The 144179-nt window shown below is 45.9% G+C and overlaps 5 protein-coding genes across 6 annotated transcripts in view; 3 read left to right on the top strand and 2 right to left on the bottom strand.

Annotated features, from left to right (window-relative positions):
• The window catches only part of ppan (peter pan homolog), a 25200-nt gene extending 2819 nt beyond the window's left edge, over nucleotides 1-22381 (top strand). The window contains 12 exon segments of the mRNA XM_078429495.1: nucleotides 1469-1639; nucleotides 2295-2345; nucleotides 2347-2397; nucleotides 3864-3914; nucleotides 5596-5766; nucleotides 6502-6578; nucleotides 9382-9489; nucleotides 10407-10530; nucleotides 12118-12196; nucleotides 12865-12994; nucleotides 16690-16862; nucleotides 20538-22381. Of these exon segments, the coding sequence (XP_078285621.1) occupies nucleotides 1469-1639; nucleotides 2295-2345; nucleotides 2347-2397; nucleotides 3864-3914; nucleotides 5596-5766; nucleotides 6502-6578; nucleotides 9382-9489; nucleotides 10407-10530; nucleotides 12118-12196; nucleotides 12865-12994; nucleotides 16690-16862; nucleotides 20538-21199 (1848 nt within the window). The 3' untranslated portion in view covers nucleotides 21200-22381.
• An 18128-nt stretch (nucleotides 22382-40509) lies between these two features.
• On the top strand, nucleotides 40510-42689 carry p2ry11 (purinergic receptor P2Y11). The gene has a single exon (XM_078429496.1). The coding sequence runs from the start codon at nucleotides 41324-41326 to the stop codon at nucleotides 42254-42256; it is 933 nt and encodes a 310-aa protein (XP_078285622.1). The 5' UTR covers nucleotides 40510-41323; the 3' UTR covers nucleotides 42257-42689.
• Nucleotides 42690-53858: 11169 nt separating this feature from the next.
• Nucleotides 53859-84248, top strand: eif3g (eukaryotic translation initiation factor 3, subunit G). 2 transcript variants are annotated; one of them, XM_078429584.1, is made up of 12 exons: nucleotides 53859-54101; nucleotides 70142-70191; nucleotides 72735-72791; nucleotides 74700-74744; nucleotides 75546-75625; nucleotides 76795-76854; nucleotides 77830-77934; nucleotides 79504-79690; nucleotides 81622-81729; nucleotides 82366-82502; nucleotides 82614-82720; nucleotides 83706-84248. In XM_078429584.1, exons 1-12 carry the CDS (start codon nucleotides 53965-53967, stop codon nucleotides 83719-83721), a joined length of 1089 nt encoding a protein of 362 aa, XP_078285710.1. In that variant the 5' UTR covers nucleotides 53859-53964; the 3' UTR covers nucleotides 83722-84248. The 2 variants fall into 2 exon arrangements, with proteins under 2 accessions (XP_078285710.1, XP_078285711.1); XM_078429585.1 differs by lacking the exon at nucleotides 53859-54101 and adding an exon at nucleotides 69937-70053 and having other exon boundaries at nucleotides 83706-84237.
• Nucleotides 84190-134887, bottom strand: dnmt1 (DNA (cytosine-5-)-methyltransferase 1). The gene is made up of 34 exons (XM_078429583.1): nucleotides 134721-134887; nucleotides 126247-126286; nucleotides 125416-125523; nucleotides 124320-124572; nucleotides 123841-123916; nucleotides 122931-123009; nucleotides 121720-121760; nucleotides 120521-120578; nucleotides 119229-119312; nucleotides 118433-118545; nucleotides 118101-118219; nucleotides 116489-116581; nucleotides 115541-115692; nucleotides 114774-114961; nucleotides 113786-113963; nucleotides 112735-112832; nucleotides 111580-111733; nucleotides 110233-110348; nucleotides 108857-109058; nucleotides 108177-108316; nucleotides 104718-104894; nucleotides 103780-104004; nucleotides 102668-102860; nucleotides 101528-101618; nucleotides 99838-99972; nucleotides 98702-98984; nucleotides 97554-97695; nucleotides 94096-94262; nucleotides 90291-90468; nucleotides 89080-89275; nucleotides 87606-87769; nucleotides 86682-86798; nucleotides 85790-85877; nucleotides 84190-84596 (listed from the first exon to the last, which is right to left on the bottom strand). The coding sequence occupies exons 1-34, from the start codon at nucleotides 134765-134767 to the stop codon at nucleotides 84559-84561; spliced, it is 4533 nt and encodes a 1510-aa protein (XP_078285709.1). The 5' UTR covers nucleotides 134768-134887; the 3' UTR covers nucleotides 84190-84558.
• An 8901-nt stretch (nucleotides 134888-143788) lies between these two features.
• Nucleotides 143789-144179, bottom strand: part of LOC144610658 (surfeit locus protein 4-like) — a 14656-nt gene continuing 14265 nt past the window's right edge. The window contains exon 6 of the mRNA XM_078429526.1: nucleotides 143789-144179. This exon is cut by the window's right edge and continues 1419 nt beyond it. The gene's annotated coding sequence lies outside the window, so the exon portion shown is untranslated.

Raw genomic sequence — 144179 nt, 5'->3', positions numbered from 1 at the left:
TGAATGCATTCAAGAGAGAGCTGGATAGAGCTCTTAAGGACAGCGGAGTCAGGGGGTATGGGGAGAAGGCAGGAACGGGGTACTGATTGAGAGTGATCAGCCATGATCATATTGAATGGCGGTGCTGGCTCGAAGGGCCGAATGGCCTCCTCCTGCACCTATTGTCTTGTGGGGAGAAGGCAAGAAGAGAATTGTGGGGTTGAGAGGGAGAGATAGATCAGCCGTGACTGAATGGCGGGGTAGACTCGATGGGCCGAATGACTAATCCTGCTCCTGTCACTCACAGACCCGGCAGACACAAAATGCTGGAGTAACTCAGCGGGACAGGCAGCATCTCTGGAGAGAAGGAATGGGGACGTTTCAGGTCGAGACCCTTCTTCAGACTGTTTTTTTCTCTACATCTACATTCGATTTAAACCAGCATCTGCAGTTTTTTCCCCTACATCAGTCTGAAGAAGGGTCTCGACCCGAAACGTCACCCATTCTTCTCTCCCGAGATGCTGCCTGACCTGCTGAGTTACTTCAGCATCTTGTGTCTACCTTCAATTAAACCAGCATCTGCAGTTATTTTGCTACTCATCTCTCTCTCTCTCTCTCTCTCTCTCTCTCTCTCTCTCTCTCTCTCTCTCTCTCTCTCTCTCTCTCTCTCTCTCTCTCTCTCTCTCTCTCTCTCTCTCTCTCCTCTCTCTCTCTCTCTCTCTCTCTCTCTCTCTCTCTCTCTCTCTCTCTCTCTCTCTCTCTCTCTCTCTCTCTCTCTCTCTCTCTCTCTCCCTCCCTCCCTCCCCCCTCCCTCCCTCCCCTCCCTCCCTCCTCCCTCCCTCCCTCCCTCCCTCCCTCCCTCCCCTCCCTCTCTCCCTCTCTCCCTCTCTCTCCCTCTCTCTCCCTCTCTCTCCCTCTCTCTCCCTCTCTCTCCTCTCTCTCCTCTCTCTCCTCTCTCTCCCTCTCTCTCCCCTCTCTCTCCCTCTCTCTCTCTCTCTCCCCCCCCCCCCTCTCTCTCCCCCTCCCCCTGTGACCGCGTGGGTTTCCTCCAGGTGCTCTGGTTGGAATGGATGAGTAAGTGGGATTACACATAGAACTAGTGTGAACAAGTGATCAATGGTCGTGTGTAGGAAGGAACTGCAGATGCTGGTTTACTCTGAAGATAGACACAAAGTGCGGGGAGTAACTGTGCAGGACAGGCAGCATCTCTGGAGAGAAGTGTAGATAGATGTTTCAGGTCAATCTGCAGAAGGGTCTCGATCCATTGCTTCTCTCCAGGTCTGTGTCCATGTTGTGTCTCTAAACTAAACTCCAGCATCTCCAGTCTCCTGATTGTAAAGTATTCTGATGTTGATTTTGTAGTTCTCTGGGAAAGTTCAGTGGAAGCTTTACCAATTCCCTGGTGATAAAATGCCAGCCATTGTTGGGTGTTATTTTAAATGATTTGGACTTCTGTGTTAAAGATACGTTTCTGTGAATCTCTCTTCAGACCAAGAACCAGAAGAAAGCCCGGGGGAATGCGATTCACCTCGCGCAGGAGGAGTATACCAGCGTTCCGCATTCCTTTGTCTTCCACCGAGGTCAGGTTGGACATAATGTGCTGCAGTTGATCGCAGACCTGAGGCGGTTGTTGGAGCCCTTCACTGCTCGTTCACTGACGGTGAGTCCCAACCCCCGTTACAGACTCGTACAGCACGAAAAAAAACAGGTCCGTCGCAATCTACACTTCACGCTGCCTCCACAAGGCTAGCAGCATAATCACTCCCACTCCCAGTCTGACCTTTCTGTCATGGGCCTCCTCCAGTGCCATAGTGAGGCCCACCGGAAATTGGAGGAACAGCACCTCTTATTTCGCTTGGGCAGCTTGCAGCCCAGTGGTATGAACATTGACTTCTCCAACTTTAGATAGTTCCTCTGTCCCTCTCTTCCCCTCCCCCCCCCCACCCCCCCCCCCCCCCCTCCCCGTCCCAGTTCTCCCTCTATCTTCCTGTCTCCACCTATATCCTTCCTTTGTCCCACCCCCCTGACATCAGTCTGAAGAAGGGTCTCGACCCAAAACATCACCCATTCCTTCTCTCCTGAGATGCTGCCTGACCTGCTGAGTTACTCCAGCATTTTGTGAATAAATACCTTCGATTTGTACCAGCATCTGCAGTTCTTTTCTTACATTATACATCAGTCTCGCCCCAGTCACTACCTCTTCTCTCTAGCACGCATTCTACACTTTCACTGTACTTCTGTACATGACAATAATAAACGTAACTAAAGTAAACAACAACCCAGGACTCATTTTTTGATATAAAATGATTTTTCAGGTGCGAAAGAAGAACATGCTGAAGGATTTTGTTTCGGTGGCCGGGCCGCTGGGGGGTGTCGCATTTCTTAATCTTTACAAAATCATCAAAATGTGTAAATTTAGTAAGTAGACGAAGCTTCAAATCAATTTTCTACATGTTTCTTATTGAAACGTATAAGATTATTATCTTATCGAAACGTATAAGATTATTATCTTATCGAAACGTATAAGATTATTAAGGGGTTGGACACGTTAGAGACAGGAAACATGTTCCCGATGTTGGGGAGTCCAGAACAAGGGGCCACAGTTTAAGAATAAGGGGTAGGCCATTTAGAACTGAGATGGGGAAAAACCTTTTTCAATCAGAGAGTTGTGAATCTGTGGAATTCTCTGCCTCAGAAGGCAATGGAGGCCAATTCTCTGAATGCATTCAAGAGAGAGCTAGATAGAGCTCTTAAGGATAGTGGAGTCAAGGGGGTATGGGGAGAAGGCAGGAACGGGGTACTGATTGAGAATGATCAGCCATGATTACATTGAATGGCGGTGCTGGCTCGAATGGCCTCCTGCATCTATTGTCTATTGATTCTTTTTGCAAATGTTATGCCCATTCTTTCTATCACCAGGAAAGTGATCTGGCACTAGTCCGTTGGAGAGGCGGGCTGTTTCTACAGTTCTGCGTTGACCTCTGTTGGCCACTGAATAGTTCCACCTGCCTCTTCCCCTTGCACACACAGCACTGCGGATTGCAGAGACATCACTGCAATAGATGTTACACATTGGGAATACAGAGTGGAAACAGGCCCTTCGGCCCAACTTGCCCATACCGACCAACATGTCCCAGCTGCTTGCGTTTGGCCCATATCCCTCTAAACGTATCCTATCTATGTATCTGTCCAAATGTTTTTTAAACATTGTGATAGGACCTCAACTTCCTCCTTCGGCAGCTCGTTCCATAAACCTAGCATCCTTTGTGTAAGAAAAAAGCTGCCCCTCAGGTTCCTATTAAATTTTTCCTCTCCTCATCTTAAACCTATGTCCTCTGGTTCTTGATTCCCCTACTCTGGTAAAAGACTCTTTGCAATTACCCTATCTATAGTCCTCATGATCTTATGCACCTCTATAAGATCACTCCTCATCCTCCTGTGCTCCACGGAATAAAGTCCTAGACTGCTCAACCTCTACCTACAGCTCAGGCCCTCGAGTCCTGGCAATATCCCCGTAACTCCTCTCTGCACCCTTTTCAGCATAACTACATCTTTCCTACAACAGGGTGACCAAAACTAAACAGAATACTGTAAACGTGGCTTCACCAATGCTTTATACAACTGTAACATGACCTCCCAACTTCTATACTCAATACTACGACCAATGAAGACCAAGGTGAAAGCCGGTTTGAACACCCTGTCTACCTGTGACGCCACTTTCAAGGAAGTCACTGTGCACGATCAGTGGATATCCTGGGAACAAGTTGTCTCCCAGTTGTTTCATTGCGAGGGTTGGCTGGGACCTTTGCTGATAAACGAATACTATTGTTTTCAAAACACTCATTTACATTTTCTTTTCTTTTTTTTCCTCCATCACCTTCCAGAAATTGGCTCGTTTGCCACGAGGCCCCACGGTGACTTTCCGAATTTGCCAGGTGAGTGTCGCCTGTTCTGGTGTAAGCTCAGAGTGTCCTGGAGATTTCTGCAGGCAGCAATCTTGTACACCTACCGATCAGTTAATTTATTTAGAGATACAGCACGAAAACAGGCCCTTTGGCCCACCGAGTCCACGCAGACCAGCGATCCCCGCACATTAACACTATCCTACAAACACTAGGGACAATTTACGCATACACCAAGCCAATTAACCTACTAACCTGTACATCTTTGGAGTGTGGGAGGAAACTGAAGATCTCGGAGAAAACCCACGCAGGTCACGGGGGATCGTACAAACTCAGTACAGACGGCGCCCTTAGTCGGGATGGAACCCGGGTCTCCGGCGCTGTAAGTGCTGTAAGGCAGCAACTCTACCGCTGCGCCACCGTGTTATCAGGTTAAAAGTGCCCCAATCTGAGCTGAATGCAACTCATCGATGCCAGGAGTTAGGATTGAAACATTTTAAAGCTGCAGATACAGGAAATCTAAAATGACAAAACAGAAAACACTGGAAACATAGAAAATAGGTGCAGGAGTAAGCCATTCGACCTTTAGAGCCCTTCGAGCCAGCCATTCAATATGATCATGGCTGATCATCCAAAATCGGTACCTGTTCTAAGCAGACTTAGCAGGTCAGCTAATGCATTTGACGAGAGAAACGGGTAACGTCTCATCAGACATTTCATCAGAGCAAACTGTGCTTCTTTACCTGTTCTGAACAAAGGTGTCAGATCTGAACATTAACTCTGTTGTTGTTGCCGCAGGTGCTGCCTGACCCTCTGGGTGTTTATAGCATTGCGTGTTCTTATTTCATGAATCACAGTCAAGATTGCTTGTAAAAAATCTCAGTTGCAACTTTGGAAAAGCAGTCAGTTTGTTAAAGCAAAATTGACAGAGATTGATTGATAGGATAACTACAGGGGACACGTAAGGAACTGCAGATGCTGGAATCATGAGCAAGACAGTGTTTTTTTGACATAATAGAGAGTGCATTTCCTCAGATGCACCGTAGAAAACATTTTATCGGAATGCCCCGCAACATGGGTTGGGTGTCTGGCGCTGTGAGGCGGCAGCTCCATAAGCTGCACCACTGTGCTGCACCGTTTCCGTGCTTTATGACCGCCATGGTTCAAAATTAAAGGACGTTCTTTTAGGAAGGAGATGAGGATGAATTTCTTTAGTCGGAGGGTGGTGAATCTGTGGAATTCTTTGCCACAGAAGGCGGTGGAGGAAAAGTCATCGGATATATTTAAGGCAGAGATAGATAGATAGATTCTTGATTCACAAAATGCTGGAGTAACTCAGCAGGTCAGGCGGCATCTCGGGAGAGAAGGAATGGGTGACGTTTCGGGTCGAGACCCTTCTTCAGACTGAAGAAAGGTCTCGACCCGAAATGTCACCCACTCCTTCTTTCCCGAGATGCTGCCTGACCTGCTGAGTTACTCCAGCATTTTGCGAATAAATACCTTCGATTTGTACCCGCATCTGCAGTTATTTTCTTATATTACGATAGATTCTTGATTAGTACGGGTGTCAGAGGCTATGGGGAGCAGGCAGGAGAATGGGGTTAGGAGGGAGAGGTAGATCGGCCATGATTGAATGGTATAGGCTTGATGGGCTGAATGGCCTACTTCATTGGGAATGGCCTTTGCTGATTCTTTCTGCCCGTGTGATTCCCAGTATTCCCTGGTGAAGGACATCGTCTCGTCGTTGAAGAGGCACCGGATGCACGAGAGCCAGTTCACCTACCACCCCCTGCTGGTGCTGAACAACTTTGGAGGGGACGGCATGCACGTCAAACTCATGGCCACCATGTTCCAGAACCTGTTCCCGACAATCAACGTCTACAAGGTAGGTACAAGATACAGCGCGGGAACAGGCCCTTCGGCCCACCGAGTCCGCACCGACCAGCGATCCCCGCACGTTAACACCATCCTGCACACGCTCGGGACAATTTACACTTATGCCAAGCCAATTTTTACCAACATACCTGTACGTCTTTGGAGTGTGGGAGGAAACCGAAGATCTCGGAGATAACCCACACAGGTCACGGGGAGAACGTACAAACTCAGTACAGACAGCGCCCGTAGTCAGGATCGAACCAGGGTCTCCGGTGCTGTGCCACCGTACCGCACCCTAGGTATTTATGGAATGCGTTGAGGAGGGGCTGGGGTTGGTTATGAGAGAGGGAGGGATTGGGGTTGGTTTTAGTTTTTTTTAGTTTAGAGATACGGCGCGGAAACAGGCCCTTCGGCCCACTGGGTCCGTGCCGACCAGCGATCCCCGTACACTGACACTATCCTACAGTGTAGGGACAATTTACAATTTTAACGAAGCCAATTAACGTACAAACCTGTATGTCATTGGAGTGTGGGAGGAAACTGGAGCACCGGGAGAAAACCCACGCTGGTCACAGGGAGAACGTCTGTACAAACTCCATACAGACAGCACCCGTAGTCAGGATCGAACCTGGGTTTCTGCCGTTGTGAGGCAGCAACTCTACCACCGTGCTGCCCAGGAGCGACTACGTTCTGTATTTGCCACTGCCATGTCTTTTACGCTGCTCTTTCGCTCTTTCACTTGTAGGTTGGCCTGAACACCATCAAGCGCTGTGTCCTGATAAACTATAGCCCAGCCAGTCAGACCCTGGAGATCCGGCACTAGTAAGTGTGCGCCCAGCGCCCGGGTTCCACTCCGCACCCTGCAGATTGGTCGCGGGGGGTTGTGAATAAGTGTGGAGGGGTTAGGGGTTGTATTCTTCTCCAGGCGACTTGGTCAGCCCAGGGAGTTGGGTAAGTGGTGACTGCTGCATCATCGCTGCACCAGTCATCCGTCGCTCGTGAGGCTAGGTACGAGTGAATGATGGGTCGGTGGGCGAGGGAGGCAGTGAGTGGTGATCCAGGGTTGTTGGAGGAGGCACCATGAGAAAGGTGATGCAACGCAGCCAACGGCTGCACGGTGGCGCAGCGGTAGAGTTGCTGCCTTACAGCGAATGCAGCGCCGGAGACTCGGGTTCGATCCTGACTACGGGCGCTGTCTGTATGGAGTTTGTACGTTCTCCCCGTGACCTGCGTGGGTTTTCTCCGAGATCTTCGGTTTCCTCCCAAACTCCAAAGACGTACAGGTTTGTAGGTTAATTGGCTGGGTAAAATGTAAAAATTGTCCCTAGTGTGTGTAGGATAGTGTTAATGTGCGGGGATCGCTGGGCGGCGCGGACTCGGTGGGCCGAAGGGCCTGTTTCCGCGCTGTATCTCTAAATCTAAATCTCTAAATATATTCAAAGATCTCTCCCACCCTGATCATCCCTGCTCCCGTCAGACGGAAGACAGCCAAAGAAAATAGCGATAGGCAGAGAGGCTAGCGAGAGAAGATAGCAAAGCTTGAAAGCATGCACCAGCAGATTTACAAACACCTTCCCCTCTGTTGGTAGACACAAAATGCTGGAGTAACTCAGCGGGTCAGGCAGCATCTCGGGAGAGAAGGAATGGGTGACGTTTCGGGTTGAGCCCCTTCTTCAGACTCGACCTGAAACGTCTCCCATTCCTTCTCTCCAGAGATGCTGTCTGACCCGCTGAGTTACTCCAGCATTTTGTGTCTACCTTCGATTTTAACCAGCATCTGCAGTTTTTTTCCTACTCCTTCCCTTCTGTTATCAGGCTTCTGAACGGTCCTTCCATAAGCTAGGGTATTGCCCGATTCACCTCTACCCCATTATGGACATTGGACTTTGTTGATGGAACTGTTACACTACAATGCTGAGAACTGTATTCTGCACTCGTCATCTTCCCTTTGCCCGAGCTATTGTACTTGTGTTTGGCTTGATTGTATTTATGTGCAATACTATTCTTTGATGAGATAGCATGAAAAACTAAGCTTTTCACTGTGGAAACAAAGAAACAAGAAAAAAGTTGACCTGCCAAGCTTTGCCCTGTGCCTCCACTCCCTAGTCCTCTGTCATCTGTCTGAAGAAGGTTCCCCACCAAAAACGTCCTCTATCCATGTTCTCCAGAGATGCTGCCTGACCTGCTGAGTTGCTCCGGCATTCAGTGTCAAACTTTTCAATGTACACATGACAATAACAAACATAAACCTAAACCTGAAGGGTTGCTGGTTACGTGATAATCTTGGAGGAGGAATGGTGATCAACTGGAAAAGGGGTGAGGTGATGTTTAGGGTGGGTGGAACAGCTCCTGGTTGTCTCCACTCATTTGGACTCTCCCTCTCCTCCCTGATTAATGGGAGTAGTTTGGGGATCAGATGCTTCTCAAAGAATCATAGAGAATCCTATAATCAGCACGGTGGCAAAGAACCCACTGCTCTTGCTCTGCTGATAAAGATCGCAGGCTTGAAAGGTGATGTTGAAGTAGCTAATATTTAGAGGCGGCACAGAGGTGGAGTTGCTGCCCTACAGCCCCAGTGACCCGGGTTCGATCCTGACCTCGGGTGCTGTCTGTACGGAGTTTGTACGCTCTCCCTGTGACCATGTGGGTTTTCTCCGGGTGCTCCGATTTCCTCCCACAAACTAAACGTGCAGGTTAATTGGCTTCTGCAAATTGTCCGTAGTGTGGGGGATAGAACTAGTGAACGGGATGATCGTTGGTCGGCATGGGGTCGGTGGGCCGAAGGGCCTGTTTTCGTGCTGTATCTCTAACTAATCTAAAGTCGTACAGCATGGAAAGAAGCCATATGGCCCAAATCGTCCATGCCGATCGAGATGTCCATCTCCACTAGTTGTAATTCCTGAGGAACCCTTCGACTCCCTGCCACCCCTGCATTGTACAGCAGAGGGTGCCACTGAGCCTCTCAGCGTGGGGTTGAAGCCTTGTTTTGTTAAGGTATCTTTAGTTTAGTTTAGAGATACAGTGCGGAAACAGGCCCTTCGGCCCACCAAGTCCGTGCTGACCAACGATCCCCGCACATTAACGCAAGCCTGCACACATACAGGACAATTTACACTTGTACCAAGTAAACAAACAAACCTGTACGTCTTTGGAGTGTGGGAGGAAACCAGAGATCTCGGAGAAGACCCACGCGGTCACGGGGAGAATGTACAAACTCCATACAGACAGCACCCACAGTCTGGATGGAACCCGGGTCTCTGATGCCGTAAGGCAGCAACACTACTGCCGTGTCACCCTGCCGCCCTTATCTGGAACGTAATGATAAATAAATGGAGAAACAAAGAACTGCAGACGCTGGTCAATACACAAAAGGGGACAAAGTGCTGGAGTAACTGAGCGGGTCAGGTAACGTCTCTGGAGAACATGGATAGTTGAGGTATCGGGTTGGGACCCTTCTTCAGACGGAGGTCAATGGAGCCGTGCCAACGATCATTGCTGGTAAAGGAGTGGGTGGAAGGGCTGAATAATGTGCCTCTATCCCTGGGTGGCAGGCTCAAGGGGTTGAATAGCCCCTTGCTGCTCTCCGTGTGTGTAATGGAAGCAATAACGGAGGTCTCCTCTACAGCTCCATCAAGGTGGTTCCTGTCGGGATGAGCCGGGGGATAAAGAAGCTGCTGCAGGAAAAGTTCCCCAACATGAGCAGGTTTGAAGACATCAGTGAGCTGCTGCAGAAGTAAGTCCTGCCTTTGTATTGCATCGCAGGTCGGGCCCAGGACACAGGTGTGCTTGCATTAGGGAGCATTAGCTGCAAAGAGAGGTTGGACAAACTTGCTCTCCCACCCAGGAGCAGGTTTGTTGTGAAAGATTTGCTACTGAGTGGGGGTGTTCCCTCATTGCCTTAATTTAAAAAAGGACAGAGAGTGCTGGAGTAACTCAGCGGGTCAGGCAGCATCTCTGGAGGACATGGATAGGTGACGTTTCACAGAGTGCTGGAGTAACTCAGCGGGTCAGGCAGCATCTCTGGAGAACATGGATAGGTGACATTTCGGGACGGGGCCCTTTTTTAGACTGACTAGGGGGGGATGGAGAAAGCTGGGAGAAACATAGAAAATAGGTGCAGGAGGAGGCTATTTGGCCCTTCGATCCATTGATTGATTGTGATCATGGTTGATCATCCACAATCAGTATCCCGTGCCTGCCTTATTCCCATATCCCTTGATTCCGCTAGCCCCTAGAGGTCTATCTAACAGGAGAGGGATGGGGCAGGCTGGGTCAAAGCTTGCAGAATGATGAATCGGTAGAGATCAGGTGTGGGGGGGGGGGGGTTTATGGACAGATGGTTTGACAAAAGCAAGAGATGAAAAGCCAAAAGATATGAGATATGTTTTAAATTGTGAAGCCAGAGGGGGTAATGTATGGGGGGGTGGGGGGAGAGAAATGGGGTCGAGCCCAGGTGGGGAGAGGGAAGAGTGAGGGGCGCGAAATAAGGGTGGGGTTAAAGTTAGTTACCAAAAGTATGTTCATTCTGCCCTCTCAGTAGTAAATTCCCATTGCTAAATCTGCCATGTTTAAAGATGGGATCGTCCTCTTTCTCCGCTCTCCCTCTCTGCTCACTAATGATCCCGGGTCGCTGCTTGTGTCTGTTTTCAGAGGAGCCAACCTGTCTGACAGTGAGGCTGAGCAGGATGGAGAGGAAAACATAACCGAGCTGCCGCAGAACTACGCCGGCCGCGGTAACCTGAAGGCCCAGCAGAGTGCAATTCGGGTGACGGAGGTCAGTAGGTTCTAGACTTTAGAGAGACAGCGCGGAAACAGGCCCTTCGGTCCAACCAGCGACAACCCTGTATACTAGCACTATCCTACACACTAGGGACAATTTACAATCTTTACCGAAGCCAAGTAACGAGTGTGGGAGGAAACCAGAGCGCCCAGAGGAAACCCACACAGTCACAGGGAGAACGTACAAACTCTCTACAGACAGCACCTGTAGTCGGGATTGAACCCGGGTCTCTGGCGCTGTGAGGCAGCAACTCTACCAGTGCGACCGATGCAACAAATGCTGAAGACTGTATATTTTTTAGGCTACTGTGTCCCTGTGATCTGCCAGCCCCCAGTTTGCTCCTGCACCTACCCATTGATCATGATTGTCTCGAAGACTTCTGCGGTCTCGGGAGTCAGTGGCTGATCCTTGAGTACCCTGATATCCGCCTCCAGAAGAAACGGACGGCGCCAGGCGGACGAGGGCTCTGCCCGAGCCGGCTGCCTGCCCCTTTTCCAGGGTTACGTCCGGGCCCGGGTGGTGTTAGAGAGGGACTACGCGCTGTCCACGGGCGCCTGGGGGATTTCCAGGACCGCTGGGGTGTGGAATACATCTTTAATAAGGATGGTGATATAGTTGTTTAAGAGTGTATTTGACATTTGAGAATATTTGTTTAGATAATTGGGTGGCTTTGTTTTATGGTGGTGGTTTTTTTTGGTATAGTTTCGTATTTATATTAATCATAATCATACTTTATTAGCCAAATATGTTTTGCAACATACAATAGACAATAGGGGCAGGAGGAGGCCATTCGGCCCTTCGAGCCAGCACCGTTCTCAATCATTCTCAATCAGTACCCCGTTCCTGCCTTCTCCCCATACCCCCTGACTCCGCTATCCTTAAGAGCTCTATCCAGCTCTCTCTTGAATGCATTCAGAATTGGCCTCCACTGCCTTCTGAGGCAGAGAATTCCACAGATTCTGAGGCAGAGAATTCCACAGATTCACAACTCTCTGACTGAAAAAGTTTTTCCTCATCTCAGTTCCAAATGGCCTACCCCTTATTCTTAAACCGTGGCCCCTTGTTCTGGACTCCCCCAACGTTGGGAACATGTTTCCTGCCTCTAACGTGTCCAACCCCTTAATAATCTTATACGTTTCGATAACATCTCCTCTCATCCTTCTAAATTCCAGGAATACGAGGATTTTTTTTTGCCATACGGTCATACCAATAAACAGCAACAGAACACACAAAATACATCTTAACGTGAACATCCACCACAGTGACCCCTCCACATTCCTCACTGTGATGGAAGGCGCAAAAAGTTCAACCTTCTTCCCTTCTTTGTTCTCCCGCGGTCGGGGGTCTCGAGCCCTCCGTCGACGGGGCGATCTTGACTCCCGTAGCCGGCGGCGTTTGGGCCCTTCGCATCAGGGCGATCAAGCTCCTGTATCGGGATGGGGGGGGGGGGGGGGGAGAGATCACAGCTCCTGCGTGCCAGCTAATATAATTTATATTATTCTTGTAATAATTGATTTAAAAAATAAGAAGTGGAGATGTTGCCACTGATCTCCGTGTGTCTGCGTAATCCTCTTCTCATAGATTGGACCCCGCATTACCCTGGAGTTGGTGAAGATTGAGGAAGGCATGTGCAATGGACAAGTGATGTATCATACATTTGGTGAGTGGAAGAATCTTGTGATTGGCGATGATTCGAGGGATGGTCTGACTTATCTCCGTAAAAGCCTCATATGAGGAAAGACTGGATAGACTGGGCTTGTACTCGCTGGCATTTAGAAGACTGAGGGGGGATCTTATAGAAACATATAAAATTCTTAAGGGGTTGGAGAGGCTAGATGCGGGAAGATTGTTCCCGATGTTGGGGGAGGTCCAGAACCAGGGGTCACAGCTTAAGGATAAGGGGGAAGTCTTTTAGGACCGAGATGAGAAAACATTTCTTCACACAGAGAGTGGCGAGTCTGTGGAATTCTCTGCCACAGAAGGCAGTTGAGGCCAGTTCATTGGCTATATTTAAGAGGGAGTTAGATGTGGCCCTTTTTGCTAAAGGGATCAGGGGGTATGGAGAGAAGGCAGGTACAGGCTACTGAGCTGGATGATCAGCCATGATCATATTGAATGGCGGTGCAGGCTCGAAGGGCCGAATGGCCTACTCCTGCACCTATTTTCTATGTTTCTAAGACTCGCAGTGAAAGAAGGCCATTAAGTAGTTGCTGCTCTGACAATCTTCCATTGGCCAGGCGAAAGTCCAGTGAGAGTAATTTGGTGATTTTTCGTGCAAATGTATTGATTTTTAGACGGTGGTATTGAGTGTCTGACCCTTCGTTCCAGTCAAAAAGACAGCGGAGGAACTCCAGGAGGAACTTGAACATAAAGAGAAGCAACTGGAACTGAAGGATGAGAGACGGAAAAAGCAAGAGAAAGATATTTGTCGCAAGAAGAAAGAGCGGGAGTTGAACAAGTGAGTGTGATCGCGTGTAGGAAAAAGTGAGTGTGATCGCGTGTAGGACACAAAACGTGGATGCTGGAGTAACTCAGTGGGTCAAGCAGCATCTCGGGAGAGAAGGAATGGGTGACGTTTCGGGTCTTCAGACTGAAGAAGAGTCTCGACCCGAAACGTCACCCATTCCTTCTCTCCAGAGATGCTGCCTGTCTCGCTGAGTTACTCCAGTATTTTCTGTCTACCTTGAGTGTGATCGCATACAGCGTGCTTTACCCTCCCTCCCCTCAGCTCGGCATTGTGCAGCCTCCTCAAGTCTCATCCAGAGAGACGTGTGGCTCTGCACAATAACAGCAGCCCTGCCTGGGGTACTGAGGGGAGACACAGTGGAGCAGCTGGTGGAGCCACTGCCTCACAGCACCGGACACGCTGGTTCGATCCCTGACCTCGGATGCTGTCTGTGTGTGGAGTGTGCACGTTCTCCCTGTGACCACGTGGGTTTCCACCAGCTGCTCCGGTTTACTTCCACATGCCAAAGACATGCGAGTTTGTAGCTTAGTTTGCCACTGTAAAACTGTTCCTAGTACGCAGGGAGTGGAGGAGAAAGTGGGATAACATAGAACTAGTGTGCATGGGTGATGGATGGTTGGCATAGACGTGGTGAGTTAAGGGGCTGTTTACATGCTGTGCCTCTGTAAAAAACGGAAAAAATATTGCTCAACTTAATAATATAATATGCCTTTATTGTCATTGTACGCAAGGTACAATGAATGCTAGCACACCTGGTCTTCACAATGGCTACTCTCTCGTTAGGAGATCGATGCCAGGAGGCATACAGTGGTTTCCTCACTCACTACCTGAAGGATAGTGACTGGGATGAGCAGGAAGGTAGCAGTAATTAAAGTAGTGTAAGAAAATAACTGCAGATGCTGGTACAAATCGAAGGTATTTATTTCACAAAATGCTGGAGTAACTCAGCAGGTCAGGCAACATCTCGGGAGAGAAGGAATGGGTGACGTTTCGGGTCGAGACCCTTCTGCAGAAATCGTTTGACTAACTATAACAAAGTGCTCTCAGGAATGTGGGTTGCAACAACAGCAGCCAATGTGAGTAACTCGAGGATCAATAATTTAGTTACAAGTTGTACTTGGAGTGATACAGTGTGGAAACTGGCCCTTCGGCCAACATGCCCCCTCTACACTAGTCCCACCTGCCTGCGTTTGACCCATACCACTCTAAACTTGTCCTATCCATGTACCTGTCCAAATGTTTCTTAAACGTTTCTTAAACTTCCTAAGAGTAATTGATGTCAGAATGAGAACCCAATATAAGGAAAGATAGTGACTCTTCCGAATCAGAATTACCTTTATTGTCATCCAAAAAAAACAAGTCTTTTGGATGAGATTTCGTCACCCACAGTCCAACAATAAGAGCAATAAAATAAGCAATTACACACACAAAACCACAAACCAACACAAAACACATAAAGAAACATCCATCACAGTGAGTCATTTCCTCACTGTGATGGAAGGCCAGAATGTCTTTTCTCTTCCCCTGCCGTCTTCTCCCGCGGTCAGGCTGTTGAACTTGCCATGTTCCAGGGCGCGCCTTTACATCAACTCAGAAAAGCCATGTGCATTTGTTGTGAAGGAAAAAAAACTGCAGATGCCGGTTAAAATCGAAGGCAGACACAAAATGCTGGAGTAACTCAGCGGGTCATGCAGCATTTTGGGAGAGAAGGAACGGGTGGCTTAAGTCTGAAGAAGGGTCTTGACCCGAAACGTCACCCATCCCTTCTCTCCTGAGATGTTGCCTGACCCGCTGAGATACTCCAGCATTTTGTGTCTGCATTTGTTGTGAATTGTGTTAGACATTGTGGATTAAAGTCCCACCTACAGAAGTGAGCACAATAAATCTAGGCTATTCACAAAATGCTGGAGTCACTCAGCAGGTCAGGCAGCATCTCAGGAGAGAAGGAATGGGCGACGTTTCGGGTCGAGACCCTTCTTCAGACTGATGTCAGGGAGGGCGGGACAAAGGAAGGATATAGGTGGAGACAGGAAGATAGAGGGAGATCTGGGAAGGGGAGGGGAAGAGAGGGACAGAGGAACTATCTAAAGTTGGAGAAGTCAATGTTCATATCGCTCACCATCGTTAAGGATCACGTCGGGGTCACCAATGTAGCGTGTTGATAAAGGCAAGGAGCCAGGTATTTTGGGAAGGTATATTTATTGGTTCGTGGGTCTCGGTCGGGTCTAGTCTGCCGGAATGGCTTGGCGCCCAAACCTTGTCCTTTTATACCTGAGTCCAGGACCGCCTCCCGGGACTGGTCCATTCCCGTGCCGAGGGGTCGGTAGTAGTATGGCCCGACCCTTGGGAGCTGCCACACTACCTTGTAGATAAGGCATCAGCCAAAGATCGTCCTGCGTTACGGTTGATGGTAAAATTGAAAAGCAGAAGGTTTATCTCCAATGCCTTGGTCAATATTTTATCAACCAATACCAGTTTAGTGTAGTTTTAGTTTAGAGATACAGTGCGGAAACAGGCCCTTCGTGCCGACCAGCGATCCCTGTACACTAACACTATCCTACATACTAGGGATAATTTACAATTTTTATTGAACAAATCTGTATGCCTTTGGAGTGTGGGAGGAAATTGGAGCACCTGGAGAAAAGGGAGAACGTACAAACTCGGTCACAGGGAGAGCGTACAAACTCTGTACAGTCGGCACCCGTAGTCAGGATCAAACCCGGGTCTCTGTCGCTGTAAGGCAGCAACTCTGCCGCTGAGCTGCCCCAAAAAGAAAAATGTGGTCATTATCGAAGTGTTATTTGCGCGATCTTACCCTGTTTGAATTGCATGCTGTGTTTCCAACAATGGCGACTACAGGTGAAAAGTACTTTAGTTGTAAAGCTTCTGAGAAGCCCTGAGAATCACTACAGGTCGATCCCTGGTGGCACTTGGGTTCTATTTTCACAGACGTCCATTAAGTCGACTTTGTCCGTTAGTTGGAATATACACAAAAATATGGTCACTTGATATGATCCCCAGAATTTTAATGAATTGCATCAAACTCACAGAGAACTGGGAAGGAAGAACAATTACAAAAGTGGGGAGAGGGGGAGAGGAAGCTGGTTGTGCTGTTCACAGAGATGGACGTACATCTGTATGGTTTTGAATGTAATAATGTTACGGAACTTGTTCATGTGTAGGGTTGTCTGTAAGTCAGGCATTCGCAACCTGGGCAAGGCCTCGATACAAATGCAAACCTTTTAGAAGGCTTCACAGAGAAAGTTTCAGGGAAACATGGGCAAGTATGTTTAAACGTGGACAAACATGGACAACTTAGCAGGTCAGGCAGCATCTCTGGAGAACATGGAAAGGTGACGTTTCAGGTCGGGACCCTTCAGCGTGTATCTTTCAACCAGAGTGAATGATACCTTATTGTCACACGTGACAAATCACCATGATATTCTTTGTTTTGCATACCCAATGTATGTAAAGAGTCGCCACTTAAAGGGCGCCGACAAAATTACAAGTATCCCATTTTAACACAAACCAAGGTCCTAACCGAACCGTCATCTATCCATGTTCTCCAGAAATGCTGCCCGTCCCACTGAGTTACACCAGCACTTTGTGCCCTTTTTGTGTAAATCAGCATCTGCAGTTCCTTCTCTCCGCGGCATGTGTATAATTTAATTTGTCCTTTATTCCAGGAAGAAGAGTTTGGATGGAATGAGGAGAAAGGGGCTTCATGCGGGTGAGGGCGATGGAGACAGCGAGGCTGAAGACCCTGGTGCTGGGGAGAACGAGGATCGAAATGACAAGTCTGAGGATGAATCCGACCGGGAATATTACAGGCAGCAAGTCGGAGTTGAACCAGATGATGGTAATCATCTTATTTCATTTGAAGACAGGCACAAAATGCTGGTGTAACTCAGCAGGACAGGCAGCATCTCTGGAGAGAGGAATGCGTGACGTTTCGGGTCTCGACCCGTCTCGATGCGCCGGCATCATCATATTTAATTTAGTCCAGTTACTTTTATTGTCTGAAGACGGGTCGCGGCCTGAAATTTCATAACTTCTAGGAGCAGAATTAGGCCATTCGGCCCATCGCATTCAATTGTGTCTGATCTACCTTTCTCTCTCATCCCCATTCTCCTTCCTGCCTTCTCCCCATAACCCCTGACACCCGTACTAAATCAAGAACCTGTCAATCTCCAACTTTAAAATATCCATTGACTTGGCCTCCACAGCCTTCCGTGGCAATGAGTTCCACAGATTCACCACCCTCTGACCAAAGAAATTTCTCCTCATCTTTCTACAGGTGCGTCCTTTTATTCTGACGCTGTGGACTCTGGTCCTAGACTCTCCCACTAGTGGGAACGTCCTCTCCACATTCACTCTAGAAGGCCTTTAACTATTTGGCAAGTTTCAATGAGGTCCCCCCCCTCATCCCTCCAATGTCACCTCTCCATGTTCTCCAAAGATGCTGCCTGACCTGCTCAGTTACTGCAGGAACATGTATTTCTATTAAAATGTATTGTCTTATGCCTAAGTCTGGTGAGTTACAGGTACAACTAGGCCAAATGGACCCGTTGGGCCCAAACCTCTCCTGCATTGGTGTAGCACCCACTCCCTCCCCCTGTCGGTCTAATTTGCTCAGCGACGTGGTCTACTCCCACCGGGGGCGGACACGGTGGCGCAGCGGTAGAGTTGCTGCTTTACAGCAAATGCAGCGCCGGAGACTCGGGTTCGATCCTGACTACGGGCGCCGTCTATATGGAGTTTGTACGTTCTCCCCGTGACCTGCGTGGGTTTTCTCCGAAATCTTCGGTTTCCTCCCACACTCCAAAGACGTGCAGGTTTGTAGGTTAATTGACTGGGCAAATGTAAAAAATTGTCCCTAGTGTGTAGGATAGTGTTAATGTGCGGGGATCGCTGGGCGGCGCGGACCCGGTGGGCCGAAGGGCCTGTTTCTGCACTGTATCTCTGTATCTCTAAAATCTAAAGCTTACTCAAAGATATAATTTACTTGGTGTTTATCTGACAATAACATTCAAATTACATTTAGTAGGAATAAATTCTTGAGAAGATTTAATCGGAATTACCGCCAAGTACACACAAGTGGAAGTGAACTATGTACATCAAGCAATAAGCTGGTGCACGTTCAAACAATGTCCAAACTTGTTCCCCGTCAATACACAAATTCAAGAGCTTTTTGGGAAGTCACTGCGATTTATCTTACATAATTGGAACGATCCTGCCCATGGATGGACACAAAATGCTGGAGTAACTCAGCGGGACAGGCAGCATCTCTGGAGAGAAGGAATGGGTGAGGTTTTGGGTCGAGGCCCTTCTTCAGTCTGAAGAAGGGTCTCAGCCCGAAACGTCGCCCATTCCTTCTCTCCTGAGATGCTGCCTGACCTGCTGAGTTACTCCAGCATTTTGTGAATAAATACCTTCGATTTGTACCAGCATCTGCAGTTATTTTCTTACACTTCTTCTAACAGTTTCTCTGTCAGCTTACCAATTCTATTGCTGTTTCTCAAATACAATGCTGTTTTGAATCGAGTATGTCCAGATTCATGTGGCATGGCAGTAAAATTAGGCTATTCGGCCCGTTCGACTCGTCATTCGATCATGGCTGATCTATTTTTCCCCCTCAACCTCATTCTCCTGCCTCCTCCCTGTAACCCCTGACGCCCTTACTAATCAAAACCTCTCAAATCTCCGCTTTAAAAAAAAACAATAACTTGGCCACCACCGCCTGTGGCGATGAATTCCACAGATTCGCCACCCTCGGGCTAAATAAATTCCTCTGCATCTCCATTCCAAAAGTAGGTCCTTTTATTCTGGGCCTGTGTATGCAAGGGAGATGCCTGAAGAATGCATCCAGCAAAATATATCCAAATTTGGAAGGGTTTGCTGTAAAATAATAGTTTGCCTGTACTCGCTGGGGTTTAGAAGGATGAAGGGGATCACATTGAAACCTTACCAAATAATGAAAGGCCTGTGGGAAGAACTGGTGTGTCTTTCAACGTGAGCATCACTTCATTCTGTGGCAATCGGACTTTACTCCAGTGAATGTCTTTACTCCAGTGAATGTCTTTACTCCAGTGAATGTCTTTACTCCAGTGAATGTCTTTACTCCAGTGAATGTCTTTACTCTAGTGAATGTCTTTACTCCAGTGAATGTCTTTACTCCAGTGAATGTCTTTACTCCAGTGAATGTCTTTACTCTAGTGAATGTCTTTACTCCAGTGAATGTCTTTACTCTAGTGAATGTCTTTACTCCAGTGAATGTCTTTACTCCAGTGAATGTCTTTACTCCAGTGAATGTCTTTACTCCAGTGAATGTCTTTACTCCAGTGAATGTCTTTACTCTAGTGAATGTCTTTACTCCAGTGAATGTCTTTACTCCAGTGAATGTCTTTACTCCAGTGAATGTCTTTACTCTAGTGAATGTCTTTACTCCAGTGAATGTCTTTACTCCAGTGAATGTCTTTACTCCAATGAATGTACCCCCTGAGACCTAGGCTAAACATGCCTGGTGCCTGTGGCCCATGGAGTCAAAAACAAGCCTGATAAACGCAAAGAACAGCTCGTGAACCCAAGGTTACACCGAGACATCCTAATCTTCCTACATAGATAAAGAAGCCTGTTTTTGAGTGGAAAGACAGGCTTAGATAGAGCAGATGTGGAAAAGATGTTTCCACTAGTGGGGGAGTCCAGGCATTGCCTCAGAATAGAGATGAAGAGGAGTTTCTTAAGCCAGAGGATGGTGAGTCTGTGGAATTCATTGCCACAGACGGCTGTGGAGGCCAAATCTTTGGATACCATTAAGTTTGATACTTTCTAGATTAGTAAGGGCGTCAAAGATTATTTGGAGAAAGTAGGAGAACTAATCTATCCATGTTCTCTAGAGATGCTGCCTGACCTGCTGAGATACTCCAGCACTTTGTGTCCCTTTGTGATTTGAGTTTACCAAGTTCAGAGGTTGCAAAGGCGGGGATGAAGGTTAGTGATGTTATATTTAGGAGTGAGGACCATTCCCCTAGTCTCCTCACCCTCCATCATAGTCTGCGTTCATGGTTTGAAGGCGAGGTTTGGTGGTGGTACTGAGATGGATCTGCTGCCTCTCCCGTCCTGTCCTACGCCCTTTCGTTTAGAGATACAGCGCGGAAACAGGCCCTTCGGCCCACCGAGTCGGCAACGACCAGCGATCCCCGAACACTCACACTACCCTACACACCCTAGGGACAATTTTATATTTATACCAAGCCAATTAACCTACAAACCTGTACGTCTTTGGAGTGTGGGAGAAAACCGGGGATCCCGGAGAAAACCCACGCAGGTCACGGGGAGAACGTACAAACTCCGTACAGACGGCACCCGTAGTCGGGATTGAACCTGGGTCTCTGGCGCTGTAAGGCAGCAACTCTACCGCTGCGCCACCATGCCGCCCTCTGATGGTTACCGCGGTGACCTGTCCTTCTGATGGACAGCTGTCCGTGTCGTTTCGCCCCAAGTCTGTTTGCAACTTTTTCTTGTTTTCCGACAGATCTGTTCCCAGGAGCTTCGAGCAGGAAAAGGAAGAGAGACAGATTGTCACAGTCATTTGGGAAAGCCAAGAGGGCCAGGGGCCATGGGGAGTTTCCCAACAAGCAACACACCAAGCCGGAACATGAAAGGAACAACAGAAGGAAGACGCCTCAAGGGAGGAAATCGCACCTTATTGGCACTTCCCTGGCTAATTCCAGATTCAGGAGCTCAAGGCTTGGGAGTAAAATGGCATTTAAGGGCAAAGCTCACCATCGTCTGGGTTCCCATGTCAAGGTTCAACGCCCGGGCTCCAGGGTCAAGGTTCAAGGTCCGAGCTCCAGGGTCAAGGATCAACGTCCGGGTTCCAAGGCCAAGGGTCAACGTCCGGGCTCCAGGGTCAAGGATCAACGTCCTGGCTCTAGGGTCAAGGTTCAACGTCCGGGCTCCAGGGTCAAGGATCAACGTCCGGGCTCCAGGGTCAAGGTTCAACGTCCGGGCTCTAGGGTCAAGGATCAACGTCCGGGCTCCAGGGTCAAGGGTCAACGTCCGGGGGCCAAGGGTCAACGTCTCGGTTCCAAGGCCAAGGGTCAACGTCTCGGCTACAAGTCCAAAGGTCAACATCTAGGCTCCAAGGCCAAGGGTCAACGTCCAGGTTCCAGAGGCAAAGGTCGCTCTCATTAAACGTCACAAATGAAATGTTAATTTGAACAAAATTAACGCAAGACCAGAAGAAGTCACGTTCACAGAAAGACTTAATTTAAGTCGACGGTTCTCCACATTGGAACTCTCGCTCATAAGTGAAGCATTACAAATCTGCCAGTAAATTTCCCGTACCGAGTCAGTGCCTTTACAGTTCTCAACCTTGTGCCAAGCAGCTCACAGTCTCATGTAATGTAAATTGTGGAGGAAAAGAAGATTTGGTTAAAGATCACCTCAAAGACGATTGCTGCACTTGTGTTTTCCAGGTATTGTTGGACTGAGGTGTGGGTGGGATCTGATACCTGTGTTAGCCATCAGTTAAAATGGGGAACTACTCTGTACATGTTGTGGGGCTGATGTTTAACTCAACCTATGTCACACAAACAGGTAACTACTTGTTGCTAATGATAGTTTGCTGTGCACAGCTTCACGGCTGGCTGAACTGAAAAGTATTTTGGCAGTAAAGTACTTCTGGATATCCTGTCACAGATGTGAAATGCAAATCTTTCTTTCTGATCTCGTCCCCTGGAGCCCTGCAAGTTTCAGTGTTGAGAATCTCCTGAGATAGTAGGGTCTAGAGTGGTGAGAGAGGACTGGGTCATCGGCCCTGGTCCGCGAGTTTCCTGCAGAGTGTAAATCCTGACGTCCCATCATCGATGTTTCCACCCAGAGGCACTAAATCAGGTGCTTCATTGTAAATTCCAAGGTACTTCTTCAGCCTGACCTGTTGTGTTACTCTGGCACTCAGTGTCTTCCTTTATACTTAATGAAAGGCTGCAAAGAGCAGGCAAATGTGGAAGCTGGTTGCTGGAATCTGTCCCCTTGCAGTTCGACCGGAATCACAATGTGTTGCTGTTAGTGTAACTTAGGATGGCGTTTCAATGATAGACACAAAAAGCTGGAGTAACTCAGCAGCATCTCTGGAGAGAAGGAATGGGCGACGTTTCGGGTCGAGACCCTTCTTCAGACTATGATACTGTCAATGATACACAATCAATGATACTCAACCATCTTCCTTCAAAGAGGGAGATGATTGAACTTTGTTACCTTCCATCACAGTGAGGAATGTGGATTCTGCTCTGGTGGATGTTTATGTCAAATTTTATTTTATGTGGCTGTGTGTCTTGTTGCCTTTTACTTGGTATGGCTGTACGGTAACTCAAATTTCACTGTACCTTAATTGGTACATGTGACAATAAATTGATTTTGAAATCTTGAAATCTATTGTCAAATGTACCTATGTAGAGTGAAATGCTTTGTTTTGCATACAACCCGATAAGATTATATCGTAGACCTCACCTAGGCAGTACACAAGTATCTTTCCACTGACCATTTAGAACGGAGATGAGGAAAAACGTTTTCAGTCAGAGTTGTAAATCTGTGGAATTCTCTGCCTCAGAAGACAGTGGAGGCCAATTCTCTGGATGCTTTCAAGAGAGAGCTAGATAGAGGGCGGCACGGTGGCGCAGCGGTAGAGTTGCTGCCTTACAGTGAATGCAGCGCCGGAGACTCAGGTTCGATCCTGACTACCGGTGCTGTACTGTACGGAGTTTGTGCGTTCTCCCCGTGACCTGCGTGGGTTTTCTCCGAGATCTTCGGTTTCCTCCCACACTCCAAAGGCGTATGTAGGTTAATTGGCTGGGTAAATGTAAAAAATTGTCCGTAGTGGGTATAGGATAGTGTTAACGTGCGGGGATCGCTGGGCGGCGCGGACCCGGTGGGCCGAAGGGCCTGTTTCTGCGCTGTATCTCTAAATCTAAAATCTAAAAATAGTTGAGTCAGGGGGTATGGGGAGAAGGCAGGAATGGGGTACTGATTGTGAATGATTGATTGGCGGTGCTGGCTCGAATGGCCTACACCTGCACCTATTGTCTATTGATCTGCCCAGAAAGCCTTGGTTTGAGTTCATTGCAATGCACTGGTCCTAGGCAACAGGATGTTAGGTGGCTCGTGAGTGATGGAAGTGAATAACCAAGGATGCTGAGCTGGGGTGAGGGAGTAACCCTGTGGGAAGAGGAGGTGATTATGGCCATCTGGTCACTCTGGTGGTTGGCGATTCAGGCACTCGGTCAATGTTGGAGCATTGTCTGTACCTCTGGGCGATGCAACAGTAGATTGTGTGTGAGTTAGGGGGAGATGTGATATCTTCACTTAGCACCAGATACCTATTGACACGAGTTGCTGGATTATAAGGATCATCACGCTGAATTAACAAAATTATCAGAACGTCAACAGGTCAGTGACAAATATCAAGTACAGGTCTATCGTCGATTGTCTGGCAGCTGGTGGTGTGATACCTCTTTTAAATCAGACTAAACTACAAGAGCTTTCCATGTGGAGCACGCCTTTTCGGGACGTGTGGCTCCATCCTGAAAGAATAAATTGTTTATCATATCATATCATATATATACAGCCGGAAACAGGCCTTTTCGGCCCTCCAAGTCCGTGCCGCCTAGTTTACTTCTTTGTTAATTGTTCATTCTTTATTTGAATCTAGTTTAGTTTAGAGATACAGTGCGGAAACAGGCCCTTCAGCCCACCGAGTCCGCACTGACCAGTGATACCCGCACACTAACACTATCCTACACACACTGGGGACTATTTACATTTACAGCAAGCCAATTAACCTACAAACTTGTACGTCTTTGGAGTGTGGGAGGAAACCGGAGCAAACGGGGAGAACGTACAAGCTCCCTACAGACAGCACCCATAGTCAGGATCGATCCCGGGTCACTAAGGCAGTAACTACCGCTGCATCACCATGCTACACTTCCATTTTTTGGAAGAGCATGCTGCTTTAGAGACATGGGAGGGGTAGAATTAGTGGGTCGGATGTGTATTGTGACCTCTGTTGGTCGGGCAAAATGGATAATCTGGCAAGGTTCCTGAACCAAGGGTGCCGGAAATTCGATTGTGGACCTGTACAGTAGGGATTGATTTTGGACGGAAGGGCCTGTTTCCTGTCCAAGGGCTTTATGACCTCAGTCATTTCCACCACCACAGAAACCAACATTATCACCTCATCGAGGCATTATTACAACAACTGGCTGCAGCAAGGGTTGACAGCCTGACAACTTCCTGACTATTGCTCAGAAACTGTTCCACAACTGTTCACACAAAGGGTGGTGGGTGTATGGAACAAGCTGCCAGAGGAGGTAGGCACAAAATGCTGGAACAACTCAGCTGGACAGGCATCTCTGGAGAAGGAATGAGTGACATTTCAGGGTCGAGATCCTTCAAGGTTTGCCAGAGGAGGTCGTTGATGCAGGGACTATCCCAACGTTTAAGAAACAGTTGGACAGGTACATGGATAGGACAGGTCTGGAGGGATATGGGGCAAATATGGGCAGGTGGGACTAGTGTAGCTGGGGCATGTTGGCCAGTGTGGGCAAGTTGGGCCAAAGGGCCTGTTTCCAAGCTGTATCACTCTGACTTTATATGAGTTGAGGCTGGGACTATCCCATCATTTAAGAATAAAGGGGAGGCCATTTAAAACTGAGATGAGAAGAAAAAAAATTCACCCAGAGAGTTATGAATTTGTGGAATTCTCTGCCACAGAAGGCAGTAGAGGCCAATTCACTGGATGAATTTAAAAGAGAGTTAGACAGCTCTAGGGGGCTAGTGGAATCAAGGGATATGGGGAGAAGGCAGGCACGGGTTACTGATTGTGGATGATCAGCCATGATCATCATGAATGGCGGTGCTGGCTCGAAGGGCCAAATGACCTCCTCCTGCATCTATTTTCTAAGTTTATGTTTACAACAGTTAGACAGGTACATGGATAGGACAGATTTGGAGTGATATGGACCTAGGTGGGCCTAGTGTAGCTGGAACATGTTGACTGGTGTGGGCAAGTTGGGCCAAGGGGCCTGTTTCCACACTGTATCACTCTATGACTATAACTATCGGTGCCTCTGGCTGTTCGAGAACACGCACAGCACTGGCATGCTCCCACATGCTCCCACATCCTGTTCACAAAAGGAGAAATCTCATTCAGTCAATGACCGGCCTATCATTCAGGGGAAGTCGATATTAACGGGTGTGCAGGTGCAGAGAAAAATAAGTGCGTTCATGCAGAAATTTTTAATGAGCAGGTCAGATTGAGAAATCATTTGGTCATATGCCAAATAGAGGCAGAGTTCAAAAGCAAAGGAGATGAAGTCAATGGAGCTGTAGATGATTTACAAAAAAATCATGATTTACAAAGAAGATGATTTACAAAAAAAGACACTGCTGAAATAACTCAACGGGTCAGACAAGATTTCTGGAGAACATGGGTAGGTGACATTTCGGGTTGCCCGTCCCATGTTTTACAGAGATGCTGCCTGACCTGCTGAATTACTCCAGCACTTTGTGTCTTTTTTTTAAAAAAGTCAATTGAACCAAGTATATATGGTTTGGTGAATTCTGGGCAGTGCATTTTGTGAAAGTGAAATGAAATGTAGGGTAATGATGTGTAGAAATGAACTGTAGATGCTGGTTTCAGCGCCCGGTGCGACTCGGCCGCGGGGACTTCCACCCCCTTGCGGGGACTGTGCGGGTCGGTCGGGGACGAGCTGTCTGTCCGTGGGCGTGGGGAAGAGAGTGGAAGTTTTGTTGCCTCCATCACAGTGAGGGGGTGTTTGGAGTCACTGTGATGGACGTTTGTGTTGGGGTCATGTGTTTTGTGTTCTTTTTTGTGTGACTGCTATGTAGTTTTATCATCATCATCATCATATCATATATATACAGCCGGAAACAGGCCTTTTCGGCCCTCCAAGTCCGTGCCGCCCAGTGATCCCCGTACATTAACACTATCCTACACCCACTAGGGACAATTTTTTTTTTACATTTACCCAACCAATTAACCTACATACCTGTACGTCTTTGGAGTGTGGGAGGAAACCGAAGATCTCGGAGTAAACCCACGCAGGTCACGGGGAGAACGTACAAACTCCTTACAGTGTGTTCGGTACCTTGGTACCGAATGACAAATAAAGCTCTGTTGAACTGTTGAAGATGGACACAGAGTGCATGAGTAATTCAGCAGGTCTGGAGAAAATATATGTGTACACACATACACACAAAAAGCAAACAATAGTAGTGCAATAATAATAATAATTTAACTTGCTAATATGATTTACTTTACACCTGCATGTGTTGTCTTTCATCAGCTACTCCCATGCTCCCTTTCCCAGATGTTGCAACCTTACACTATCCCATGACTCTACACTTCTGCAGATGAGCACACATCAACAACATTCAGCGCACCATCCAACACTCTTGATCAGCACCATCACCACCAATTCAGCCCCTCCACCACTGACACACCTTGGGTTTACTCCGTAACTCCCTGGTCCACTCGTCCCTTCCCACCCAAACCACCCCCTCCCCAGGTACTTTCCCCTGCAACCGCAGGAGATGCAACTTTACCTTTACCTCCCCCCTCGACTCCATCCAAGGACCAAAACAGTCTTTCCAGGTGAGGCAGAGGTTCACCTGCACCTCCTCCAACCTCATCTATTGTATCCGCTGCTCCAGATGTCAACTTCTCTACATCGGCGAGACCAAGCACAGGCTCGGCGATCGTTTCGCTCAACACCTTCGCTCAGACCGCCTTAACCAATCTGATCTCCCAGTGGCTCAGCACTTCAACTCCCCCTCGCACTCCCAGTCTTACCTTTCTGTCATGGGCCTCCTCCATTGTCATAGTGAGGCCCACCGGAAATTGGAGGAACGGCATCTCATATTTCGCTTGGGCAGCTTGCACCCCAGCGGTACGAACATTGATTTCTCCAACTTCAGATAGCTCCTCTGTCCCTCGCTTTCCCCTCCCCCTTCCCAATTCCCCCACTGTCTTTCTGTCTCCAACTACATCCTTTCTTTGTCCCGTCCCCTCCCCTGACATCAGTCTGAAGAAGGGTCTCGACCCGAAACGTCACCCATTCTCTCCCGAGATGCTGCCTGACCCGCTGAGTTACTCCAGCATTTTGTGATACCTTCGATTTGTACCAGCATCTGCAGTTATTTCCTACACCTTGGGTTTAGGTATATTATTATTGTCACACATACTGAGGTGCAGTAAAAAGCTTTATTGATTGCTTTCCAAAGAGATCAGATGTACCATGCAGAGATACAGCCAGGTACAGCTCAAGTACAACAGGCTGAGCAAAGGAGAAGACACAGAGTGCTTTGTTTGTATGTTTATTATTGTCACTTGTACCAAGGTACAGTAAAAGCTTTTGTTTGTGTGCTATCCAGTGAAGATAAAGATTGTACATGAATGCATTCAAGTCTTCCACACTGTAAAAATAAAGGATAAGGGTGCAGCATTTAGTGCAAGAATATAACGTTAAAGTCCGATAACATCCAAGTAAAGAAATTTCAAAGATCTCCATTGTGGCAGATGGGAGGTCAGGACCACACTCCACCTGATGCGATGAACTTTGTTCAGTTGCCTGATAACAGCTGGGAAGAAACTGTCCCTGAATAAGTGTTCCTGGTAAGTGTTTTCAAACTTCTTGCAGCACATAATTCTCAGCATTGTAGCACATCAGTTTGTTAGACAACGTCCTCAATGGGGTAGAGGTGAATCGAACAGTGCCCTGGCTGATGGCAATTAGATTAGTTTAGTTTAGAGAGATACAGCATGGAAACAGGCCAATTCATCGGTCACCTCTATCCTACACTCAAAGGGGCAATTTACAGAAGTCAATTATCCTACAAACCTTTACATTTTTGGAATGTGGGAGAAAATCGGAGCACCCGGAGAAAACCCACGTGGTCCCAGGGAGAAGGTACAAACTCCACACCGACAGCCCCCGAGATCAGGATCAAACCCGGGTTTACTGCGCTGTAAAGCAGCAACTCAACCACTGCGCCATCCTTAATCGTTGGCTACTTCACCATCACCTTTCAAGCCTGCAATCTTTACCAGCAGAGTAAGAGCACTGGGTTCAAGTCAAGTCAAGTCAAGTTTATTTGTCACATACACATACACGATGTGCAGTGAAATGAAAGTGGCAATGCCTGCGGGTTGTGCACAAAAAGAATTACAGTTACAGCATATAAATAAAGTTAATAAGTTACTATTAGTGTCGACAAAAATTTAGTCTCTGGGGTTATAAAAGTTGACAGTCCTGATGGCCTGTGGGAAGAAGCTCCGTCTCATCCTCTCCGTTTTCACAGCGTGACAGCGGAGGCGTTTGCCTGATCGTAGCATCTGGAACAGTCCGTTACTGGGGTGGCAGGGGTCCCTCATGATCTTACTTGCTCTGGATCTGCACCTCCTGATGTATAGGTCCTGCAGGGGGACGAGTGTAGTTCCCATGGTGCGTTCTGCCGAACGCACTACTCTCTGCAGGGCCATCCTGTCCTGGGCAGAGCTGTTCCCAAACCAGACTGTAATGTTGCCGGACAGGATGCTCTCTACAGCCCCAGAGTAGAAGCAATGAAGGATCTTCAGAGACACTCTGAATTTCCTCAGTTGTCTAAGGTGGTAAAGGCGCTGCTTTGCCTTACCCACCAGTGCGGCAATGTGCGTTGCCCACGTCAGATCCTCTGCGATGCGGACTCTCAAGTATTTAAAACTGCTCACCCTATCCACAATCGACCCATTTATCTCGAGTGGCGTGTACGTCCTTGGATGTTTAGCCCTTCTGAAGTCCACAATCAGCTCCTTTGTTTTAGTGACATTCAAGAGGAGGCTATTGTCCTGACACCAGAGTGCCAGATCAGCCACCTCCTCCCGGTAGGCCTTCTCATCGTTGTTGGAGATCCGGCCCACCACCACAGTGTCATCAGCAAACTTGATGATGGAGTTTGAGCTGAACCTGGCCCCACAGTCATGTGTGTACAGGGAGTACAGTAGGGGGCTAAGGACGCAACCCTGGGGGGATCCTATGTTCAGGGTAAGGGAGCTAGATGTGTGTTCCCCCATCCTGACCACTTGGGGCCTGCCAGTGAGAAAGTTCCATTTCAAATTGTGTACCATTCCGACTTGAAAATAGGTCGCCCTTCATCTCTCATGGTTAACTCCAGCACCTCCCCTCCCAATAACACTTTGGACTCTCAGTGGCTCATTGAGACAGCCCTTTCCCACAGACACTAAGCCAATTATGGATGATGGTTCATAATTAATTGTGCGCCTTGCCAGCGACACACACGAGTGAATGACTACATTTGTGTGAAGTTAGACAATAGACAATAGGAGGAGGCCATTCGGCCCTTCGAGCCAGCACCGCCATTCAATGTGATCATGGCTGATCATTCTCAATCAGTACCCCGTTCCTGCCTTCTCCCCATACCCCCTGACTCCGCTATCCTTAAGAGCTCTATCCAGCTCTCTCTTGAATGCATTCAGAGAATTGGCCTCCACTGCCTTCTGAGGCAGAGAATTCCACAGATTCACAACTCTCTGACTGAAAAAGGTTTTTCCTCATCTCAGTTCTAAATGGCCTACCCCTTATTCTTAAACTGAAGTTTGGTGAAAGGCTGCTGCAGGTTTCGGCAAGGTGGGGTTTGATGAAAAGGGGAAGAAAAAGATCTGTATGCAAAGGTGTCATTTCCTGGAAATGTTCAAGTCTTTCTTTGAAGACAATTTCCTGTTATTCATGTGCAAGAAGCAACTGCAGAACACCAGGTGCTGGTTTAAACCGAAGAAGCTTCTTCAGAAGGGTGTCTACCTGAAACTTCCGCATTGCTTCTCTCCAGAGATGCTGGCTGTCCGGCTGAGTCTCCCCAGCTTCTTGTGTCAACCTTCCTGTTATTCATTGTGTTTTTCAAAGCCTAAGCTCTGCTCACGGCTTGAGAGAGCAGCTGCAATTATAGAGGTTTGGCACCGCAAAGAAACTGCGAGTCCAACCGCAGTTGTGGTGATTCTGTGTGTTTGCTTTGTGCATGAAAATGACTGCAGATGCTGGCACAAATCGAAGGGAACGCAAAATGCTGGAGTAACTCAGCGGGTCAGGCAGCATCTCAGGAGGGAAGGAATGGGTGACGTTTCGACCCAAAACGTCACCCATTCCTACTCTCCAGAGATGCTGCCTGACCTGCTGAGTTACTCCAGCATTTTGTGATACCTGGAATTTAGAAGGATGAGAGGGGATCTTATTGAAACATATAAGATTATTAAGGCATTGGACATGGGTGACGTTTCGGGTCGAGACGACATTCCTTCTCGCCTGAGATGCTGCCTGACTCGCTGAGTTACTCCAGCTTTTTGTGATGCCTGTGTGTTCGTTTTGTTTTTTGCCTTTATCTTCCTGTTTTTCTTTAATCTGACTGTGCTTGCACCTTTATCTCATCCCACTGCACTCTGACTATCAGGGCGTGCAGCGTAGGTTTACTAGGTTAATTCCCGGAATGGCGGGACTATCACATGTTGAAAGGCTGGAGCGACTAGGCTTGTATACACTGGAATTTAGAGGGATGAGAGGAGATCTTATCGAAACGTATAAGATTATTAAGGGGCTGGACACGTTAGAGGCAGGAAACATGTTCCCAATGTTGGGGGAGTCCAGAACAAGGGGCCACAGTTTAAGAATAAGGGGTAGGCCATTTAGAACTGAGATGAGGAAAAACTTTTTCAGTCAGAGAGTTGTGAATCTGTGGAATTCTCTGCCTCAGAAGGCAGTGGAGGCCAATTCTCTGAATGCATTCAAGAGAGAGCTAGATAGAGCTCTTAAGGATAGCGGAGTCAGGGGGTATGGGGAGAAGGCAGGAACGGGGTACTGATTGAGAATGATCAGCCATGATCACATTGAATGGCGGTATTGGCTCGAAGGGCCGAATGGCCTCCTCCTGCACCCTATTGTCTATTGTCATCTGTCGTTGCTCTGCATTATTGCCTTCCACTTTCTCTTTGCCTTCCTAAACACCCCCACCTACACCATTGCCTTTTCTTTTCTTTTCTTTTCTTTTCTATTCTTCAACCCACAACTTGCCGAATCCTGCAGCAACCTTTAACCAAACTTCAAGAGAGAGCTAGATAGAGCTCTTAAAGGTAGCGGAGTCAGGGGGTATGGGGAGAAGGCAGGAACGGGGTACTGATTGTGAAATAAGACAAAGTGCTGGAGTAGTCAGCAGGTCAGGCAGCACCTCAGGAGAACATGGATAGGTGACGTTTTGTGTCGGGACCCTTCCTCAGTTGGCCTTTCCTTCTGCCTTCGGGTTCCCACGTTCACCTCTCCTCACCACCAATCTTCTTGAAAGTCTCCCCAACTTCATTAGCAACAACCGCCCCTCACTCCACCCCCACCCCATCACCAATTCAACCCACCTGACATGTGAAAGTCCCACCTCCTCTAGAAATGATCCTATTTCCTCAGAAAGTGAAGCCCTCTCCCTGCACCCCTCAGCCATACATTCTACTCTGGCTAAGGTCAAGACCCTTCGACCCGAAACGTCACCCATTCCTTCTCTCCAGAGATGCTGCCTGTCCTGCTGAGTTACTCCAGCATATGTGTCTATCACCCATTCCTTCTCTCCAGAGATGCTGCCTGTCTCGCTGAGTTACTCCAGCATTTTGTGTCTATCTTTGGTTTAACCAGCATCTGCAGTTCCTTCCTACACGTGTAGAATAACCTCCATCACACCGCTGCCTCTTTGCAGCAAAGCTCTTGTTACGAGCCGGGACCACTGTGCCGTTTAAGTAACTCTTCTATTCCTTCCTGCAAACTTTGTACTTTGTGGTAAAAATGCAATCAAGTTGACACAGGACTTGGGTATACGTTGAAACGGAGAGAAGCTGTTGGCAATTGCTGGCGAGATTTCAATAACGTTTCCTAAACAGGAAACAGAAAACTATTCAGATTTCAAATATTTATTGCATTCCCCAGGAAGCCTGTTTACATGAGACAAGAAATATGGCAGGAAGGCCCTGTCAGGCCTCGAGTTGTGCCACTGTAGCATTGGTTTCTCACGCTACCCCAAAGCCCAGAGACGCCAGCAATCCATCCATTTCAACCTAGATTATAATCAATGATCATAACCCTCTGAGAAACATAGAAAATAGAAACATAGAAAATAGGTGCAGGAGTAGGCCATTCGGCCCTTCGAGCCCGCACCGCCATTCAATATGATCATGGCTGATCATCCAGCTCAGTATCCCGTACCTGCCTTCTCTCCATACCCCCTGATCCCTTTAGCCACAAGGGCCACATCTAACTCCCTCTTAAATATAGCCAATGAACTGGCCTCAAGAGAAGATTCTCATGACCCTCTGAATAATTCCTCATCACAGATCCAAATGCCTGAACATTCATTTGTGAATCAGAGCCCCTTCATTTGATTGCAATTAACTCTTTAGTTTAATTTAGAGATAGTACTTGGAAACAGGCCCTTTGTGCCCACCGAATCCATGCCGACCAGCAATCCCCCGAACATTAGTTTTATCGTGTGGACAATTCACAGAAGCCAGTTAACCTACACACCTGTATGTCTTTGGATTGTGGGAGGAAATCAGTGCAGCTGGAGAAAACCCACACGATCACAGGGCGAAGATACAAAGTCTGTAAAAACAGCACCCGTGGTCATGATCGAACCGGTGTCTCTGGCGATGTTAGGCAGCAACTCTACCACTGTGCCACCTATTATTCAACCACACGTCAGGTCAAGCCTCCCATCCCAGGACTTCTGCAGACCTGACAGAACCCAGATTCAATCACACCCTGTGCTCGATTAGTGTAGCAAAGCTACATTGGCAGAAATGCAGATCGATCTTTCTGAACTGAAATGTGGGAAGAACTGCAAATGTTGTCGTCACAGGTAGAGTTTTAGACTTTAGGGGAACTACGGTTCAGGATGACCAAGGGGGAGAGTGCGATCAAGGCCAATGAAAAGAACCATAATTGTGAGGCTCCTGTGATCATTTCTTCCGCCCGTTAAAGCAGCTGAGATAACTTTGTCAGGGAGTCTAAAGAAGGGTCCCGACACAAAACATCGCCTATCCATGACCTCCAGAGATGCTGAGTAACTCCATCATGGTCTGTTGTAACCTCTTCGCTAAACTGAGTGCCATCTCAGTCTTGCAGATGGACAATAACGCTGAAAAACTGAACTTAAAGTGAAAGATGGTTCAAGGTTCAAGTCTTGTTTATTGCCATATGTACCAATGAAGGTACAGTGACATTCAAGTTACCAGTGGAAGTAAACAATAGACAATAGGTGCAGGAGGAGGCCATTCAGCCTTTCGAGCCAGCACCACCATTCAATGTGATCACGGCTGATCATTCTCAATCAGTACCCCGTTCCTGCCTTCTCCCCATACCCCCTGACTCCGCTATCCTTAAGAGCTCTATCTAGCTCTCTCTTGAATGCATTCAGAGACTTGGCCTCCACTGCCCTCTGAGGCAGTGAATTCCACAGATTCACAACTCTCTGACTGAAAAAGTTTTTCCTCATCTCCGTTCTAAATGGCCTACCCCTTATTCTTAAACTGTGGCCCCTGGTTCTGGACTCCCCCAACATTGGGAACATGTTTCCTGCCTCTAACGTGTCCAACCCCTTAACAATCTTATATGTTTTGATAAGATCTCCTCTCATCCTTCTAAATTCCAGTGTATACAAGCCTAGCCACTCCAGTCTTTCAACATACGACAGTCCTGCCATTCCGGGAATTAACCTAGTAAACCTACGCTGCACGCCCTCAATAGCAAGAATATCCTTCCTCAAATTTGGAGACCAAAACTGCACACAGTACTCCAGGTGCGGTCTCACTAGGGCCCTGTACAACTGTAGAAGGGCCTCTTTGCTCCTATACTCAACTCCTCTTGTTATGAAGGCCACCATTCCATTGGCTTTCTTCACTGCCTGCTGTACCCGCATGCTTCCTTTCAGTGACCGATGCACTAGGACACCCAGATCGCGTTGTACGTCCCCTTTATGGTAAAGATCAGGCTAATGTTTCTGGTCGGTGTCCTTTCAACAGAGGCTGGTGGCGGCGGGGCGGGTGGAGTTAGAACGGAGAGATGCTTGAAGTTGCAAAGGGAAGCTGATCAGAGAGGGCTGGCAGGGTGACTTGTAGAGGCAGGGGAATAGAATGCTGCAATGGAGTGGCTTCTAGGAAAAGACTGTGTGAGGAGAGTGGGTGGAGAATGGGTGGGGAAAGTACGCCTGGGGGTGGAGGAGGTGTAAGTGGGAGGGGAGAGTGAAATCTGAAGCACCAGATGTACAGAGAGACACCGCACGGCACTACTGTGGTACTGGAGGGCTGTGGTGGCTGATTATCGGACACGGCTGAGGTCGGCGTGTGTTTCTGAAGGCTGCAAGGTGGTACGTTAACGATGAGATTCTCTTCCTCAAACTCACTGTGGGATTTGTCGGCACGGTGTTAGAGATCAGAGAGGGTGTGGGTGGAGTATTAATGTGACTGAGTCACCACTGCAGCGTGAACAGAGGTGGTGTGCAAAGCTCTTGCCCGATCTGCAACATCGAGGATGCCATCCGAACGCACTAGACCGAATCGTACAAGGACAAGTGAGTTGTTGCTTCACCCAGGGGTTTCAGGGCGCAGCGGTAGAGTTGCTGCCTTACAGCGCCACAGACCTGGGTTCGATTCTGACTGCCGGTGCCGTCTGTACGGAGTTTCTGTACACATAGTCAGAGAGTTGTGAATCTGTGGAATTCTCCGCCTCAGAAGGCAGTGGAGGCCAATTCTCTGAATGCATTCAAGAGAGAGCTGGATGGAGCTCTTAAGGATAGCGGAGTCAGGGGGTATGGGGAGAAGGCAGGAACGGGGTACTGATTGAGAATGATCAGCCATGATCACATTGAATGGCGGTGCTGGCTCGAAGAGCCGACTGGCCTCCTCCTGCACCTATTGTCTATTGTCTATTGTCTATTGTCTATACCGCTGTGACTGAGTGGGATTTCTCCGGGTGCTCCGGTGAATTTCACTGTGACTTGTCAAATGTGACAATAAAGAATTCATTCATACATTCAATCCTCGCACATTCCAAAGATGTGCAGGTTTACAGGTTTTTTATTGGCTTCTGTAAATAGTCCCGCATGTGTAGGACAGAACTAGTGATCGTCGGTGGGTGTGGACTCGGTGGCCTGAAGGGCCTGTTTCCACGCTGTATCTCTAAACAAAGCTAATCTAAATGTGTGGGTCCCTGATCGGTGGGAAGAGGAGAGCTTCTAAGGCAGGCATTTTACCTCCGGTGGTTGCATGGGAATGTGCTGTTACAAGGGGCATGGGGTGGGTGGGTGTTAGATGGGAGAGACCGGTGACTGATTCAGGAGGCAGGAAACATGTTCCCAATGTTGGGGGAGTCCAGAACAAGGGGCCACAGTTTAAGAATAAGGGGTAGGCCATTTAGAACGGAGATGAGGAAGAACCTTTTTCAGTCAGAGAGTGGTGAAGGGGTGGAATTCTCTGCCTCAGAAGGCAGTGGAGGCCAGTTCGTTGGATGCTTTCAAGAGAGAGCTGGATAGAGCTCTTAAGGATAGCGGAGTGAGGGGGTATGGGGAGAAGGCAGGAACGGGGTACTGATCGAGAGTGATCAGCCATGATCGCATTGAATGGCGGTGCTGGCTCGAAGGGCTGAATGGCCTCCTCCTGCACCTATTGTCTATTGTCTATTGTCTATTGAAGCTGCAGCGAGAACAATCTCTTCAAACTGCTGGAACTAGAGGAAAGGGAAATGTGGAGATGCAAGAACTACGCATGCTAGAATCTTGAGTAAGAGACAAAGTGCTGGAGTAATTCAGCGGCTCAGGCAGCATCTATGGAAGGAATGGATAGGTGGCATATGGGTTGAGAGCTTTCTTCAGGCTGATTCTAGAGGGGGGGGACAACGACAATTAGCAAAGAGGTGGGAGGGCAGCATAACTCCAAGCAAGTGATAGGAAAAAAACTGCAGATGCTGGTTTAAATCGAAGGTAGACACAAAATGCCGGAGTAACTCAGCGGGTCAGGCAGCATCTCGGGAGAGAAGGAATGGGTGATGTTTTGGGTCGAGACCCTCCTTCTGAAGAAGGGTCTCGACCCAAAACGTCACCCGTTCCTTCTCTCCCGAGATGCTGCCTGACCCGCTGAGTTACTCCGGCATTTTGTATCTACCAAGCAAGTGATGGGTGGATACAGATGGGGGGGGGGGGGGGGGGGGGGGGAGATGGTGGTTTGATTGCCAGATGGGAAGAGAAAGGGTGAAGATCAAGAGACCAAAGGGTGTCAAATAAGGAGAGAAATGAAATATAAAGCCAGGGAGAGGGATATGGGTGGAAGCGGTGGGAGGGAACATGTTGCTTGGGAAAGTGCGATTTATTTAGGAGGATAGATTGAATCGGTTGTGTTTGTATTAGTTTATAAAAATAGGAGGCTAGGTAGTTAGTCTTTTTCTTAGGGTAGGGGAGTTAAATTAGAGGGCACAGGTTTAAAGTGAGAAAGGAAAGATTTAAAGGAGATCTGAGGGGCAGGTTTTTCCTCACACGGGGCAGTGGTTTTATTTAACAAACTGCCTGAGAATCTGGAGGCAGATATAATAATAATAATAATAATAATGCATTTTATTTATATAGCGCTTTTCATATACTCAAAGACGCTTTACAGAGATTTAGAGAACATAGGGAAATGAATAAATAGATAAATAAGTAAATAAGTAAACGAATAGAGAAAGGAGACAGAAGGTGAGGTGACCTTCAGTGGTTGAAGGCAGTACTGAACAGGTGAGACTTCAGTGATGTTTTGAATGTGGTGAGTGTGGAGGAGTCTCTGACGGTTTGGGGTAGTGAGTTCCATAGGGTGGGAGCAGCGATGGAGAAAGCCCTGTCCCCCCAGGATCTGAGTTTGGTCCGGATGGGGGGGGATAGGAGATTGGCAGCAGCAGAGCGGAGGGTGCAGGTGGGAGTGTGCCTGTGGAGGAGGTCGGTCAGGAAGGATGGGGCCAGGTTATGGAGGGCTTTGTAGGTTATGAGGAGGATTTTGTACTGGATTCTCTGGGGGATGGGGAGCCAGTGGAGTTTGTAAAGGACGGGGGTGATATGGTCACGGATCGGGGTGTGGGTGAGTAGACGGGCAGCAGAGTTTTGAATGTATTGAAGTTTACTGATGATTTTTGAGGGTGCGCCATAGAGGAGGCTGTTGCAGTAGTCCAGACGGGACGTGATGAAGGCGTGGATGAGGGTTTCTGCAGCTGTGGAGGAGAGGGATGGACGGAGACGGGCAATGTTTTTGAGGTGGAAGAAGGCTGTCTTTGTGATGTGTTTGATGTGTTTGTCGAAGGAGAGGGCTTGATCAAAGATGATTCCAAGATTCCGGATGTGAGGTGAGGTGGATACTGGGAGACCATCAATGTTGAGGATGAAGTTTTAAATGCATTTCATCAGAAACTTGGATACGTAAGGAATAGAGGGATATGAGCCAACTGCGGGTAAATGGGATTAGCGTAGATAGGCATTTTGGGCAGCATGGGCAGGTTGGGCCAAAGGGCCTGTTTCTGTGCTGTACAGCTCCACAACTATTAGGGCAGCCACGGTGGCGCAGTGGTAGAGTTGCTGCTTTACAGCGAATGCTGCGCCGGAGACCCAGGTTCAATCCCAACTACGGGTGCTGTCTGTACGGAGTTTGTACGTTCTCCCCGTGACCTGCGTGGGTTTCCTCCGAGATCTTCGGTTTCCTCCCACACTCCTAAGACGTACAGGTTTGTAGGTTGTGTAGGAAAAAAAACTGCAGATGCTGGTACAAATCGAAGGTAGACACAAAATGCTGGAGCAACTCAGCGGGTCAGGCAGCATCTCAGGAGAGAAGGAATGGGTGACGTTTCGGGTCGAGACCCTTCTTCAGAAGGTCTTCTTCAGCTTGGTGAATGTAAAAATTGTCCCTAGTGGGGATAATGTTAATGTGCGGGGATCGCTGGTCGGCGCGGACCCGGTGGGCCGAAGGGCCTGTTTCCGCGCTGTATCTCTAAACTAAACTAAACTCCTCTGTGTGTCTGGTGAAAGCATTGTGTTAGAAACATAGAAACATAGAAAATAGGTGCAGGAGTAGGCCATTCGGCCCTTCGAGCCTGCACCACCATTCAATATCATATCATATCATATCATATATATCCAGCTCAGTAACCTGTACCTGCCTTCTCTCCATACCCCCTGATCCCTTTAGCAAAAAGGGCCACATCTAACTCCCTCTTAAATATAGCCAATGAACTGGCCTCAACTACCTTCTGTGGCAGAGAATTCCACAGACTCACCACTCTGTGTGAAGAAATGTTTTCTCATCTCGGTCCTAAAAGACTTCACCCTTATCCTTAAACTGTGACCCCTGGTTCTGGACTCCCCCAACATCGGGAACAATCTTCCCGCATCTAGCCTCTCCAACCCCTTAAGAATTTTATATGTTTCTATAAGATCCCCCCTCAGTCTTCTAAATTCCAGCGAGTACAAGCCTAGACCACATCACCCCGATTCTGGCCTCTCTCCACTGGCTCCCTGTACGGTACAGAATCAACTTCAAGCTCCTCCTATTCACGTATAAAGCCCTAAATGGACATTCCCCCCCCTACATCAAAAATCTTCTAACCCCCCTCTCTAACTCCAGGTCCCTCAGGTCGGCCGACTTGGGGCTACTCACTATCCCGCGGTCTAGGCTTAAGCTCAGGGGTGACCACGCTTTTGCGGTTGCAGCTCCTAGACTGTGGAACAGCATCCCTCTCCCCATCAGAACTGCCCCCTCCATCGACTCCTTTAAGTCCAGGCTCAAAACCTATTTCTACTCCCTAGCGTTTGAGGCTCATTGAGGAGGTGCTGTGAACTGTTTGCGTGCTACTGTATGTTTCATTTTTTCCTTAGTACCTAATCAGATGTACAGCACTTTGGTCAACGTGGGTTGTTTTTAAATGTGCTATACAAATAAACTTGACTTGACTGGTCTATCCAGTCTTTCTTCATATGAAAGTCCCGCCATCCCAGCGATCAATCTGGTGAACCTTCTCTGTACTCCCTCTAAGGCAAGAACGTCTTTCCTCAGATTAGGGTGGGATTTTAACAGAGACGTCCCAGCTCTTGATAAGGGAACACCATGGTCGAGGATATATGTGGAGAGCACTGTTTGGAAGGTAGCACTGGGAGGACAGAACCAGTGAGGGAAATGTGCTTTTAGAGATGCAGCGTGGAAACAGGCTCACCGAGTCTGCACCAATTAGCGATCATGTGTACACCTTTTCTATACAACACAATAGGGGCCATTTATACAATTTATATAAGCCAATTAACTTACAAACCTGTATGTCTTTGGTTTGTGGGAGGAAGTAGAAGCACCCACATCGGGCGGCATCGTAACACAGCAGTAGAGTTGTTTTTTCCCGATTTCCTCCCACACTCGACATACAGGTTTGTAGGTTAATTAGCTTAGTGTAATTGTAAATTGACCGTGGCGTGTAGGATAGTCTTAGTGTGCGGGGATTGCTGGTTGGCGCGGACTAGGTGGGCTGAAGGGCCTGTTTCCGCGCCGTATCTCTAAAACGAAAGCGCAAGGAGAATGTACAAAACTCTGTACAGATAGCACCTGCAGTCAGGGTGGAACCCGGGTCTCCAGCGCTGAAAGCCAGCAACTCGACCGCTGCGCCACCGTGCTGCCCCAAAGCTGGCACTCAAGGTTTCCGAAGAGTCTGTGAGTTTATCGAAGATATTGGTCACTAATTTATCTCCTGGAAGGGGAAAAGTCAAAGATTCAATGAAGGAGTAGATGAAAGTTAAAGGCTGAGAGGAAGAGGTTAATTAATGCAACTCTAAGCGGTGGAGGCAGATCGGAGGTAGCACTGATGCTGTCAACGAGAAGAGGAACACACCCCAGGGAGACTGGGGATCTGTTTCGGCTCTTCCACTATGTACGGGAGAAGCTTGGAACAATGACAGGTAGTTGGAGGGAGTGGATTTAAAGGAGGAAGTGTTCAATGTGTGAGCATGCAGCCAAGCGAGATGGAATTGTGGTGGAGAGTCAAATTACCACATGCTACTTGTTGCAGCTTTGAGGTCACGACTGTAAGATGAGAGGGGGACCATTTGAAGGAGATACTTCCCCCTCAGTAATTTACAGGAAACATAGACAGGATAATTGTGAACGGGAAACAAACAGTCCTTCCACTTGCACGCAATCTCCAATTACTCAATGCCATGGGGAGCGTATGGAATGTTGTATTTTCAAAGTCCATTTCTGTGGAAACTCAATTCGGGATGGTTTGTTTGCCAACATGAAGACATTGTTTGTTCAGCCAACTGTCTGATTGCCATCTCTCTCTCTCTCTCTCTCTCTCTCTCTCTCCCTCATAGTGCTGAGCATGCGTGGGCACTTCTACTCAACCGATTCATAGTGAAAGCGTTATTTGCAAAACTCGGTACGATCTTCAGTTGGTCTCCCCAACCTGCTCATTTCCAGTTTGTCTTCCAGGAACTCTCGGAGCACTCAAGGTGCATTAAGAGGAGAGTAAAACCTTGATCTCTCCAGAAGATTAAAGCCGCAACAAATCTAGAAGAGTGAATCCTCAGCAGCTCCAGCTACTTAAAGCCTCAATATCTCGGGGTGAGTAAAGCCTTGATTTCCTGCAGAAAAAAAGCCTCAACATCTCCATTAACTTGACATCTCCAGTTCTGTGGGTCTTCTGAAGAGTAAAGCCTTGATACCTCTAGAAATTTAAAGCCTTGATATCTCCAGAAGAGAAAAGCCTTGATATCTCCAGAAGAGAAAAGCCTTGATATCTCCAGAAAAGTCTTGATATCTCCAGAAAAGTCTTGATATCTCCAGAAAAGCCTTGATATCTCCAGAAAAGTCTTGATATCTCCGGAAAAACGTTGATATCTCCAGAAAAGTCTTGATATCTCCGGAAAAACGTTGATATCTCCAGAAAAGTCTTGATATCTCCAGAAAAGTCTTGATATCTCCAGAAAAGCCTTGATATCTCCAGAAAAGCCTTGATATCTCCAGAAAAGTCTTGATATCTCCAGAAAAACGTTGATATCTCCAGAAAAGTCTTGATATCTCCGGAAAAACGTTGATATCTCCAGAAAAGTCTTGATATCTCCAGAAAAGTCTTGATATCTCTAGAAGTGTAAAGCCTCGATATCTCCAACTCCACGCCAGTAGAAGAGGGACCTGCCTCAAGACTTGTGTGGGAAAGAGGCATCTAACTGATGGCTGGAGGCAGCAACAGCTCCGGTGCTTCGCATGCAGACATCCAGGGGAAGTTCTTGCCGCCACTGTTTGGGGTGGTGTTTGTCGTGGCGTTTGTGGGCAACGCAGTGGCCATCTGCTTGTTCCTGAGGCAGAGGAGGTCCTGGCACTCGGGCATCATCTACGCCTTCAGCCTGGCCGTCAATGACCTGCTGTATGTCATCACCCTGCCGCTGATGCTGGCCTACTACACGGCCGGCAAGGACTGGGCGTTTGGGGCAGCCATGTGCAAGCTGGAGCGCTTCCTCTTCGCCTGCAACCTGTACGGCAGCGCCCTGCTCATCGCCTGCATCAGCCTCAACCGCTACACGGCCATCGTGCACCCCATGTTCACCCACAATCACCTCAGGCTGAAGCACGCCAAGATGGCCAGCCTGGGCGCCATGTTGTTGGCCGCCGCCATCACCTCTCCCACCTTGGCCTTCTCCCAGCTCAGCCCCAACGGCAACCGCACCGAGTGCCTGGGCTCGGCCAGCGACGAGGCCTTGGAGCCTTACCTGGCCTACAGCCTGTCCGTGGCAGTGGTGGGCTGCGCCCTGCCTTTCCTCGTCACGTTCCTCTCGTACTTGTCGATCGTGCGGGTGGTGGCGGGCAGTCGGAGCACCGGCAAGTCGGAGCTGCGGCGGGTGTGGCTGCTCGTCTGTACCGTGGTGGTCCTCTACGCCGTCTCCTTCATTCCTTACACCGTGCTGCGCAACGTCAACCTCTACCGACGGCTGCACCGGCTGGACCGGGACGGGTTCAGCCCCATCTACACGGCCTACCAGCTGAGCAAGGGCCTAGTCTCCCTCAACGCCTGCATCCATCCGCTGCTCTACGCCACCCAGATGGACAACCTGAAGGAGATGTGGGCCACCTGTGGTCGCCGACGGGTCCGCACACAGGGGCCATGACAAACACACAAGGGACTGCAGGTGCTGGTTACAAATAAAGACACAAAGTGCTGGAGTAACTCAGCGGGGCAGGCAGAATCTCTGATGAACACGGACAGGCAGCATCTCTGGAGAACATGTACAGATGGGATCTCTGGAGGACATGGACAAGCAACATCTCTGGAGGACATGGGCAGGCAGCACTTATGAGAACATTGACAGGCAGCATCTCTGGAGGACATGGGCAGGCAGCACCTATGAGAACATTGACAGGCAGCATCTCTGGAGGACATGGGCAGGCAGCATCTCTGGAGGACATGGGCAGGCAGCATCTCTGGAGGACATGGGCAGGCAGCATCTCTGGAGGACATGGGCAGGCAGCACTTATGAGAACGTTGACAGGCTTCATCTCTGGAGGACATGGGTAGGCCAACTTTCAGGTCTGGACCCTTCTTCAGACTGATTGTAGTAAGAAGGAGAAATCTGGAAGTGGAAGGTGGGGGGGGGGGGGGGGGGGGGGTGGTGGGAGAAAGCCCAGCAAGTAACAGATGGATACAGGCGAGAGGGGGTTAGACTGGCAGATAGTTGGACAAAGACAATCTGTTTCGTTGGGTTGTTGTTGCTTAAATTAATACTGACTAGCTAATTAATTTATTGCATCGTATGGGAGGCACATTCCCAATCTCGTTGTACCCCTGTAGAATGACAATAAAGATATATTGTATTGTATTGTATTGTATGAGAAAACAAAAAGTGTGAGATAGAGAGACACAAAGTGCTTCAGTATCTCAGCGGGTCAGGCAGCATCTCTGGAGGACAAGGGAAGGTGACATTTTGGGGTTGGGTCCTTTTGCAGATTGATAGAAGGATAGAATTGGCAAAATATGAAGCCTGGGGAATAGGGGATGGGGGAAAGGAGAAACGAGTGAGCATCCAGGTGGGACAATGAGAGTGGGTGGGTGGGGGTTGTTTGTCAGTTAGCTACCTAAAATTGGAGAGATCAATGATCGCCGTCCGGCACGGCCTGGAACGTGGCAACTACAACGGGAGACCACGGGAGAAGACAGCAGGGGAAGAGAAAAGACATTGTGGCCTTCCATCACAGTGAGGAGGGGACTGGAGGAGGCTCACTGTGATGGATGTTTCTTTTTGTTTTGTTTTGTGTTGGTTTGTGATCGTGTGTGTTGTTATTGCTTATTTTTATTGCTCTTATTGTTGGACTGTGGGTAATGGAATTTCGTCCAAAAGACTTGTTTTTTTGGATGACAATAAAGGTTATTCTGATTCTGGTTAGGTTGTAAACTACCCAAGTGGAATATGAGGTGCTATTCCTCCGGTTTAACTGAGGTCTCACTCTGGCAATGGAGCAGCCCAGGACAGCAATATCAGTATGGGAATGGAAGCACGGTAGCGCAGCGGTAGAGTTGCTGCTTTACAGCGAATGCAGCGCCGGAGACTCAGGTTCGATCCTGACTATGGGTGTTGTACTGTAAGGAGTTTGTACGTTCTCCCCGTGCCCTGCGAGGGTTTTCTCCGAGATCTTCGGTTTCCTCCCACACTCCAAAGACGTACAGGTATGTAGGTTAATTGACTGGGTATATGTAAAAAAATTGTCCCTAGTGGGTGTAGGATAGTGTTAGTGTGCGGGGATCGCTGGGTGGTGCGGACTTGGTGGGCCAAAAAGGCCTGTTTCCGCGCTGTATCTGAAATATGAAATAAATAAAATATGGAAGAGGAGTTAAAATGATTAGCAACCAGGAGATCCAGCAGGCCTTGGCAGACTGAGAGCAAGTGTTAGACAATAGACAATAGGTTCAGGAGGAGGCCATTCGGCCCTTCGAGCCAGCACCACCATTCAATGTGATCATGACTGATCATTCTCAATCAGTACCCCGTTCCTGCCTTCTCCCCATACCCCCTGACTCCGCTATCCTTAAGAGCTCTATCTAGCTCTCTCTTGAATGCTTTCAGAGAATTAGCCTCCATTACCTTCTGAGGCAGAGAATTCCACAGATCTACAACTCTCTGATTGAAAAGGTTTTTCCTCATCTCAGTTCTAAATGGCCTGCCCCTTATACTTAAACTGTGGCCCCTGGTTCTGGACTCCCCCAACATTGGGAACATGTTTCCTGCCTCTAAAGTGTCCAACCCCTTAATAATCTTATATGTTTCGATAAGATCCCCTCTCATCCTTCTACATTCCAGTGTATACAAGCCTCGTCGCTCCAGCCTTTCAACATATCTCAGTCCCGCCATTCTGGGAATTAACCTAGTGAACCTACGCTGCACGCCCTCAATAGCAAGAATATCTTTCCTCAAATTTGGAGACCAAAACTGCACACAGTACTCCAGGTACGGCCTCACTAGGGCCCTGTACAACTGCAGAAGGACCTCTTTGCTCCTATACTCAACTCCTCTTGTTATGAAGGCCAACATTCCATTGGCTTTCTTCACTGCCTGCTGTACCTGCATGCTTCCTTTCAGTGACTGATGCACTAGGACACCAAGATCTCGTTGTACGTCCCCTTTTCCTAACTTGACACCATTCAGATAATAATCTGCCTTCCTATTCTTACCACCAAAGTGGAAAACCTTACACTTATCCACATTAAACTGCATCTGCCATGCATCCGCCCACTCACACAACCTGTCCAAGTCACCCTGTAACCTCATAGCAACTTCCTCACAGTTCATACTACCACCCAGCTTTGTATCATCTGCAAATTTGCTAATGGTACTTTTAATCCCTTCATCCAAGTCATTAATGTATATTGTAAATAGCTGCGGTCCCAACACCGAGCCTTGCGGTACCCCACTAGTCACTGCCTGCCATTCTGAAAGGGACCCATTTATCCCCACTCTTTGCTTTTTGTCTGTCAACCAATTTTCTATCCATGTCAGTACCCTACCCCCAATACCATGTGCTCTAATTTTGCCCACTAATCTCCTATGTGGGACCTTGTCGAAGGCTTTCTGAAAGTCAAGGTACACCACATCCCCTGTCAATTTTCCTAGTTACATCCTCAAAGAACTCCAGAAGATTAGTCAAGCATGATTTCCCCTTCGTATATCCATGCTGACTCGGAACGATCCTGTTACTATTATCCAAATGCTCCGCAATTTCGTCTTTTATAATTGACTCCAGCATCTTCCCCACCACTGATGTCAGACTAACTGGTCAATAATTTCCCGTTTTCTCTCTCCCTCCTTTCTTAAAAAGTGGGACAACATTAGCTACCCTCCAATCCACAGGAACTGATCCTGAATCTATAGAACATTGGAAAATGATCACCAATGCGTCCATAATTTCTAGAGCCACCTCCTTAAGTACCCTGGGATGCAGACCATCAGGCCCTGGGGATTTATCGGCCTTCAGTCCCATCAGTCTACCTAACATCATTTCCTGCCTAATTTGGACTTCCTTCAGTTCCTCCGTCACCCTAGGATCTCTTGCCACTAGAACATCTGGGAGATTGCTTGTATCTTTCTTGGTGAAGACAGATCCAAAGTACCGGTTCAACTCGTCTGCCATTTCCTTGTTCCCCATAATAAATTCCCCTGCTTCTGTCTTCAAGGGACCCACATTTGCCTTGACTATTTTTTTCCTCTTCACATACCTAAAAAAGCTTTTACTATCCTCCTTTATATTATTGGCTAGTTTACCCTCGTACCTCATCTTTTCTCCCCGTATTGCCTTTTTAGTTATCTTCTGTTGCTCTATAAAAGAGTCCCAATCCTCTGGCTTCCCACTCTTCTTTGCTATGTTATACTTCTTCTCCTTTATTTTTATGCTGTCCTTGACTTCCCTTGTCAGCCACGGGTGCCTCTTATTCCCCTTAGAATCTTTCCTCCTCTTTGGGATAAATTGATCCTGCAACTTCTGCATTATTCCCAGGAATACCTGCCATTGCTGTTCCATTGTCTTCCCTTCTAGGGCCTCCTTCCAGTCAATTTTGGCCTCATGCCTCTGTAATCCCCTTTGCTATACTGTAATATTGACACTTCCGATTTTCCCTTCTCCCTCTCAATTTGTAGAGTAAAACTTATCATATTGTGATCACTGCCTCCTAATGTCTCTTTTACCTCGAGTCCCCATTATCAGATCAGGTTCATTACTCAACACTAAATCCAGAATTGCCTTCTCCCTAGTAGGCTCCAGTACAAGCTGTTCTAAGAATCCATCTCAGAGACACTCCACAAACTCCCTTTCCTGGGGTCCATTACCAACCTGATTTTCCCAGTCTACCTGCATGTTGAAATCTCCCATAACCACCGTAGCATTACCTTTGCGACATGCCAATTTTAGCTCTTGATTCAACTTGCACCCTATGTCGAGGCTACTCTTTGGGGGCCTGTAGATAACTCCCATTAGGGTCTTCTTTCCCTGACAATTCCTCATTTCTATCCATACTGATGTTGTGAAGCTGTTGCTCAGTCTAGGCTTGGCCTTGTCAAAGTAAAGTAGTGTAAAACCATGAAAAGCCTTGAAGAACCCTCCAATCCTTGGCCCAACTTCCTAGTTGCTGCTGCACCATCCTTCCATCTGAAACCAAGCATGTGAGAACAGCTGGTTTTACCCCTGAACATGATCGTAGAAAGTTCATGAGGTTGTTTGGCCCCTGACATCTGTGCTGGTTGAAACAAAAGGGCCACTCTCATCCCTCTTTACTCTTGGTCCTGATGTAGTATCTGGACCCGAAATAAAGATCATTCTCAGATGTTGCTCAACCTTTTGAGTGGCTCCAGTAGGAAATGGACAGGTGACGTTTCAGATTGAGCCGCTTCATCTAGAGGAGGGATTTGACCCAAACTGTTGACTGTTCAGTTCCCTCCACAGATGCCTCCTGACCTGCTGATTTCTATCTTTATTTGGATTTTTTTGGCTCCAGATTCAGGTAACTGCAGTCTTGTTTCTCCAGCCTAATCCCATCTACCAGCACTTTGCCCTTAGCCCTGCTGGCAATGGCTCGTCAAGGACACATCTTTGGACTGTTTAAAGGTGTTGAAGGTCTCTCTCTCTCCCCAGTGAATTCCAGACCACGACCGATGTCAGGCTGAAAATAAAGTTCCTCGTTTCTCCCCCTGTTCCTTCCGCTACTTGCCTTAAATCTATGTCTCCTTCCTCCACCCCCACCCTGTACTTTGACTGCTCCATGGAAAGCAATAGGTTGATCCTGGGAGAGACACACAATACTGGAGTCACTCAGCAGGTCAGGCAGCAACCCTTGGAGAACATGGATAGGTGATGTTTCAGGTCGAGACCCTTCCTCCCCGCAGACTGGCCAGATCTCTGGGATTCCTGGGCTGACTGGGACTGGTTGTTTTGGGGAGGCGAGAGGTGAGGATGGAGTGGGAACGTTTCATGTCTGTCTGTTACTGAGGTACATTGAGGGAGTTCATTCCGTGTTAAGTTTCTGGCTGGCATGAACCTACAGGACTGGTACCAACATCTAGTTTAGTTTAGAAACACAGCACGGAAACAGGCCCTTCGGCCCACCGAGTCCGCGCCGACCGGCGGTCCCCGTACATTTTGCACTATCCTACACACACTAGAGATCATTTACAATTTTGCCGAAGCCAATTAATCTACAAACCTGTACAAACCTTTGGAGTGTGGGAGGAAACAGGAACTCCCAGAGAAAACCCATGCAGGTCGTGGTGAAAACGTACAAACTCCGTACATACAGCAATCAGAGTCAGGATCGAATTCGGGTCCCTGGTGCTGTAAGGCAGAACCTGTACTGCTGGGCTGCCCATTTCAAAACTCTTCCAACCCCTGACAGAATGGGTCAGATGAACAGGAAGCACATAAGTCACACCCCATCCTCTTCGATAGCATCCAGCCACATTGCAGGCACCTCTGCCCATATAGACTGTTCTTCAGAGGGCCATAGAGTGTTCGTCAATGGGAATGTCACACTGCCCTCTCTATAACTGAGTGAGTTCACCCAATCGTGTTTGAAAATTGTGATTTTTTGTTTAAATTTTCTATTTTCAAATAAAGTATTTTGCTACAAAACCTCTGCTGGTTTACCACACACTGGATCCTCCCTCCACGACATCATCGGGTTGGAGGTGAAGACATCAAGTCATTGCTGCTGCTCGCTCACCTGTGCGTTGGACCCTGAGGTTCTTCACTCCCTCTGTCCTCCACGTACAGTTTACTCCATGACTATCACGTGAACAAGGAATTTCATGGCATCCTGCTGCAGATGACAAATAATCTGAATCTTCATCTTTTGCAATACAGGTGCCCCTCGACGTACGATGCTTCGACTTACGATATTTCCACTTTACGATGGTGTAGAAGCGACACACATTCAGTAGAAACCGCACTTCGAATTTTGAATTTTGATCTTTTGGCTGGCGATATGCAGTACGATACTCTCTCATGATGCCGGGCAACGGCAGCGAGCCACAGCTCCCAGTCAGCCACTCCATCACGAGTGTAAACATCCCATACTCTACAGTGTACGGTGTTGCCAGTGTTTTTTGGATGCAGTGTAGGCTAATGTAAGTGTTCTGAGCACATTTTAGTTAGGCTAGGCTATGATGTTCAGTAGGTTAGGTGGCTATGATGTTGGGTAGGTTGGATGTCTATGATGTTGGGTAGGTTGGGTGGCTATGATGTTGGGTAGGTTGGGTGGCTATGATGTTGGGTAGGTTGGATGGCTATGATGTTGGGTAGGTTGGGTGGCTATGATGTTCAGTACGTTAGATGGCTATAATGTTTGGTAGGTTAGGTGTATTAAATGCATTTTCGACTTACGATATTTTCTATTTATGATGGGTTTATCGGAACATAATCGGAACGGAAGTCGAGGAGCATCTGTATTTACTTTATCTAACACGACCCAGGAGGAGGCCATTTAGCCCATTGCTTCAAGACTGACTCCCATCCGAGTTATCAGTCCCATTCCCGTTCATCTCATTCCAGTGGACCCTACAACTTATTCCCTTGTACGTGTCTATCAAATCCTCGTCATTCTTGGCCACTTTCCTGCACTAAGATTTACAGTAGCAAATTAACCCATCCATGGGGCCAACCCACCATTAACCCATGTATTTATTCACAAAATGCTGGAGTAACTCAGCAGGTCAGGCAGCATCTCGGGAGAGAAGGAATGGGTGACGTTTTGGGTCGAGACTCTGAACGTCTGAAGAAGGGTCTTGACCCGAAATGTCACCCATTCCTTCTCTCCTGAGATGCTGCCTGACCTGCTGAGTTACTCCAGCATTTTGTGAATAAATACCTTCGATTTGTACCAGCATCTGCAGTTATCTTCTTATATTAACCCATGTATCTGTACGCTGTGAACGGCTCGATTGCAATCATGCATTGTCTTTCCGCTGACTGGTTAGCACGCAACAAAAAGCCTTTCACTGTACCTCGGTACACGTGACAATAAACTAAACTTCAAACTTCACCAGCACATCTGTAGGAGGAAACTGGAGCACCTGCAAAAAGCCCAAGAGGTCACCGGGAGAATGTGCAAACTTCAAGCAGACAGCACCAGTATCCAAACTCTTGTTTTGCAGACTGTGTAGGGGGAAGCTTTAGTCTGTAACTGTACATTGCTGAATCTGCCCTGGAAAATCCTTCATTTAGTTTTTAGTTATCTTTCTTTTATCTTTTTACTTTTATTCCTGACTCAGTGTCCAGATAAAAGACAAGACATTACATAGGTTGACACAAAATGCTGGAGTAACTCAGCGGGTCAGGCAGCATCTCGGGAGAGAAGGAATGGGTGACGTTTCGGGTCGAGACCCTCCTTCAGACTGAAGAAGGGTCTCGACCCAAAACGTCACTCTCTGACCCGTTGAGTTACTCCAGCATTTTGTGTCTACCTTCGATTTAAACCAGCATCTGCAGTTTTTTTCCTAGACATTACATTAGAGTAAATTACATACAATAGCACAATTAATTACTTACATGGTTTACACAATACATGGTTTAAAACCATGAATTAAAAAAATCAGTGTCCTACACCAAGACAACTATACCAATGTCTCCACAGCTGGGATTGGTAGCATGTATTGCTAAACCTTATGTTTGATAAGGCCAAGATTATTTCATTTTCAGAGTCATTAATCCGGCAAATAAATTTATACATAAGATTTCTTAAGACAGTTTGCAAAGTATTGAGTCCTGTAGCCACAAACATTTCACTTGCACTACACCATCTTAAATAATATTCTCAGAGCATCAATATAAGCTACTTGAAGTCTCTGTAAGCTTGCTTTTCTGTAGTTTGACCACAAGTGGGCAGTATAGCATGGTGTTCAATATGCTCTGAACAGAGACATCTTCACTCCATCTGTACATGCGCTAAACTTGCGTAAGAAAATGTTTGCTTGTGCATACATCATGTGGCGTTGCCTATAAATATCCTCATCATTTGTCAGTAATAAAATAGAGATACAGCAAGGAAATAGGCCCACTGAGTCCATCGATCACCCATTGACACTAGTTCTATGTTATCCCATTTTCTCATCCACTTCCTACACACGAGGGGCAATATACTAGGGGGGGGGCAATTAATCTACAAACCCACACGTCTTTTGTGATGTGGGAGGAAACTGGATGACCCAAGGGAAACACACACGGTCACAGGGAGAACGTGCAAACTCCACACAGACAGCACCCGGGGTCTGGATCGAACCTGGGTCTCTGGCACTATGAGGCAGCAGCTCGACTGCTGCGCCACCATGCTGCCCTCCTGAGGTTGTTGAAAGTGCAGTAATAATAAATCTCCTGGATTACGCTGGATGTAGGTGCCCTCAGGCCTGCAGGCACAGACAAAACAATCTGGGACCCTCTGAGCCATTGACCAAGACCTTTCTGCAAGTGCGACCACCCCATATTTAGATAGTTCCCACACATGCATCATCCTCTCCTGAGAAAAATGGAGTGGAAGTACATCCTAGAATTGGCTGCCGGCCAGGACATTTGGTCACTGGCCCAAGTACGCCTACATCCACTGTAGTCCAGGGGAAATTATTATGGACTTTCCACCACCACAGCAGGTGCTTGATAACCAATATCTGAAAATAGACACAAAATGCTGGAGTAACTCAGCGGGACAGGCAGCATCTCAGGACAGCATGGCCCTGCAGAGAGTAGTGCGCTCTGCCGAACGCACCATGGGAACTACACTCGTCCCCCTGCAGGACCTATACATCAGGAGGTGCAGATCCAGAGCAAGCAAGATCATGAGGGACCCCTGCCACCTCAGTAACGGACTGTTCCAGATGCTACGGTCAGGCAAACGCCTCCGCTGTCACGCTGTGAAAATGGAGAGGATGAGACAGAGCTTCTTCCCACAGGCCATCAGGACTGTCAACTTTTATAACCCCAGAGACTAAATTTTTGTCGACACTAATAGTAACTTATTAACTTTATTTATATGCTGTAACTGTAATTCTTTTTGTGCACAACCTGCAGGCATTGCCACTTTCATTTCACTGCACATCGTGTATGTGTATGTGACAAATAAACTTGACTTGACTTGAGAAGGAATGGGTGACGATGCTGCCTGTCGCGCTGAGTTACTCCAGCATTTTATGTGTATCTTCGGTTTAAAGCAGCATCTGCAGTTCCTTCCCACACAAACTACAAACCTGCACGTCTTTGGATTGTGGGAGAATGCGGTGGCAGCGGCGCCTTCTTGCTCCCAAAGATACTAGAGGAGGAAGATGGACCACTCCGTCGAAATCTCGTATACGGAAGTATAGTACGCAAAGGAGCGGAACGTCCGCCATTTCAGTAGGCAAAACCCGTCGTTCCCTATGCCTCTCGCAGTGTAATCAGTGTCGTGGGGGAACAGTACGTGTGATGATACCATTAAAATGCAGAAAATATCTCATCTATCAATTCACAGATGTTTGTTGTTTTTATTTTTAAATGTTTTCCCCCTGCTTAATTTCTCTGATTTTGTTATTTCTTATGGTTTCTGCCCATTTCCCTCCCATCCTTCCTCCCCAGCCCCCTTTTTGTGTAGTTTCCTTTGTATTGCTCAAACACACACTCTGCACAAATTTAACTTATTATATATATCTCTATATATATGAATGTATGAATGTGTGTTTGTGTGTGTGTGTGTGTGTGTGTGTGTGTGTGTGTGTGTGTGTGTGTGTGTGTGTGTGTGTGTGTGTGTGTGTGTGTGTGTGTGTGTGTGTGTTTGTGTGTAAGAGATCTCAAAGTTCCTTCTCATGGATCAGAAGCAACTTTGATTTAAAGCAACACTCTATTTCTCTCTTCGTCTTATTTTTCACATGATATACATAAACCATAAAGGCGATTCGATATATATATATATATATATATATTGTAATGCCTTGAGTGGTCGGGAGCTTTTCTCTTGAAGGTTGGGAGGTGTGGGTGCCGGAAATGAAGACAGAAAAGTTCTTGTTTTCAAACTTAAATTCCATATATTTAGTCTTTTCCAAAAACAGGTAAACGTAATTGTTTGCAGACAGGTACACAAAACCGAATCAAAACAAAACTGTGGCTTGCTGCCTTCTTACAAAATAAAACTGTGGCTTGCTGCCTTCTTACAAAATAAAACTGTGGCTTGCTGCCTTCTTACAAAATAAAACTCTCTCTCTCTCTCTCTCTCTCTCAAACCCTGCTGACTATGGGTTTTGTAGTCTTTTGCTGGCAGCCATGATGGTTTGTAGTCCTGTTGCATCCACCGGGCGGAAATGTATCTCCCTATGACTCTACCTCTCATGATATCACAATATATATATATATATATATTGAATCGCCTTTATGGTTTATGTACATCATGTGAAAAATAAGATGAAGAGAGAAATAGAGTGTTGCTTTAAATCAAAGTTGCTTCTGATCCATGAGATATATGATCCATGATCCATGAGCTATATGATCCATGATCCATATATATATACACACACACACACACACACACACACATATATATATATATATATAGTTTCTTTCTTATGATTTCCATTATTTGCTTAGCAACCTTTTTCTTGCAATCTCTCTCTCTCTCTCTCTCTCTCTCTCTCTCTCTCTCTCTCTCTCTCTCTCTCTCTCTCTATATATATATATATATATATCAGTCATGCACACACTTCTCAGCACATGGGTCTCCCTATCATGATCACTGTTCTCTCACATACATTTCATTAGGGCCTACCCATACACATTCACAATCAGTGACATCAAACCTATTTCCAGAAATCCTCATATTGTGAATAAAATAACTATGAACACATTGTGACGGTCCCTGGGGAACTTTAGATAGTTCCTCTGTCCCTCCCTTCCCCTCCTCCTTCCCAGATCTCCCTCTATCTTCCTGTCTCCACCTCTATCCTTCCTTTGTCCCACCCCCGACATCAGTCTGAAGAAGGGTCTCGACCCGAAACGTCACCCCTTCCTTCTCTCCCGAGATGCTGTCTGACCTGCTGAGTTACTCCAGCATTTTGTGAATAAATCGATTTGTACCAGCATCTGCAGTTATTTTCTTATACTATATATTAGGCCACTCCTTGGGTCAGCCCCCTCGTCACTTGACGGACAGGCTTAAGGGGTTAAAGGTCAGCCCATTAGGAGGTGTGGTTTATCCCCAGGCTGACTTCGCTGTGAGTAGGAGCTCACAGCTAAGTAAAGACCTTTAACTAAACCTGCCCGGCGTCCAGCCTTTTCTCTGGCCTCCGCCAGGCCACTACATTGGTGACCCCGACGTTCATCACACGTCGCGATGAATCATCATTATATGCCACCCCGTCCCAGTCGTGACGACCTCGAGGCCGTCGAGCTCAGATACCCGTCCTATTGGACCGAACATCCTGAGATCTTGTTCGACCTGTTTGATGACCTGGACCAAGAGGCTGCAAGGCGAGTAAAGCCCTACCTGACCCCCCCACCCCCCCCCCCCTCCGCCCGGCGGCTAACAAATATGCGGGCCTCAAGGGCCTGCTTATCAGGAGGTTCCGAGCGGGCAGCTCGGGTTATGAGCAGGGAGGGCCTCCTGTAGTTCCTTCCGACGCCACCAGTGGTCAGCACGGTCAACACCACCTCCCATACCGCTGGAGGCCACCGGATGTCGCTGGTGGGCATCCCAGTCTGCACCACCACCGGACACCAGCAGAGGGGACATTATCACCGTCGCTGGGGACCGAATGCAAAACAATGTCGCCCAAAACAATGTCGCCCAAAACAATGTCGCCCAAAACAATGTCGCCCAAAACAATGTCCAGGAAACGCAGGGAAACTCTTGTTTTGCAGACTGTATAGGGGAAGCTTTAGTCTGTAACTGTGCATTGCTGAATCTGCCCTGGAAAATCCTTCATTTAGTTTTTAGTTTATGTTTCTTTTATCTTTTTACTTTTATTACAGACTCAGTTTCCAGATAAAAGACAAGTCAAGTCAAGTCAAGTCAATTTTATTTGTATAGCACATTTAAAAACAACCCACGTTGACCAAAGTGCTGTACATTTGATTAGGTTCCAATAGAAAAAAAATATGAAAACATACAGTAGCACGCAAACAGTTCACAGCGCCTCCTCAATGAGCCTCAAACGCTAGGGAGTAGAAATATGTTTTGAACCTGGACTTAAAGGAGTCGATGGAGGGGGCAGTTCTGATGGGGAGAGGGATGCTGTTCCACAGTCTAGGAGCTGCAACCGCAAAAGCCCGGTCACCCCTGAGTTTAAGCCTAGACCGCGGGAAGACATTACATAGGTTGACACAAAATGCTGGAGTAACTCAGCGGGTCGGGCAGCAGCTCGGGAGAGAAGGAATGGGTGACGTTTCGGGTTGAGACCCTTCTTCAGACTGAAGAAGGGTCTCGGTCCAAAACGTCATCCATTCCTTCTCTCCCGAGATGCTGCCTGACCCGGCTGAGTTACTCCAGCATTTTGTGTTTACCTTCGATTTAAACCAGCATCTGCAGTTTTTTTCCTAGACATTACATTAGAGTAAATAGATCTCAAAGTTCCTTCTCATGGATCAGAAGCAACTTTGATTTAAAGCAACACTCTATTTCTCTCTTCATCTTATTTTTCACACGACTTCAGAAAGATGGCGGTCTCCTCACGCTCCGCCATCTTGTGCGCGCCTCCCACCGCGCCTCTCTCCTCTCTCCCCTAGCTTCTCCCCCTCCCCACTCTCCCAGACCTGCCGGCCTGCCTCGAGTAGTCCCACCTGCGCTGGCCGCCTCGAGTAGTCCCACCTGCGCTGGCCGCCTCGAGTAGTCCCACCTGCGCTGCCCGTCTCGAGCAGTCCCACCTCCGCTGCCCGTCTCAAGTATTCCGGAGCTCCCCCCTCCTCCCTGCACGATCGGTAAGTGCCTTTCGCCGCCAACGGCTCCACGGAGGGGAGTGGACGTGGGGGCTGAGTGGGTGGAGGGAAGGGTGGGGGTGGGAGGGGTGTGAGGGTGGGGGGGAGGAGAGAGGGGGGGGTGGGTGAGGAGAGAGTGGGGGGAGGGGGAGAGTGGGACTGGGGAGGGGGTCAGCGGGGGTGGTTGGGGGAAGAGGGGGTGGTTGGGGGAAGGAACAGTGGGGGTCAGGGAAGAGTGGGGGGAGGGAAAGAGGGAGAAGGTGGGTGGGGGGAAGGGTACAGTGAGAGTGAAAGGGGAGGAGGGGGTGGAGAGGAGGTAGGGGAGGAGGGGGAGGCTGGGAGAGGAGAGAGGGTGTGGGGGGAAGTGGGGGTGGGGGGGGAGAGTGAGAATGGGGGTGGGGCGAGGGTGGAGGAGAAAGGGGGGTGGGGAGAGTGAGAGTGGGGCTGGGGGAGGAGAGATTGGCGGGGAAGGGGGGGTGGTGGTAGGGGAAGAGAGTGCGGGTGGGGGGAAGGGAGACAGTGGGGGAGGGGGAGAGGGGACAGTGGGGATGGGGGGGGACAGTGAGAGTGGGGGTGCGGCGAGTGTGGAGGGGAGGGTGGGGATGAGGTGGGGGAGGAGGGGTGGAGGAGAGAGGGGGGGGTGGGGGAGAGTGAGAGTGGGGGTGGAGGGGAGTGGAGAAGAGATTGGCGGGGAGGGGGGAGTGTGGGGGGGGGGGGAGAGAATGGGGGGAGGGGGAGGGTGGAGGAGAAAGGGGGGATGGGGAGAGTGGGAGTGAGGCTGGGGGAGGAAAGAATGGGGGGGTGGGGGGAGGGGAAAGTGGTGGAAAGGGGGGTGGTGGGGAGAGTGCGAGTGGGGATGGGAGGGAGAGTGGGACTGGGGAGGAGGGCAGGGTGTTCGGTGGGGAGGAGGGAAGACTGGGGATGGGGGGATAAGGGGGATTGAGTAGGGGGGTTGAGGGTGCGACACCAATACAGGAGAGGGTTTGTGTCCAGGGCTCCTCGGTCACACCCTCTACCCTTCCCTGTACCGCCTTTAATTGCGCTCCCCCTCCCCTGGAGGAGCACGGCACCACAGTGAAGGAGAAAGAAGATGGCCGCTGGCAGGACGGTGTCAGTGTCTCCCCCACCCCATTCCCCCCCTCCTCACCCACCCCTCCCCTCTCCACTCCCCCCCCCCCCCCCCCCCCCCTTGAGATTCTTTTTTTTTTTCAACAGACAATTTATTTTAAAGAAAAAACGCAATTTCCCCAGGTTACAATGGAACCCTACGAGGACGGGCCCAATGGGCCCAACTTGGTCTCATAAACCATAAAGGCGATTCGATACACACACACACACACACACACACACACACACACACACACACACACACACACACACACACACACACACACACACACACACACACACACACACACACACACACACACACACACACACACCACAACACACATATACACACACACACACACACACACACACACACACACACACACACACACACACACACACACACACACACACACACACACACACACACACACACAACACACATATATATATATATATATATATATATCGAATCGCCTTTATGATTTATGTACATCATGTGAAAAATAAGATGAAGAGAGAAATAGAGTGTTGCTTTAAATCAAAGTTGCTTCTGATCCATGAGATATATGATCCATGAGATATATGATCCATGATCCATATATATATATATATATACACACACACACACACACACACACAGACGTATATATATATATAGTTTCTTTCCTTTCTTATGATTTCCATTATTTGCTTAGCAACTCTCTCTCTCTCTCTCTCTCTCTCTCTCTCTCTCTCTCTCTCTCTCTCTCTCTCTCTCTCTCTCTCTCTCTCTCTCTCTCTCTCTCTCTCTCTCTCTCTCTCTCCCTATCATGATCACTGTTCTCTCACATACATTTCATTAGGGCCTACCCATACACATTCACAATCAGTGATATCAAACTTATTTCCAGAAATCCTAATATTGTGAATAAAATAACTATGAACACATTGTGGGGATCAGGCCACTCCTTGGGTCAGCCCCATCGTCACTTGACGGACAGGCTTAAGGGGTTAAAGGTCAGCCCGTTGGGATGTGTGGTTTATCCCCAGGTGGACTTCGCTGTGAGTAGGAGCTCACAGCTAAATAAAGACCTTTAACTAAACCTGCCCGGCGTCCAGCCTTTTCTCTGGCCTCCGCCAGGCCACTACATTGGTGACCCCGACGTTCATCACGCGTCGCGATGAATCGTCATTATACGCCACCCCGTCCCAGTCGTGCCGACCTCAAGGCCGTCGAGCTCAGACACCCGTCCTTGTGGACCGAAGAGCCTGAGATCTGGTTCCAGCAGGCAGAGGCACAGTTTGGCGCCCTGGACCAGGAGACTGCAAGGCGAGTAAAGCCCTACTAGACCCCACCCCCCCCGGCGGCTAACAAATATGCGGGCCTCAAGGGCCTGCTTATCAGGAGGTTCGGCCTCAGCGAGGCAGCTCGAGTTACGAGCACGGATGGCCTCCTGGAGTTCCTTCCGACACCATCAGTGGTCAGCACAGTCAACACCACCTCCCGTACCGCTGGTGGGCATCCCAGTCTGCACCACCACCGGACACCAGCAGAGGGGGCTGGTGCTATTATCACCGTCGCTGGGGACTGAATGCAATACAATTTATTCACAAAATGCTGGAGTAACTCAGCGGGTCAGGCAGCATCTCGGGAGAAAAGGAATGGGTGACGTTTCGGGTCGAGACCCTTCTTCAGACTGATGTCAGGGGGGGCGGGACAAAAGAAGGATTATAGGTGCAGACAGGAAGATAGAGGGAGATCTGGGAAGGGGAGGGGAAGAGAGGGACAGAGGAACTATCTAAAGTTGGAGAAGTCGATGTTCATACCACTGGGCTGCAAACTGCCCAGGCGAAATATGAGGTGCTGTTCCTCCAATTTCCGGTGGGCCTCACTATGGCACTGGAGGAAGCCCATGACAGAAAGGTCAGACTGGGAATGGGAGGGGGAGTTGAAGTGCTCAGCCACCGGGAGATCAGTTTGGTTAATGCGGACCGAGCGCAGGTGTTGAGCGAAGCGATCGCCGAGCCTGCGCTTGGTTTCGCCGATGTAAATAATTTGACATCTGGAGCAGCGGATGCAATAGATGAGGTTGGAGGAGGTGCAGGTGAACCTCTGTCTCACCTGGAAAGACTGTTTGGGTCCTTGGATGGAGTTGAGGGGGGAGGTAAAGGGACAGGTGTTGCATCTCGTGCGGTTGCAAGGGAAAGTGCCCGGAGATGGGGTGGTTTGGGTAGGAAGGGACGAGTGGACCAGGGAGTTACGGAGGGAACGGTCTCTACTGAACGCAGAGAGGGGAGGGGATGGGAAGATATGGCCAGTGGTGGGGTCCCGTTGTAGGTGACGGAAATGTTGGTGGATGATATGTTGGATCCGCTGGCTGGTGGGGTGGAAGGTGAGAACGAGGGGGATTCTGTCCTTGTTGCGAGTGGGGGGAGGGGGAGCAAGAGCGGAGCTGCGGGATGTAGAAGAGACCCTAGTGAGAGCCTCATCTATAATGGAGGAGGGGAAGCCCCGTTTCCTGAAGAACGAGGACATCTCGGAAGCCCTAGTGTGAAACACCTCATCCCGGGCGCAGATGCGGCGTAGACGGAGGAATTGAGAGTAGGGGATAGACTTTTTGCAGGGGACCGGGTGGGAAGAAGTGTAATCCAGATCGCTGTGTGAGTCAGTGGATTTATAGTAAATGTCTGTCACTAGTCTGTCTCCTGTGATGGAGATGGTGAGGTCCAGAAACGGGAGGGAGATGTCAGAGATAGTCCAGGTATATTTAAGGGCAGGATGGAAATTGGTGGTGAAATGTATGAAGTCAGTGAGTTCTGCGTGGGTGCAAGAGGTAGACCAATGCAGTCGTCGATGTAGCGGAGGTAGAGTTCGGGGATGGGGCCGGTGTACGTCTGGAACAGGGATTGTTCGACGTACCCGACAAAGAGGCAGGCGTAGCTAGGGCCCATGCGAGTGCCCATAGCTACGCCTCTGGTTTGGAGGAAGTGGGAGGAGTCAAAGGAGAAGTTGTTGAGGGTAAGAACCAGCTCTGCTAGGCGGAGGAGAGTGTTGGTCGATGGGGATTGGCTGGTTCTACGGTCGAGGAAGAAACGGAGGGCTTCGAGACCATCCTTGTGGGGGATGGAAGTGTAGAGTGACTGGATATCCATGGTGAAGATGAGGGAGTGGGGGCCTGGGAACCGGAAGTTATCCAGGAGATGGAGAGCGTGTGAGGTGTCTTGGACGTAGGTGGGGAGGGATTTAACCAGGGGGGATAGGATGGAGTCGAGGTAGGTAGAAATAAGTTCGGTGGGGCATGAGCAGGCAGAGACAATGGGTCTGCCGGGACAGTATAAGAAAAAAACTGCAGATGCTGGTACAAATCGATTTATTCACAAAATGCTGGAGTAACTCAGCAGGTCAGGCAGCATCTCGGGAGAGAAGGAATGGGTGACGTTTCGGGTCGAGACCCTTCTTCAGACTGATGTCGGGGGTGGGACAAAGGAAGGATATAGGTGGAGACAGGAAGATAGAGGGAGATCTGGGAAGGAGGAGGGGAAGGGAGGGACAGAGGAACTATCTGAAGTTGGAGAAGTCGATGTTCATACCACCGGGCTTCAAACTGCCCAGGCGAAATATGAGGTGCTGCTCCTCCAATTTCCGGCGGGCCTCACTATGGCACTGGAGGAGGCCCATGACAGAGAGGTCAGACTGGGAATGGGAGGGGGAGTTAAAGTGCTGGGCCACCGGGAGATCAGTTGCGTTAATGCGGACCGAGCGCAGGTGTTCAGCGAAGTGATCGCCGAGCCTGCGCTTGGTTTCGCCGATATAGATAAGTTGACATCTAGAGCAGCGGATGCAATAGATGAGGTTGGAGGAGGTGCAGGTGAACCTCTGTCTCACCTGGAAAGACTGTTTGGGTCCTTGGATGGAGTTGAGGGGGGAGGTAAAGGGACAGGTGTTGCATCTCGTGCGGTTGCAGGGGAAAGTGCCCGGGGTTGGGGTGGTTTGGGTAGGAAGGGACGAGTGGACCAGGGAGTTACGGAGGGAACGGTCTCTGCGGAATGCCGAGAGGGGAGGGGATGGGAAGATATGGCCAGTGGTGGGGTCCCGTTGTAGGTGACGGAAATGTTGGTGGATGATATGTTGGATCCGCTGGCTGGTGGGGTGGAAGGTGAGAACGAGGGGGATCCTGTCCTTGTTGCGAGTGGGGGGAGGGGGAGCAAGAGCGGAGCTGCGGGATGTAGAAGAGACCCTAGTGAGAGCCTCATTTATAATGGAGGAGGGGAAGCCCCTTTTTCTGAAGAACGAGGACATCTCGGAAGCCCTAGTGTGAAACACCTCATCCCGGGCGCAGATGCGGCGTAGACGGAGGAATTGGGAGTAGGGGATAGACTTTTTGCAGGGGACCGGGTGGGAAGAAGTGTAGTCCAGATAGCTGTGCGAGTCGGTGGGCTTGTAGTAAATGTCCGTCACTAGTCTGTCTCCTGTGATGGAGATGGTGAGGTCCAGAAACGGGAGGGAGATGTCAGAGATAGTCCAGGTATATTTAAGGGCAGGATGGAAATTGGAGGTGAAGTGTATAAAGTCAGTGAGTTCTGCATGGGTGCAAAAGGTAGCACCAATGCAGTCGTCGATGTAGCGGAGGTAGAGTTCGGGGATGGGGCCGGTGTACGTCTGGAACAGGGATTGTTCGACGTACCCGACAAAGAGGCAGGCGTAGCTAGGGCCCATGCGAGTGCCCATAGCTACGCCTCTGGTTTGGAGGAAGTGGGAGGAGTCAAAGGAGAAGTTGTTGAGGGTAAGAACCAGCTCTGCTAGGCGGAGGAGAGTGTTGGTCGATGGGGATTGGCTGGTTCTACGGTCGAGGAAGAAACGGAGGGCTTCGAGACCATCCTTGTGGGGGATGGAAGTGTAGAGTGACTGGATATCCATGGTGAAGATGAGGGAGTGGGGGCCTGGGAACCGGAAGTTATCCAGGAGATGGAGAGCGTGTGAGATGTCTTGGACGTAGGTGGGGAGGGATTTAACCAGGGGGGATAGGATGGAGTCGAGGTAGGTAGAAATAAGTTCGGTGGGGCATGAGCAGGCAGAGACAATGGGTCTGCCGGGACAGTATAAGAAAAAAACTGCAGATGCTGGTACAAATCGATTTATTCACAAAATGCTGGAGTAACTCAGCAGGTCAGGCAGCATCTCGGGAGAGAAGGAATGGGTGACGTTTCGGGTCGAGACCCTTCTTCAGACTGATGTCGGGGGTGGGACAAAGGAAGGATATAGGTGGAGACAGGAAGATAGAGGGAGATCTGGGAAGGAGGAGGGGAAGGGAGGGACAGAGGAACTATCTGAAGTTGGAGAAGTCGATGTTCATACCACCGGCTTCAAACTGCCCAGGCGAAATATGAGGTGCTGCTCCTCCAATTTCCGGCGGGCCTCACTATGGCACTGGAGGAGGCCCATGACAGAGAGGTCAGACTGGGAATGGGAGGGGGAGTTAAAGTGCTGGGCCACCGGGAGATCAGTTGCGTTAATGCGGACCGAGCGCAGGTGTTCAGCGAAGTGATCGCCGAGGCTGCGCTTGGTTTCGCCGATATAAATAAGTTGACATCTAGAGCAGCGGATGCAATAGATGAGGTTGGAGGAGGTGCAGGTGAACCTCTGTCTCACCTGGAAAGACTGTTTGGGTCCTTTGATGGAGTTGAGGGGGGAGGTAAAGGGACAGGTGTTGCATCTCGTGCGGTTGCAGGGGAAAGTGCCCGGGGTTGGGGTGGTTTGGGTAGGAAGGGACGAGTGGACCAGGGAGTTACGGAGGGAACGGTCTCTGCGGAATGCCGAGAGGGGAGGGGATGGGAAGATATGGCCAGTGGTGCGGTCCCGTTGTAGGTGACGGAAATGTTGGTGGATGATATGTTGGATCCGCTGGCTGGTGGGGTGGAAGGTGAGAACGAGGGGGATCCTGTCCTTGTTGCGAGTGGGGGGAGGGGGAGCAAGAGCGGAGCTGCGGGATGTAGAAGAGACCCTAGTGAGAGCCTCATCTATAATGGAGGAGGGGAAGCCCCTTTTTCTGAAGAACGAGGACATCTCGGAAGCCCTAGTGTGAAACACCTCATCCCGGGCGCAGATGCGGCATAGACGGAGGAATTGGGAGTAGGGGATAGACTTTTTGCAGGGGACCGGGTGGGAAGAAGTGTAGTCCAGATAGCTGTGCGAGTCGGTGGGTTTGTAGTAAATGTCCGTCACTAGTCTGTCTCCTGTGATGGAGATGGTGAGGTCCAGAAACGGGAGGGAGATGTCAGAGATAGTCCAGGTATATTTAAGGGCAGGATGGAAATTGGAGGTGAAGTGTATAAAGTCAGTGAGTTCTGCATGGGTGCAAAAGGTAGCACCAATGCAGTCGTCGATGTAGCGGAGGTAGAGTTCGGGGATGGGGCCGGTGTACGTCTGGAACAGGGATTGTTCGACGCACCCGACAAAGAGGCAGGCGTAGCTAGGGCCCATGCGAGTGCCCATAGCTACGCCTCTGGTTTGGAGGAAGTGGGAGGAGTCAAAGGAGAAGTTGTTGAGGGTAAGAACCAGCTCTGCTAGGCGGAGGAGAGTGTTGGTCGATGGGGATTTGCTGGTTCTACGGTCGAGGAAGAAACGGAGGGCTTCGAGACCACCCTTGTGGGGGATGGAAGTGTAGAGTGACTGGATATCCATGGTGAAGATGAGGGAGTGGGGGCCTGGAAACCGGAAGTTATCGAGGAGATGGAGAGCGTGTGAGATGTCTTGGACGTAGGTGGGGAGGGATTTAACCAGGGGGGATAGGATGGAGTCGAGGTAGGTAGAGATAAGTTCGGTGGGGCATGAGCAGGCAGAGACAATGGGTCTGCCGGGACAGTTATGTTTGTGGATTTTGGGTAGGAGGTAGAATCGGGCCGTGCGGGGCTGGGGAACTATGAGATTGGAGGCACTGGGGGGTAGATCGCCAGAGATGATGGTGCTGCTGATAGAGGTCTGGTGTTTATCGGTGGGGTCATGGTCTAGGGAAAGGTAGGAAGAGGTGTCCGAGAGTTGTCATCTGGCCTAGGTCCGGTAGAGGTCAGCAAAACAATGCAAAACAATGTCGCCCACCTTGTGCCTTTCCGGGAAACGCAGGGGCCGGCCGTCAGTGATTCCTTCGGCGGCCGGCCAGATCCATCGCGTGTTCGCTCGGGATCACCGCACCGGGGGTCAGTTCCTCGTGGACACTGGAGCAGAGGTGAGCGTCCTACCTCCTTCCACCGCCGATATCCATGCGGGCAAACGCGGCCCCCTCCTCCTCACTGCAGCGAACGGGAGCCCCATCAGCACTTACGGGCTCCGCAAGCTCGCCCTTAACGGCGTCTCGCTCCAGACAAGCTCCGTCTAGCTCGGGAGGAGTTCCGTCGGATGGAATCAATGGGCATCGTGCGCCTCCCCGATAGCCCGTGGGCGTCACCACTCCACTTGGTCCCTAAGGTGGACGGGGGCTGGCGCCCATGTGGGGACTATCGGCGCTTGAATGACGCGACCGTCGCCGACAGGTATCTGGTCCCGCACATCCAGGACTTTAATGCCCACCTGGCCGGAGCATCCGTGTTCTCCAAGGTGGACCTGGTGCGCGGGTACAATCAAATCCCGGTCCACCCCGATGACATCCCCAAGACTGACATCATCACTCCGTTTGGCCTGTTCGAGTTTTTACGGATGCCGTTCGGGTTGAAGAACGCCGCACAGGCCTTCCAACGGCTTATGGACTGTGTGTGCCGTGGCCTAGACTTTGTGTTTGTTTACTTGGACGACGTACTCGTGGCCAGTCGCTCGAGGCAGGAGCACTGCACCCACCTCCGCCAGCTGTGTCAGCGCCTCAGCGAGTAGGGGTTGTCCATCAACACGTCCAAGTGCCGTTTTGGAGTGACGGCCATCGTTTTCCTCGGCCATCGGGTGACCCCACAAGGGGTGGTTCCTCTTCCGGACAGGGTGGACGCTGTCCGCCGGTTCCCCCGACCGACCACGGTCAAGGGCCTGCAGGAATTTGTGGGGATGGTCTCCTTTTATCACCGCTTCCTGCCGGCGGTAGCCGGAACAATGCGCCCACTCTTCCACCTCATGGCTGGTCGTCGCAAGGAGGTCGAGTGGGACGACGTAGCAGGAGCAGCGTTTCAGCACGCCAAGGAGGCCCTGGCCGGGGCCACGATGCTCGTCCATCCCAAGGAGGATGCCCCAACCGCCCTGACCGTGGACGCTTCTGAGGTGGCGGTCGGTGCGGTGCTGGAGCAGCACATCGACGGGTGTTGGCGGCCACACGCTTTCTTTAGCAGGCACCTCAGCGGGGCCCAACGGCGTTACAGCGCGTTCGACCGTGAGCTCCTCGCCTTCTACCTCGGCGTACGCCACCTTCGGTACTTCCTGGAGGGGAGACCCTTCACCGCATTTACAGACCACAAGCCACTCACCTTTGCGTTCGCCAAGGTTTCGGATCCGTGGTCTGAGCGGCAGCAGAGGCAGTTGGCATACGTGTCCGAGTACACCACCTAAATCCGTTACGTGGAGGGCAAGAACAACAGGGTGGCCGATGCCCTGTCTAGACCCGCGGTCAACACAAGAACACAAGAAACACAAGAACACAAGAAAGTAGGAGCAGGAGTAGGCCAACCGGCCCCTCGAGCCCGCTCCGCCATTCAATACGATCATGGTTGATCCTACCCCAACCCCCTTCCCACTATCGCCCTTCTTCCCACCCAAAAGAACCGTGTGATCTCCAGGCCAATTTGGGGGAAAAATCCGGGAAATTCCTCTCCGACCCCAAGCTAAGCGATCGGAACTTGTCCAGGAGATTACTCAGGTCTTACTATACTAACCATAGCTCATGTCCACTTCCCTGCCCGCTCCCCGTAACCCCTAATTCCCTTGTCCATTAAAAAACAATCTATTCCTGTTTTAAATTTATTTAACGTTCCTGCATCCACAGCTCCCTGAGGCAGCGAATTCCACAGACTAACCACCCTCTGAGTGAAGAAGCTTCTCCTCATCTCAGTTTTAAAAGAGCCCCCTCTTATTCTAAGACTATGCCCCCTAGTTCTGGTCTCCCCGATCATCGGAAACATCTTTAGCGCATCCACCCGATCAAGGCCCCTCACGATCTTATACGTTTCAATAAGATCGCCTCTCATTCTTCTGAACTCCAATGAGAAAAGTCCCAACCTACTTAACCTTTCCTCACATGTCAACCCCCTCATCCCTGGAATTAACCGTGTAAACCTCTGCACTGCCTCCAGAGCAAGTACATCCTTTCTTAAATATGGACACCAAAACTGCACACAGTATTCCAAATGCGGTCTTACCAATACTGTATACAGCTGCAGCAACACCTCCCTACTTTTATACTCTATCCCCCTGGCAATAAAGGCCAAGACTCCATTGTCCACGCCGTTCTACAAATGGCCGGGGGTATTGACTATTCCACCCTAGCAGCCGCACAGCTGGGGGACGAGGAGATGGCCGCCTATCGCACGGCCGTGTGGGGCCTGCAGCTAGAGGACATTGTCTGTGGCCCCGGGGACGCAACGCTGTTGTGCGACACCTCCACTGGCCTGCCGCGGCCCATCGTCCCCGTCGTCTGGCGGCGCAGGGTTTTCGAGGTGCTCCACGGGCTGTCTCATCTCTCCGTTCGGGCGACGGTGGCCCTCGTAGCCTCCCGCTTCAAGTTGCACGGGCTGCACACTGGGCACGCACCTGCATCCCGTGCCAGACCGCCAAGATCCAGAGACACGTGCGTGCGCCTCTGCAGGAGTTCGGTGTCCCTAGACAGCGGTTCGACCGCATTCATGTGGACATCGTGGGGCCGCTGCCGCCGTCCCGGGGCATGACACACCTCTTCACCGTGGTCGATCGCTTCACGCGGTGGCCGGAAGCCATTCCGCTGGCGGACACCTCGACGGCCACCTGCGCTCGGGCCTTGGCGGCGCACTGGATCGCCCGGTTCGGGGTGCCACTGGACATTACATCCGACCGGGGGCCGCAGTTTACTTCGGAACTGTGGTCGGCTATGGCACGCCTCCTGGGAGTCCGCCTACACCACACTACGGCATACCATCCACAGGCGAATGGGTTGGTGGAACGCTTTCACCGCCAGCTGAAGGCTGCCCTGAAGGCTCGGCTCACGGACCCAGAGTGGGTGGACGCCCTGCCCTGGGTTTTGCTGGGGATCCGCACCGCACCCAAGGAGGACTTGGCCTCCTCCTCCGCCGAGTTGGTGAACCTTTGATGGTTCCCGGGGAGTTCATCCCACCGGCGCAGGGTCGAGTGGAGCTGCCTTCGGATGCCCTGCAACGTCTTCGGCAGACAGTGGGCAGGCTGGCGCCTGTGCCCACGTCGCGTCATGGGACCTTCCATCCGCACGTCCCTGCTGCTCTGGAGGACTGCCAGTTTGTTTTCCTGCGCAGGGACCCTCATCGGTCACCTCTCCAGCGGCCGTACGAGGGCCCCACCCGGGTCCTGCAACACGGCTCGGCCACTTTTGTCCTGGACATGGGGGGTCGCAGTGAGACCTGTCGGTCGGTCGCCGGTCCCTGCGCCGGGCGTGGTGCATCCCCGGGCTGGTCGCCTCGTGCGCCCTCCTGTCCGCTTTGTCCCTCCGGTTCTTGGGGGGGGGGGGGGGGTCCTGTGGCGGTCCCTGGGGATCAGGCCACCCCTTGGGTCAGCCACCTCGTCACTTGACGGATAGGCTTAAGGGGTTAAAGGTCAGCCCGTTGGGAGGTGTGGTTTATCCCGAGGTGGACTTCGCTGTGAGTAGGAGCTCACAGCTAAATAAAGACCTTTAACTAAACCAGCCTTTCCTCTGGCCTCCGCCAGGCCACTACAACATATTTTTTTCATTCTTTTCATTCTATATTAGTGTAATAAAATGTAATGCATACATACCTACACTGATATAGAAGTGCTAGCTTTAGACATGATTTATGGATTTTTCAAATGTGAATATCTCATAAGGACACATTTGTGGGTAAGCAGTATATTGCACCAACCCCCTTCAATTTGACATCATTCAAAAATGAACTTCATAAAGAAGGATAACACTTTTTATTTCTGTCATTCATGGTAAGATTTACATCACTTTGCGAGATGCACAGGGTTGCACTGTTTCGCATATCAGCTAACCAATGAAAAGATCAGGTCCTGATTTATTCCAGCTCTTCACCTTTCCCCCCCTTGTCTGAAGAAGAGCCCCAACCACTGTGTCTATTTGAATTGGATTCATGCTTCTGTACCACGCCAGGCAGCATTGGTCATTTTAGTGGCTGTCAAGGGTTGTTAACTAATCAATTCACCAATTCAAATTTTCTTGGCTCTAAGTATAAAGTTAAATGTACTTTCAATTATATTATGGATACAGTAGAGTTCTATTGTTTGCAAATGCCTAATCTCTGCTTCCATGACTTTTTAAATTAAAACAAAAAGAGATACAGCTCATGGAGGTGAAATTAAAATTAACAGAGAAAGCAAAGAAGAACAGTTAATTACATATGATCAATTGGCCTGATACAGAGTGGATCTCTAGAGCAAATATTCAATCAGTAACATCCAAAGTTAAAAGATCACGAAGCAGCAACTCTTCAAGAAATAATTATAAATGTCAACTATCAATTTACCCAAGAAGTTGAACAAAAATAATCGTTTGCATTGATATGGCAACCTTTTCTTAGTTGTATTGATGCTTTAGGCTCTGATCATTTTATAGTTGAGTGGAGTCTTTGATATGTGTGTATGTAATTAAGAGTGGAATTGAAGTATTAGAAAGGACCCTGATATGACAATAGACAATAGACAATAGGTGCAGGAGTAGGCCATTCGAGCCAGCATCGCCATTCAATGTGATCATGGCTGATCATTCTCAATCAGTACCCCGTCCCTGCCTTCTCCCCATACCCCCTGACTCCACTATCCTTAAGAGCTCTATCTAGCTCTTTCTTGAATGCATTCAGAGAATTGGCCTCCACTGCCTTCTGAGGCAGAGAATTCCACAGATTCACAACTCTCTGACTGAAAAAGTTTTTCCTCATCTCCGTTCTAAATGGCCTACCCCTTATTCTTAAACTGTGGCCCCTTGTTCTGGACTCCCCCAACATTGGGAACATGTTTCCTGCATCTAACTTGTCCAACCCCTTAATAATCTTATACGTTTCGATAAGATCCCCTCTCACCCTTCTAAATTCCAGTGTATACAAGCCTAGTTGCTCCAGTCTTTCAACATATGACAGTCCCGCCATTCTGGGAATTAACCTAGTAAACTTAGTCTTAACCTAGTAACCTAGTCTTAACATTCCGAATTTTCTGCTTCCCTCTTCTCTGTTTTTATGTGTGTTAGTGCCCTAGATAATATGGTGTACTGCTTTAAACCTCTAACAATTTATATTTTTAAAAAAATATGTTAAATTTTTTTGGTGTTTTTTTTGTTAATCTTTTTTTAAACTTTGTCTTTTTAAAAAATGCTTATGTTTATTTATTTACTTATTTTCCTTGCATATCTTAAGTTGTATACCCTCTGAATGGTATTATGGATGGGGGGATATCGAATTTCGTCCAATATTGGATGACAAATAAAGCTATCTTGATCTTGATCAGCACTATTGCGTTCATGCATTGAATTGTCAAAGCCGTATTAATAAAATATCAGAAATAAACTTTGTTCAAAAAAAAAATCGTTTGCAAACATTTTATATACGAAGAAATTGCAGAGTTGTAAACATTGCCCAGTCTAGCACACGGATGCTGCCTTTGAAAACGGAGAGAATGAGACGGAGTTTCTTCCCACCGGCCATCAGGACTGTCAACTTTTATAACCCCAGAGACTAAATTTTTGTCTACACTATAGTAACTTATTAACTTTATTTATATGCTGTAACTGTAATTCTTTTTTGTGCACAATCCGCAGGCATTGCCACTTTCATTTCACTGCACATCGTGTATGTGTATGTGACAAATAAACTTGACTTGACTACTAAAATGGCGCTGAAATGTACCCATGTCTAAAAACCTACTGCGGTTTTTAGAGTCGAGTGGTCTATCTTGCTCCTCTAGTATCTTTGCTCGGTCCTCCCACCGGCGGCGGCGCTATGAGCCGCGGTCCTCCCACCGCCGGCGTCGCTGTGAGCCGCGGTCCTCCCACCGGCGGCGGTGCTGTGAGCCGCGGTCCTCCCACCGGCGGCGGCGCTGTGAGCCTCGGTCCTCCCACCGGCGGCGTCGCTGTGAGTCGCGGTCCTCCCACCGCCGGCGTCGCTGTGAGCCGCGGTCCTCCCACCGGCGGCGTCGCTGTGAGCCGCGGTCCTCCCACCGGCGGCGGCGCTGTGAGCCGCGGCCTTCTCCGTCCCTTCTCTTGCCGAGCGGCGGTGCCGGGTGAAGCCGCGCCTCGTGGATTCCTCCGATGGATTTCGAGTGAGTTTTACCTGAGCGGGGAGGGAGGGAGGACGGACGACGGTCCCATCACACCGCGGCCTCACTAACCGCTACCCTCTCTCTGCAGCTCGAAGCCCAGCTGGGCCGATCAGGTGGAGGAGGAGGGAGGAGACGAGGGTAAGGAGCAGGCCGCAGGCCGGGGCATGGGGCTGGACATGGGGCAGGACATGGGGCAGGACATGGGGCAGGGGGCATGGGATATGGGGTATGGGGTATAGGATATGGGGTATGGGGCATGGGATATGGGGCATGGGATATAGGATATGGGGCATGGGATATGGGGTATAGGATATGGGGTATAGGATATGGGGCATGGGATATGGGGTATAGGATATGGGACATGGGGTATAGGATATGGGGCATGGGATATGGGGTATAGGATATGGGACATGGGGTATAGGATATGGGGCATGGGATATGGGGTATAGGATATGGGGTATAGGATATGGGACATGGGGTATAGGATATGGGGCATGGGATATGGGGTATAGGATATGGGGTATAGGACATGGGGTATAGGATATGGGACATGGGGTATAGGATATGGGGCATGGGATATGGGGTATAGGATATGGGGTATAGGATATGGGACATGGGGTATAGGATATGGGGCATGGGATATGGGGTATAGGATATGGGGTATAGGATATGAGGTATAGGATATGGGACATGGGGTATAGGATATGGGGCATGGGACATGGGGTATAGGATATGGGACATGGGGTATAGGATATGGGGCATGGGGTATGGGGTATAGGATATGGGGCATGGGACATGGGGTATAGGATATGGGACATGGGGTATAGGATATGGGGTATGGGGTATAGGATATGGGGCATGGGACATGGGGTATAGGATATGGGGTATGGGATATGGGGCACGGGGTATGAGACATGGGGTATGGGACATGGGATATAGGATATATAGGCACGGGGTATGAGACATGGGGTATGGGGCATGGAGGGAGGGGGTTTACATGGGATAGAGGGTAAAGAGCATGGATACATACAAACATGGATACATAGAAAATAGTTGCGGGAGTAGGCCATTCAGGCCAGCGCCGCCTTCAATATGGTCATGGCTGATCATCCACAATCGGTACCCCGTTCCTGCTTTCTTCCCACATCCCTTAATTCCGTTAGCCGTAAGAGCTGAATCTAACTCTCTCTTGAATACAATACTTGTACATGGCACAATGAGGGCTGTGCAAAGGGTATAGGGGCTGGACATGGGACATAGGGGCTGGACATGGGACATTGGGGGTTTACACGGGATATGTGGCCTTACGCGGGATCTGAGGACTGTACGCGGGACATGGGGGCTGTATGCCGGACACGGTGTACATGGGACAAATGGGCTGTGTATGGGACATTGGGCCTGGACATGGGACATAGAGGCTGGTCATAGGACATTGGGGCTGGACATGGGACATTGGGACTGTACATGGGACAGAGGGACAAAAGGATGGGGGAGGGAATGGTGTGACTGGTAGTGAGATCACATTGCAGCTGGTAGAAATGTCAGAGAATGATTTGCTGGATATCCCCCCCCCCCCCCGTTCTGTCTGGGGACATGTACATAGTACATGATTTCTAGACATTAATGCAATCAAGAATTTAGTTTTTTTAGGTGACTGCTGAGATCATTGTGAGACTGCTGGAGTTTTGCACAAGTGGAAGAAAGTGGTGGGTAATTTGGGAAGTGGTCTACTCTGTCCTCAATTTGTCCTGGACTAATAGAGTAACAGAGGTGCATAGCATGGAAACAGGCCCTCTGGCCCAACTCGTCCTTGCCGAGCAAAGTGCCATCCTGAGCTAATCCCATTCCTGTTTTTGTAAGCTTCCAATGCTTGTCCTCGATTCCCAATGTCATGCCGAATGTTGCTCTTCTGGCTGAGAACCAGGGAGTTCCAGGAGCCAAAGGATGGTTGTGTTATTTTTTCGCCAAGGAGCTTTGAAGCTTCTCTTGTCTTGGACTGCTAATATGCTTCCGTAATCGAGCTCGGAATGGGGCGTGACATTGGTGATGCCGGTGACCTGGGTACCCAGTGGATCAGACTGTTTAAAGAGGGCGGAGTAGACTCGATGGGCTGAATGGCCAACTTCTGCTCCTATAACCTATGAAAACTGTGAAGTGTTGGCCTGAGAGAGGCCAGTCACATGGTTCCCTTATTTTGTCAATGGGTTTGGAGGGTTTTACAGGAGTAATGTTGGTGATATCTCTCCTGTGGTTTGATCACAAGGAAATCGGAACAAGTGTAGACCACTCAGCCTGCCTAGGATTGTTGGCTAACTGGCTTCGGTAAAGTTATAAAAATTGTCCTTTGTGTGTGGAGGATTGTGTTAGTGTACGGGGATCGCAGGTTGGCGCGGACTTGGTGGGCCGAAGGGCCTGTTTCTGCGCTGTATCTCTAATCTAAACTAATGATGCATAACAAGTGCTCAGTCAAGCTTTTTAAAATATTAGACTGGTTTTACCTTTCTGGTGACTTTGGCGAGCACTGGGCAGGGTCTCGGCGGTTTCACTGCTGTGGGTGGCCTCCTTTCAACGACATACAACCGATGCCCGTACCTGCCCTGTGCAGTGTGCTGATCAATGTCCCGGCACTTTTATCATCTTGCTGTTGATCACTGGAATGTTTAACCACTTTGCCATTCTAGAAAAAACTACTGGGAGTACATTTGAGGATGGAGATGAGGATGGATCGACGCAGAAAGGTAAGGCAGGTGGAAGACAATTGTTAGTTAAGATAATTATATTTTAAGTGATAGTGGTTTTCACTCTTCCTTGCCACACATCCATGCACACTAACATAGGACAGGCATTAGTGCATTCAGCCCATCAAATCTGCTCTGCCATTTGATCATTGCTGATCTATTTCTCCCTCTTAACCTCATTTTTAGTTTAGTTTAGTGATACAGCGCGGAAACAGGCCCTTCGGCCCACCGGGTCCGCGCCGACCAGCGATCCCCGTACATTAACACTATCCTACACACACTAGGGACAATTTTTTTAAACATTTACCAAGTCAATTAACCTGCAAACCTGTATGTCTTTGGAGTGTGGGAGGAAACCGAAGATCTTGGAGAAAACCCATGCAAGTCACGGGGAGAACGTACAAACTCCGTACAGACAGCACCCGTAGTCGGGATGGAACCCGGGTCTCCGTGGCTGCATTCGCCTGTAAGGCTGCAACTCTACCGCTGCACCGCCACGGCACTCCTGTCTTCTCCCATATCCTTTGACGCACTTACTAATCAAGAACCTATTACTCTCCACTTTTAAAATACGCAATGACTTGGCCTCCACAGCCGTTTGAGGCAATGAGTTCCACAGATTCACCACCCTCTGGCTAAAGAAATTCCGTCTCATATCCATTCTAAAGGCAAATCCTGTTATTCTAAGGCTGTGGCCTCTGGTCCTAGAGTCTCCCACTACTGGAAACATCCTCTCCACATCCACTCTGTCTAGGCCTTTCATTATTTGGCAGGTTTCAGATGGTCTACAGATGCTGGTTTAAACCAAAGGAATCAAGAAGAATTTGGTTTAACCTCTCGTCTGACAGTTGGTGCTGCAAGATAGAGTCAACCTGGTCAAACCTATGGGACTTGAACCCGCAACCTTGAGAATCAGAGGCAAGGATGCAAACCAGTGTACCACACCTGACCTCTTCAGGTGGATGCAGAGAGATGTCCAGAGTTTGGGGCTCATCGAGTTATTGGTCCACGTCAACTTTTTTTTGCCCATCACACATATCCCATTTGACTGCACTAGATCCTTATCTTTCTACGCCTTGCTTATCCATGTCACTGTAAATGCTGGTATCTTGCCAAGAACACAAAGTGCTGGAGTAACTCAGCGGGCTTATGTTGGGTTTATGTTGGCCAATGGGGGTAAAAAAACTGGGCAGTAAGGTGGGGTGATTGATTGATACAGGGCCATAGGAGGGAATGGGGCAATGAGATCAGCTTGGCTTGCAGGACTATGAGCGTTAATGGGGTTACTGGGGTAATGAGGGACAATTCTAAATGATCCATTGGGAAACCAACAAACGGCTTCAGACTTGAGCTGATTATCCTGCATCATTTGGGGTGCTTTTGGAGGCTCTAGGCCTGTACTCAATGGAGTTTGGAACGATGAAGGGGGACCTAATTGAAACTTACCAAATAGTGAAAGGCCTGGATAGAGTGGATGTGGGGAGGATGTTTCCACTAGAGTCTGGGACCAGAGGGCACAGCCTCAGAATAAAAGGACGTACCTTTAGAAAGGAGATTAGGAGGAATTTCTTTAGTCAGAGGGCGGTGAATCTGTGGTATTCATTGCCACAGATGGAACTGAGGCCACCATTGGCTATTTTGAAGGCGGAGTTACAGTTTCTTGATTAGAGGTATAGGGAGAGTAGGATTGAGAGGTAAAGACAGCTCACCCATGATTGAATGTCGGAGTGAACGTGCTCCTGTGACATGTGTACTTTTGATACAGAACTCTGGGGAGAATGGACAGTGGGGATAATTTAATGTTTAGACAAAGCTTTGGGGAGAGCGGGGGAAATGGGAATGAATGGATGAATACTTTATTGTCACATGTGACAACTCACAGTGAAATTCTTTGCTTGCATACCCAAGGTATACAAAATGTGGCCACCTACGATGCTGACAAAGTTACAACGGGTGAGTAATTGTAATTGATTTTATTAGCCAAGTATGAAAACAAGTATGTAAATCATACGAGGAATTTGATTTGCCATACAGTCATACCAAAAAAGCAACAGAACACGCAACCACATTAAAATTTAACATAAACATCCATCACAGCCGCTCCTCCACATTCCTCACTGTGATGGAAGCCAATAAAGTCTTATCTTCTTTCCTTTAAAAAATTTTTTTTTAAAGCATATGTACAAATAATAATAAACGACAAACTGGTTATAGAATTCTTACATAGCTTCAATTTTTAAATTTTTAAAGAAAAAATAAAGATGAAAAGAGACTGAAAAAAAAGACTATAAACTAATGGAGAGAAAGCAAAGAAAAAAGGGAATTACAAATATAAAGATTATGGGGATAGATCCGGGAGTTAATGAGTATAGTTGTACATCCAACCCTAAACTCAAGTTTATTATCTTCTTTCCTCACGGCAGTCTATGTTGCACTGGTGAAGGATATGGAGATGGTCTGTGTTTACACTCGCGCTGACCTGCTGAGTTGGGAAAGTGAGGCAGGAGGCTTCTTAATTTGATACCGTGACCTCTTCAATAGACAATAGGTGCAGGAGGAGGTCATTTGGCCCTTCGAGCCAGCACCACCAATGTGATCATGGCTGATCATTCTCAATCAGTACCCTGTTCCTGCCTTCTCCCCATACCCCCTGACTCCGCTATTCTTAAGAGCTCTATCTAGCTCTCTCTTCCTCAATCCCTGCACAGCTGTGCAGCAAAGTGCTTTCATTAATATGTTTTTCTCGATCTTTAGGTCCCCCGAAAGAATTGTTCAAAGGGAATCTTAAAACTGTCATCGATTACAAAGTTGATGAGGATGGGAAGAAATTCAAGGTAAGTTTTCTTCTGTGCTTGGAGAAATCATATCAAAAGATCTCCCTTTAACTTGCGAAGGAAGGAACTGCAGATGCTGGTATAAACTGAAGATAGACACAAAATGCTGGTGTAACTCAGCGGGACAGGCAGCATCTCTGGAGAGAAGGAATGGGTGACCTTTCGGGTCAAGACCCTTCTGCAGACTAGAGTCAGGGGAAAAGGAAACGAGGGATATACGCATGTAGAGAGAGATATAGAACAAATAAATGAAAGATATGCAAAAGAGTAACGATGATAAAGGATTTATTCACAAAATGCTGGAGTAACAGCAGGTCAGGCAGCATCTCGGGAGAGAAGGAATGGGTGACGTTTCGGGTCGAGACCCTTCTTCAGACGATGATAAAGGAAACAGGCCATTGTTAGCTGTTTGCTCTCAATTATTGATTTCTCTAATTTCAAGTAATACCTGCATTCCCTCTTTCTCCATCCCTCCCCCACCCAGCTTCCCGTTCTCACCTTGCAAATGTTAGGCACAGACAGCACCCATGGTTATGATGGAACCTGGGTCTCTGGCGCTGTGAGGCAACAGCTCTGCCAATTTGCTGCACTGTTGGCAATGGCAAATTATGAAGCTGTGGTTTTTTTAATTGAAACTGCTCCTGACAACTTTCAGCACACTGGTTGACTGTAAATGACTCACCTAGGGGTCATTGGCTTCAGCAGAGGTTCAGCATCATCTCTTGAGTTGACCAGCGATGGGTAGGAAACGCTGGCAAAGATCACACCTCAAGAATTTATTTAGTTTAGTTTAGTTTATTGTCACGTGTACCGAGGTACAGTGAAAAGCTTTTGCAGCGTGCTAGCCAGTCAGTGGAAAAGCAATACATGATTACAATCGAGCCGTCCAGTGTACAGATACATGATTAAGGAAATAATGTTTAGTGCAAGATAAAGCCCGATTAAAGATGGTCTGAGGGTCTTCAATGAGGTGGATAGTAGCTTAGGACCACTCTCTAAGTGTTGGTAAAATGGGCACAACTTGCCTTCAGCTGTGGAATAATATCGTGTATGGTGTGACGATAATATCCTTTATCCTTGTGCCTCGGTCAGTCATTTTGCAGGAAACTTTGGTTCATAAGGAAAACGCACGGTCACTTAAAAAACGACAAACTTTTATTTTTCCGCAGATTATCCGCACATTCCGAATCGAGACCAGGAAAGCTTCGAAAGCTGTGGCCAGGAGAAAGGTGAGTGTCGTTTGGAGCAAACGTTCTTGTAGAAAAAACATAATGAACAAAGAATTTAAAACAGTTCACTATTGCCATCGGGTCCGCGCCGACCAGCAATCCCTGCACATTAACACTATCCTACACGCACTTGGAACAGTTTTTACATTTACCAAGCCAATTAACCTACAAACCTAGGTATGATCCAGGGGATTGCTCGTATCTACCTGATAACAGATGACGGTTAGTTTTCAGTTTACAGCAACTTGGCCTTTTTCCTTTTAAGAGAAATCAGGTACAAAGTTTGAAAAGGTTCACGTTAGATTCACCTTGTCATTTAATTCACAAACAAGTTAACATCACATTTAAAATGACGGTCCCACGACCGACTCACGATTTAAAAGAGAAATCTGCCAAGGCTTTGAAGAGTACTGAAGTACGGTAGGCAATCTGTGCGGCGTCTCTTCGGGTTACGACACCTCCAGCGGTCCAAGCTTCCTCAGTATCACGGCGGTACAATGGCGCAGTGGTAGAGTTGCTGCCTCACAGCGCCAGAGACCCAGGATCAATCCTGACCATGGGTGCTGTCTGTACGGAGTTTGTACATTCTCCCCGTGACCTACCTGGGTTTTCTCCGAGATCTTCAGTATCCTCTCACGCTCCAAATGCGTACAGGTTTGTAGGTTAATTGGCTTGGAATAAATGTAAAAGAATTGTCCCTAGTGTGTGTAGGGTGGGGATCCCTGGTCGGTACGGAATGGGTGGACCAAAGGGCGCTAAACTAACTCGGCCCCTCAAGTCTACTCTGCCATTCAATCATGAGTGATCTATCCTTCTAAACTAAATCAGCCTCAGCCCGTGGGAACGGGACACGGTCGGTGAATCCGCTGGCTCAGAGGGAGAGTGAGACCCATCGCACCATACCTCTCGCTCGGTGCAGGAGGTGGATGTGTGCAACTACACTCAAATTGTGTCTGACTTTTTATCTGCTTTCAGAACTGGAAGAAATTTGGGACCTCGGAATACGACTCGTCAGGCCCTAATGTTTCCACGACAACCGCCAGCGACGACGTGTACATGACCTTCATCACTAGCAAAGAGGTGAGACACAGTGCGACCAGAGCGAAAATTTGAAAATTAACTATTTTAAAATCGAGTTTTTAACTTAACTGGTAGCCAGTGAACAGAGGCGACAGAGCGGAGAGCAATAAGCTTCAAACATCCTCTGGTACTTATAATAGTGAGAGAATAGAAACATAGAAAATAGGTGCAGGAGTAGGCCATTCGGCCCTTCGAGCCTGCACCGCCATTCAATATGATCATGGCTGATCATCCAACTCAGTATCCCGTACCTGCCTTCTCTCCATACCCCCTGATCCCTTTAGCCACAAAGGCCACATCTAACTCCCTCTTAAATATAGCCAATGAACTGGCCTCAACTACCTTCTGTGGCAGAGAATTCCACAGATTCACCACTCTCTGTGTGAAAAAAAACGTTCTCATCTCGGTCCTAAAAGACTTCCCCCTTATCCTTAAACTGTGACCCCTTGTTCTGGACTTCCCTAACATCGGGAACAATCTTCCTGCATCTAGCCTCTCCAACCCCTTAAGAATTTTGTACGTTTCTATAAGATCCCCCCTCAATTTTCTAAAGTCCAGCGAGTATAAGCCGAGTCTATCCAGTCTTACTTCATATGAAAGTCCTGCCATCCCAGGAATCAATCTGGTGAACCTTCTCTGCACTCCCTCTATGGAATGTTGGGTGTGGTGGGACACCGTGTACAATACGGGGTTCATGAATGAGCCGTGTGGGGTGAAGATGAACAGAGTTGCTACGGGGTGAGAGACCGACGCAGGGGTAGGTCGTGGATGGATAGTTCAGCGAACGCTGCCGTTGCATAGGAAGCTTAAATCAGCCCCACTGTGTAGAATGGTTCAGTGTTTCTTACGCGCCCTCAGCCCCACTGAGGGTTTGGTTCATCCAGCGCTGTGCAGTCGGAGAAGGACAATAAATGGTGGCCTTGCCAGTGAGGCCTGGATTCCTTCTGTAATTCATCAGTCTGAAGAAGGCTCTCGACCCAAAACTTCACCCATCCTTTCTCTCCTGTCCCGCTGAGTTATTCCAGCATTTTGTGTCTATCTTCGGTTTAAACCAGCATCTGCAGTTCCTTCCTACACATTCTTTCTGTAATTCCTTCAATGGGTATTTTTATGGCAGAGATCGATAGATTCTTGATCAGTACGGGTGTCAGGGGTTAAGGGAAGAAGGCAGGAGAATGGGTTTAGGTGGAAGAGATAGATCAGCCATGATTGAATGGCGGAGTAGACTTGATGGGCCGAATGGCCTAATTCTGCTCCGATCACTTATGACATGTAACTGCATCAGGAATGATTTAGTCCACTCAAGGTGTTTATGCTCCTATTTGATGTAGTTGTTTCCTCTGACACATCAGACTGGGTTGGTTTGTTTGATTGTCACACATACCAAGATACTGCAAAAAGCTGCTTGGTGTGCCCATCCAGGCAAATCATCCATTGACGGGTACAATCACATCGAGTGTTACAGTAGCAGAAAAAGCGGAGATAAAGCTGCAAGGGATGAAGTAGATTGGAGGATCAGGAAGGTCTGTTCAGTAGTCGGATGAATTGACTCTTTGAAACTTTTCGCAGGATCTGAGCTGCACTGAAGAAGAAGACCCGATGGCCAAGCTGAAGGGGCAGAAGATTGTGTCGTGCCGAATCTGTAAAGGCGACCACTGGACCACACGCTGCCCGTACAAGGACACCCTGGGACCCATGCAGAAGGAGCTGGCCGAGCAGCTGGGGCTTACCACAGGCGATAAGGAGAAAGGATCAGGTACGTGGTTCTGGGGGTAAGAAATGTCTGCGCACTTCATGCAGCGCAGTCCAGTGCAGGGAACCACACTAAAAGTCAGGAGACGTGTTCAAATCCCACCCATTGATATAAGAAGCCATTAGGAGATAGCATCGATACATTGGCTGTGGAGTTACTGTCATTTAAAAAATAATCGGGTTCACTGGTGCGCACCAGGGAAGGCAATCTGCTGTCCGAACCCGGTCTGGCCTATGTGTGACCCCCCAGTGGGACAGCACGGAAGCAACCCTTCAGCCCACCAAGTCTGCGCTGGCCATCAAACTCGCCTTTACATGAATCTCACATTATTCTCCCACTTCACCCATCTGCAGACAGGGAGCTACTTTACAGTAGCTGGTTAACCTACCAACCCGTCTGTCTTTAGGATGTGGGAGGAAGTCGGAGCGCCTGGGGGAAACCCGTGCGGTCACAGGGAGAATGTGAAAACAGATCAGATTGAACCTGGGTCTCTGCGGCAGCAACTCCACTAGCCATGTCACTGCCTCTAACCTGCTCTCTGACAAAGTCTTCTCTGAGAAGAACAATAAACGGTGGCCTAGATTACTTCTGTAACTTCATCAGGAATGATTTAGTCTTCTCAAGGAGTTTGTGCTCCTATTCACTGTAGTTTCCTCTTGACACATCAGACTGGTTAGTTTTGTTTTATTATTGTCACACCAAGATACTGCAAAAAACTTTGTGTTATCCAGGCAAAACATCCATTCACGAGTACCAACAAACCAAGCAGAATAAGTGGAGATAAAGGTGCAAGGGCTGTGACGAGGTAGCTTGTGAGGTCTGTTCAGAGTCTGATGACAAAGTGAAGGTGTTGTTCCTAAATTGGGTGCTATGTGCATTCAGGCTTTTGAATCTTCTGGGAGAAGAGGGAATGACCGGGGCTGCTCTTCAACTGAGGCTTTTAATTGTAGCATGCTTGCTGGAGAATCGTGCCATGCCTTCAGAGACCCTGGCTGACTCCCTGTCCCCGGGGACTGAAGATTGACACAAAATGTTGGAGTAACTCAGCGGGGACAGGCAGCATCTCTGGAGAGAAGGAATGGCTGATGTTTTGGGTCGATACCCTTCTTCACTGAGTTACTCCAGCATTTTGTGTCCATCTTTGATGTAAACCAGCATCTGCAGTTCCTTCCTGCACATTGGGCGTCATTCCCTCTCTTGTTTGGTCTGCGCTCCCAGCTTGGTCCCCGCCAGTGAGCTAAATCCCTGATGCTTAGCATTATCCAGAGTGTGTAGATACATGTCAAAACATCTCCACAGAGTTCCTGTAGATCTCGTCTGCTCTCCCACCGTTTTCAGTCTGTGAGTGAGCCCAGGGTTGTTTTATAAGAAAATAACTGCAGATGCTGGTACAAATCGAAGGTATTTATTCACAAAATGCTGGAGTAACTCAGCAGGTCAGGCAGCATCTCATTCCTTCTCTCCTGAGATGCTGCCTGACCTGCTGAGTTACTCCAGCATTTTGTGAATACCCAGGGTTGTTTTACATTCCCATGACAACTCTTGACAGCTGCCAATGCCAGGGAAAATCTCCTGGACGTATTTGCTGCAGTACCGCCAGCAACCAGAAGATGGTAGCATTGTACCTTTGTGCACAGTGGATTTTTATTCGTTTAAAAGAATGGTGGCGTTCTCTGGCTGGGGTAGACAAAGAAAATGAGTTATTATTTTCTTGTGTACGTCTCAACATCTCACATGAAAGGTGACGGCTATCTGTCCAATGAAGTCTCCTTGAGTTTTTGAGCTCAAGTTGCTGAAATGGGACTTGAATGCAGAACCTTGCACCACATTGAAGTGTGTACACTCCTTTGAGCCACAGCCAATACTAGACGTTTGAGGGGTGGAGATGTGTCGCGCAGAGTTTTATTTTAAAAAGTTTTATTCCTTGTTCCCAGATCCTGAACCAGTCCAACCAGCTCAGAGCAAGACTGGCAAATATGTTCCACCCAGCCTGCGAGATGGAGCCAATCGCCGGGGAGAATCAATGCAGACTAATCGCAGAGGTGAGAGGGCTTAGGGTTAAACAACACTGCACTGTTTATCCAACACCCCACACCCACAACAGGAGGGTTAAACATGGCACAAACTCACTCTTTGCTGCTCTTTCCACTGAAAATGTTGACTGCCCAGACCTGGTGGGCTAGTCTAATAACTGCACTGTGGATGTACCTGTAATTAATGGGGAGAGCGAGGTTGAGCAAGGCAGTCTGTTGCTTGCTGGAGATTGCTGTGTGAGGTTCTGACGCACGATACTATGGAACTTTATTTATCCTTGGGTGGGGGAGGGGGGGGGTTTAGACACATGTACTAATTACGAATCTGTCGATAGTTTAGTTTAATGATTCAGCGTAGAAACAGGCCCTTCGGCCCACCCACTAGTGATCCCCGTGCACTAACACTATCCTATGCGAGGGACAATTTACACCAAGCCAATTGACCTACAAACCGGTATGTCTTTGGAGTGTAGGAGGAAACCAGAGATCTCAAAACCCAGGGAGGTCCCAGGGAGAACATACAAACTCCAAACACAGCACCCGTAATCGGGATCGAACCCGTGTCTCTGGCGCTGTAAGTAAGCGACTCTACCGCTGCTCCACCGTGATATCCACGTAAAAAATATCTACCTTCCTGTTCTGCAGCGGATGACAATGCCACGATTCGTGTCACCAATCTCTCTGAGGACACACGAGAGACTGACCTGCAGGAACTCTTCAGACCTTTTGGTTCGATTTCTCGGATCTACCTGGCAAAGGACAAGAACACTGGCCAGTCCAAGGTAATGCCCTTGATGTCTTGATTTGGATTAGCATTGTGTTGTGTGTTTCCTCCTTCAGGCTCGACATGCTAGACCCTGTATTCCAGTAATCTTGGTTGTTTTCATTTGCAGGGTTTTGCCTTCATCAGCTTCCATCGGCGCGAGGATGCAGCCAGAGCCATTGCTGGCGTCTCTGGTTTTGGTTACGATCATTTAATCCTAAATGTGGAATGGGCCAAGTAAGTGTTTAAATGTTTGCTTTGCTACAAAGGTTTCCTGGCAGATGTTGCTAATGTCTGGTGTCAGTCTCTGCAGGTCGTCAAGTTTGTCATATGCAAATCTTATGACAAGTTTGTCGTTTGTCACAATGTAAATCTTACAGGTACAGAATTAGACGACATGCAAGAACATAAATTCTGCAAGACAGTGAAATGTGTGCAAAAAAATCAGAAACCATGTCCATGGTAGTAGATGAGGTGTTTTATTGCTGAGAGGGTTTTGTTTAGAGATAGTGTGGAAACAGGCCCTTTACCCACTGGGGACAATTTACAATTTTTACCAAAGCCAATTAACCTACAAACATGTACGTCTTTAGAGCGTGGGAGGAAACCGGAACTCCCGGGGAAAAACGTACAAACTCTGTACAGCACCTGGGTCTCTGGCACTGTAAGGCAACAACTCTATTGCTGCGCCCTTGTGGTTGTGCAGGTTGGTCAAAGAACCCAATAATTGTAGGAAAGTAGCTGTTCTTGAACTTCACGCTCCTGTACCTCCTGCCTAACAATCATTAAGAAGCGGGCATAGTCTTGATGTGGAAATCCTTGATGAAGCCGCCTTCGCCTTAAGGCAATGATTCATGTAATTTTTTTGATGTGTACTGACATGCTGGTGGTCAGGGCTGGAAGGTCCAACAACAAACACAATGTACATTAGTGTTGCAGTTTTGTATAAGAGTAGCCGCACACGAGACAATGTATGCCAACTCTTTGGCTATCCTTTGTCCGGGAATCTTTAACTTATTCCACACAAGATTTGAACATGACAGAAATAAGTTAAATAAAATACTTAAAGGGCAACAAAAAGGAAGTCTTTACCTGTTTGTATGATGATATTGTTTTCTTCCTTTTACATTTGGTCAGGGGTGATCCAGACCAGTTTAATATGGTAAGAGTTGCGGAGGGTGTTTAATTAACTTTGTCTTATGATGCATACTTTCTTTTACAGGCCATCAACCAACTGAAAGGTCGTATCATCTGAGCAAGCGAACTTCAACGTCAAATAAGTCAGTCATTAACATCAAATTAAATATTTAGATAAGACTTCTGCCTCCAATGCAGTTACTGGAAATGAGTGTCGAAGTTGTTCTTCATACTCAAAAGGCCTCACAGAAGTTTTTTATTCCTTCCCCATATCGCAGCTTAATAACCCAGTCAGTGCTACAGCCTCATGTTTTGAGTGACTTGGGTACTTATATAAAGTACCACTTTATTTAACTATAATTACCATGGAGGCAAGTGGTAAAAATAAAGACAGACCATGATCACGAGAGGAAATGGTGCATCGGGATTGCCTGAGCTCTGTCTTTATTGTAATAATTAGCTGCACTATATATGTCCAAATTGAGAATGAGGTTTACCTCTCCACCTGTTGACTGACTATTTGCAGTATTGTGTGTACAAGCATTGCTTTGAAGAAATAAAATAACTTGCCAGATATGAACACGTGTTCAGCACGATAGCATTCCACTTAAGATATTTATTGAAATATTACAACATATAAAAACTACAAGTTTATTAAACATATGAATCACCACTGCAGAAAGTGGGCAATTATTGAAACACTGTGCATTTTAAAACCACATTAAAATCCACAATGCATGACAGCACTGCACAATCAAGAGAAAAATGTTCATTCTTAACTAAAAACAATGTTACATCTTCATTGGCTGCTTCACATCAGCCAGTTTAAAAAAGGACATTAGTTCACCAAACAGTCACAGGAATCCCATGTTATTTTCTTTCCTCCTGCCCTTGAATGCTGTGCATGAAGATGAAAACATCAAGCTGAAGGAGATGAATCAGGCACTTGTGTCCATGGTCTCTACTTTGATGTGCTCTACAGAAAGGAGTAAGAGTATTGATTTTGTAGCCTTGGCCTGAGCCCTTACCTTCTTGCTGCCACACTCTCATCTTTCCTGTGATCCATCACAAACAAAAAACACCTCTTGCTGCGAGGAACCTTCTCAGACCTCTGCACCACTCTACAATATTCAACTGCAAATTCCAATTTTAAAGGCACAGCCTCGGTTATTACACACCCATTTACAGATTGTACCTCAGGATGGCAAGGAGTACTGGAGGTGCTCCTGCACTCTGCACTGGAGGGGAGCACGATCAGTTCCCCATCGCACTGCAGATGTCTAGTACTTACTGTAAAGAGATCAAAGTTATGTCTTTGAAAACCTCTGCAGTTGATTATATTTGATGTTATGGAGAGTAGATTGAAATGATAAAAGCCTCACAAAAAGGGACTTTGGCATCCCTAAAATTAAACACACTTAAAATTTCTCAAGTACCTTAATAAATTGCTTTGATGTGCAGAGAGATTGATGTGGCATCCATGCACGACAAGATTCCAAGTTAATCCCCCTGGACTAGATTGATTAATGATTGTTTTCTTCAGACACTGGAATCGAACAGCATCATTAGATGGCTAACATCCACACATCACGAGAGAGTTGGGTATGAGCGCTGCAGATTTGGAATGGGCTTTTAACCTACAACATGTGCTGTGCAACCAGTCCATCTGCTGCACACTTAGAAGCAGCATGTCAAGTATCAGATTCAAAAGTCATTTAGGCTACATAGAAAATAGGTGCAGGAGTAGGCCATTCGGCCTGTAGAGCCAGCACCGCCATTCAATATGATCATGACTGATCAACCAAAATCAGTACCCCGTTCCGGCTTTCTCCCCATATCCCTTGATTCCCTTAGCCCTAAGAGCTAAATCTAGCATCCCTACTCCGAACACTGCCAAAACATTCATAACAAAACTACAAGAGTTCATGACTGCTCACCACAATCTTCTTGCCAACAATTAGCGAATGACTATTAATGCCAGCAATGCCAACATCTCACAAGAATGGAAAATATTGGATTCCTCAAATGATGTTAAAGGAAGCAGTGAACCAGACGTAACGTCTTACCACAGGTTAAATTCTTGCTAGAGGCACCCAGGATTCAAAAATGGAATAACCAGAAATCTAAAAGGTTTAAGTCAAATTATGAAATAGATTTGGTCCCATTTACCTGTGTTCCCTTTCTTCCTGTCAAGTGCACAAAGTTTGATTTCCATGCCGATAGCTTTAGCCAGAGGAGGTGGTACTGCATTGCCAACCTGAGAATTGTAAAAGCATTGCTGAGTTATTAAGAAATAAAATCTATAATAGAAAGTTTGCCAATGCCTAACAAATGAGTCATTACTCTGGTGGAAGCACTGTGGCAGCCTGGCTCCCCCATGTGTTTATATTCCCAATTATTACTTGTGGAATGTAAGAGACACAGGATATCTGAGCAGCCTATTGTACCTATGCATTGGCAGAAGACAGGCTCTCCCAATACATTCCAGCCAAATTGCTGACTGCTAAACTGTTGCCAATAACACCAGATTATTCTCTACAATCCTGCCTGCTAGCAGAGATTTAACGTTGCTCCTGGATTCCTGCTAATAATGAGATCAAAGCTCAATGTCAATAGTTTGGTTGACCTGGACTCAGCGGGTTGAAGGGTCTGTCTCACGGTTGTATCCCGAAACAAAAAATAGAAATCTCGGAATACTACCAAAGCTTGGTGAGATGGTTCCTGGGAGGTTGTGTACAAGAAAGGACATACATGCAACAGAGAATGTGAGGATTCACAACATTGATTATTGGTATGAAGCAACGGGGGGGAAACCGAAGATCTCGGAGAAAACCACACGGTCACGGGGAGAAGGTACAAACTCCGTACAGACAGCACCCGTAGTCAGGATGGAACCCGGGTCTCTGGCGCTGTACGGCAGCAACTCTACCGCTGCGCCACCATACTGCCCATGGTACTATGTGGTACTTACACAGTTCTACCAGGTGAAGGTTGCCATGTTTAATTACACCTACTCTTCAACTACAGATACAGTATGAATGCCAGAATCCGTTGCACCCACCTGTCTGTGCTTGTCCAAAACGTTCCCAAAGAGCCGGTAGGTGTCCGGGAATCCCTGGGAGCGTGCACACTCTCGCACACTCACCACACGGTGCTGTTCAGGATGTAGAACACGACCCTGGAAAATGGCAAGTTACATTTCTTCATAAATATCATTAGCTCTTGCCCCTTCCATTGCCCCTCTTGACAGTGACCATCATGCCCACCAAACAATCTCTCAGCAAGCTGGAGCACTTAGAGCCAACACAGTACGCATTCCACAGCAGGAATATCCCTTCAACCGTTGAATCAAAGAATTATGGATATTTGGTGGTAAAAGTTGTTCATGGGTTGAGGACAACGTCAGGCTCCATCTGATTCTAGGTTAGTAAAAATAACAGCCTACTTCCCTTTTGGCAACCGTTCCACCTACATCTTGTAATAAGAGGCAGTAAACACACCAGGAATAAGTACGAAATATACTCATCTTCCAAAGTTGCACCCCAAGTACAGCAGCCTTACTGCTGCCTGACCAAATCCAGGATCTTTCTGGTCTTTACAACACGTGCTGTCTACCCAAGCAAAGCAGTTCAATGCATTCACTTGACAGAAATGGACCAGGTGCAAAAACAGCATGTGGCGGATCACAAAGTGTTAATGAAGAGGTCGATGCCGTTGTGAATCAGCTGTTCCCAAATTACTTGAGTACAGTGTAAATAAACTATAATAGAGTATTCTTCAAAACTGGGGTGCTCCAAACAAAAAGGCTGACCAATGCTGGATTCGGGCCTTGTGAAAACCAGCTCATCTTAAGACACTGTGTCCATTTTTCTCCTGAATTCCCAACCTTCCACGAACATCCCCTCGTATTTAAGGTGCCAACAAATGTTCATGTGCAATTAGTAATTTCATTTTTGAGATGTCAGCAGCAGCAACATTCTCTTACCTGCTTTCCCATCGGCTCAGGATTGGTGACGGTGGTGCTGAAGAATCCATCCCATTCCAGCCTACCGTACAGACCGGCCCAGTGATTGTGTCTGTTTCCAGTGTGGGGCAGGCACCAGGGAATGAGTGTGTTGAACTGTCTGTCAGCCGACTCACACTGCTTACCTGCAAACCAAAACACCAGCCATACATCATTGTGGTCCCAGACAGTTACTGCAACACCAGCCATACATTATTGTGGTCCCAGACAGTTACTGCAACACCAGCCATACATTATTGTGGTCCCAGACAGTTACTGCAACACCAGCCATACATTATTGTGGTCCCAGACAGTTACTGCAACACCAGCCATACATTATTGTGGTCCCAGACAGTTACTGCAACCAAAGTCTCCTTTCAATTGACATTAAAGTCAGCAATGTAAGGGTCACAAATGGGCAAATTTAAAAGCAAATATAAATCCAGAATTACATTTTTTGTGGAATGTAGATTTGAGAAATTTATGCCGATTAAATTTTGCACCTTATACCTGCCGGTTGATGAGAATGCCATAATTATAAAATTCAAGAAATTTAAGACAATGAGAGATTACTATTAGGCTCTGTGGCCCCATAGCAGAAGCGTCCATGTGGCTGGGCTGGAAACTGGAAGTGTCCTGAGCTAATTCTGCTACCACCACCATCTACTGTACAAGTGACGGCTCCCACTGATTGTCGCCGGAAGCTTCCGCCCTTTTCAGGACGGACGATGACAGCGATGTAACATTTGAATGATGGACACAAAAGAAAGAAGAAGTCCGCTCAGTCACAATAAAAAGCTGTGTTCTTGCTGATTTTTCATTTCCATCTGACCTTGCAAGTAAACCCGACCACAAATACTTAACACTGTGCAGCTGATACACGTTTCGCTCTTTTTATCATCATAGGGTTACCAGATTATCAAATTCTCTTACAGCTGCGCATGCAACTCCACAAGAGCATCAGAACTAGCAGTAGTCCATGTGGCTTCTGCTCTTCAACCTGGCGCATCATTCAATAAAACTTTGGCCAAACAAACATTTAACTTGGAACGAGCATCATAACTGGCTATCAAACTTTACAACTCCTCCCCCTTCTGTCGTGGGGTAGACCGAGACTGACCCACCCCCACAACCAATCTTTGCACATCCCCCAAGCCTTTCCACTCATCACTTTCATTTCATGTCTCATGGATTTTGAGTTTTATGACTGTGGGCAGATCAATTTCCCTCCTGGGATAAATAAAGTTCTATCGTACCCCCTTCTTCGTGTTTGTTAAACTGCCTGCCCTGGCACTTTTGAGGCATTGCCCCTTCTTATGAAATGATACTAGTTGATTTATATTGCCTTTTTATTCATCCTTTGCAAATGTGTTAAGGTACAAACATTAACACGTGCACACAGATGTACGACGGCAGATGGAAACACTGTTCACCACAAAGTACATTGGACACTAACCGTCTGCGCAAGAGCACACTCCACGTAGAGCACCAGTGCTGCTATGTCCGTTCTTCTTGTCGTGGTGCGTGTACCTCAGCTTTTTGGTCATGGTGCCATCGGAAAGGCGCACCTCAATATTTGGCAGATCACGCCAGTCAGACCCCGGGGCAAGGGGAATGTGACGCATTCTGCCCGCGACCAAGGCACTCATATCCTGAGAAGGGAAGGGGCAAACACAAGGGAGAGGTTTGGGGGAAAAAAGGAGGTGAATGAGAAAGATATCATAAGCATTTACACTTCAATATCATACGGTCATATGAGTAGAATTAGGCCATGTGGCCCATCTAGTCTACTCCGCCATTCAATCATGGTCTGTCTGTCTATCTATCTACCTATCCATCTATCTGAAGACGGGTCTCGACCCGAAACGTCACCCATTCCCTCTCTCCTGAGATGCTGCCTGACCTGCTGAGTTACTCCAGCATTTTGTGAATAAATATCTCTCCCTCCCAACCTTTTTCTCCTGCCTTGTCACCATACATCAGGAGAGATCTTTAAGAGTGTAGGAAACTAGATGTTAGAAATGACAGAGGTCACCACAACTGGAGTATTAGTTAGATTAATGATTGCAATATAGATTAATAATTGGCCGCATAAATCTGGAAGCAAGTTTTAAAGAAATGGCTACATTTCTACAGCACTTTTCAGAACACGCCTGAAGCACTTTAGAGTCAAGGAATGACTTAAATGCAGCAAAATGTTTGCACCCAGAAAATCCCCTCAAAATGCAATTTAATAATCATCAGATGATCTGTTTTATGGCAGAGGGATAAATATCATTATCAGGGAGTCTCTGGTATTTCATCCCATAAAAAGGGCATCTCTGGAAGAGGAAACGTCTTGCAACATTACACTGTGGTGTGACTGGACATTTGTGATCAGAACTCGGAGCCAAAGTTGATACTACAACCTTCAGACTCGGAGGTAACAATGTAATGCATTAAACCACAATTACACTGAAAATGATAAATCTTTGGGCTAGTCAGCCAGGTAAACCCAGACCGACCAAGCATAGAAAATTCTGGGAACGGGTGAATATAAAAGCTAAATTGATTGTGGGTGTTTATTGAGACTTTAATTATTTGTTCATCTACAAGGATTAGCAGCTTCTAAAGTGGGGATAGTTTTGCACAGAGTTATGAGATCGCATCCAGGCTGTAAAAACGTACCTTACAGACATGATCCCGCAGAATGGGCTGGTACTGTGTGCCCCGAATCTGCCGCTGGAACCAGGACTGAGGTTCACCATTGTACGAGATTTCCAGTGCCGATGCTCCATTGCGAATTTCAGGCAGATCAGACATGGTATCTCTCACCGTGATGGTTCTGTATGGAGCAGACTTTGTTCTGTGGAAGATTTAATGGTTTTCGAATTAATTTAATGGCACTTCGCATCATCCATAATATTAGCAAGATCTCCTCATGGCTTATTTAGTGCTTGAATCACAGCACACTATTCGAACATGAGATCCTCCAGAAACGAGGTGATTAATTAGCTGACTTAAGTCGGGTGAAATGATTAACACGAAATCATGCGGTGATACTGCACACTTGCAGGATGGAAGAATAAAGCATTCAGCACATATTAAAAAAATATGTTTGTAGAAGATCTAGCAGAAGGAAGCTTGTCTCTGCAAGATAGAAGACTGAGGTTATAGACAATAGGTGCAGGAGTAGGCCATTCAGCCCTTCGAGCCAGCACCGCCATTCAATGCGATCATGGCTGATCACTATCAATCAGTACCCCGTTCCTGCCTTCTCCCCATACCCCCTCACTCCGCTATCCTTAAGAGCTCTATCCAGCTCCCTCTTGAAAGCATCCAACGAACTGGCCTCCACTGCCTTCTGAGGCAGAGAATTCCACACCTTCACCACCCTCTGACTGAAAAAGTTCTTCCTCATCTCCGTTCTAAATGGCCTACCCCTTATTCTCAAACTGTGGCCCCTTGTTCTGGACTCCCCCAACATTGGGAACATGTTATCTGCCTCTAATGTGTCCAATCCCCTAATTATCTTATATGTTTCAATAAGATCCCCCCTCATCCTTCTAAATTCCAGTGTATACAAGCCCAATCGCTCCAGCCTTTCAACATACGACAGTCCCGCCATTCCGGGAATTAATCTAGTGAACCTACGCTGCACGCCCTCCATAGCAAAAATATCCTTCCTCAAATTTGGAGACCAAAACTGCACACAGTACTCCAGGTGCGGTCTCACCAGGGCCCGGTACAACTGTAGAAGGACCTCTTTGCTCCTATACTCAACTCCTCTTGTTACGAAGGCCAACATTCCATTGGCTTTCTTCACTGCCTGCTGAACCTGCATGCTTCCTTTCATTGACTGATGCACTAGGACACCCAGATCTCGTTGAACTCCCCCTCCTCCTAACTTGACACCATTCAGATAATAATCTGCCTTTCTATTCTTACTTCCAAAGTGAATAACCTCACACTTATCTACATTAAACTGCATCTGCCATGTATCCGCCCACTCACACAACCTGTCCAGGTCACCCTGCAGCCTTATTGCATCTTCCTCACAATTCACACTACCCCCCAACTTAGTATCATCTGCAAATTTGCTAATGGTACTTTTAATCCCTCCGTCTAAGTCATTAATGTATATCGTAAATAGCTGGGGTCCCAGCACCGAACCTTGCGGTACCCCACTGGTCACTGCCTGCCATTCCGAAAGGGACCCATTTATCCCCACTCTTTGCTTTCTGTCTGTTAACCAATTTTCTATCCATGTCAGTACCCTACCCCCAATACCATGTGCCCTAATTTTGCCCACTAATCTCCTATGTGGGACCTTGTCGAAGGCTTTCTGAAAGTCGAGGTACACCACATCCACTGACTCTCCCTTGTCAATTTTCCTAGTTACATCCTCAAAAAATTCCAGTAGATTTGTCAAGCATGATTTCCCCTTCGTAAATCCATGCTGACTCGGAACGATCCCGTTACTGCTATCCAAATGCTCAGCAATTTCGTCTTTTATAATTGACTCCAGCATTTTCCCCACCACTGATGTCAGACTAACTGGTCTATAATTACCCGTTTTCTCTCTCCCTCCTTTCTTAAAAAGTGGGATAACATTTGCTATCCTCCAATCCACAGGAACTGATCCTGAATCTATAGAACATTGAAAAATGATCTACAATGCTTCCACTATTTCTAGAGCCACCTCCTTAAGTACTCTGGGATGCAGACCATCAGGCCCTGGGGATTTATCAGCCTTCAGTCCCATCAGTCTACCCAAAACCATTTCCTGCCTAATGTGGATTTCCTTCAGTTCCTCCATCACCCTAGGTTCTCCAGCCCCTAGAACATTTGGGAGATTGTGTGTATCTTCCTCAGTGAAGACAGATCCAAAGTAACGGTTTAACTCGTCTGCCATTTCTTTGTTCCCCATAATAAATTCCCCTGCTTCTGTCTTCAAGGGACCCACATTTGCCTTGACTATTTTTTTCCTCTTCACGTACCTAAAAAAACTTTTGCTATCCTCCTTTATATTATTGGCTAGTTTACCCTCGTACCTCATCTTTTCTCCTCGTATTGCCTTTTTAGTTAACTTTTGTTGCTCTTTAAAAGAGTCCCAATCCTCTGTCTTCCCACTCTTCTTTGCTATGTTATACTTCCTCTCCTTAATTTTTATGCTGTCCCTGACTTCCCTCGTCAGCCACAGGTGTCTCTTACTCCCCTTAGAGTCTTTCCACCTCTTTGGAATAAATTGATCCTGCAACCTCTGCATTATTCCCAGGAATACCTGCCATTGCTGTTCTACCGTCTTCCCTGCTAGGGCCTCCTTCCAATCAATTTTGGCCAGCTCCCGCCTCATGCCTCTGTAATCCCCTTTGCTATACTGTAATACCGACACTTCCGATTTTCCCTTCTGCCTTTCCATTTGCAGAGTAAAACTTATCATGTTGTGATCACTGCCTCCTAATGGCTCTTTTACCTCTAGTCCCCTTATCAGATCAGGATCATTACACAACACTAAATCCAGAATTGCCTTCTCCCTGGTAGGCTCCAGTACAAGCTGTTCTAAGAATCCATCTCGAAGGCACTCTACAAACTCTCTTTCCTGGGGTCCATTTCCAACCTGATTTTCCCAGTCTACCTGCATGTTATCTCAAATAGAAGGTCCGAGGTGGGTAATAGGAACTCAATGGGTCAGGTAGCATCAGTCTGAGGGGTCCAGACCCGAAACACTGACTGCTTATTTCCCTCCACAGATGCTGCCTGACTGGCAGAGTTCCTCCAGCAGTCTGTTTCGTTTGCTCGTGGGTTATGGAGATTGTGCAAGAAAGTGGAGTTGATGCCAAAGATCAGAACAACTATCTTATTAAAAAGCAGAACATGCTTGAGGACATATAATTTTCCTCTGCTCATCCTGTCTTACATCTGCCCATTAACTCCTTTGGAAAAAGAGCATGGATGACTTCCACCTGGCCAAATGTGATTAAACCACCATTAATGTTCACCATTAAGGCCAGTGCGAATAAAAACAGATAGTTGGGGAAGTCAATGGAGGGGGAATACCACTTGAAGCAAAGTCTAACAGCAGTCAGCACCTTTGTGGAAAGAACAAAGATTCTGCGTAGTTCTGCAAGCAGGTGGCTCTGAAGGGCATGGAGATTATTTAACAGGGTGCAGTCAGGACTGGATATGATTACTTTGGATTAGAGACAGCTAAAGGAAGGTTTAATTGAAGCATATAAAATCATGAGGTCCCAGTCAATAACTGGGGCCATTGATCATGTGTTCATTGAGAAAGTGGTGGTGGTGGTCTGTAACTCACCAGCCTGAAGAATGGGGAAAGCAAGCTCATCACATTTAATTTCCATTATATTCCATTAGTACACATTTAATGAGAACCCCACTGAGTATTTGATAACCCATGGGGTGGGGGGTAGTGGTACTGGACTACAAGAGGAGTGTGAAGATTGGTCTCGCTGCAGCTGAATGGATTTACCTGGTTACATTGCTGACAAACTTCTTGTCGTCCACTGCCACATTGAGCTGGCAGGCTCTGGGTGCGAACACGTGCAGGGGCTCTGGGAAGAGCGGCAGCTTCTCTCCAGGGGCTGCAGCCAGAACGATAGCTCTCCGGCGGGTCTGGGCAACTCCGTACTGACCAGCCTGTCCAAACAACGGTGTGTTAATCCAGCAATTACACCTGCTCGTAAACTGGTGGTTGAAGTGAACTATTTCACATTTCTAAAATGCTCAGCATTATTGCCTTTCACCCATTGTTTTCACCGCAGTGGGGATTAATCCACATCCTCCTATTCCACAGAAAAGCCAAGCAGCTACCATACAAACTCATGCCATACGAACAGCTCAGAATACAAAGAATGGGCAGGGGTTTGTACATAAATAATCCCGAAACTCATCCCAACATCTAAGTACTTCAATGTTCAGGCAGGCCCAGGTTTCACAAGTGTTCCGTTCCTCAGAACAGTCCACAAGCTGATTTCTTAAAGACATCAATGGCTGTTTCCCCATAGTAACAGGAGGGTATGGAACTGAGGGGGGGTACCTGGGACGCCAGGTATCCCCATTGAGCCCTCTGGAGACGTTGAGGGCTTATCAATTAAACGTCAAAGAAGCAGGGTGCCCACCTGATGACCCCGATGACGTACCTACCCCCCCTTTCACCACTCCAATCCCATTGCCAACATCAAGAGTGCCGACTTACCATCGGGATTGAAACATCAAGTCCTATTAGCTCGACAGTATTGTTGCTATAATTCTTTCATTTCATTGAATAATCACCTTAACATTAGCCGCAATTAAACTAATGAAGCTTACACTGCATCCAGTCATTGATAAATATCATGAAGTATTTTATTATCTTTATTGTAGGGGAAAGAGCATAAAAAATGTATTGGGGAATTTGTGTAAAGCTGGACTTCTGTACGTTTGGTCATTCCTAGACTGGGGAGCCCTGTGCATTTGTTCAGGGAATGTCGGTGCTGGCAACATAGGCTGAACTTATTACCCATCCCTAATTGAAAGAGATAATTGCCTGGTTGGATCATTTCAGAAGCAGTTAAGAATCAATTACACTGCTCTGACTCCTGTCAGAGTAAAAGGCACCAGTGAACACGATGGGTTTCAATCTGGTTGTTTCATAGATGCCACAGCATCTAATTAGTTCCAATAAAATCCCAGGGGATGCAGTGGTATTGTGATTAAGTCACAAACGTGTTACTTTAATGCACTTAAAGTTCTTAGCTGTTACAATAGGGTTTGAACACATGCCCCCAGAGAATAAACTCTTGGATTACACGTCTGCAATGTCACCAGCAACAGGCCACAGCAGCATGGTCACAGGGCAAGCATGCATATGGAGAGGTTGCCCCAGAATTCTTGCCGTTCCTCACTATTCACGGTCATATTGGACAACAACGGACCATCCTCGCATCATCAACAGCACGAGAGAAAACTCTTGCTGCATCCAGGATTACCAAATGATGGTGGTGTCAGCAGTGGAGGAAATGTAACTCAACAGGAGTCAGGGGAATGCAAAAAACATTATGGACTCCACCCTTCCTGAAGCCATCTGTTGCCGGCCCTGTTTTGTTCTGGCCTTCTCTATCTTTCAGTCTGAAGGGTTCCGACATGAAATGTCACTTATTCCTTTTCTCCAGAAATGCTGGCTGACCCGCTGAGTTACTCCACCATTTTGTGTCTATCTTCGGTATAAACCAGCATAGAAACATAGAAAATAGGTGCAGGAGTAGGCCATTCGGCCCTTCGAGCCTGCACCGCCATTCAATATGATCATGGCTGATCATCCAACTCAGTATCCTGTACCTGCCTTCTCTCCATACCCCCTGATCCCTTTAGCCACAAGGGCCACATCTAACTCCCTCTTAAATATAGCCAATGAACTGGCCTCAACTACCTTCTGTGGCAGAGAATTCCACAGATTCACCACTCTCTGTGTGAAAAAAAAACGTTCTCATCTTGGTCCTAAAAGACTTCCCCCTTATCCTTAAACTGTGACCCCTTGTTCTGGACTTCCCCAACATCGGGAACAATCTTCCTGCATCTAGCCTGTCCAACCCCTTAAGAATTTTGTAAGTTTCTATACGATCCCCCCTCAATCTTCTAAATTCCAGCGAGTACAAGCCGAGTCTATCCAGTCTTTCTTCATATGAAAGTCCTGCCATCCCAGGAATCAATCTGGTGAACCTTCTCTGTACTCCCTCTGTGGCAAGAATGTCTTTCCTCAGATTAGACAATAGACAATAGGTGCAGGAGTAGGCCATTCAGCCCTTCGAGCCAGCACCGCCATTCAATGCGATCATGGCTGATCACTCTCAATCAGTACCCCGTTCCTGCCTTCTCCCCATACCCCCTCACTCCGCTATCCTTAAGAGCTCTATCCAGCTCTCTCTTGAAAGCATCCAACGAACTGGCCTCCACTGCCTTTTGAGGCAGAGAATTCCACACCTTCACCACTCTCTGACTGAAAAAGTTCTTCCTCATCTCCGTTCTAAATGGCCTACCCCTTATTCTTAAACTGTGGCCCCTTGTTCTGGACTCCCCCAACATTGGGAACATGTTTCCTGCCTCTAATGTGTCCAATCCCTTAATTATCTTATATGTTTCAATAAGATCCCCCCTCATCCTTAGGAGACCAAAACTGTACGCAATACTCCAGGTGTGGTCTCACCAATGCCCTGTACAACTGCAGCAGAACCTCCCTGCTCCTATACTCAAATCCCCTCGCTATGAATGCCAACATACCATTCGCTTTCTTCACTGCCTGCATCTGAAGTTCCTACGCAATAGTTTCATTCTCAGAGTAAACTTTCTCAAACAATATACCAGATAATTTAAACTATCTTATTCAATAACAAATCTCTGAATAATTTAAGAATATGTGTATTAAGTCCCTGGTTTCATAGTCTTGTTCTGCTAGCTGCGTTCCTAAGAAACTTCATGTTATAGAAGATAGTTTAGCTTAGAGATACAGCGCAAAACAGACCCTTCGGCCCACTGAGTCCACACCGACCAGCGATCCCCGCACACTAACTCTATCCCACACACAATTTTAAATTATACCAAGCCAATTAACTTACAATCCTATATGTCTTTGAAGTGTGGGAGGAAACCGGAGATCCCGCAGAAAACCCACGCACGTAACAGGGAGAATGCATAAACTCCATACCGACAAGCACCCGTAGTCAGGATTGAACCCGGGTCTCTGGCGCTGCAAGGCAGTAACTTTACCGCTGTGCCATCGTGCCGATAGTGTTGTAAGAATAAGTGTATCAATGGGGGAAAAAGGGCTTTGGGGACAGAATTTCAGACTCGCAATAAAAATTTCTTCCCCTGAGAACATCATACCAAGGTTACTTGGTGTGGATAAGTTTAACAAAGGTACATGGCTGCATCGTAAGAGAAGCAGAAGCTTACCTGCAACACACCAAATGTGCACTGGTAGCCCATTCGCACAAGGCATCGAAGGGTTAGCTTCAGAACCATGGAGCGCTTGAATGAGACAAAGTTCCTCACGTTTTCCAGGAGGAAAAACCGGGGCCGGTAATAGTCACAATAGCTGCAAGGCACAACAATACACACGACTTGAATATTGTACGCGAGAATTACAAACAAAAAGGCAAAGTGATTTCTAGGCCCTCAGTTTCTAATTCTGAAAATTAGCAAAAAATAACCTTTCTTTCTTAGAAAATTTTGTCCTGCTGGCAATCAAGATTGAAAAAAAAAAAACAGACTCCGAATATCCTCAGTAATATTTTTGCAATGCAGCAAAAATATGGCCAGCAATCCAAGCGTTTGTACAAGATCAAATCTGACCCAAACAGTGCTCCAGTCAAGCAGAGCACACAGAGTAACAAAGTGGAGCCAAAAAACACCCTTAAACTGGGTGCCAGTTTCTGGCAAATATTTCACCAACCCGACCCTTAAATAACTTAACGGCTCTACAAAAGCCTAGTCTCCAACTTGCACGTTGATATACGTGCCGAAATGAGACAATTTATATGCTGTAATTAATTAAAAAATAGCATATTCCTACAGTTTTTAAGTCCCAAAGTGCTTTACAGCTAATGAATTAATTTTGAATTTAGTTTAGAGTTAGAGTGCGGAAAAAGGTCCTTCGGCCCACTGCGCCATGCCGACCAGCGATCCCTGCATATTGTGGTCAGGCAACAACAGAATTTCCACAGCGAATTCAAACATTTAGCAAATGACAATGGCCAAATGATCTGCTTTCATAATATGCTGCAAGGAATAAATTGGGGACGTGGGAGATAAATATGCTTTAAATTGTTCTGTGGGATCCTTGATGTTCACCAGAGATCAGAGGGGGTCTGGTTTAATGCGTCTCCTGAAAGACACCTCCTTCAGGACTGCGCAAGTTTGAGAGCCTGGATTTTTTCTCAGGTGCCCACAATGGCACTTGTCTTCAACTCCGACTCTGTCGAGGAACGCTGAGCCATTATTTACACTGATCTGCCTGACGGGTTAACCAGTGAACAATACAGATTACCCAAGCAAGCATTCCTTTGCATTCACAAGTAGAATCCAGCAACCAGCGCACTGACCTGAGATAAGAGACGACAAGGGAGTTCTTGAATTTGGAGTAGGTGCGGGAATTGAAACGATTCATCCCGCTAAAGCCCTGGCACGGAGGGCCACCACAGAGCATTTCCACATCACCCTTCTGTGGCAGTTTCTGTCCAAGTGGGTTGGTCTTCTCTCCAGCCATGACAAGTTTCAAGAGAACGTTGCAGTCCTCCGTGAAGACAGTCGCACCGGGATTATTCAAACGGAAGGCCTGGGCTGCTGGATCCCACATCTCAATGGCCCACATGGTTTCCGAAAGCTCTGTGCAAGAAGACAGTTATTTTTATGCTATGCTTTCCAATTAAAGTGCACATGAAGTGGACATGTAGCTTATTGTACCAGTGGTAGTTGTAAACAACTAACCAATTCACTTGAGCATTTAGAAAGTTAAACGTTCATCCAGGGTTCGCCAATGCAGCGGATCAATCCGAAATTACAGATGGTTGAATAAAGGGCATAAATGAAAAAGGTGCGAGACAAAAGGATGGAAGAGTTGTGAATTGGGAAGCCAGAGGAAGGAATGCAAGACTGTTCCTCCAAATATTACTGCCCAGGTACATCGTGCAATTAGGAATGCCAAAGATATGTTCACCTTATTTGCTCAAGGATTTGATTGTAAGAGCGGAGATATCTTGCTCCAATTATGTAAAGCCTTGGTAAGACCGTATCTGTAAGTATTGTGCACAGGTCTTGTCTCCCTCCCTACTTTACGACAGATATACTTGCAATAAACTGAATGCAGCCAGACTGATTCCTGGACTGATTCCTGAATTTGTCAAAGGTGGAAGCCGACTAGCCTTGTATGCTCGAGATTAGGAGAGAGGTGATCTCATTGAGGCATATAAAAATCCTTATGAACTTGACATTTTTTCTGGTTAGGATGTCTAGAATCAGGTTGTCAAAGTAAAGTTGGAGTCTCAAAGGTTAGACCATTCAGGACAGAAGTGAGAAGTTTCTGCACCTAGCAAATCTTTGAAATTCGATAAAGTGTATTGTGGTGATCAGTCCATGCATATTCTACAGAGAGATTGAAAAACCCTTAGGAATAAAGGGAATCAAGAGACGTGGGTTTAATGCAAAGCACTAGCAGAGATAGGATCCATGCAAAACGAACCTGCCTGATGAAATCCTTCAGACAGACCCCCACAGCCTGAAAATACATCAAGGCTGCGAAGTTTCTCGAATTTGTTGTCCGAAACCTCTGGCTCCGTCTGTTCAGGTTCAGTGGTAGACTTCCCCTTTCCTTTGCCTGCAAGTATACAAAACTCATTATTTGATAAAGCCTACAGATGTGATCTTAATCAACCCTGATTTCTGAGCCCAATCTGTATAAATAGAGATTTCCCCTCTCTCCACATCCCATCACGATTCATCCATTTAATCTTTGTTGCTCTAACCAAATCACTATTCCTAGTGTGAGCCTATACTGCAAATACTGTTGGATTATTTAATTACAGGGCTATTGAGCAGAGGCTTTGCACACATGACAGTGTCTTCAATGTGCACACAGGCAGAACAGTACTTAGCTTGGTTGACTGTTTATACTGTATTCCATAATACCAAATCCAACCATCAGATTAAAATTAACACCCAACAAGATTATCCAATAGCACAGAAAAAAACCACACTTAATTCCATACTGTCTTTCCCAGTGAAGACCCTGAGAGAACTAGAAATTTGTAAAGCCAAAAGGAAAATAATGCAGATGTACAACGCGTGAAAGAGAATGAGAAATGAAAGAAATACGTGGGTCATCGAGTAATGAAACTTTCGACCCATCTTCACCTTCTCCTCCCCCTCCCGTTATTCTGCAGGGAGTGCCTCTTCCCGAGCACTTTTGTCCACTCTTCCATCTCCACATCGTTTCCCACTCTCCTCCTCATGGCATCTTGCCATGCAAGAGAACATGTACTACTTGTCCTTGAGCTTCATCCCTTACCACCACAACCCAAACACCCATTCCAATTTAGGATAATACAGTTGATTCTAATAGCGTGGTCTCCACTACAATAGGATAAACAAATGCAGATCAGGCAACTACCTCCACAGAATTTTTCAGTTCAGTTTGCAAGGGTGAACCCAAACTTCAGTGGTCTATCGCTTCAACTCCCAAGTGCACTTCAATGCGTCTAAACCAAAATATTTAAACGTTTCCAAGATGCTTCAATGCCATTTTGAGGAACAGCAACTCGTATTCCAACCTGGATAATCACATGTGTAGGAAGGAACTGCAGATGCTGGTTCAAACTGACGACAGACACTAAAAAGCTAGGGTAACTCTGCAGGTCAGACATTATCTCTGGGAAAAAGGAATAGTGAAAAAAGGAATTCTTCAGACTGAAGAAGGCTCTCAACCCAAAACATCTGCTACTCCATTTCTCTAGAGATGCTAGACCCACTGAGTTACTCCAGCTTTTTGTGTCATCTTCTGGATAACCACAACCTTGAGGATTCAGCAACAAATTCAAAAATATACATCTATTCCAGAATTGTATATTTCCAACATTATTTTCTTTCTCTCCTCTTCCAGTATTTGATTCATACTTCCTCCAAACATACTTGTACTAACCCCTCAATCAGCACCATCATCAGTTTCAGTTTAGTTTATTGTCGTGTGTACCGAGGTGCAGTGAAAAACCACCCATATCATTTCATTCTCCTGCCCCTTCAGTGCAACTTAAGTTATTCCTCAACTTTTCCTAGTTTGGTTGAAAGCTCATCAACCGGTAAAATTCCATTTGTTGTTGCATTAGCACTATTTAGTCGCATTGCAATGACGCGCAACCTCCAAACTCCACACATACCTTTGCCTTTCCCTTTACCCTTGCCTTTGTTGGCCGAACTGCGTGCACGGTTGGGAGGGTCTTCAAAGGATTTCGTCTTTGCATTGTAGGCCTGTGAATTAGAGACAAGCTACAGTGCATGGATCCAAACCCCGAAGTTGCACGCTGAAAGTGTGTACATTAAAAATTATATCTTTGGCTGCATTGTTTTGGCACCCTAAGATGGACTAGTTTTCAATAAATTTGATTAATAAGGATGTCAGGATTTATGAGGGAGAAGGCAGGAGAATGGGATTGAGAGGGAAAAGTTCATCAGCCATGATTGAATGGCGGAGTAGATTTGATGGGCCGAATGGCTTTAACCTGCTCCTAAAACCTATGAACTATGACTTGGTGTCTCTAACCTTACAAATAAGATATTAACTGGCATGATATTGAACTTGGAAAGTAAACTCCTTTCTGCTGAAATAAATCACCAAGTTAGTAGTGGGACCTATTGCACTATGCAAATCAAGGGGTGGATTCAGTCAACAGCAATATGAAAGAAGCAATTAGGAAGGCGAGTGCAAACTATGCAATCATTCAGTATAGTCCATTGTAAGAACACTCTTGGTGATTATATAGACTCATAGTTATATAGCACATAGCCGGCCCTTAAGGCACCTTTACAGCCAAACCATAAATTCTGAAATATGTTTAATGGCATAATGCGGGCTAGATGCTCGCCACTTTACTCGTGGCAAGTCCTCACCAACAATTAAATAGAAACAAAAATGATAATTTATTCCGTAACCAACACATTTTTAGAAGTAACTGAAATAGCAGCTGTGGGTTTTTATTTTATAATAACCTGGAATACAGCCAGACACGAGTTTGTCTTGTTTATGAAAGCCAGTTAGTGGCTAAGATAATGAGGACACAGCACAATGGGAAGGAAACAATAATACGAAGCAGGTTTTTAAATACTTAAGAGCAATTCTGCTCCCTACTGCTGTATGAATTATGGAATCCAACAGAATCCGAAATACAAGGATCAATTCGACAAAAAGGACATTATTAAAAATGCAGTGTTATTTGTATAGTTTTCCTGCCACTTATTACGTACAAACAATTCAAAATTAATTATAAATCTAAACAAAAATGCTTTCTTAAAGATCTTACCTCGAGGAAATAGAATCTGTCTGGGCCTCCAGCACAGTATTCCTGAACGCATACAGTCAGATCTTCACCATATTCCACAGTACAGCGTCCTTGGATGTCTTTGAAGTCCACGTTCACTTCTTCATCGCTCCAATATAGCAAATTGATGTCCGTGTGGTAACTGGCTTTCAGGCCTTTGTGTGTGTTCTCAGCTCTGAAAGGAATTTTTTCCATCAGTGGTACTTAGAGGAGCGCAGATGCAAAATGCAACAATTGCCAACAGCGTGAATATCAAGTGCCTTTAATTGGAGACATGTCTAGCATAAAGATTTGGCCCATCAGCTTGGTGGTTTAAGCTATCACTCTGGTGTGGTATGGAGGTAGCTGCCCAATGCAGCCCAGAGGGAAAATGCAACTTATACTGACGAATAGAAAAACAGACAATCTCATATCGTGTAAAACTATAAAGTGCTGGTATTCCGAAGCACACGAGATCTCAAAAGAAACAAAGTAATCAGGGCAGAAAATGGCACAGCTTCAATGCATCAGAAGGCTGAATTTAAGTCTTGATACAATTGTAGAGCTTATAGTGTGTATGAAAGAACTACAGATGCTGGTTTAAACCAAAGAAAGACACAAAAGTCTGGAGTAACTCAGCGGGACAGGCAGCATAAAAAGGTTCACAAGATTAATAACATTCAAAAAGCAGAGATAATGGAATTCTGAAATAAAAACAGAAGATACTAGAAATAGTCAACAGGTGTACAAGTTTGTTTGGGGCAGGCCTGAAGTGCATTACCCACCTACTCCGGTTCTCAACGGTAATACATTTTTAGTTTTAAAAAGTCTATGTTTTTTTGTCTTCCTGTGCGGAGAAAGTGACTAGAAACCAGTGGGGCAGGCTAATGCAAATTTTTAACTTAGTAATTGTAAGATCTTACACTGACAAGTATGAGATTCCTCTTTCTCTGCAGGACAAATATAGTCTGCCTAAACTCTTTACCCCTAAAGTTCAGATAAAGTGGAGGGACAATAAACCAACATAACACGAACTCTGGTTATTTAGCAACAAGAACAGATAACAAAATCCCAGGAATACTTGCTGCAGGATGGTATCAAGGAATTCAACTCACCTGTAGAATTTATTGATTCGAAGCTTCATATCTGCTTCATTGGGCTTGCCATTGCTACGCTTGTGGCAGAAGATTTCTTGAATGCGGCCAATTCGGAATGGTTCAGGAATATCAAGGTTGCTCCCTTTGATGTAATCAGATGACTTGCGATAGTACTCGGGGTAAAGGTCTTCATCCACGTCTTCTTTCTTCACTGGTCGCTTGCCAGGACTAGATGGTTTAACGCTGAAGACAAGACACCCAATGGTAAAGGTTATTACACAACAATCATTGAGGAGACAGGGAATGGGGAGACTTTATGTGTAATTCTTTCCTGATCAGATGGAGCAGGTGGGGGGAGAGCTGTGGGAAAGTCACAGACCGAGGTTCCAAGATGGCAAGTAGAACCAGATAAAGGAAGCATGTGTAAGGAGGAACTGCAGACGCTTGTTTAAACCGAAGATAAGACATAAAAACCTGGAGTAACTCAGCAGGGCAGGCAGCATCTCTGGAGAGAAGGAATGGGTGACGTTTCAGGTCAAGACCATACCTCTTCAGAAGAAGGGTCTCGACCCGAAACGTGATAGACAATAGATAATAGGTGCAGGAGGAGGCCATTCGGCCCTTCGAGCTAGCACCGCCATTCAATGTGATCATGGCTGATCATTCTCAATCAGTACCCCGTTCCTGTCTTCTCCCCATACCCCCTGACTCCGCTTACGAGCTCTATCTAGCCTCTCTCTTGAATGCATTCAGAGAATTGGCCTCCACTACCTTCTGAGGCAGAGGATTCCACAGATTCACAACTCTCTGACTGAAAAGGTTTTTCCTCATCTCAGTTCTAAATGGCCTACCCCTTATTCTTAAACTGTGGCCCCTTGTTCTGGACGCCCCCGCTGCCTGCCTGCTGAGTTACTCCAGCTTTTTGTGTCTATCTTCAGATAAAGGAAGCACATTACCTGAATGAGAATGCATCTTGCAGGAGATAAACGCCATTTCCAACTTTATACTGCGTCCCATTCTTAGTAGCCAAAGCGTAGAAAACCTTTGAATCATCTTTTATCTCCAGTGGCTCCAGCACCCGTGGCATCTCTCGTTGCCTGATTTCAGCCAACCGAGTGCAGCTGTCACAGAACCTAGAAAACCAGTGGCCCAAAGAACAGTTACGATGAGTACTTTTGAAGAAGATGCAATCGTACTCGAGGCTAAAAAGTGTGCATTGCAGAATATTTGTAATTAGTCAATCTTAAAAAAACAATTAAAATTCTGTCGACTCTCCACACAAATTAAGTACAATAATTTGATGCAAAACGACTCCACATAGAGAACAAAATGCTGCCTCCACACCACATCAACAAGAGGGCAGAGATTTAAGGCGGTTGAGCGAGCTTTAAAGGGGATCCAAGGTTTTTTTGAGACAGATGGCGGTTGATATCTGGAATGAGCTGCTTGGTGGAAGCAGATACGACAACACAGAAGAGTGATTTAGACATGCATTTTTAAATGGGCACACACGGAAAGATACAGTACTAAAGCAGTCAAAAGGGATCAATGTAAATGGGCAAAAATGTCAGCATGGATGTGGCGAGCAAAAGGCTTATTTCTGTGTTGTATCATTCTATGACTCTAAGTGAATTAGAATTGGAGATATCAGTTATATAAAAGGCAAATGCTTTAATTCAGATGTATATTATTCATTCAAGAACTAAGCAAAATGAAGTTGCAGTGTTTCGGTTACTCAATAGATTTTTAATTTAGTTTAGTTTAGAATAGTTTAGTTAGATTAATCCTGGTCTCTTCACATCTTCAAATTGACTTGATATTCTTTTGTAAAATTTCAAATCTCTGCTCATCTTTTGATTTGAATGACAAAAACCCTGAGACAAGGGAGACAGCGATCCAAAACAAGGAAAAGTGAGTTGTTGAAGGATTAAACCGTGTCAACCTAGGGAATTCAGATCTTTTGAGCCATTTGGTCAAATACTGCCCAACCATTAAGCGCATCAAGCAGATGAGTAAAAGAGTGAGCATATTCAAGGACCTTTCAGTGTCCTTGCATCCGAACAAATGCAGTATACAGATAAGATTTTTGAAAAGCAAGGGAAATGGAGTACAAACATAGGGAAGCTTTCCTGCAAGTGCAGTGATTTTAGCGAGACCACACTTAGTGTACTGCACACAGCTTTGTCTTATTTAAGGAAGGATATATTTGCCTTGGAGATAATGCATGGAAGGTTCACTCGACTGCTTTCAAGGATTAATGGCTTATCTAAAAATGGATGATTACACAGACTGGGCTCATGCCTTCTGGAGTTTATTAGGTTGAAACGAGTTTATTGAAAACAAGATCCTTAGAGAGCAATTGTCACCAGGATACATGCTGTGAATTAGGGATAATAATCTCAGGTTAAAGGGCTACTCATTGGAGGCAGTGCAAAGGGAGATTTCTCCTTTCAATTTGTGGCGAATCTACGAGAAACTAATTCCAGAGGCCATAGAATCAGGCAGCAAACTAGCGTGAATGCCGATTTGATGTCAAAGATCAGATCAATCATGTTCTTACAGTGGCACATTTTCACCTTCTGCTCCTATTTGTCATGTTCAATGGCAACGTAATCTTTGTACACCCAATGATGGACTAAAAAGATCCTAATGTAATACACAAACTCTTGCCTTTGAAACTCCATGATGATATATCCTTATTGAGTTTCTAATTATATTCAATAAAACAGTCTTAGAGAATTAGCTTTCCACACAGGACCCAACATGCATCTGTGTTTTAACCAAACATAAGTGTTGCAGGGATTTGAAAGACCAAAGTCATAACTAATTTATATTTAATGACCCTGAAAGAACAATTTCCCAACAATGTTGCGGAGTCAAGTTCCACAGAACCGGACTTGAGAACCAAAATTCTGCTGGATGCTTAAACATAATGAGGAGTGTTGAACTGTTGGATCAGAAATTAAAGGCGTTCACCCCTTTGGATCAGATATTAAAGGAGTCCACTCTCGCCCTATTGACAGGTAACCACAAAAGATCCCCGTAATACTATTTCAAAGAATGGCTGAGGGGTGGGAGCACATAATTTCCTTTCTTTCTTTCTTTTCAAATCTTTTTATTAAATTTCAAAAAATGATAAGCATAACAGTGATATTGATACATAGGGATCAGGATTACATTAACAACAAATGTAACCTAAATATAAATTCAGTTTCAAAATACATATAGGGTATAGACCTCCCAGTCTCTATGTAATTATAGATAAAAGGTTAAAAGAGAACTTGTATATTAAAAGATAAAAGATAAAAATTAAAAAAAATTAAAACAATTAACCCCCTAAACTAAAATAAGCAAACAAACCAAAAAAAACTAAACAGAATCTGGGCTGCAAAAAATTTCAACAGTTTAGACCCGTTTGTCGTCAAATCCGTTCCACCAAATAAAGTTTAAAAAAATTATTATATCGGCTGGAGAGGGAACAACTTACATCGTGTAAAAATATTGAATAAAGCTTCCCGGGTCCTATCAAATTTAACCGAGGGTTTCAACAATATCACTCTAATTTTTTCTAAATTGAAACATGATATTGTTTCAGAATACCAATGGAGTGTGGTAGGAGGATTAGAGTCTTTCCATTTAAATAAAATAGATCTACTGGCAATTAATGTAGTAACGTAATTTCCAATGCCACGGATCAATATTAATTTCCGATAAACACTGAATTAAAAGACTATTTGGTCACTATTCACAAGTTATAGGAGTAGAATTAGGCCATTCGGCCCATCAAGTCTAATCCGCCATTCAATCATGGCCGATCTCTGCCACCTAATCCCATTTTCCTGCCTTCTCCCCATAACCCTTGACACCCTTTCTAATCAACAACTTGTGTAGGTAATAACTGCAGATGCTGATTTAAATTGAAGGTAGACACAAAATGCTGGAGTAACTCAGCGGGACAGGCATCTCTGGAGAGAAAGAATGGGTGACGTTTTGGGTCAAGACCCTTCTTCAGACTGATCCGTTCTGAGGAGATACTCCAGCATCTTGTGTCTACCCTAATCAAGAACTTGTCTATCTCGGACTTTAAAATATCCACTGACTTGGCCTTCACAGCCCACAGATTAACTACTCTCTGACTGAAGAAGTTCCTCCTCACCACCTTTCTAAAAGAGCACCCTTTAATTCTGAGGCTTTGACCTCTGGTCCTAGACTCTCCAACCAATAGAAATATCCTTTCCACATCCACTCTATCTAAGCCTTTCATGTTCCTGTTTGTGCAAGCTTATTGCATGTAGACTGGCACCAGAGTGCCTTGTATTACCACAGTGAGTACACTTCAAAAGGCTAGGAAGTACTTTCAGACGCAATGATGGGGACATGATAGTGACTGCGGAATTACATCCCCCTTTACTCACTTGTGCTTGTTCTCCTCTGTTGATTCATATATGGGAGGAATTTGGAATCGGGAATACTCTGGATCATACCACATCTGGTAGAAGTAGGTCTTTCCATCATCTTCAACCATTTTTAGCTCAAACTCATCATCCATTCCACCCTAGGATGTACAAGAATAAAATTTGCACTTAACAAAACCGTACAAGTGTTACTTAGCACATAGTAAATGCTGACAGTCCTGCCTGAAATATCAAAGCATTGCAAGGCCAAACAAGAAAGATAGACATACGCATCACATTGCCTTTTCTTCCACTGTACAATGCGGCAGTGAGGATGTGCTTAGACTGAGGCAATGGCATTTCTAACTAGCAGTAAAATCATGATTTTACCTCAGACAATTACAGGCACAGCAGACTGCTTCATTTCATGCCTTCAAGATGTTCAAGGTCAAAGAGATTAAAAAAAGAATCAGGAAACATACCGAAGCAGTACTTGAAATAGTCCAACAGCAGCTTGAAAGTCAGGCAACATTAATATATAGGTACTTGGAAATCACATTAGCAAGGTTTGAAATGCCAACCATGAAGTTACATATGCATTAGACCAATTAGTGATTTATACCTGTGTATGTAACTTGGTTACAAGAAAGCAATTAGAGAGGAAGGTAATGATTTAGCTTTCAGTTTGTAAGCTTTCTCACCTCCAGTGCCCAGCTCTCCGAGGCAGCCTTGTGAATAACCTTTACTTTGCTGTCCACATAAGATAACTGCATGTCTTCACACTCATCCACTAGAAAGAGCTCAAGTGGATCAGAGGTTTCACCCAGCACAGTGTCTGTGCCACGGCAAAACCAATTTGCATGGAACATCTTCCCACTGACTTCTTCCCACATAGATGTGATTCTGTAAAAAATAGAGGCGATTACAAAATATTGTTACATTATTAAACTAACCTGAATGCTGAAAAACTCTAGTATAACCTTTTTTTCACAACATCCAGACACCCAAGATAATGCATAAAGTCAGTCATACATCATGGAGGCCATTCGGCCCAACTTACCCATGCCGACCAAAATGCCCAATCTACACTGGCCCCACGTGCCTGTGATTGGCCCATATCCCTCTAAACCTTTCCTTTTCCAAGTATGTGTAGGAAAGATCTGCAGATGCTGGTTTAAATTGAAGATAGACACAAAATGCTGGAGTAACTCAGCAGGACAGGCAGCATCTCTGGGGAGAAGGAATGGGTGACGTTTCGAGTCGAGACCCTTCTTCAGAAAGTACCTATCCAAATGTATTGTTATAGTAATTGCTCTGGCAGCTAGTTCCAAGAACTAAACATGTACCAAAAGAGCTAACCTGTAATATAATCATAGGATGAACCACCAGAGGACTTAAAAAGCCTGAATGAAGTGCATTCGGAAGTTCTATAACATGGATGCAACAAATCCGAGTCAATGCACAGGAATTAGAGATCTTAATCTTTCTTTTCCAAGCATTTTAGTGAATCTCCAAGAGACTAAATCTGAAAACTCAAAAATTACAACTCATTCTCTCTGCCCAGAATATTCTGATTTTTAACAGTCCTGTGGAAGTGCAGGCAGTCATTACGGCACGGTAGCGCAGCGGTAGAGTTGCTGCTTTACAGCGAATGCAGCGCCGGAGACACAGGTTCGATCCTGACTACGGGTGCTGCACTGTAAGGAGTTTGTACGTTCTCCCCGTGACCTGCGTGGATTTTCTCCGAGATCTTCGGTTTCCTCCCACACTCCAAAGACGTACAGGTATGTAGGTTAATTGGCTGGGTAAATGTAAAAATTGTCCCTAGTGGGTGTAGGATAGTGTTAATGTACGGGGATCACTGGGCGGCACGGACTTGGAGGGCCGAAAAGGCCTGTTTCCGGCTGTAGATATATGATATGATATGATATTACCATTACCCCAAATGTAAATGAACACAGACATACACAATTTAAATGCATAAAACAGAGAAATCACAAAGATTTGTGGAGACCCAACAACTTCAGTTTTCTTTCTGGGTTTATGATAAAGAACTATTATTTTAGAAGATACTAACCTTGCTAAGTAAAGCGGGTTGGTGGGGTCGTCTGGGCTGACTGCCACACAGTCATTGATCGCCAGAATTTCATCGTCAACAGACACTTTCTGGTAATAGGTCTTCCTTCCGTCAGACTGAAAGTAAGTATCAAAGGAGTGTTGATTCAGTCCATTTACACTTTCAAAAACATTCTGCTAAATTAGATTACAAACATTTTAAAAATAATTTATTTAAATGCGAAGGACGAATCCCTACATTACAAGGAGCTGCATGGATAAGGTGCAAGGAAGGAAACTTGCATCATTAATTTGGCACTTTGTTTCTATGTGGCAAACGTGGGAGAAAACACCATTTCCCCAAAAAGGTGAACGAAGGCGAGATACTTTCCTTCCAAATCTAAATGTGTACATTGGGGTTGGACGGGGAAGGAGAATTTAAACACATGAATTTAAGTAATTAAAATTGCTTTTCAGCATCCAAATCTACACATCTCTAAATTTTGTACTGGCTTCACTCCAGATTAAATTCATGTCCAGGTCACAAAAGTCAAAGAGTAACATTAAATATACTGTTATTTGATTCTAGCACCATCTAAATTGATACCTTACTGCTCGCTGAAGATATCTACTGGTTGTCAAAGGTGCAATTGCTTCAATGATGCATTAAATCAAGGTTCAAAGTACTTAAATGCATCAAGATGCATAACATTGCATGGTGCTACTTGATCCAGGGAATTCTGCCTGAACTGGTCAATATTTGTCCTTTAACATTGCCACAAATTAATTACTAGTTCAGTTATCTGATTGTTCTGTAGGCTATTATTTTGGTGTTGATTTTGATCATAACAAAAGCTGCAATACTCCATTATTACATTAAGACTGACTACCATCAACCTCTGACCTTTGCAAGTGCATTTAAATGTGGAAATTTAATGACTGCCAAGTGCAGCATTCATAGATGCAATTAACCAACAACAATATTAATAATACTCAATATCTATTTGCACACTTCTGTCACTGTAAAAAAAATGCAGGAAGGAAATGCAGACGCTGGTTTACCCCACAGATAGGCAAAACAATTGCTGGAGTAATTCAGTAGGTCAGGCAGCACCTCTGAAGAAAATGGATAGGTGATGTTTTAGGTCGGGACCCTTCCTCAGAAGGTCTGAAGAAGGTTCGACCCGAAACGCCACCTATTCTCTCCAGAGATGCTGCCTGACCCACTGAATCCAACATTTTGTGTCTCTTTGGTTTCAACATGTACACTGAAAGACAGAGCTCCACACTTGAAAGGAACAGAATTGAAAGTTCAGAATTAATTAGCTCCAAGACCAACTGGTTGGTTTTAGGCCTACAACTTTTTTACCTTCATAGCCTCTCCAATCCAAGAGATGCGGCTCTTTGATTGCTTCTTCTTTCTACCCTGCAACATTCTTTTCGGAGATGCTTTGTCAATTAAATCGGAGTCATCCTCATCGTTCTCATCATCATCAGCCTCCTTCACAGCCAGATTTGGACACCTTCAGGAAAATGTACAACACTTAATTGTATCATGCACGCTCCGTGGCCAAGCAGAGTAATGATATGTAAATGAAGGATTTGCAATACACCCTTTACAAGGCGCATCACCTATTATTTGATTGAATACGTTTATCTCTGGTTCTCCAATGCCCATCCCTACACTCCATAATCCTAACCGTAAATACCCCACCAATAGCTCCAAAACCAAAAAAGGAAGTGCACAAACAGACTCCCTGCTGGTGGTTTCATCTTGCAACCTGCCCATTCCCCGTGTAAGGGCTAACATTGCGAATGCAGCTATGTGGGTTTTATTGCAGGAGTGTAAAAGCTCCAGCTTGGATTATTCCTGGGGCATCCTGTTGTCAGCATGGAAGCACGGTTTATGGCTGATCGTATCCTCTGATATCAGCAACTGGCCTCAAAGCTTTGAAGTGTTAAGAAGAACATCTTGCCATATGTACTGCCCTTTGTTCCCAATAAAGAAGAGATCACGATGGACACGGAGGTCCCGAAAGACACATAAAGATTTATAGGGCATTGTAAACTTGCCATATAAGGCAGTGATGGAAAAATACTGGCACATGTATTTAGGGTATAAAAGATGTGTAAATGTAAGCTTTCAGAGAGAGAGAGACTACACTAGTTTCCTGAGTGTTTCTGAACGCTCCGGTATCTAGGCTCCCTCCCACCTGGGTGAAACGAATTTGGTTGTCTGACTATTCTGTTAATAGGTCACGAACTACAACACCCGTGACCATTTTTAGGCACAAAAGTACACTTCAAAAGTAGAAACAATGTCAAGGCTACATCATCAATTCTATGAAAACAGTTGTACTCGATGATTTTGTTCTTGTTTTAATTATGTTTTCAAATCATTAGTGGTTTATATTAATCATTATCCAATGACAAAATAATATTAAAGTCTGTGGCAGAAAGATGTTCTTGCAATCATTCCACAACATTTTAACATCCTATAATGAAACAAGACAGATAATTTTACCTTCTTTGTAAGCAGGCTTGTTTGTTGCGGCCCAAGCCCCCAAACTTCACCATGTCCTTGCAAGCTTTGCACTTCCCACAGTCAGGCTGTTGGCAAACCTATTACAAAATAACAACAATGCTGTGTGAGGAGCATTTTACACAATGCTGTGTAAAAAATAATTAGTTCATTCTTCTAGTCCCGTCCTTAATTCTTTATTGAAGTAACAGCCTCATACATCAGCATCATGTCAATGAAAAGGAATTCCTTCCAGTCACACATCACACATCATGCAATATCGTATATTCACATAAATACTTCATTAACTGTAATCATAATCTACAACTGTAAATGGTGGAGCAACGGTCAGGCAGCATGTAGCGAGAGAAACAGTTAATATCAGGTCAATGAAAGGACGTGCTATCAATCTATAACATTAATTCTACTTCTCTCTCCACTAGTACTACTTGATCTGCCGAGTATTCCCATCGTTTTCAGTATTTATTCCAAAATTTCTAGCATCTGCTTTTTGCTTTTAGAAACTAAATTAGGTTGACTTATAGCCAATAGGTTAACAGACTCTTGGGGCTCAGAGTAAAATAACCCAGAGAATACTCTAAATTATAATTATATAAATCTAGTAACAAGAAGTTTTTACCAATAAAATTAGACAGAAAAGTCGAGAACAGGATGACTAATTTACAATGCAGCCTTAAATCACAGCTTAAGTATTAAAGAGCATGCATAAACTTAGAATACAACTGTACCCAATGAATGATGTGATCAAAAATATAATCTGCAGTGCAATGCAAAGCCATGACTTTGTCAAGGAAGCCTTGTTGTTCTATTGATGTGGAGCTAGATCAACCTGCAAAGGCTTTTCTGTAACTAGCATTCATGGGCCAACTGACATCAGTGGTAAATCAGGCACCGAACTTCCTACATCATAATTATTAGTGAAATGTGGCTTTTAATGCAGCTTGACTTTTCATTTTAACACTGCGTAAATACTGCCACTCTGTAAACTGGTCATAAATATATTTTCCAAGCAATTAATTCACATAGTACATACCTCACACACTCCACAGCGCCTGCGCTTTGATCCATTCTCTTTGTCATTCTGATCAATTTCCTCAGAGAAGAAAGTATCAAAAATCTGATACACCAACTTAGTGGTAGTGGCTTTAGTGGGTCCCTTGTCCTTATCAATCTTGGTCGGGTGACGTATGGATTGTCGTCTTGCTGCTCGTCTAAAAACAAAATCAGCCAAAGTGAAGGTAATTCTCCAACAAAGGCTCATGGATCCAAGAATTATTTACAAAATAACATGATTATACAAGGTTGTAGGAAAAGCTTGTGATAAGCTGATCAAATGCACCTCTTTTGAAGAGCAAGTAGAGGCACAATGGAATAACTGAGATCCCCCTTCTGTCAGATTTAACAGCTGTCCCAATGGCAATAAATAGACAAGGCAACACAGTGGTGCAACTGGTAGAGCTGCTGCCTCACAGCGCCAGAGACCCAGATTTGATCCTGACCGTTGGATGCTATCTGTGCGGAGTTCTTGCTGTGACCGTGTGGGTTTCCTCCCACATCTCAAGGATGTTCTTGCTATAGGTTAGTTGGCCTCTAAATTGCCCCTAATGTACAGGGAGTGAGTGATGAGAAAGTGGAATAACATAGAACTAGTATGAACAGGTCTCGATGGGCCGAATGATCTGTCTCCATGCTGTATCACTTAAAAAGTTTACTGTCAAGTGCAGTAATTCCACAATGATACTATCAATGCAGACCTAACGAGGTAAGTCAACGCACACCCTTTACGAATGAAACTGCAGTACCTGGGAGCACCCGTCCATAGGGGGGTGGAAGAAAGGAAAATGGAGTGAGGTTCTAAATTCCGCATGGAATATATCTTGTCTCTACATTCATGTGTCTTGCTAATGTTTCTGACAGGTTTTTGTTTCTCCAGCACAGGAAATCAGAATGCAAGAACACCAGATAGGAAATCTCTCCATTAGGATCTTTCTCTCCACCCCTCCCATATCCAAAGTACTTACCTTTTCCCAAGAGTGACACCTGCCAGCTTGATCAGATCTCTCATGCAGGGAGTTATAATGATAGGCTGTTCATCAACATCACCAGCTTCATCATAACTCTCCACTTGTTCCACGACAAATTGAGCATGTCTCAGCAGCGAATCCTCCGTGAAGCGAGAGAAACTCAGTCCAGCAGGAGGCACTGTAGTCTGCCAGTGACAAATGTATTATGGTTAAAGCTTAAATTGTAAAGTTGCCACCATTATGAAAGCAACTCATACAAGGAAGATTTTGTAAAGATTGGTGCATTAATTTACAAAGAACAGGAAGTTCTCCGATTATGTTACTGGCTGAGTTAAGTGATCTGGCCTAGGGCAAAAACTGTTTTGAAAAGCTTGTGCTTGTAACTAAAGGGTTGGCTTAAGGTCGCTTTCTTTGGAACAGTAGAGCCCGAGGGCATATTTAATTAAAAGAAGCCTAGATGGGATGCACAGAATGGATCTATTTTAGGAGAGATCATTGGAAGACATGGATTTACAATTACATAGCTCAAGAGGAAGAACATTTATTTTCACTTAGAAAACTGGAAGTCTTCAGCACAACATATGAAATGGTTGTTGGTGGCAAGTTTCCTCACCATATTTTAAAAGTTTTGAATGAGCACTTCATGGGGTATAACTCGTAGGAGTTAGGAACTGGGAAGAGATTCTCTGGTATGGTTGCAGTGAGTCCAGCAGCATATTTATGTGTTACAGATTTGATTCAGATTAACTTAGTGCAGTATTTACCTCTATCTTGTTTAGCAAGTCTTCATAAGTGGAATCAGGATTATTTTGTAGAAATTCTATGACAATTTTGCTTATGTGGATTTTCTCTTGCATCACAGCAAAGATGGTTGCATATTCATCACTGGGATCCATCAATATATAATCAGCAAACGCTAGAGATGAAATAAACCATTTCAATGTCACCCAATTACATAAAATACTGCCCCACTGTTAGTGCCCATTATTAATGGAGACACTACTCGGTACAAGCTAAATTGTACCCTTTGCCTTGCTATTCAGCTTTAGATGTTGCTATTCAGCACCTTTCCTCTCCCAACTTGGGGTTGAAGCTCTGAACACAAAAACTCAACTACTGAGTTGGAAACTTTGGTCTCATAGAACAAAAATGAGGTGGCACTTTCACTGCCAACTCCAGGGGTTCACATATAATGATTGATATAATACCAATTTATTCAATGCTCTTCCAAGGCTCATTTTTGACTAAAAGTTACCTTTGCAAGTCAGATTGGAAGTCCATAATTTTGATGTCCCTTGTGGAAAAACCTAGTCCACTACGAATTGTGTGATAACAGGCCAGGGAAGATGGAATCACTAACTCCACAAGAGGAATTTGAAGACCCAGCTATGATTACAGCCACACTAATCAGGTGGCAACATGCATCATGAATTCTTGCTCTGGTAGTCCTTGTTGTGACAGCATTTGTTCATACCGCCGCACCTGAACTCACTTGAGTGGATCCACAACCCTGACATACAATTCTAACCTGCGACATAAATAACTACACAAGTCATTGTAGTCATACCGGGGTCTAAAAGAATATGCAAGCAAAATTCATCTCAAATTCAACGTATTTTGGAACTGCTACAAAAGACAACACTGCACAACTCAAACACAAACTTTAGACCAGAACAGGAATTGACACTTTAATAGCCTTAATGGTTCCTTACCTGTTGTAAATCCAATCAAAGCTTTTTCTCCACCATCAAAACCAGTTATCCACCAGGCATTTATTGGTCCTAGTTTTTTAGCTCTGACTCCACCTGTTTAAAAAAGATCAAAGAAATTAAATTATTCACTAAACATTGTCACAACACTACCTACTCAGGCAAACACTCAAATAAACCCAGACCAGAAACAGACAATAAATAACTGGTGGTGACTAGCATATGGAAACAAGTTACAGGCAAAATAAAAATAAAGCTTCAACAACTCCAAAGAGGTACAACACTCCTGGTGTTATTGCTCGCATTTCTTTCACTCATAATAGCAATATTGCTTTTTTGACCAGTCACCTTGCGAAAAAGACCATTATAGAAGAACAAGGTCATTGTTTCCAAAATTTGATTGAGCATAGAGTATAATTTGAAATTGAAAGAACACTTCCCAGAAAGTATAATGCACAGCACTGCTCTGTGGAGTGTTTGCTCTTGCGGAATGTCAGCATCAACCCAAAGTATGCCATCTGTAACATCGACTAAAGTATAGGATTCATAATCCAGAGAACCACACACACAAATACCACTATGATTTCTGGGTGAAAAAAAAGAATATTATTGAAATACATGTAGCCTTAGAGGGAGTACAGAGAAGGTTCACCAGATTGATCCCTGGGATGGCAGGACTTTCATATGAAGAAAGACTGGATAGACTAGGCTTATACTCACTGGAATTTAGAAGACTGAGGGGGGATCTTATAGAAACATATAAAATTCTTAAGGGGTTGGAGAGGCTAGATGCGGGAAGATTGTTCCCGATGTTGGGGAAGTCCAAAACCAGGGGTCACAGCTTAAGGATAAGGGGGAAGTCTTTTAGGACCGAGATGAGAAAACATTTCTTCACACAGAGAGTGGTGAGTCTGTGGAATTCTCTGCCACAGAAGGTAGTTGAGGCCAGTCCATTGGCTATATTTAAGAGGGAGTTAGATGTGGCCCTTATGGCTAAAGGGATCAGGGGGTATGGAGAGAAGGCAGGTACGGGATACTGAGCTGGATGATCAGCCATGGTCATATTGAATGGCGGTGCAGGCTCGAAGGGCTGAATGGCCTACTCCTGCACCTGTTTTCTATGTTTCTGTGTGGTTCATCAATATCCCTTTAGAAAGGAAATCCACCATCTTTACTTAAGCCTGACCTATATGGAACTCCAGATCACAGCAATATGGTTGAATATTGACTGCCCTTAGACATTATGCAGACAGCAAAGTTGTAACAAGCCACTATGATTTTGGGAGGGCCTGCAGAACACAGGCTCATGTGGTTAACAGCTCATAATCCCATGGGCAATTAATATCAAAAGGTTATTAAACCATTCATCTTATCTGTTACATCAGACCAGTGAGAACAAAATAAAGCCAAAAAGCTGCAGTGATAAGGAAATGTACCTCATAGCAAAAATATTGCAAAAGAGGAATTAATATCAACATTTCCCACAGTACTGCTGATGACATAAGCAGGCCAATTTTGGAGTTTGTGCTCAAGTACAAGAATCAAGTCTTTATCTTGCAATGCTGAATTAGGCACAGCACCGCTGGACCAAGTATCTGAAAGGCAACTCGCTCACCATCCAGGCTTGGGTTATCATCATAGATTGGCTTCACCACGCCACTGAAGTACAATTCCACATTCTTTTCGATGAGGCCAGTATCAAAAGCACACAAGTGGCCTTTCCGATCGTAAATACTGAAAAGACAATAGTCACTTTTTTTTTAAACCAGTTTACTAAAAAGATAAGATTGATTTGGGGGAAACTTTTACTTTCATACTACATGCAATAACTGTGCTGTTCAGTTAAAAAAAAAATTCAACCCTCACTTGATCATCCAGTGAAATTTAACCCCGGTATGGGATGATCTTTGAGTGTTACATTACACCACTGCAACCACACTTACTGACCTGAAGAAGGTAACTTTATGTTGAGGCAAGTCATCATAACTTTCAAACCCTTCATCGTTCGTTCCTTCAAAGAGTGACAACCGCTCATTGGTCAACATCTCAGGCTCTTCTAACTGTTGAAGCAATAAAGATTTGTAAAGCATTTTCCCATCAATTCAGTGGATACTCACCACCACTCAGAGTGGGGAACCAACGGACTCAAATTTCATTGCTTGGGGGAAATGCCCAGGTATGAATCCCCTCCCCTATTGAATGCCTGGTGATCTTGAATACATATGAAGTTAGTAATTTGCACCCCTTTGTCCACGATAAAAAGTATCAGGATTAATATGCATCAATGTCGTCATCAACTACCAGTATTTTTAACTGGACTGAAAAACTAAGCTGGTCAAAGGTGGGCTCCACATTGCTGCCCAGTGATTCTTGATAGAAAATATCTGCTTATGGAATTCAGACAATGCTAGCCTGTTGCTTTCCAAAGCAGAACATCCTCCTGCTACATGGGAGTGGAAAGTAAAGACTCAGATGGAGAATATTCCAGATACTATGATTGTGTAGGAAAAAAACTGCAGATGCTGGTACAAATCAAAGGTATCACAAAATGCTGGAGTAACTCAGCAGGTCAGGCAGCATCTCTGGAGAGAAGGAATGTGTGACCCTTCTTTCGAAGAAGGGTCTCGACCCAAAACCTGAAACATCACCCATTCCTTCTCTCCAGAGATGCCACCTGACCAGCTGAGTCACTCCAGCATTTTCAGATACTACGATTGATCAACTTCAGGATAAAATTACTTACTGCATTATCAGGATCGCCCTGGAAGTATTTGAGATCTGGGTCATCCAAGAACTGCTTGCAATCCATGCACTTGGGAGGTGGCGTCTGTAAAAGTGAACAATATGAACATAAGAAACAGAAATAGGCTATTCAGCCCCTCAGGGCTGCAGTTGTACAGGGCCCTAGTGAGACCGCACCTGGAGTACTGTGTGCAGTTTTGGTCTCCAAATTTGAGGAAGGATATTCTTGCTATTGAGGGCGTGCAGCGTAGGTTTACTAGGTTAATTCCCGGAATGGCGGGACTGTCATATGTTGAAAGACTGGAGCGACTAGGCTTGTATACACTGGAATTTAGAAGGATGAGAGGAGATCTTATCGAAACGCATAAGATTATTAAGGGGTTGGACACATTAGAGGCAGGAAACATGTTCCCAATGTTGGGGGAGTCCAGAAAAAGGGGCCACAGTTTAAGAATAAGGGGTAGGCCATTTAGAACTGAGATGAGGAAAAACCTTTTCAGTCAGAGAGTTGTGAATCTGTGGAATTCTCTGCCTCAGAAGGTAGTGGAGGACAATTCTCTGAATGCATTCAAGAGAGAGCTAGATAGAGCTCTTAAGGATAACGGAGTCAGGGGGTATGGGGAGAAGGCAGGAATGGGGTACTGATTTAGAATGATCAGCCATGATCACATTGAATGGCGGTGCTGGCTCGAAGGGCCGAATGGCCTCCTCCTGCACCTATTGTCTATTGTCTGGCATTCAGTGAGTACATGTCTGGCTCTTTACGTTAGCACCAATTTCACATCCCCCAATTCCATTAACACAGTAATTCCTCGCTCTATTATAGAAATGCAAGCACTCCTTGTATTTTGGGGAGTGTAGAAAACTAGAACCAAGTTTTCAGGAGTGAAGTTAAGAAACACCCTATAAACAAAAGCTGGTAAATGTTTGAAACATTTCTCCGAATGACAACAAATGTTTGGTTAACTGTTTATATAAAACCCGTGTTTGTGACCGAATTTCATCCACCCACATTTTCACCAACTCCCTTAATAAATAATTTTGAAGAAAAGGCAAATATAAGGAGCTATGTCGAAGATCAGCCATTTTAGTGATCGGAGAAAGAGAATCACTATCCCCTCTATCGCCAAAAGAATATCAGAAACAGCTATTTTTGTTGATACTGGAACCAATTTGGGAGGGGTCAATGGACAGACTTTTTGTTTGTTAAATTATTAAACAGGCGTCACTTTTTCTCAAAACACCTGAAAGTTTTTCATCTTCATTACTAAACCCATCATTGATCCCACTTACCTTAGGAGTTTGTTCACTTTTGGGTTTACAGTTAGAGGTAGCTTCGGCTCCACTAAGCCTACAAAACAAATACTCGTTAAAGCTCCCAAAAACAGATAAAATTCCCCACCATCGTATCCTACCATTAATCCAAATTTCACTTGCTTTATTGCAAAGACAAATGAATACGAGTCAAAAATGATCCCAGTTCCAACTTAAGCCTGGATCTTGTTTATGGAGTAGGAGACTCGGGACATTATGTCAGTAGCTTTCAAATCCACCTCTGCTATTTCGCTCTACTTCCCACTATCCAAACCATAGTACACCACCCCTCTCTCGATCTGCTACTGCAGAAAAATATGCAGACTAAATTAGCCCTTTGTCAGTGCATGAACTACATCAAACATCATCACTCTCATAAGAAAACAGCATACTACTCCATCCTAGAGAGGGAAAGATAATCCCAGACCTACTCTCCCCACACCTCCTCCATCTCAACTGTCACCTTACATTCTTCTCCCTTTTGGTCTTCCATGAAGTATGAGGGTTTATTGATTGGTTTCAGGTCTCTTTCCGAATAACACCATCTTCTGATCAGACACTTTACTAACTTTGAAAATTACATTTCATCAATATCAGATAATCAACCAACCCAGACGTTGGTGGAAATTTCATTTCCACCATTTATTGTTTATTCTTCCTCCTGGTACCATCAAATTATATTCATCGCCTCCTCATATGCCTCTCGAGAAATAACTTGATATTCACTAGTATTTTACCACTTTCTTCAAATTGCTTAATTTAACCATACAATCCCAACCCTCTAACTGAACACAGAACATCCCATGTTGTCTCCTTACCGTCCCCATGCCCATTTTCAAAACTTCAAACTTTTCACCCTTAACTTTTACTGGCTCTGATGAAACATTAATTTTGTTGAGACCCTTCTTCGACCCGAAATGTCACCAATTCCCTTTCTCCAGAGAAGCTGTCTGACCCACTGAGTTACTCCAGCTTTTTGTGTCTATCTTCGGTTTTTAACCAGCATCTGCAGTTCCTTCCAACGGATTAATTTTGTCTCTCTCTGCAGATACTGAGTGGCTAGCATTTAGAAAGTATAATTGAAAGAAATCATTGTTGAATGTTGAAAGGCAACGGTGAAATGTGTACAAAGTTTAATTCTTAAAGCATTATAAAGTAATAATGAAAATAAAACTCACGTTTGTTCCGATTCAATTTTGATTTTCTTTTCATCTTGCTCCTAAAAATGGAAAACACCCCAAATCAGTAAGATTTTTCAACAAGATTTAAAAAATACATTTTCTTGATTAACATACAATATATTAAATTGGTTATTTTGGCCAAAAAATGAAATGAAATCTCATTTAGAAGTCAAACATGATGTTTTAACAGTAACGCCTTAAATACATAACTAACCCTGCTGAACCTGTGCAGGAAACTTCCTTTTACATATAAAGGGGGTAGAAGGGAGTTGATAACTGTTGAATAATACACTGCAATACTCGATCAAACTAGTTTAATCTTCATTGTCAGTCTTCTTAATTTAAAATAATTCTACCTGGCCTACCACCAGCTAAATATACTAGATCAAATCCCGAACAAACAGACTTAAGAACAGTTTTTACCCCAGGGCCATACGAGAACTGAACACTACCTTCTGCACTAGGCAACACTGTTAAAAAAAAAAAAAATCTTTTGTACTTAATATAATTGTATTTATTTGTTTTTGCATTTATTGCATATATGTTTGTACGCACCGTCAGGATTGGCTATTTTATAATTTCATTGTACTCGTTGCAATGACAATAAATGAATATTATTATTATTATTATTATATTGTTTTTAAATTAGCAAAGAAAAAAGGGGAAAATGTGTTTTGTAGAAGGATTCTGCACAAAAGATACTGCAGTGACATTTTTATGTTTAAAAATGTACTTTCAGCAACTTTGAATTCCACAGCAATGCCTAATGTTGTACATACAGTACCAGCCACTTGCTAATAGAAAAGGAGAAGCTTGAGTGGAACAGTGTCAACAATAATTAAGTCAGTTTAGCATGGAGAAGGTCTTTGAAACAAGTGCTAATGAGTTTCTATTCACACCTAAATGCACTGAGTGGCAAAATACTGAACCTTACAGGCGCGCAGCCAGGGTTCAAATTGTCAATTATACCCAGTAACTGACCATCTACTGCTGAGAGAATAACAATTTGCACTGATCTTGAATCAAGTAAAGTTCTCAAGATTAACTAGGATATTGAATGAAGAAATCAAGATGAGATGTGGGTGTGATTTTCCTCAGACACTCCCAGCATTCAACCCTATTCGATTAACCATACCACCACAGACTCCCAGCATGAAACAGCGGGCAAGTGAAGAGGATGAGAAGGAAAATCAAATTAATGCCATTACCTGTTCAGCATTACATTCAGCGGTCTCATTCTTCTTTGATTCTGATTCATTTAGGTCATCTGACTTGCGTTTGTTTGCTCTAGAATAAAACATTAAAAACCCATGTTTAAGATGCTATTTGCACGCTAGCCACAGAAGCAGATCTACAATCTCACATATTACAATCGCTTCGCACTCTTAAAATTTCACCCCTCCAGCAACATTACTTACACCCGGGAGGCCACAGAGTAGCTGAGGCCGGTGCCCCTGCGGGTCGGAGCCTGCACGCCATGTGTCGACGGAGCGCGCGGCTGGGGCCCTGGTCTGTGGAGCCCGCGGCTGGGGCCCTGGTCTGTGGAGCGCGCAGCTGGGGCCTGGGTCAGTGCCAAGGAGAGGACCCCACGGCATTAGTGGAGAGGTCGGTGCGGCAGTCGATGATGGTGCCGACCGACGGACGAGGATAGACACGTGGAAGTGAGGACGCTGCTGCTGAGGGAAGGAACAAAGCAGGAAGACAAGAGACGGGCATTTTGAACCACGGGCAAATGGTCTTGGAAACCTACTGTAGCAAACATTTATTTTGCTGTGATTCAGTTATCATTCTTGGGCAAAACTGGATAGCTAGATTTGAGTGAAGAATACGTTACCTTAAAAACAAATCCAGCATTGGATTCACAGTTACACACAAAGATCTCCTTTCCTTCTGTTCAATGGTGGTTATTTTTTATTGGCAAAACTTAAGTGCTCATATCATTCATCAACTTGACATACCACCGCGATTCATTGCAAAAAACAGTCACCAATAATAAAAAGTAGTAAACTGATCTCACAACAAGAAAATCTAGTCAGCAAATCATGAGCTTTACTGCTTCACCCTACCCAAGTTTTATTCCCCTATAATCCATCAACCAGGAACAGTCGGAATACTCACACTTTAGCAAACATGGATGTAATTGTGGCTTGCTGCTTTGCCAAGTTCCTGGTGAACCTTGGACTTCCCGATAGTCCTAGGATGGATAATACAGAAATTGTTAAGTGCTTCCAAATTAACATGGGACATCAAAATCAGGATGGCACATAAAGAACGATAATAAGCTAATTCAATCCTTACCATAAAATATCTTGCATTTATACAACATCTCCCACAGGCAACAAACATCCTGAAATGCTTTAGAGATACTGAAGGATATCTGAACTGCAATTATTGTAATATGGGACATCCAGCAAACAATTTGCACACATCAAGCTACCACAAACAGCAATTTGATTTCAGGCCAGATTTTATTTTACAAAGTAATACTAAATGGAAGATTAACGAAGATTCTGCAACCACTGCTACAGAAACTACAATATCATCCAGCAGCAAGAGAAGACAACACAAGCAACACAGGTTAAAGAACTCAAACGTACTTTTGTTATCTCCATTGGATTTACTTAGTCGCTTCCCACGACTCTTTGCTGTTGGGAAAACCACAACTTCTGTTTCCATATTGCTCTCCTCTTGGCCATTTGGCTCATCAGATACACCATTGGTGTCACTTTTATCACTGTCATTGGCTCCATTTTCTGTGCAGCCATTTGAATTCACACCAAGCTCAGAATTTCCATTCCCTAAGGAAAGTTCCTGGCTGAGCAATGCTTTCACTTTGGCTAGATAACCCTCCTGGGAAGAAAAATAGTTGCATCAGGGTAAATTTTCCGGGTAAACAGTGAGCAATGAATATCCCAAATGTCAACCCCAACTCAGATTAACAAAGATCCTCTACCTTGCTGTCAAGTGGGGATAACTATCATCTGTTCTAGCCATAATCTCACAAATTTATGACCTCTCCCAGAAAAGGAACCACATCATGGGAGCACCACCTACAAATTCCATTGCACTGACTTGAAAATGCATTGCCATTCATCATCACAGTGTCTAAAATCCTGGAACTCCCGAGTCAATGGTACCATCAAAGTATCTTCAGTACATGGGCCCAGTGAGTGAAGGGATGGCTCACTACCTCCTTCTCAATAGTAGTCACCATGAACAATCAGTGCGAGCAATGTGCTCAGAACTTAAACAAAATAATTAATTCTCCTTTTTGGGAGCCCAAGCTTCACAATCAAGACCAAGCTGACTGAAGATACAAGCCCTCTTATATACAAGCTGCTCAGAGCATGGAAATAAATATTAATCTGGAACATAGAGAAACAAGATGAGACTTTACATGTACATTTCCCATAGGTCAGAACAAGTCACCACTTTCTGTAAACAGAACGGCAAATGAAGAAGCTCAGATAAGCATTAATCTGGCAACAGGATTGTCCGACAGGCTCCACAGTCTGATAGCAGTCAATTCCAACAATTATTGTTTTCAAATTGCAAGTTATATTTCAAGGCCATTGGTATCAAATCGTGGAACAAGAAGCAAAATATTTCTCCACAGTCTTGGGCGTTGCATTCTAAAAGGCAGGCATGATCCCCAGCCAGTACCTATTTAACCCAATTTCTTCACCAATTTACCTCCGAGAGCTCTTCCTTTTTAAATTTTGTTTCCAGCTCGCTGAGGTCATTTTGTGCATCTGCTTGTAAGAAGCCATGCAGCAAACTCAGCTTTTCTTTCACACATTCCTGAAAGAGAATTTTTTTAAGTTGTTATTTTTTGCAATTACAACCATTAAAAATACTGAACATTCACAAAGGACAAAGCAGAACATAGCAAGGAAATAGCAATTGCTAATCTCTATGTCACCAAAAACTACATAGATTTGCTTTATTTAGTAATACTTATGATTAAATAATTTATGCAATGTAACTCAGAACAGTTTCAATGTAACTCAGAACAGCAAAACAACCCCAAGCACGCGGGAAAAATATTTCCCTTCACAAAGGAGGACAAAAGGCCCCAAAACGAAACAGAATGGAGTGTTTACTGAAATTGTAGAAAGCATTAGGTAAAGAAAAACATTTTATAACAATAACTTTAAGTTAACAAAAGATTGCAGAAGCCTGGAATGGTCAATGAAATAATTTAGAAAAGGAATTGATTGATCTCGTACCCAGGCAACCACTATTCAACGCAATAAACTGCTGGGGAACCAATGAAGATTCTTGGCTTGTATCGTCAACTATGCTTTTGTCTCCACAGATACTACCTGACCTGCTCAGCTCCGCCAGCTTTTTGTTTTTGCCCTATATTACTGCATCTGCAGTCTCTTGTGTCGAACAGTTTAGACATTTTATCTAATTTGAAAATTTGAAAATTCAAATTTTTGTTTGGTGAATTACCACCTCATCTATAAGGATTTTTCTAAAAGCATTACAATACAGAATATGACAATATTTCAAACACACCTTCTCTGATAGACCAGCTTTATCCTCAAGTGCTTGAAGCCTGAAAAACAGTTAATGATCAAAGCCATGACCAAGATTGTCATATATACAAAGTAACCTCAATATACAAAGTGTCTCCTCAATATTCAGGTTGTTTGCTTTTCTTACTGTGTCAATCATACATTTAGACCATATTAAATTATACATTAAAAGACCTAACAGTCTCAGAGTCAGAAAGCTTGGTGTTAAAACTGGGACAAGCCATTCAACATGGCTCAGTGCCCCCTCCCCCCTTTATGTTAGACAATTCATTTTGTGCCAAGAAATTTGTTATTATCTACATAATTTTCAAACTGCCTTTGTAAGTTGTAATCAGACCGTAGCAAATGGCAGTAGTTCTCAACTGTGAGGTTATATCAGCAAGACATTTTCTGAAATATATTGTGCGTAAGAATTTATAGTGGAAATAACTACCAGAAATTGGCACAAGAATGAATAAATAATACAAAGTCTATTCCTATTCTTTTAGGTAATGGCTGCTTCAAAATTGCTGTTGATATTTTACAAGAAAAATCAAACAGGTCTGAGCCTTGAAAATTTCAACTGACCCTGGGAAAGAATTCCTTATTAATCCTCCCTTTTGCAGAAACATATCCTAATTTCAATGATTGGCAAGACTCCAATATTTATCTTATGTTTCTTACTCCCAAATTCTCTAAGCAGAAGGAAAGTTTCTCTTATCTGGAACTGATTATTATTTCAAGTGTCTCACTCATCAGATTACCAAGACAAATGGGAGATGGGACTGAACATCCTGCTCTTCAATTAGTTAACATGGATTTGATAACCTGAATTATATTAGGTGCTGGATTACAAATAAAGACAAAGTTCTGGAGTAACTGTGGGTCAGACAGCATCTCAAGAGCACATGAAAAGGTGATGGTTCGGATTGGGACCCTTCTTCTGACTTATTGTGGTTGGGGGTGGGGGAAGCTGGAAGATAAGAGTCATAGACAGAGTTGCAACAAATGGGAAGATACTAACTAAGAAAAATAATCAAATCAAGATAAGTCCTGTGGACCATTTCTCCTCCCATCCCATTTCAGCTTCCCAGCTCCACCAACACTCAGTCCTTCTCAATCCAACATGGAATATTTACACCCCGGTCATTTCTCTTCTCCCCTCACAGAAGATAATAAATCAATGCCAATACCAATGTTAGCTTCCATTTTCTTTCTGCAGAAATGCTGCCTAACTTATCGGACATTTTCATGCTGGGAAATAGAATATGTGTAGACAGATACACATGATTTTCGTTCAATTCATTTTGAATGACAATAAAGGTAATTCAGAATTCAGAATACACCCCCCTCGCCTATATCCAGGCTTTGTCCCGTCCCCACCTCTCGTCCAGCTTATGCCCCCTGATTATAATCAGTCTGAAGGGTCAAAACATGAAATGTCACCTATCCATGTTCTCGAATTATGCTTCCTGACCCGCTGAGTTACTCCATCACTGTGTATTTTTTAGATAAGAGATTTTCTTGTCGTCATGTGAGACAGACATTTAAGGCCAAAGGGCCCGTTCCCGTGCTGTACTGTTTCATTTCCAGCATTTTCTTTCAGTCCCGATTTCAAGCAATAAGAGTTTTGTATCTTAGTTCCAGTTTGTTTTCTCTCTTGTCCACAATCATGATTTCCTATTTATATCTCGAGAGAGATACCTGCAACCAACAGACTATACCATCCCCTCAATCAGCACCACCTTTGTCATTCACTCTTACTTGATCTCCATCCCTTCTCTTCAGATCAATTTAAAATAGGTCTCTGGTATTTGCAGCTTTCTTTCAAACACAGAAATACTTTGCCACGATAAAAAAAAGACCCAGAGCCAATACCATGCTGGATTAAAATTTGACTGTCAAATGTTTGCTAACCCCACACTTTTCTCTGCAGACAGCACTTAAAGAACAGTGACGTTCTCAATTTGTGATTATATAGGTTGTTCAGATTGGCAGTAGGGAAATGGAGTATAAACCAAGCTTGCAGCATAACTTTGAATGCAGGCAGATTTATACCACAGTCGTTAAATCTGGCTAATTTCAATGGTCACGTGACAAACGTTGGTGCTTTATCATAACATCGCTTTAAAACGTAAACTGTTTAGTTATGAAGAAACAATAACAGTGAATACACAAACTTTTAGATCAGCTGGTCAAGTTGTTCACAGGCAGCAATGTGCACGGGTTGGTTTAACTAGCCTCGCCATTTTGACACAGCTCAACAGCACCACCAGGAAATCCAGCACCAATTTAAAATCAAAAATACTTCCATTTTCTATCGTTCAAAAGTAGAATACATGCTCATTGCGCTATATCGCACAAAAAAACAACTTTCATCTTGACACAAACCATAACCAAATATTCTCCATGTTTTTCTAAAGTTGCCCCTGCACTTCCTAAATCATGTGGTTGAGGCTACAAAAACAAACAATGGAGAAAAGAAATAAATTAACTGACCACCATGTGCATGAATGAAAAGTAAATTTGCAGGACCACAGAGAGCCAGGAAATGGGACTTACTCTATTGTTCTTACACAGGCTCAATAGACCAAATAATCTGCTGTGCAACAACAATTCTGATTCTACTTTATCTGTTTTTGAAAAGTGAACAGAGATAGTCATAATTAAGTTCTATTTGTTCAGCATTGCAAATTTAGTGCAAGTCCAAACACTGGAATACACCTATGCTCTGTGGTGTATGTGGAACAATTTTTGTTTCTGTTCTACTCAGCCCCTCATTCAGTTCTTTTTCCAGTAAGTCAGCAACCACAGAAGTGTTTTATTACTGTTGCTGCCACTTTCCTCCCTGCCGACCATCACATGGTCTTCCACTCTTCCCTGTTTTTCAGTGATAAGCTAGCAATAAACATTCATTTTATGCGTAAATATTCCCAACTGTCTGGACTTTGCTTCTGCCCATTCCATTCTATCTGTCAAATTTGCTCTGATGACCAGACGTTCTACACAGCAGCACATTAATGTCTTCCTTCCTGAACCATGGCTTCCCCTCTGCCACAGTTAACCGCCTCTCCTGACCAAAGGACCAATAGAAATGGTCCTCCATGTTGTCCTCCATTCATTACTTTCATAGTTTTTCAGATTCTCTCTAACGGCCCTCATTTAGCTCATTCATGGGCATAGCCTCAGCATCTCTTACCCTCGTAAGCATTTGAGAAACTTAGAACTTTTCAACACTGGCCTCTGTCACATTCTGCACCCCACACTGGGGAATGTGACTTCACCTGCCAAGGATGTAATGTTTCAAATTCTCTACCTAACCCTCAGCCCCTTTAAAGTTGCACCTTAATACCTACCAGCCTGACCATACACGTGGCCATTTGACTCAAGGTCTTTTTCTGCCAGATAAACTTTGTGTGAAATGACTTGGGATAGGTCATTATGTCAAGGGCACCATGCAAATGAAAGTCATTGATATGATGTAACAATCAACAATTCATTTTGTTTGTAATGATTACAGATAGCTGATGCACAGAATAAAATCCATACAAAAACAAGTTACATTAAGTCAACTCCGCTCGCTCAAACAGAGAGCACTTTTCAATTGTTAGGTAATATGGTCTCGTGTGGACATTTGCAAAGTACTGTTGCACAGAATCTAACATCCAGCTCCGGCGCCTTACAATTAATGCACTAAAGAGGGTGTAGAAACAATTCACAGGAAGGTTGCTTCGACTGGGCGGCTTGAGTTATAAAGAGAGATTGGATAGCCTGAGACTGGTTTCTCTGGGGAGGAGGGCGGAGAAGGAGAGCAAAGTGACACAGGTTTAAAAAAAACAGGTGCATAGATAGGGTAGTCTTTTTTGCAGGACATAGATAAATCCGAGTTTATTATTATACACAAATGTGCAATGAGAGTCCAACAGCAGTGGAGAATAAGACGTTCAAGTCGGGACGTTCAGCCTTTCAAGCACCTGTGTCTTTTCCAAGTAGGTAGAAGAGAGAACAGTGATAGGCACCCCTGACAATACTTCCAGCCTTCCTGATGCAATGCACCATGAAGATGGACTAGATGGAAGGAAGTGACTGGGCTGCATTCTCTTATATGGGGATGCAAGATGTTGACCATCTCTACAGTTCTAATGGTGAGGATAGGGTTAAGTTTGCCCCCCCCCCCTTACTGATGGGGAGGTTGTAGAGCCAAGTACACTTACAAAGTTTGAAACATATTTGGACAAGTCCTGTTTAGGAATGGTTTAGAACGATATGTGCCAAATGCAGGCAAATTGGATTAGCAGTTAAACATCTTGATCAGCCTGGGCAAGTTGGGCTAAAGGGCAAGTGTCTGTGCATTATAACTATGAATAAACAACTTCCCATATTATTTAAGGCGCTAAATCCCATCATGCTCTTGAAAAGTTCCTAATCAACTGTCATTAAGAAAGCAAGCTGCTTAAACATTCCACACCAAAGAAGAAATTGTTTTAACAAATGCTTTTTAAAAAAGGTAACAATAATTTCTGAAGACAAATGTTATGTGGCTGAATGACAGACGTTTTAGAATCAGCGCCCCTCCCCATCCTTTTTCCTCCTCGTCCAATGTCACCCACCTGGATGCATTTCCACCTTCCCCCCACCATACCTGTATTCCTTCCCCAGGCATCATATTTCACAACTCTTTTATCCTTATCTCACACTTTGTCTTTTCATCTCTGGCCTTTGTCCAACCATAAAACCCTCACCTGTATCTACCTATCACTTGCCAGACTTTGTCCTACCCTGCCCCCTTCCAGCTTTCTCCCCTCCACCCTACTACAATCAGTCTGAAGAAGGGTCACAGCCCAAAACATCACCTATCCATGTTCTCCAGTGATGCTACCCGACCCGCTGTCTTTCAGCAGTCCTTTTTCAGCACCTGCAGTTACTTTGCCAAAATAGGCCCTTTGGCCCATCATGCCCAATATCTCCTATATGCCCATATCTCCTATATGAAAACTATCATAGATGAGGCCCTCACTAGGTTCTCCTCGATATCCCGCAGCTCCACTCTTCCTCCCCCTCCCCCTCCCCCAGGCGTAACAGGGGCCGAGTCCCCCTAGCACTCACCTTCCACTCCATCAGCTATCGCATACAGCACGTAATCCTCCAACATTTTCGCCACCTCCAACAGGATCCCACCACTAGCCACATCTTCTCATCTCCACCCCTCTCCGCAGAGACCGTTCCCTCTGCAACTCCCTGGTCAACTCGTTCCTTCCCACCCAAACCGCAGGAGATGAAGCACCTGTCCCTATACCTCCCCTCTCGTCTCCGTCCAAGGACACCGACAGTCTTTACAGGTGAGGCAGAGGTTCATTTGCACCTCCTCCAACCTCAGTGTGGACTACTGTATATCGGTGAGACCAAGCACAGGCTCGGCAATCGTTTCGCTAAACACCTCCGCTCAGTCAGCCTGAACCTACCTAATCTCCCGGTTGCTGGACACTTTAACTCCCCTCCCATTCCCACACTGATCTTTCTGCCCTGGGCCTCCTCCATTGTCAAGAGTGAGGCGCGGCACAAATTTGAGGAACAGCACCTCATATTTTGCTTGGGCGGCTTACACCCCAGCGGTATGAACGTTGACTTCTCTAACTTCAAGTAACCCTTGTTTTCCCTCTCTCTCCATCCCTCCCCAGTCTTACTGTCTCTGACTTCATTTTATCCCTGTTTGCTTTGTTGTTACCTTCTCCCAGCTAACGATCTATTCTACATTTTCCTTGATCTCCATTCCCTTTGCCCTGTTTTCATACCTCCTTATCTATCTATCTATCTATCCCCCTCCCCCTTGACGTCAGTCTGAAGAAGGGTCTCGACCCAAAATGTCCCTCATTCCTTCTCTCCAGAGATGTTGCCTGTCGGGACTTCAGCATTGTGTGTCTATCTTTGGATTAAACCAGCATTTGCAGTTCCTTCATACCCATATCTCCTATTCTACCTTTCTACGCTAATCCCATTTGCCCACATATTGTACTTCTACTTAGGAAATGCAATAGTACGCAGCACATCTAATAGTACCTTTGACCGTGTAAGGACATCCTGAAATTTTTTCACAAACAAATAATTTACTTTCAAAGTATGGTCACTGCTATCATGAGGCAGGAAAAGCAATAGCCAAAATGTGTTTGGTAGATTTGCACAAACACCAAAGTGATAATGAGCAAAACACAAAGTTCTGAAGGAAGTCAGTGGGTCAGGCAGCATCTCTAGAGATGGACAGAAGATGTTTTGGGGAAGAACACTTCTTCAGACTTACTTGCCACTACAATTGGTCTGAAGGGTCCCGAACCAAAACGTCACCTGTCCATTCCTTTCATAGATGCTTGATTCCTGATTCACTATTCCTCCATCAACTTTTGTTTTGCTCAAGATTCCAGTGTCTGCAGTTCCTTGTCACCAAAATGATCATGTTCAGATCAGCGTCTTGTTCCCATCTCCTCTTTACTTTGTGGTAAACCTATATCTTTAACATAAAGATGCAGCATTCTCTCAGTACCTTATCTTAACAAAAACTCAATGTGACTGCACTGCCTCAATATTGTATTGGAATGCCCATCTAGATTTGTCCAGTCTGTGTTTTGAACCCACTACAAGCAATTGTTTGACTCTGTGTTCCATCCAAGCTCAGATATCGGTGCTACAAATCAAAGCTCAACCTTTCAAACATTTGATGTCTGATGAAGGGTCTCGACCTACTTCTTTTTCTCTCCCGTTTATCATAGTGCCATGTTTACATATTCTGTTGTGCTGCAGCAAGTAAGAATGTCATAATTCTATCTGGGACATATGACAATAAAACACTCTTGACTCTTCTTCTCTCTGCTTGACCCGCTGAGTTACTCCAGCATTTTCTGTCTATCTTCTTTTAAACATTTACCTTCCTGCACACCAGGTGGCTCACACTCCCCCCCTCGTCTCAGAAATGTTCCTAACTCCACAATGACTCAAGCACAAAATTCAGCCCATGTGCTACTATGACTCACAGAGTCACCACTGACTCCATCTCCACTTCATGCTGCTTCAGGAAAGCAACCAACATAATAGGAACTTTTCCTACCCCAATCATTCCTCCTTCTCCCCGCTCCTGTGCAGCAGAATGTACAGGAGCTTTAAGAACAGCTTTTCCTGTTATCAGACTACTTTCCAGAAGTTAGGGTACAGTTCCAATTCTCCAACAGGTTACTGGAATAGTTATGCTACAATGCCAGGAACTATATTCAACACTCCAGTATCATTCTCTTCTCACTACCTTTCAGACTTGGGTTTAGCTTGACTACATTCATGTATAGTATTCTCTCATTTGACTGGATGGCATGCAAATGCTTTTCAATGTACCTCACAGTACAAGTGACAATAATTTAATTAATTGAAAGGTACAGCACAGACGCAGGCCCTTCAACCCCGCGAGTCCATGCCATCCATCGATAACCATTTCCTACTTTCGCATCCACTCCCTTCACACCAGTGGGGCAATTTCGAGTCCAGTTAAGCTACAAACCCAGATAGGCAGAACAAGCAAACTCCAGCCAGGGTGAGGTTTCAACCCAACTCTCTGGCACTGAGGCAGTAGCTCTACCAGTTGCACTACCCACGGTCTGAAGAAGGGTCTCGACCCGAAACGTCACCCATTCCTTCTCTCCGGAGATGCTGCCTGACCTGCTGAGTTACTCCAGCATTTTGTGAATAAATACCTTCGATTTGTACCAGCATCTGCAGTTATTTTCTTACACTACCCACGGTGATAAATAAACCCACTGCTGGGATTGTATCAGATGTAGTATTTCAGAGTGAACCACTAAGCCCTGCCTGCTCTGTCGGCTGGGACGCCATTAGATGGGAGAGACAGAAACAGGGAGACATGTCCACCCAGCTGTGTTTGGGGTCTTACTGTACACCAAGCGGCGACAGTCTGGGGCTGGAGGAGCGACCTCAGTCCGAGAACACTTTGGCGGCGGTCAAGTCAAGTCAGTTTTTATTTGTATAGCACATTTAAAAACAACCCACGTTGACCAAAGTGCTGCACATCAATCAGTTCATGTACTAAGAAACGAACATACAATGGCACACAAACATAACAGCACATACATAAACGGTTCACGGTGGTGAGATGGACGTGTTTGTTGCTGTAAAGGCGCTATGGCAATGCAACTATGATGTCCTACCCATACTCCAGGCGGAACCATTTGGCGCCAAAATGCTATAATATGGAGATAGAGGAGTGGAGATGAAACGTTGATTGTTATTAAGACTGGAAACGCTAGGGGGGGGGGGGGAGATTAGGTCGGGGGGGATAACCGGGACACGACGCTGGGGCGGTGAAACTAAAATATACACACACCATCACCTCACAACAACAGGGCCGGGGGGTCGAGAGGGCCCGAAACCAGAGGGTGTGTGGTGGTGGTGGGGTGGGGGGGGTCGAACAACAAGACTCACCGCTTCTTGATGTCGTCGGGCAGCGAGCAGCGGGTAGTGCCCGGCATTGTTGTGGAGGTTGGTGCTGAGGTGAAGAGAGAGGGGGAGGGTGGGACAAGATGCGGCCTCCGGCGCTGGGGACCAACGGACAGCGGGGAGCGCGCGCGCGCGAGGAGAGCGGGAGGGAGGGAGGGAGACAGACGCGCGCGCGCGCTGGGGGGGGGGGGGGGGGGGGAGGGAGCCGCGGGCGGACGGGCGCACGCGCGGGGTTTGGCGCCCGGGCCGGGAACCACTCGGCTAGGGGGAGGGGAGGGGGGGGGAGGGGAGAGGAGAGGGGTGTGTTTGTTTGTTTGTTTGTATGTATGTATGTATACATCAGTCTGAAGAAGGGTCTCGACCCGAAATGTCACCCATTCCTTCTCTCCTGACCTGCTGAGTTACTCCAGCATTTTGTGAAATAGATACCTTCGATTTGTACCAGCATCTGCAGTTATTTTCTTATAGTCAAGTCAAGTCAAATTTATTTGTCACATACACATACACGATGTGCAGTGAAATGAAAGTGGCAATGCCTGCGGATTGTGCACAAAAAAGAATACTATGTATGTGTGTGTGTATGTATGTATATATGTATGTGTGTGTATGTATGTGTGTGTGTGTGTGTGTGTGTATGTATGTATGTGTGTATATGTGTATATATGTATGTAAGAAAATAACTGCAGATGCTGGTACAAATCGAAGGTATTTATTCACAAAATGCTGGAGTAACTCAGCAGGTCAGGCAGCATCTCAGGAGAGAATGAATGGGTGACGTTTCGGGTCGAGACCCTTCTTCAGACTTGATCAGTCTGAAGAAGGGTCTCGACCCGAAACGTCACCCATTCCTTCTCTCCTGAGATGCTGCCTGACCTGCTGAGTTACTCCAGCATTTTGTGTATGTATGAATGTGTGTGTGTGTGTGTGTGTGTGTGTGTGTATGGACGACCCCCTCCCTCTCAACAAATAACACCCCTCACAATCTCCCCCAACACATTACTACACATAATAGAGCAACACTAAACCAAACCAAATAAAAAAAAACACACACACAATTCCTTCTACATTAACGATTGTAAATGTTCACCAATCTAAATATTTCCCCGCCACCCCCGCCAGCCCATGTTTCAGACTTCCAACCCATTCATCTCGGACTCCCACAGTGACAACAGAGGGGGGAGTTTTAGCATTAGGCTGTGCATTTTTTAATTAGCACTTTTTTTTCAGAAGGAGTTTTAATTAGGATTTGTTAACGTTTTATTGTTAAAAAGGATGAAATCATTGGACAAAATCGCAAAGGTTTTAACAAAATCTCCAAGAGTTTGAGTTGTTATGTACGCATCCCCCTTCAATTAAATGGATTTACCCACTGAAAAGATGAATGGGACTCGGGAGGAAGCGACCATGAGGAGATGTAGAGGGGTGACTAATGTTTATAATTGTGATAGCCCGGCTCAAGTGCTCCAATCGTTGTAACTTTCCGACTTCTTTCAGATAATACACAGTTGATTATTGCTTTCCTTCGTGCACACCAGTCTTATTTCGGCTTGTGGTTTGGCTTCGAGGCTGTTCTTCAGCAAGCCTCCCTGTGTGGATGTTTGGGAAAGTCCACGAGGTGGGATCCTCCCTGGTCACCCAATGACGTCAGACGGGAGAGGCAACCCCCTCTGCTTGTATCTCTTTGCTGTATCACAAAATGCTGGAGTAACTCAGCGGGTCAGGCAGCATCTCTGGAGAGAAGGAATGGGTGACGTTTCGGGTCGAGACCCCTCTTCAGACTGATGTCAGGGGTCTCGACCCGAAACGTCACCAATTCCTTCTCTCCTGAGGTGCTGCCTGACCCGCTGAGTTACTCCAGCATTTTGTGATACCTTCGATTTGAACCAGCATCTGCAGTTATTTCCCCACACCTCTCCCTCAATGTCAGCAACATAAAGGAGCTGGCCAACAACTTCAGGAAGCGTGCAGTACATGCAGCTTTTCACTGTACCTCGAAACATGTGGCAATAATAAACTAACCTAAACTAAATAAAAATCCAAACACTATGCAGTCAGTAGCAAACATCTGCACTTCAGACAATGAAACCATCAGCTTGCCTTGAAAAACCATCAGTTTCACTCATGTTCCTACCTTCGTCTGCACATCATTGTGACACTATAGCCACAGAAAAATGTGCTTGGTCCTTAACTATTCATGTTCATAAGTTATAAGAGCAGAATTAGGACATTCGGCCCATCAGGTCTACTCTGCCATTCACTCATGGCTGATCTATCTTTCCCTCTCAACCCCCATTCTCCTGCCTTCTCCCCATGACACCTGTACTAATCGAGAATCTGTTCCCTCAAATGGCTCAGTGAGCCATTAGTTCAAAGGTGGGTTATAAATACAAGTCTCACTGGTGATGCATGTGGATTAATTAAAATAATGTAAAATGTAAAGGTGCCAAGAGAGTAACACACTCGTGACTTGACTCCAATGTCTGGGAGAGCAGCAATACTCACTCATTGTTATCTTTGATCATAAAGACCATGCCAGAGTATTTCCTACCCAGCTATGTCTCTGAATTTAGCTTCAGAGGTGTGTGTGTATTTGCAGTGAAATTGGCTGAAACTTGACTGATTTCCTTTTAAGAAAAGCAGTGTTGCTGCCTCACAATCCACTTGACCTGAGTTGATCCGGACTTTGGGTGCTGTCGACGTGGAGTTTGCAAATTTTCCCTGTGACCATATCGGCTTCCTCATGGCTCTCTGATTTTCCTCAGGTGCCCTAAATTGAATTGTATTGAATTGAATACTTTATTGTCACACGTGACAAGTCACAGTGAATTTCTTTGCTTGTATTCCATGCCAAGGTATGCAAATAGTCACCCATAAAGGGCGCTTACAAAGTTACAAATTCCTCCCCCCCCTCCGATGGCAGTTCCCCCTCTGTTCTCTCCCCCCCCCCCCCCCCCCACCTCCCCCCTCCCTCACGGCAGTCCCCCCACGCCGGGTCCTCATTGTCCATTGTTTCCCCCCCCCCTCAAGATGGTCTCTCCACGCCGGGTCCCCACTGTTCCTTCCCTCCCTGTGCTGTAGGCCAAATGGCCACCGAGGAGTGTTGGTAGGTAGCAGGAAACGTAGGGCTGATGGGCAAAATTATGCTGCAGAACGATAAGCAGGGGAATGAAACTGATGGGACTCCATTGACTGATGACCCATAATGACGATGTTATGAGAAAATAAGATACATGATTAATTGTATCAGCCACGGTGGTTTGGTGACTTGTGCTTTTACTAATGAGTCAAAAGTTTGTGAGTTGTGACAAAAATTTGCGCTGATGCTTTTCAGCAGTACAGAGGGCATCCCGTTGTCGGAGATGCTGTTCAACTGTTAGAGCCATTAAGGCAGGTATAAAGACAATGTGATGTTTTACATTACTTCAATTGGAAAGGTATCGAATATAAAAGCTAGGACATTAGTCTAGAAATTTTAAATTGCTAGTTCAGCCGCAACGTGCACAATGTATCATTCCAGTCATCACATTGTGCAACTGTTCTGGAGAGAACACAAAGATAATTTGTAAAAATGTTGCCAGGAATAAAAAATTGTAGCCTTAAGGAAAGATTAGATATGCTTTTCTTTGGAACAGAGGGCTAAGGGAAGACTTCATAGGGGTTAAAAAATATTAGATTGAATGGATAAGAAGGCCAGTCAGAGGCTGAGGGGAGATGTATATCTAATAATAAAAGGCCTGGATAGAGTAGATGTGGGGAGGATGTTTCCACTAGTGGGGGAGTCTAGGACCAGAGGCCATTGCCTCAGAATAAAAGAATGTGCCTATAGAAAGGAAACGAGGAGGAATTTCTTTAGTCGGTGGGTGGTGAATCTGTGAAATTCATTGCCACAGAGGGCTGTGGGGGCCAGGTCAATGGATATTTTAAAGGCAGAGATTGACAGATTCTTGATTCGTACAGGTGTCAGGGGTTATGGGGAGCAGGAAGTAGAATGGGGTTGAGAGCGAAAGATTGGTCAGCCATGATTGAATAGCGGAGTAGACTTGATGGGCCGAATGGCTTAATTCTGCTCCTATAACTTATGAGGCTAGATATATACAGTTCATGGCACAACCTTTAACAACATTGACATACAGGGGGGGCCTTAGGGTCCAAGTCCATAGCTCTCTGAAAGTGACAACAGAATTAGAAATACTAAAGAAAGCACATGGTAGCTTGCTTTTATAGGTTGGGACATTGAGTATAAGAGTCAGCAAGTCATGATGCAGCACAATAAGACTTTGACTAGCCCTTATTTGGAGTATTGTGTGCAGTTCTGGTCGCCCCATGACAGAAAGGATGTGAAGGCTTTGGAGAAGGTTATGTTACCAGAACACTGCCTGAATTGGTGGGTATTAGTTATAAGGGGAAGTTGGATAACTTGGATCAGGTTTTTTTGGAATGCTGGAGATTGAGGGTGTCACTTGATAGAAGTATATATTATGAGAGGCAGAGAGGCAGTTAGTCTGAACCTTTTCCCCAGGGTGGAAATATCAAAGACTAGAGGGGTAAAATTTAAAGGAGATGTGCAGGATAACTTTTTTTTACAGGGGAAGTAGGTTTATGAGAATGATCCCAGGGATGATTGGGTTAACGTATGAGGAGCATTTGATGGCTCTGGGCCTGTACTCACTGGAGTTTAGAAGGATGAGGGGGATCTCATTGAAACCTACTGAATAATTAAAGGCCCAATGGAATGGATGTGGAGAGGATGTTTCTAGTAGTGAGAGAATCTAGGACCAGAGGGCACAGCTTCAGAATAAAAGGATGTGCCTTATCGAAACGTATAAGATTATTAAGGGGTTGGATACGTTAGAGGCAGGAAACATGTTCCGAATGTTGGGGGAGTCCAGAACAAGGGGCCACAGTTTAAGAACAAGGGGTAGGCCATTTAAAACTGAGATGAGGAAAAACTTTTTCAGTCAGAGAGTTGTGAATCTGTGGAATTCTCTGCCTCAGAAGGCAGTGGAGGCCAATTCTCTGAATGCTTTCGAGAGAGAGCTAGATAGAGCTCTTAAGGATAGCGGAGTCAGGGGGTATGGGGAGAAGGCGGGAAAGGGGTACTGATTGAGAATGATCAGCCATGATCACATTGAATGGCGGTGCTGGCTCGAAGGGCCGAAAGGCCTCCTCCTGCACCTATTGTCTATAATGGAGATAAGGAGGAATTTCTTTAGCCTGAATGTGGTGAATCTGGGGAACTCATTACCACAGATGGCAGTGGAGGCCAAGTCATTGGCTGTTTTTAATGCGAAGATTGACAGATTCTGAAGTCTGAAGAAGGGTCTTGACCCGAACCGTCACCCATTCCTTCTCCCCAGAGATGCTGCCTGTCCCGCTGAGTTACTCCAGCATTTTGTGCCTACCTTCGATTTAAACCAGCATCTGAAGTTCTTTCCTACACATTGATAGATTCTTGATTGGTATGAACAGCGAAAGTTCCAGGATGAAGACAAGAAATTGGGGTTAAGAGGAAAAAATAGATCAGCCATGATCGAATGGCGAAGCAGACTCGATGGGCCGAATGTCCTAATTCTGCTCCGATGTCTCATGGTAATTTATATAACTCATCTCTTTGTGACTCAGTATCATGATTTCAATTGATACTGTCCAACCACTTTATATTATACAAATTCTTCAACTCATGTATTTATATCAACTTACGTTCACATATCGATGCTGCAACAAAGAAATAAGTGGTGGTATAAATCTTCACCGCATGAGTTGCGAGCAAAATTAGTCAGGCAGACACTCTGCTGGTTTGATTGAGTCGTTTGTTCTTTATCGGCACACAAGGTGGCAGTGTTCCCCATAAATGTAATGCTTCAGTTATAGTCAGCCTCTGTACCACGACCAGGGCTTGGGAATTAGACAAGACTAGACAAAGTGGACTCGTTGGGCCCAAACCTCTCCTGCATTGGTGCAGCACCCTGTCCTGCCCCCCTTCCCCTCTCTCCTCAACACCCCCCCTCCCCTCTCCCTCCTCCCCTCCCCTCCTTTTAAACTTAAAAATGTGAATAACTTAAAAAATATAACACCGATTTCAATAAAACTACTTGCATTATCACTAAAGTGACAATGGTGAGTAAGGTGGGCCTAAAATTGTCACGCTATCGTGTACCGTTTTGGGTGAAGTTCAGTCACAAACAAGATAACAAACGAGAGTTTTAGTATATAGATGTATTGAGAACTGGCCCCATGCAACTACAAATGTTACGGCACTCAAGGAATTTAAGGTTAAGTAGTTATGAGTGTGAGTTATGATCTAGGCTCAGAAGGTACTGATTAAAGGCAGCATTAGAAAGAACAATAGGAAATGTACTGAACCTCAAACAGTGGGAATACTGTAGGAAAGTCAACAAATACATACGAGAGAGGTCGGTAACTAAAGACTGAGTCTTGATTAGTATGGGTGTCAGGGGTTATGGGGAGAAGGCAGGAGAATGGGGATTAGGAGGGAGAGATAGATCAGCCTGATTGAATGATGGAGTAGAGTTGATGGGCCGAATGGCCTAATTCTGCTCCTATTACATATGATCTTATGAAGTGCTGGAGGAACTTAATGCGTAAGGCAGCTGTCGATTCCCTCCACAAATGCTGCCTGACCCGTTGAGTTGCTCCAGCACTTTGTATTTTGCTCATGATCCCAGCATCTGCAGTTCCTTGTGCCTCCAGGTTACTAAAGGTTGATTAACCTGAGATCACCCTAGAAAAACAGTTTCGATCAGAACAGCCAATTGCTCATTACATGGTATTGCGTGCATATGGTGCAAAATAGTCTCTGCTCCATTCTAATCAAGATTTTGTAACAAATGGACACAGGATTAACAGAGTGTTTCTCTACGTGGTTAATAACCAGACAATCTATAGAACACAGAGTTGGAGTAACTTAGTGGGTCAGACTGCATCTCGAGTGGACTTTTGGGGTTGGGACTCTTCTTCAGACTGATGGCAGTAGGGGGAAGAAAGTTGCAGTGAGATGGGGTGGTGGGGGTGGGGACAAAGCATGTGTTGTGACAGGTGAGGGGATTTTGATTTGTAGATGGGTGGACAAAGGCAAGAGATGATAAGGAGACAAAAGTGTATCAGATAAAGAGAGACACGGAGTGAAATGTAAAGCCAGACAGAGGGATATAGATGGTAGGGGCCCTTCGGGGAAGGAAAGGTGACGGGATAGTAGGAGAAATGGGTGCTTCAGTAGTTTTGGCTGAGACCAAACATAATCATCAAGCTACTGGGATGATTCCTGCGGTATTCAAAAAAGTGCAGTGGGATATTTTATATTCATGGCATAGAGGCACGCTCTTCCAACCACTAGGAACGCCTCAGGAGCACACCATTCCAACCAACAGAGGCAAATTTCTTTGACATCTCCCCTGAAAATTTTTGCTTCCAGTAGTGCAGTAGCCCCTCCCGCAATCCTTAAGTGATGATGTAGATTTTAGCCCAGGTCTCAGGAATGGGACTTGTGCCCAGAACCTATTGATCCGTAAGGCAAAAATGTGGCCCATCAGGCCACGGTTGACAAAATACTGACAAATGTTAACCAGTAGACCGGAACCTTCCCATTTAAAAAAAACATCATGTCACAGGATCTATTATACCTGGCCAGAGATCCAGGTACCTCATACAAAAAAAAACACGTCCAAAATTGCCTAGGAGTTATTGTACAGTCAAATCCAAGTAGGTGCACGGTCCCCCAACCTTGTAACAAATTCTTGAGCATTACCAGCTGAGTTGACAGCTCAGCTAATTCCATATCGTACAACGTATCCAAAGACCTCCAGGTCTGCCAGTTAATTGGCTTGGTGTATGTGTAAAATTGTCCCGAGTGTGTAGGATAGTGTTAATGTGCGGGGATTGCTGGTCTGTGCAGACTCTGGTCCAAAGGGCCTGCTTCCGCATTGTATCTCTAAAAAATATATAATGTATGGGGATTTTCAGCTGCCACAGTTGAGTGTGTACATGACACTTGGGCATTAAGAATGGCTTTGGATATTTCTAATTTGACCTTAAGAGTGATAAATGCACCTGCATGTAAATGTATTTCAATCTTAAGACATATTGCTGTGCGACAGGCGAGGTGGGAGTTTTGCATTGTTTGTGCTTCTGTCGCTTAAGCTAAGAGCAGGGCCTTAGGGACATGCTATTTCAAGCAATTTCTGAAGAAGGGTCTCAACCCGAAACGTCACCAATTCCTTTTCTCCAGAGATGCTGCTTGACCAGCTGAGTTACTCCAGCTTTTTGTGTCTATCTAATAGCATGGTCTTATCACCATCCCAACCAATAGTAGGCTCTTAGGGGCATGCCATTCTAACCAATTTTCTTTTTCCTTGTCCAAAATTATTGGGTTAGACTATAAGGCTTACTAATTAACAAAATGGATTCAAAGCCTTCCAAACAAGAACTCCTCTTGTAGTGTGGAAACAGGCCCTTTGTCCCAACTTGCCCACACTGGCCTACATTAGTCCCACCTGCCTGCGTTTGGTCCATATCCCACAAAACCTGTTCTCAGCCGACATCACAAGACATCTGTTGTAATTTAATCCAATTAATGTTCACAAATGAAGTACTGTATGCAGACGAGAGAGGATGCAAATGTCCTCAATGTCCAGGAAGGATGACATTCAAACTAGATTGATGAGGCAGAGTTCTCAGTGTCGGAGCAAAGAAGATTTGAGAGCAGTGAGATGTGTTCAGAAGCATGACAGGTTTAGGTGGTGTAAATAGAGACTGTTCTCATTAGTGCAGGTTTCAGAAACTAGGACATGATGGCCCAAAGAAACAAGGGAATATAAGGGATATTTGTGTGCAGGAAGTATTAATGATTTGGAGTTTACTGCCTGAAATCAAAGCTTTCAGAAGTAACTTGAACCAATAGATAAAAGGGAAAAAAATACTTTCAGAACTAGAGAAAAAAGGGTGCGTGGGAGGTGCAGTGTCCAAAGGAAGCATCCTGTGCTGCACAATTAGATTCCATATAGAACAAACCAGTTTTTCAATGCATTTAATGTCATCCGGCAGAATTGTAAATACAGCCACAATGTCACGACATTCAATAGTCAGCAATGCCTACATTTACTGCTGCAGAATCTTCAGACACTTTCATACTAAACACATTAAAACCTATTTATAAAACAGTGAAGTGTCCGCATAAAATGGTTTTGGCAAATTGTGTACCAGTCGTACTGCAATGTTTAGAGGCTTCGGTGATTGAAACCGTTGAATTTTTGCACGTCTCGCAACTTTGATTTCGTACACGTGTAAGATGCAGCCTCCTCGTCCTCTCCCCCTGAATCTTTCTCAATGCAACTCCAGTCAGGAAGCCACTGCAACAGGGGAAGTGGTCACGAGGAAAGATTGAGGAACCAAAGTATTTTAATACTGCCACGTCTCTTACTGGTCATC

Source organism: Rhinoraja longicauda, chromosome 37, assembly GCF_053455715.1.
Source record: "Rhinoraja longicauda isolate Sanriku21f chromosome 37, sRhiLon1.1, whole genome shotgun sequence".
NCBI classification, from domain to species: Eukaryota; Metazoa; Chordata; class Chondrichthyes; order Rajiformes; family Arhynchobatidae; genus Rhinoraja; species Rhinoraja longicauda.
The sequence above is the reverse complement of the archived record's forward strand: the minus strand, read 5'-3'. Positions and strand labels throughout refer to the sequence as shown.

What these genes read in the sequence shown, in the direction of transcription:
- dnmt1 (XM_078429583.1), bottom strand. Translation starts at nt 134,767, where the DNA reads ATGCCGGGCACTACCCGCTGCTCGCTGCCCGACGACATCAAGAAGCG. An exon ending in AAAGTGAACAAACTCCTAAG is followed by an intron (nt 119,313 to 120,520) that starts GTAAGTGGGATC and finishes TCACTTTTACAG; the next exon opens with ACGCCACCTCCCAAGTGCAT. An exon ending in TTTGTCAGCAATGTAACCAG is followed by an intron (nt 90,469 to 94,095) that starts GTAAATCCATTC and finishes AATCTTCCACAG; the next exon opens with AACAAAGTCTGCTCCATACA.
- eif3g (XM_078429584.1), top strand. Translation starts at nt 53,965, where the DNA reads ATGAATCATCATTATATGCCACCCCGTCCCAGTCGTGACGACCTCGAG. An exon ending in CCTTCATCACTAGCAAAGAG is followed by an intron (nt 77,935 to 79,503) that starts GTGAGACACAGT and finishes AACTTTTCGCAG; the next exon opens with GATCTGAGCTGCACTGAAGA. An exon ending in AATGCAGACTAATCGCAGAG is followed by an intron (nt 81,730 to 82,365) that starts GTGAGAGGGCTT and finishes CCTGTTCTGCAG; the next exon opens with CGGATGACAATGCCACGATT.
- p2ry11 (XM_078429496.1), top strand. Translation starts at nt 41,324, where the DNA reads ATGGCTGGAGGCAGCAACAGCTCCGGTGCTTCGCATGCAGACATCCAG.